We start from the raw sequence: 142,462 nt of genomic DNA, 5'->3' as shown, positions 1-142,462 counted from the left end.
CCCAAAGTCTTAACTCATTTCAGTATTAACCCAAAAGTCCACAGTCCAACGTCTCATCTGAGACAAGTCCCTTCCACCTATGAGCCTGTAAAATCAAAAGCAAGTTAGTTACTTCCTAGATACAGTGGGGGTACAGGCATTGGGTAAATACAGCTGTTCCACATGGAAGAAATTAGCCAAAACAAAGGGGCTACAGGCCCCAGGCAAGTTCAAAATCCAGCAGGGCAGTCAAATCTTAAAGTTCCAAAATGATCTCCTTTGACTCCATGTCTCACATATCTGAGTCATGTTGATGCAAGAGGTGGGTTCCCACAGTCTTGGGCAGCTCCACCCCCGTGGCTTTGCAGGGTGCAGCCTCCTCTCTGGCTGCTTTCACGGACTGGCATTGAGTGTCTGCAGCTTTTCCAGGTGCACAGTGCAAGCTGTTGGTGGATCTGCCATTCTGCAGTCTAGAGGACGGTGCCCCTCTTCTAACAGCTCCACTAGGTGGTGCCCCAGTAGGGACTCTACTCCAACCCCACATTTCCTTTATGCACTGCCCTAGCAGAGGTTCTCCATGAGGGTCCTGCCCCTGCAGCAAACTTTTGCCTGGGCATCCAGGTGTTTCCATACATCTTCTGAAATCTAGGCAGAGGTTCCCAAACCTCAATTCTTGACTTCTGTGTACCCACAGGCTCAACACCACATGGAAGCTGCCAAGTGGTGTTGAACTTTGGTTTGGCTTTTGTAAAATGAACAATTATCCCCTTCTGTGGATGCTCAGAGAGATGGGTCACCTGCCCAAGGTCAGTGAATGATGGATGGTTCTGGAACCTGTGAAGTCTTGGGGCTTGCACCCTCTGAAGCCATGGCTGAGCTGTACCTTGGCCCCTTTTAGTCACGGCTGGAGCATCTGGGACACAGGACACCAAGTCCCTAGGCTGCACACAGCATGGAGACCCTGGGCCTGGCCCGAGAAACCATTTTTTTCCTCCTACGCCTCCAGGCCTGTGATGAGAAGGGCTGCCTTGAAGGACTCTGACATGCCCTGGAGACATTTTCCCCATTGTCTTGGGAATTAACATTCGGCTGTAAGTTATGCAAATTTCTGCAGCCGGCTTAAATGTCTCCTCAGAAAATGGGATTTTCTTTTCTAATGCATTGTCAAGCTACAAATTTTCCAAACTTCTATGCTCTGCTTCCCTTATAGAACGGAATGCCTTTAACAGCACCCAGGTCACCTCTTGAATGCTTTGCTGCTTAGAAATTTCTTCTGCCAAATACCCTAAATCATCGCTCTCAAGTTCAAAGTTCCACAAATCTCTAGGGCAGGAGCAAATTGCTGCTGTCTCTTTGCTAAAACATAACAAGAGTCACCTTTGCTCCAGTTCCCAACAAGTTCCTCATTTCCATCTGAGACCACCTCAGCCTGGACTTTATTGTCCATATTGCCATCAGGATTTTGGGCAAAGCCATTTGATAAGTCTGTAGGAAGTTCCAAACTTTCCCACATTTTCCTGTCTTCTTCTGAACCCTCCAAACTGTTCCAACCTCTGCTTGTTACCCAGGTCCAAAGTTGCTTCCATGTTTTTGGGTATCTTTTCAGCAATGCCCCCCACTCTACTGGTACCAATTTACTGTATTAGTCCTTTTTCATGCTGCTGATAAAGACATACCCGCGACTGGGCAACAAATAAAAGAAAGAGGTTTAATTGAACTTAACAGTTCCACGTGGCCGGGGAAGGTCTCACAATCATGGCGGAGGGTGAAAGGCACTTCTTACGTGGCAGTGGCAAGACACAATGAGGAGGAAGCAAAAGCTTCCTGCATTCAATTACCTCCCACTGGGTCCCTCCCACAACACATGGGAATTCTGGGAGATACAATTCAAGTTCAGATTTGGGTGGGGGCACAGCCAAACCATATCAGAAGTCATGGGGAGTTAAAATGGAGTTAATCCCTTCCTCAAGGAGTTGCTGCAAGGGCTAGAGATCGCTCTTGTGAAACACTCAGCACAGCACCAGGATGCTGACAAATGTGCAGCCAATGGTAGACGAAGCCCCCTGAGACACAGTCACCGACTACCTCCCTCCCCACACTCTGGGGCACTGACAGGGAGGTGACAGGGCAACTGTGCCTGGTGACAAGAGAAGTCCTGCAGGACTGTCAGGAGCCCTAGGTCTCAGTGCCTGCTCTGCCATGGACTGTCCTCATTTCATCTCTGAACAAGTCTCTTCCCCCTTCTGTGCCTCAGTTTCTCCAGCTTCACAGTAAGAGGTTCAGTTTAGATAATCCAACTCCAGAGTTTCAGGATTTTAAAGTTTAACAAAAGCGTATCCTAAATTTCTACTAAGTATATACAAAGCACTGGGCTAGGCCGGGAGGGAGGAGGGGGTGGGTGGTGATGGGATAGATACTAGGGTCCCTGTCCTCATGGGGCTTACAGACCAGCAATGAGAACAGAAGACCAACTTATAACAAGATCACTAACACCAGCTTTGGACCCAGGAGACTGGGGCTCTAGTCCCAGGTCTGCCACTATCTGTGTGACATTCCCTGTTTTCTTTGTTTCTTTGAGCCTTGGTTTTCTTATCTGTGTAACAGTATTCACATTGCCTCCCTCTGGGACCCGTACTCTACCCCCAGGAGAAAGAGAAATGAAGACTGGTAGACACCAAAGAAGGCTGAGGGAGAAAGGGATCTTTCAGTCAAGATTCAACATTTTTTTCCAAATCTTGACCTGCAGATACAAGATATCCACTGATTGACCAGATTATATCACAAGAACAGGAGGACAAGGGCTTAGAAACCACATCCATCTGTGATTTGGGGGATATACTGTAAGGCCTTCCAGTGCAGGGGCCATGAATCATGCATTGTTGGGCCCACAGGGCCAGATCCACAGTGACTCTAAGTTTGCTGATGGCCTGCAAGGACAAAGAGTAAATGGTATGGCCCCAACAGGCTCCAGGCAGGTCTCCCCAGGTGACACTGCACACACTGCTATGAGACACCTCTAAAACAACTTTGGCCACATCACTCTCCTTATCAGAAACCTCTTGGATTCTGCTTTTTACCTACAGAAATCAAGTTCTCCCATGCACAAGGCACCGGCAAGTTGTCACCACCTTCTTCTCCCCTCCCACCTGTCCCCAGCCCCCCATCTGGATTTGAACCCTCCTTGACAGCCAAAGTGAGAACAGCCTTCCATTGATGGACTTTGAACAACTCTCAGCCTCTGCTAACACATCTCCAAACTTGGAGAATCCCAGGGCTTGGGAGCTGGAAGGCCCCTTGGGGATCATGGGCAACTGGGGCCCAGAGAGGGGCGGTGACAGCAAGGAATGGCAGAGCAGGGTCCAGGACCTGATGCCTCAAGTGACTGCCAGAACTGCATGCATCCATCCCGCCTGCCCCGGCCTGCTCCCAGCAAAACAAAGCCTGTTCTGTCCACTCAGGCCCCCGGGCCACCCCTCCCTCCTGGCCTCTCACCCCACAGGCTACCCACAGGCCTCCTTCAGTAAATTCTCTGCCGTGAGTTACCTGCTGTTTTCCTACTTGATGTGTAAGCAGCTTGGGGCAGTGCCCTGCCTACTTTACCTGTGTGTTCTTTCCCCCACCTGGGATCAGAGCCAGGCCTAGAGAGTATGTGGAGGAAGAGCAGGAGGAACGGGTCAACCGCAAGACCCAGACCAGGTGTGAACCTAGCTCTGTACCTACTAGCCTTGGGTAAGTCTTGGGACCCGCTCTGAGGGTCCTCAACAGGGCTAAGAACACAGGGTTGTTGAAAGGATTAAATGACAGAATGGCAGGCATTCCACTCACTATCTGCTACACAAATACTCAATGTGTGGTAGACAATGATGGTGATTTGCTAAGCCTTCTGAAGGCAGTCACCATGTGATCCTTCATGTTCCTCCCCACCCAAGTTCCCAGTGCAGCGCCAGGAGCACAGCAGGTCCGAGACTGCCTGTGATGACATTCTCCAGTCACTTCCCTGGTGTCTGCTGATAAGGACAGCTCTCTGGGTGTTGGGTTCCAGCTTGAACCCACCTGGCCCCAGCTGCCTGACCCTGGTGCTGCACTACAGCATCTCTGGTCTGTAAAGTTTTCCAGCTCCCTCCACCGCCCTCGACAACTTCCACAGGGCACTGTTGGCACAGGGCCCCACTGGCACAGGGCCCTAGCACCCCCCTGAGACCGGCCTTTGTCTCGATCGGCTGTTCCTCAATGCAGAGCTGCCTCCCACCCTGCTCCCCTCAGTCATGAGCTCACTCAAGCTGATGCCAAGGAAATCCCCAGGTGGATGGTTCAGAAACGTCCTGCCCTCCAACCACTTTGTCAGCTCTGGAAACGCAAGGCAGAAAGAATTTCAAGGCCAGACTCCCGGAGCCCTGAGGGCCAGCTCTTGCAACAGACCCACTAATGCAGCACATCTGGACAAACACAGCAGCCCACCATGTGCTCTCCACCAGCATCTCACTTCTGCCTCACCACAGCCTTGACCCTGGGGATACTGTCCCTATTTTGCAGACACGGAAATGGATGTTATTCAGCTGGGAAGGAGAGGACCTCGGACTTAACCCCAGATGTCTTAGCTCCAGATCCACTCTGCCTCAGCTTACAAATGAGCACATGTGCAAGACAGCTTAGACCTGGTCATGCTGAACTGTACTTACATGTTTACCTGTCTATCCTACAGTGGGCAGGGATGCGATTAGGTTCCTTTTTATGCCCTTGAAGCTGAGCACCGAGCCTGGTACAGAGCAGACACCACGTGAAGATGCACCAAGCATCTAGAATACCGCTACCTCACCAAAGGACACCTCTCAACCTCTCCCATGCTTCCTCCACTACCATCTGTTCAGTCACCCTGCAGGATCAGCAGGTTAGATGGTATCATATCTACTTTACAGCTGTGTTAAGAAGTCCAGAGAGGTTCTGTGATCTGTCCAGAGTCACACAGCCAGAGAGGACAGGGGCTGGACCCAGGACCCAGGTATTCTGACATCTAGTACCTGGCCTCCTCCATGACATGATCCCAGGGACCTGTAAGCCTAGCAACTTACCCAAGGAGGATAATCTACAGGGAGATGGGCAAGGCTCCCAATAGGATTTTCTCCTTCCAATATGTCTTCTTCTTGAAGATTTTCAAGTTCCCATCAACCTGAGGCAGCGTACATGGACACATGAGAAGGCGCTATGGGGCAGAGGGCAAGGGTTTTGTAGCCAGGCAGTCTGGGTTCCAACCCGACAGGGCCTTCACTGCTCTGAGGCTTGCTCGTGCCCTCACCCCTCTGAGTCCTCGTCTGTAATATGGTGATAATCCCAGTGCTGGTCCTAACGGGTCACTGTGATGATTACATGAGGCAAAGTGAAGACCCAGACCTTGGCCTGGCACACATTGGTATTCACTGAATGTTGGTTCCTGACCCCAGTGAGTGATTTCAGGGACCAGGGAAGAAAAAGGTGCTGTGACACCAGCAAATCCTGAGGCAAGGCAGCGGCTGAAGATGGAGAAGAATCCACAATTCATCCCAGAGGCCCTGGATCCTCTCTCCACATACCATCCAGGATCCCAGTGTGGCTACAAGGTGCTGACAAGGCACTCCCAGGAGACTGGGAAAGGTGAGCTGGAAAGGTCTCAGAGACCAAAGCAGGCAAAAGCTGCTGTGTTGCCTGTGACAGAATGAGGGCTCGGCATCAAATTTGCAGCTCCCCCTGGGCAGGTGGGGTCACTGTCTTCCCTTTCCCTCATCCCTAAGCTGGGCAGTCACCTCCCCCTGTCCAGGTCAGGCTCAAGAGACCTGCTGCAACAGCCTCGCTCCTGGCCTGACTCCAACTGCCAGCCATGCTGGGCACCAGAATGCACTTCCCAACAGAAGTCTGGGACCCTACTACAGCTCCCTCTTTAAAACCCATCCCACAGAGACAGCTTTCTAGTCTAGAGGCCTGTGAGTCTTCTAGAGCCACCTGCCTTTTTGCACACATTGTTCCCTCTGATGCAAAGATACCCTTCTTTGTCTACCAGCAAACTCTCACACATTTGATTCAAAAAGCCACCTCCTCTGTGAGGCTTTCCCAGTCTAACCTGCCGCTCATCCAGGAAAGGCCACCCATGCTGTGAGCTCCCATGGCCCTTGGGCTGCTCCCATCAAGGTACTGGCCCACTTCTGTGGCCATCTACGTATCTGTGTCTACCTCCTTGCCTGTATGAGCCTGGCCACATGAAGGTGATAAATCAGATTAATGAAATGTCATGGACAGAAAGCTCCCTTCTGCTTTGTGGGGAACATAACAATTGGTGCAACCCTGCAGGATGCTTAGGGCTCTGCCCGCTGGTGAAATCAGGTTTAGGACCAGAGTCAATGCTGTCTCTGCCTTCTATTGTCAGTGCAATCCAATGAATGTCTGCACAATGTAATACACACTACAAACCACTTTTTATTTATTTGCACATGTAATTCATTATCTTATTTAATACACCAAATCAGTGGAGCAAGAATTAGTATCCTCACATTTTAAATAAGTTACTTGTCCCAGGCCACAGAGGTAGGAAGCAATGGGGTGGGAGTAAAATCCGGGTCCTTTTGACTCTAAGAGGCTGGATCACTCGGCCTCCAGATTGGTCTCCCGGCCTCCAGCACCACCCACAAGCCAGAGACGGGTTTCATAGAATTACCAACCCCACCCTGCTGTGCCTGTTTAAATCCTCCAGGAGCTCTCCATTGCCTACAGGCTCAAATCCCACTTCTCGGCCTGACATTCAAGGCCTTGGTGATTTGGTCCCTGCCTTCCCAGCCTCAAGTTCAATTCCAATTCACCACCCTCAAGACCTTGCCTCTGCTGGTCCACCATGCTGACCACCTGTGCTGTTTTCATGCACAGGTCCTGCACACGCTGATCCTTTTGTGGGAGATACTTCCTGCCTCCCCTGTGTACCCACTGACATCAAAACCGTGAGCAGGAGGAACCTCCTGTCAGGCCCCTCCTCCGGGTTATTCCCACAGAACCCCTCTTAGGACTTGCTTTGGCCAGGGGGCTTTCAGGGAGGACCCAACCCTCTTTGGGAAGTGTCCTCAGTGCCCAGGCCAGCCTTGCTCTGAAAACTGCATCCCCTGTGTTGACCCAGGAGTTATGATTAAGAAGAAGACTGATCTGGACTTTACCACCACAAACTGTCATTTAAAAAGTAAGAGGAGAAAAGGTCAATCCCCCTCCCTTCCCTCTCCATTTTTGACTCATTTATCAGCTTTTGCCTTTCCTGGTGTTGGAGGAAGGGTAGGTGGAGGTTGCATTGCAGCCTTCCTGGGGAGCAAAGTAGTGCCTCGGAATAGGTCAGTCAGAATGGAGGTGTAGGTTAAACATCAAAGTGTTTCTGGGTTCTGGGATCTGAAGCAGTCAGCCAGAACAGAAGACGCTATCAATACCTCCCCTTCCAGAAGGGAAACTGAGGCCAGAGAGGGAAAGGAAAATGCCCACAGTTGTTTCTCTCCCAGGTTAGCGGCCTGTGCCCTTCCATCATGTCTGCAGCATCTGACAAAGTTCTAGGTTAAAGACTGGAGTGAGCGGTGGGGAGGAGGGTGTTTAGGGTTATCTTTGCGGCTTAGGCTCAAAAGCCCAGCAGGCTCCTGCCGCTCTGAGCCCCCCCTCTCCGGTCAGCCCCAGGCACTGCAAGTCTAGACTTATCCGAAGGGCAGGGCGCACAAAGATGAAAGAAGAATCGAAGGTCTTGAGTCACCTCCTCGCCAGGCCAAGTGTGGGCTGGCGCTGCTCTCCGCCCGGCTCCAGCAGCGCGGGTTATTCCCACCGCACGCCCCGAGCCGCGAGGGAGTTCTCGCCCTGTCCGTGCCAGAGTGACCGCCACTCCGCGAAGCTGAGCAACTTGCCAGCGCCGCACAGTGGGCCAGTGGCCGTCCCAGTTGAAACCTGTGTGTTTCAACTGCCCCCAGCCCCCAGCCCAGCTCCGGGTCCTGCGAGCCGGCGCCTCGGGCATGCCCGGATCTGGACTGGCAGTCGCCCTCTCCCCTACCGGGTCGGAGGGTTGGTCCCCCTACCCCGGGGGCCGGCTGCAAACGGAGAGTGGGTCTCAAATCCCCACCAAACAGTCACAACTCTCTGGGTCACACTCTTTCCAAGAAGCGCGGGGAGGGCAACGCCAGCCGCCCTGTCCCTTCCTCTCCCCAGGCCAGGGCCGGAGCCCGGGACCCACCGCTCGCCTCCTCCTCCCAGCCGGGGTCTGAGGGGGAGTCCGCACGCTCCGCCCAGCGCCTGCCCGGCCAGTCCCCAGGCGCTGCCGATCCCCCGACCACCAATCCCATCGCAGCCCCTTGCGGTCCCGAGACCTCAGGAGGGAGAGGGGGAGGGCTGTCTGCGCCCCCGGCCGGGTAGCGGTGGGGAGGACTGGGGCTGTTGCCCGAGGAACCGGGAGAAAAGTTTGGAGCCAAGTCGTGGGCCCGAGTGGACAGCCGGGGAGCGGCGGGGTGGGGCGGCGTTGGGCTCTCGGTGCGCACACCCTCTGCGGACACCCAGCCCAGACACGTCGGCAGGCACCGACCACGTACGCGGACACACGCGACGCGCCCACCGACGCCCACAGCCAAGCGCAGGCCCGCAAACGTGGACACGGGCGCAAAGCAGCCGCGCAAAGCCACGGACACACAAAGGCACCGGCAGCGGCGCGTCCCCGACCGCAAATCCACAAAGACCCACAAACGTGAGATGCACGTGTCCGCACAAAGACCTACACGGCCCCCGGGTGGAGCCTTTGTCTCCCGCAAGACCTCTCCCCTGGGTCGGCGTTCCCCACTCCCGCCCAGCCCTAGGCGTCCGACGAAAGTTGAGGAGCCTCGGCGGGACCCAGCCCCGCCCCTGCGCCCGGCGTCCCCAGCCCGCCCGCCGAAGGGGCCGCGAGGCTAGGATCCGGGGCTCGGGATCTTCTATCGCAGCGTGGACTCTCGCCCCGCCCGGGGACCTGCACTCACCTGGAAGCCTGCGCCGCAGCCGCCTCGGCACGCTCACCCCGGCGGCCCGGCCGCGGGCCCTCCGGCCGGCGCTTTTCTCCGCGCGGCGCGGCCCGCCCCCCGGTCCCCGCCCGCAGCCAGGCTCCCCCTCCTGCCGGGCGCCGGGTGGCGGCTCGGGCCGGCCGCGGGGCGGCTCAGGGAGTGTCACCAAAGTGCCAGCCTCTCTCGGCGCGCCCCGCCCGCGGAGCCTGAGCCGAGCCCGGGTTCCACTCTAGGGAGCGTCTCAAAAGTGCGCAGCTCCCGCCCCCTCTAGTCGGCCTCGCTCACAGCTTCCTGCATCCCGGATCCCTGCCCCCTCCCCCTGCGCGCCCCAGCAATCTAAGCAGATGGCCGCCCTGTCGGGAACATCTGGAGGTCGCCGGAGTACGTGCCTGTGTATGTGTATGTGTGTGTATGAGTGTGTGTGTGGAGAGAGAGAGGGAATTAGTTGCTAGTAAGAAAGAGATTTGGTGGGTGGGTGAGGGCTTCCTCTTTCCTTGTTCACCGCCCCTCCCCATTTTTTTTTAAAGAGTGAAAGAGGTTCAGGGACGACAGGGAGCAAGAAAAGAATCTGAAGCAGAGAAAGACTGGCTGAAAGACGAACCCACAGAGAAGAGAGAGCCCGGCTTGGGCAGAAAAGCTGGCAGGAGAGGAGAGAGAAAGTCAACAGATTGAGTTTTTCTTTTATGGAGGAAACCATTGGCTTCTGGTTAGAGTTCTAAGAAGGGAAACTGGCGTGTGAGTAGGCAGCAGTTTCAGTCTATTCCCCCTGCTGCAGCTCTTGGGCTCTCACCCCTCTTTATGTTAAAAAAAAAAAAAAAAAAAAAGGCAGGAAAGCATCCAAGACACTTTAAAATGAGGGTTTGCAGGAGAAATGACCTGGTGAACGCATTCCCCAGGAGGGGAGAGTCGGGTGTGTGAGTGGCTCCCAGTCTACACACCCAGACAATGCCTACCTTGGGAGAGGAACAGTTCACAGGTGGGGGAGTTGATAGAGGCTTTGGTCTTGGGCCCTGGACCTCCCAGGAGCTTCTCCTAGACTTTGGAGGGCCTCAGGGTGCAGAAATTGGGCAATGTGCCCCCTGCAGTGGCCCAGACTTGTTAACACACCCAGTCTGTTTGCTGCTTCTTTCCTTATTACTTTTTCTTATTCATTAAAAAAAAAAAAAAAAAAGGAGTTGCTTGGGCCTGTGTGTGTGCACACATGCCGGTCTACTTGGGGAAGAAGGAAGACACTAGAGAGGTGGTGAGGTATGAGTAGAGGCCACTGCCCCAGGCCTCAGGCCAGCAAGATCATCTGCTGCCCAGAAAACAAACTGGTCTTGCAGGTCCTCCCTGCACTCAGAGCCATTGTGTGGTCTTGGGGATGCACTTGGGTTGACATCTGTGGACCCTGCCAATTAGGGATGTGCAGAGAAAAGGCTGGGAGCCTGGTCTCATATGTGTGGAAGCAGGAAGAGCTGCCGTCTCTCCTCTCCATTCATTGTCCTCTCCTGATTAGAATCCCAGCTTTCAGAACTCGGAGTCCTTCTGTGATCATCCAGCTCACACTCCTTATCAGTCTTTGGGATGGCACCATGGGCCCTTTGGTGTCCAGTGTCTGCCTCACTGTTGGGCTTAAAAGGGCTGCAGGGATTCAACTCCACAATCCCTGGGACCCATAGAGAGGAGTCAGGCCCCTCCCATTTCCCACCCTCCCATTCCCTCCCCTCTCTAAAGGCTCCCCGCCTAGATGGGAGAGAGACCTGCAATCAGCATCGGGTGAGGGCCAAGCTTGGTCAGGATTCAGGTTCCAGCCCTGCCACTTACCAGCTCTGGGTAACTTTAGGCAAGTTACCTAACCTCTCTGAGACTCAGTTTCTGCAACTGTAGAAGAGGCTATTGTGAGGAATAAACAAGGTAATTTAGGTAAAGCATTAGTCTGGCTCACAGGAAGCTCCTTTGTGTGGTTGCTAAATGTCTTCCGTCAGGGACTGGGGTAGAGATTGGAAAGCCCAGCAGGCTTGGGAGGGGAGGGTGCCCGGGAATGACCTCTGGACTCCCTGGCTTGTCTAGCTTATATTCCTGCTGCTTCCTCCCCTCCCATAGGGACATTCTTTTGAAGGAATGGCGCCCCCCTCCCCTTGCCCTAGACTAACGATTTCCATCCTCTCCTCCATGTGGAATTGTTTAGCGAGTCTCAAGTTCAGCATCTGAGAACTGGAGATGAAAATACCCAACTGCCTGGGAACTCAGGGAAGCTAATTCCCACTGCACTGCGTGTGCAGGGTCTAGCCAGCTGGGCTGGAGGCTCCAGGCCTCACATTTAACATAAAAGTGATCAACAACCCTTCACACTTTGGCTGGTAGCTGGCAGCAGTTTCTGAGCACTTTCACATTCATCATTTCCCTTGATATCCCCTTAGGGAGAGGTGGCCTTGAGGGGCTTCAGCTGGTGGATCTCCATGAACTTTACCCACCTCCCCTCATCACTGTGCCTCCAGTTGAGAATCTCTGTGCCTCTAGACTCTCCTCTCCTGTCTGCTGTCCACATTCCAGCAAGAGTGCCCTTTCTAAACCGCAGATCTGCAGAGTGGATCATGACACTTGCCTGCTTAAAGTCTTTCAATGGCAAAAGCCAAACTGCTTGGTGTGGCATTCAAGGCTTATATGATATGCCCCCACCTCACCTTAACTCTCCAGCATCAGTTCTGGCCACCCCCTCTTACACATCCCAAGGTTTAGTCCCCTAGTCACCTAGAAGTAAGGGGAGGGAGGTGGACCTTCTGCATTCTTCAAGTCTGTTCAGTGTCTTCGCCCCCGGGGAGTCCTCTCTCTGGCGAAGTTGGCCTCTTCGTCTGTGATACTGCCATGTCCTTTGTATATAAGCACCATCATTTTCACCGTTCTCTTCCCCTTCTTGTGATCATCTTGGCCACTGTGACATGCCAGGGACTGTGCTGGACACTTCTAAGATCATGATTTAATCCAAACAACCACACTAGATGGATAGTGGTGCGGCCCAGAAAGGGCAAGAGATCTGTCTGGGGTTACATAGCATGTTCTCTGCAGAGCTGGAACAACAGTTAGGGCTCCAGTGCTCTTTCCATTGCCTTATAATCTCCACAAAGAGCAGAAGTGGTGTAGCAGAAAGGCCTGGGAATCTAAGGATCCCAGGTGCAAACCATCACTCCTCTATCCCTGGCTAGCTGTGGACTTTGGGTGAGTCATTTCCTCCCCTAAGCCTCAGTTTCCTTACCTGTAAAATAGGGATAAATAAGAAGCTCTATCTCCCAGGGATGTCGGGGTGATCAAATGAATCAATACAGATGCAAATGTGTTATAAGCCATAGGGTGCAGCGTGCTTTTATTTATTTGCTTAGAGATGAGGTCTCACTCTGTCACCCAGGCTAGAGCGCAGTGGTGCAATCATAGCTCACTGCCACCTTGAATTCCTGGGCTCAAGGGATCCTCCTGCCTCAGCCTCCTGAGTAGCTGGGACTACAGGCACATCGCCATGTGCCTCGCTAATTTTTAAATTATTTGTAGAGACGGGGGTCTTATCATCTTGCCCAGGCTGATCTCGAACTCTTGGGCTCAAGCAGTCCTCCTGCCTTGGCCTCCCAAAGTGCTGGGATTACAGGTGTGAGCCACCATGTCTGGTCATGGTGTGATTTTAACTGACTTACCTGAACAGCCATACTGAAGCTGCAGGTGATCGGTTGGAAGATCTCTTTTCTCGAAGAGCCCTCGAGTGGAGGTCAGAAGACACTATTCATCCCTTCAGCTGCTTTGCTCATTTTCCATGTTTTGAGACAGGTCTTTCATTTTCTGTCCTTCATTATAGCAATCAAGCCCTGACCAGAAAACCCTTCAGATCCAATGTATCTCCGTGAGCCTCCAGGATCTCTGTTTTTCTTGCTGCATTTTCTTCTTTTCAGCTGTCAGAAGCTGGCAGGTCTTATGTTAATAGAGCATCAGGACCATGTGTGGAAATAGCAGAAAAGAAGAGCTGGAAGAAACAGGATGTGTCTCCACCCCCGCCCCCCACCCTGCCTCTGTAGATGTGGCATGTGGCAGGTTATGTTTTCTAAAAGGTCCTCTGGTTATTCTGATGTCAGTACGAGGACCGCGGGACATGACAGAATACCTTGGAGTTGGAAGGCCTTCCACACATGTTCTCGTTAAACCTCTGAGCAGGCTTCTTAGGTAGTTGATTATCCCCTCCATTTTACAGATGTGGAAACTGAGACTCAGAAGTGACTTACCCAGGATTGCACAGCTGGAACTGAAAACTGGCTCACGGACAGAACTCCAGCCATTCCTCTGCAGGGCGGAATTCTGTGCCTGGGCTTTGCTGGTGTCTCAGCAGTCAATGCATGACAAATGCTTCTCCCATCCTGCCAAATCAAATGCTTCCCTAAATATTTCTCTCCCACTCTTCCACCTCCATGCTTTTTCCCCTGCCTGGAATGCTTTTCTCAGTTCAATCTACCAGCTGCAGTTTTCGCTGTCCTCTGAGCCCTGCCACCTCCTGCACAAAGACATTTCCATTTCCCACAGTTTCTCTTCCTTTGAGCCTAGAAACACTTGGTCTGTGCCTCAGTACAGCTGTCTCTTCAGCCTTCCCTCCTGCCTCAACTTGATGCTCCAACATCTCCAGCTGTTGGGGTTTCCTGTGCTTCTGGCAGTTCCTTACCACCTCTGGGTCTTTGCTTCTCTTTGTGCCTACAGAAGTGCCCCTTGCCCTGCCCTGTCTCTTACTTATTAGTCAAGATTCAGCTCAGGTATCACTTCTTCCGGGAGGCCTCCCCTGACCTCCCCAACCCCTAATTCTACTATTAGGAACCCTTCTTCTGTGCTGCCATGGCATACCAGGGATACCTCTGTAATAAACAAGATTGTTCATTCGTTCACCCATTCATTCATTATAGTAAGGTGCAGACTCTGGAGCCAAACCTCAGGTTTGAATCCTGGCTTCAAAGTGGGCAAGTTCTTAATCACTGCCCCCACCCTGCCTTACTATCTGTAAAATGAGGAAAACAATCGTCCCTACCTCAAACGTTGTTGTGAGGATTAAATGAATTATCTGTATAGCATGTGTATAACACTGCCTGGAATGTAGTAACACACTAATACTTTAGTAAGAATTTGATGAATGTTGGCTACTACTCTTACAACTTGTTAATTCGCTTTACAACATAGGAAAAACGTTTGTAAAAATGGACAGAGAAGAGGATTCTGGGTAGATGGCAGAGTAGGAAGCATCAGGAATCCATCTTCCCACCTAGACAACAATTGCACTAGCAGAATCTGCCTCATGTAACTGTTTTGTAACACTGGAGTCTATTGAAGGCATGAAACTTCCAGGGGAAGTCTTGGACAGTAAATTGTGCTTAATTTCAGTCAATTTCAGCTGTTAACATGAAAGCAACTACTCTGACCACAGCCCCCTGTCAGGCGGCTGTGTGGGTGTTCCTGCAGCAACCTGCACACAGCTTGTGAGAGCCAGGGTGGACAAAAAGGACCCTGTAGTGAATACGGGGTATCTGAGCTCTGATCACTGATTATTGCTTCTAATCAAAGAAATACAGACACAAAAGGGCTAGTGCCCTTCCTTCTCCTTTATTTTTCTTTTTTCCCATTTGAGAGCCAGACATTAAAAACTAGAACATTTAAAAGCAACTGTATATGCAGGAAAAGTTAGAAAGTGACCATGTATGTTCAGGGAAAGGTTCAGGCTCAGAAAAGACTCCAGAAAACCTTAACATTACATTGCAAGCTAATGTTTGGCACAGAGACAGTCCACAACATCAACAGAAAAACAGTAACAGTTTATACCTCAGGCTGATCCTGGGCACAGAGACAGCCTACAACATCTACAGAAAAACAATAACAAAACCCAGCAAACCCTAGGGAAAGAAGAGAATTGGATTTCCAGAGCTACCACATCATTAGTTAAATGTTCAGTTCTCAACACAAAGCATACAAAGAAACAGGAAAGTATGGCCCATTAAAAGGAAAACAAACAGAAACTGTCCCTGAAAAAGACCTGATGGCAGAGCTACTAGACAAAGACTTTAAAACAACTCTTTTAAAGATACTGAAATAACTAAAGGAAGATGTAGATAAAGTCAAGAAAATGATGTGTGAACAAAATAGAGGATCAAAAAAGAGAGAAAACCTAAAAATAAGCCAAAAAGAAATTCTGGAGCCATAAAGTACAATAACTGAAATGAAAAATTTACCAGAGGGATTCAGACAGATTTGAGGAGGCAAAAGGAAGAATCCACAAATTTGAAGATAGGACAATAAAAGTGGTCGAGTTTAAGGAACATAAAGAAAAAAGATTGAAGAAACATGAACAGCACCTAAGCGACCTATGGGATACCATCAAATGGACCAACATACGCATTGTGAGAGTCTTAGAAGCAGAGAAAGAAAGGAGCAGAGAGAGTATTTGGAGAAATAATGGCTGAAAACATCTGAAATTAGATGAAATATGTAAACATCCAAGAAGCTCAGCCACCTCCAAGTCAGATAAACTCAGACCCACACTGAGACTCATTATAATCAAACTGTCAAAAGCCAAAGACACAGAATCTTGAAAGCAGCAAGACAGAAGTGACTTATCGTATACAAGGGATCCTCAATAAGACTGTCAGCAGATTTCTCATCAGAAACTTTGGAGGCCAGAAGGCAATGGGATGATATAGTTAAAGTGTTAAAAGAACAAGAAAAAAACTGTCAATCAAGAATCCTATATTTGGCAAAACCATCCTTTAAAAGTGAGGAAGAAATTAAGACATTCCCAGATAAACAAAAGCTGAAAGAGTTTACCATTAGACCTGCTCTACAATAAATATGCAAGGGAGTCCTGCAGGTGAAATAAAAGGACACCAGACAGGGACACAAAGACATTTGAAGAAATGAAGGTCTCAAAAAAGATAAATACGTAGGCAATTACAAAAATGGTTTGTAACTCCACTTTTTGTTTTCTACATAATTTAAGAGGCTAATTATTTAAAAGAATTACTAGTTTGTGGTTTGGGGCACACAAAGAATAAAGATATAATTCCGTGACAACAACGACAAAAAAGCCTGGGGATGGAACATGTTAAAGAAACAGGATTTGTGGGCTGGGCACGGTGGCTCATGCCTCTAATCCCAGCACTTTGGGAGGCCGAGATGGGAGGATCACTTGAGGCCAGGATTTAAATACCAGCCTGGTCAACATAGTGAGATCCTGTCTCTAAAAAATAAAATAAAATAAAATAAAATAAAATAAAATAAACAGAGTTTGTGTATGTTATTGAAGTTAGGTTGGTACAGATTTAGAGTGTTACAACTTTAGGATGTTAAATATAATCCCCATGTTAACAACAAGAAAAAAGCTGTAGAATATATACAGAAGGAAATGAAAAAAGAATTGAAATGTCTTATTACAAAAAAAAAGCTAAACACAAAAGAGGACAGTGTTGTAGGAAATGTACAAAACCTCTGTTGACTGGACACAGTGGCTCGCGCCTGTAATCCCAGCACTTTGGGAGGCCGAGCAGGTGGATTACCTAAGGTCAGGAGTTCGAGACCAGCCTGGCCAACATAGTGAAACTCCCTCTCTACTAAAAATATAGAAATTAGCCAGGCATGGTGGCAGGCACCTGTAATCCCAGCTACTAGGGAGGCTGAGGCAGGAGAATCACTCAAACCCAAGAGGTGGAGGATGCAGTGAGCCGAGATCACACCATTGCACTCTAGCCTGGACAACAGGAGCAAAACTCCATTTCAAAAAAACAAAAAAAAACCCAGAAACAAAAAACAAACAAAAATCCTTTATAAGGCATGTAGAAGACGAATTGCAAATAATAGAAGCAAATCCCTCTTATCAGTAATTACTTTAATTGTAAATGAACTAAACTTTCCAGTCAAGACAGAGATTGGCAGAATGGATAAAAATGCATGATTCAACTATCTGCTCTCTACAAGAGACTCACTTTAGATACTTGTAAAAACATAAATAGATTGAAAGTGAAAGGATGGAAAAATATATTTCAACTAAATAGTAACCAAAAGAGAGCAGGGGTGGCTATATTAACCAGACAAAATAGTCTTTACACAAAGTTTATAAGAGACAAAGAAGGACTTTATATAAGAGGTTCAGCTGGGTGGAGTGGCTCATGCCTGTAATCCCAACACTTTGGGAGGCCAAGGCAGGTGGATTGCTTTGAGCTCAGGAATTTGAGACCAGCCTGGGTAACATGGCAAAATCCTGTCTCTACAAAAAATGCAAAAATTAGCTGGGCATGGTGGCTTATGCCTGTAGTCCCAGCTACTCCAGAGGCTGAGGCCGGAAGATCGCTGAAGCCCAGGAAATGGAGGTTACAGTGAACCGAGATCACACCACCGCACTCCAGCCTGGGTGACAGAGTGAGACCCTCTCTCAGGAAAAAAAACAAAAGTTTCAATATCGCAAGAAGACATTATCAGCATTTATGCACCTAGTAACAGACCATCGAAATATAAGCAAAAAACTGACAGAATTGAAGGGAGAAATGAACAGTTCTATAATAATAGTTGGAGATTTCAATACCCAACTCTCAATAACGGATAGAACAACCAGACACAAGATAAGTAAGGAATAAACCAACCAGATCTAATAGACGTACACTTAATGGGTAAAGTGTTTCAGTTTTACAATATGAAAAGAATTTTGGAGCTGGACAGTGTTGGTGGTTGCATAACATTATGAATGTATTTAATACCACTGAACTGTATACTTAAAATAGTTAAGACAGCAAATTTTATGTTACATGTTACCACACACACAAAAAAAATACTAAACAACAACAAAAGAAACTGGACAGGAAAACTGAGGCAGGAGCTAGTTTGTAGGGCCCAGGAGAGCACAATGTGAGATGTGGGAGGCTTGGAAGGCACAAAGAGGAAAAAAATGGAAGGTGGCTTTGGCCCTTGGTTGGGGGAGGGGACACAGTAGAGAAGGAGGCTCCCTCATTTGGAGCCATGTGTGGATCTCTGGTCCGCTCTGTGGGCAGGAGACTGTGGCCTGTAAAGAGGCAGTAGGCTGCTAGGTTAAATCTGCCAAGCCCTCCCTCCAAATTTCCCAGTTTGGTGGTGGTGGGAGGAGGCCAGGAACAAATTGTCTCCTGAGCAGCTGCCAGAGCTGGTCTCCTTCCAGAAGGCCAGGTTTGCACTAGAGGCACTGCCCTTCCCCAGCTTTGCTTCCAAGATTCCTCTGACCCTGAAACCTCTTCCCCTATCCCTACATCCGGGAGCTAAGCTGACTTGCAAGTTCCGACAGGATGTGATGCTCCAGGCACCATGAAATCAGCATGGGAACTGGAAGGCCTTGGGGATCAGATATCAGGCATTTAACCTCAATACCTTTCTCATTTTACAGGTGGGAGACTGAGGTGCAGAGAGAGACAGTGACTTGTCCAAGGTCACAGAGCTAATGAACAGGAAAGCTTCTAGACTCCCAGTCAAGAGCTCTGTTTACTTCTCTACATGGCATACATCACCATGTATTCCCTCTCACCCATCCTATCCTTCCATCCGTGTGTCCTCCTGTCTTTACTCTCTATCTGTCCATCCATCCATCCAACAAATGTTTACCTGCTGAACCTCTGACACATATTGAATCTTGCACTGGGCTCCAGGAGCCTACAGTTGGGGTGGGCACACTGACACAGACATACCTTAGGTCCTGAAGAGTTTTAGATGCCCACTAGAAATCTGTGCAGAGCATTTGGAGCAGAGAGGGTCCCAGTGCCGGCCAGAGCCATCAGGCAAAGTGTCCTGAGGGAGGGCCTGGCTGAGAAAGTCCTTCTGGGCACAGAGGACTGGGAGTGTGGGCTTAGTGAAGAAGTTAAGGGCCTTCTAGGCAGAAGGAGAAGCATGATCAAAGACCAGACTAGAGGGTGTGGAGCTATAAGTGGTTCAGTGTGGCTGGGTACAGGGGATAAGGAGCCCAGGGAGGGATAGGTCTGAAAGAAGGGGAGCAATTCTCGGGACGTGGAGTCTTGTGGGTAGGCTGAGGTGACAGGCCTTGGTGCCACATGCATGGCAGCCACAGATGGTCTCTCCATTGTCAGGTGCTCATCTGAGGGAGTCCCGGTGGAGAGGACTCAGGGAGGGAGGGCAAGCACTGGGGGCCCTTGTGACCTTCTGTTAGCCTGTTGGTCTCCTCCCAGAGGCCTGGCAATTCTCTCTTACCTTCCCCTCTGTCCCCACACAGGCCTGTGGACTCATTCCCTCCCTGCTCTGTCTGTCCTCTGTTGGTCTCTCTCCCTCCCTTTGGCCTATCGGCCCTTGCCAATCATGCAGACCTGCCATTTCTCCCTTGCTCATCATCTCCCTGCGTCTTAGCACCACGCCAGGCACAGAGCCCCCGACTGGAGGTCAGGGCAGGACACAGGATTCCAGTCCTATTTTTGCCACCAACTGACCCGAACAAGAATATCTTATTAATAACAACGTATTTGCAGGGTGATTTCAGCTGACAAAGTCCTCCGACCCCCTGTAGGGGAAGATGTCACCGTGACCCAGAAGCCTCTTGACTAGGTCAAGCGTTCTGAGGGCGAGTAAACTCCGGGAACTTTGTTATCATGCTTGGGTTGTTGTGTGATTACGTTACTGTGTGCAAAGGGCTCTGTGCTCAATTTATTACCTTCTGTCCCAAGACAAACAGAACTTTAGAATGTTACCCCACAGAAGGTTACTTCAGAGCATGTTAGAATCAGTCCTGGCTCTAAGCAAACAAGTTCCATTAAGAGATTTTCAGATTTTTTAAAAAAGTGAGTCCATAGTAAGATACGCATGTTATCACACAACTGGGGATATATATACAAGCTTGGCAGATAGTACTTACCCTTGCTTCATGTAATATGGACTGGTATTTTCCTTTCTACTCCATTCTGTTCCATTAGGAATAGCAATGGTGGTCATGTCCCCGTAAATAGATTTCACATCCCACTAACGGTTTACAATGGGAAGTTTTCTGGGACCACTCCCTCCTCCCCCACATTCAGTTGTTTCCTGATGCAGAAAAACTGCAAATCTGTATCTCCAGCTGTGACCTGTCGGAGGGTTTAAATCTTGGCTTTGCCACTTCCTGGCGAGTCCCTTAAAGACTATTTCCTTTTCTGTAAAATGAAGAAAATTGTTACCTTGCAAGGTAGTGGAAAGGATTTAATGAAATCATTTATGTGAAGTGGTTCATGTGATTCTGGGTGCATAGTAGTTGCTTAGTAAGTGTTTATTTATAACGATCTCTTATAACAAGAATTATGGAGACAGGTGCTCAGTAAACCTTGGTGAATAGCAGGGGTGAATCAGTTCACATAGCCGCCCTCAGGGCTGAGACTGGAGGATGATGGGGAAGGGGTTAATATTTACAGAGCTCCTGCTGTGGGCCAGGAACTGTGCAAAATGTCAAAACCGCCACCTTGGTGAGTGCTTACAACAAGGTGGGTGCAATTACTAGTCTGATTTTATAGATGGGGAAACTGAGGTTCAGAGAGGGAGAATGCTTTGACTAAGGTTGTGTGGCTTGTGAGTGGCAAGACAGAGTTGCACCTCAGGCTCTTGGGCCTGAGAGTCCCTGAGCACCATCCACACTCTCACCTGCCTGTCTCCTGCCTCTGCTGGGAGGTCCTCTGTGCCATACTGTGTTGGGCCATGCTGGACCCTTCGAGTGGTTCCATGAAGCCCTGGTTCCACGAAGAATGCTGACCAAAAGGGCTTTGACCCAGCCCCTTCCGGCCTCCAGCTCTCCATGTCCTTGTGGACCACAAGGTGAGGTCCCATCTGCTCATCCAGCCTCACTGCCCACCACACATCTGCCCCCTCCCAGGCACAGCCAATGGTCACCCCTACTAGGTGACAGGCCCCAAACATGGCAGCGCTTTCCATCCTGTAAGCTGTAGCTTTGGCTGTCTCCACCACTCAGAATGCCCCTCCCCTTCTCCCCAAAGGCTGAAATCCTAGGTGTCTCCAGTGACAGACCTGGGAGCTGGGTCTGTCCTCAAAACCAGGCCATGAAGGGAGGAAGTGGGGTGGTCTAGTTTGGACAGACAGAAAGCAGAGGATGGAAGGGGCAGGAGGAGGGAGGTGAGGGCAGGAGAGAGAAGAGGTAAAAGGGCAGGGCCAGGCTGTGCACAGTTGTGTAAGTGTGTGTGCCTAAGGCTACCACATGACCAGAGCCAGGTGTCCTGCCAGGGGTGAAGAAAGTTCACCAGCTTTGTGCTCTCAGAGCAGACATTCCAGAACGATTTTGCAAAGGAGGGATGCTTAAGCAGCCAGGGTCAGTGAACCATTCATGGCTGAGCTGAGATCCTCCCTCCCACCCTAGCCAGCTCTAAGTCCTTGTTTTGGAGCTGCAGGACAGGCCCTGTAGCAGAAAGGAAAAAGGAGACTTTGTCGGCGTGCTTTCATTTTCATTTCTGGTGTCATTACAGGGATGAAAGATTCTTAGAGAATGTACCAGTGTTTATGCTGTGGTCACATCTGATGCTCAAAGTGACCCTGGGAGGTAGGACTCCTACCCCCGTTTTACAGACTGAAGCTCAGAGAGGGAAATTGGTTGTTCAAGGCCACACACTGAGAGAGAGGCAGAGCTGTGACACACAGTTAGTTTTTGTGCTGTTGGCATGTGTGGGAGTGGCCCCAGTAAATAAAACTTAAAGTTAACAACTTAGCTGAAGCTCACAATGGGCAAGATAGGGTTCTTATCTTAACTCCTTTAATACTCACAATTCTATGTGGAAGACACTACTGTTATCCCCATTTTACAGAGAGGGAAACTGAGGCATGGAGATATTCAGCAACTTTCTCTGTTCACAGAGCTAGTAAGTGGTGGAGCTGACACTCGAATCCAGGCCCTCTGGTTTCACAGCCTGTGCTCTGAATTGCTTCACTTACATAGAGGCTCAGGGAGAAGGTAATTTAGTGAAGATGAGGTCAGTGGGATGGGCTCTAATCCAGTATGACCATTGTCCTGATAAGGAGAAGAAATCTGGACGCAGATACACATAGAGGGAGAATGCCCTGTGAGCGTGGAGATGGTCATCTATAGCCAAGAACAGAGGCCTCCAGAAGCCAGCCCTGCTGACACCTCCATCTCTGACTTCCAGCCTCTGGAACTGCGAGGAAACATGTGTCTGGTGTTTAAGCCACTCAGTCTCTGGTACTTTGTTATGGCAGCCCTAGCAAACTAATACACTCATGCAACATCGAGCCAGTGACTTAACTCTCTGTGTGTCACATAGTAGACTCAATAATACCCTACGAAGCATGGGCACATAGTAGGCCCTCAGCAAATGCTGGCTCTGCCTCCCCTCCAGGCCTGGGAACAGCGGCTGGCTGTCTCAGGGGAGGCGAGTGGCAATATTACTGAGTCATCCTGCCTCAGCATGGACCCAGGACACCTGACTCTCGATCCTGCCCTCCTCTTTCCACAGACGGGCAATCCTGCCCTCAGCCCCACCCCTGTCCTTGGAGGTTAGCAGAGTTCACAGCTTTCTGTGTGCCAGGCTGTGAGGTGAGCAGAGTTCATAGCTGCTTTGCCTCTGCTCGTGCTCAGCAGCACACCTGCCGTGAGTGACTGACCAACTTGGCCAGGCACAGAGGGCAGGAGGGGAGGGGCCTCGGGGTGCAGGGGGTGACGGGTGCGTTGGGGCATTTTCCACAGTGCGTCCATGCTGCATTTTATCTGATGCTCACAGCTACCCTCAGAGAGAACCTGAGGCCCAGAGGAGTTGAGGGACTCCCATTCAGTTCACCTGTGCTGGGCTTAGGTCCTTGGTGTCCAGGCTCTAGCCGTGGCTGGACCACTTGCTTGCCCTCCAAGGCTTTGGGAGGCTATGGGGGGTGGCAGGAGGCCCATGGGCCCAGCAGTCACCTGACCTGGGCTCAAATCTCAGCCGGGCCAGGGACCAACAGTGTGACCCTGGGTCCTCCTTCGATGGGAGGTTAATCATGCCCACCTCGCCAGGCTGTCGGGACACTCAGTGAGAGGCGGAGGCCATCTCCACCCCTGGAACTCTCACGGGAGTTCTTGTGACTTTCACAAGTAACTGCTAAGTTGCTGTTGCTGAATCAAATTCCTGGAGAGCCAGGAAGTATGTCTGTGGGTGGGAGAGACGTCTGGCACTTCCAGGGGGGCCCCAAGGCTTCCTTCCCACATGCCTGCCTCCCCCAGCGCCTGGCAGCCCTTGACAGGGAAGGTAACAGAGGGGCCCAGAGGGTCTGGAACTTACCATGCCCCTGCTTCCTGCCCACTGTACCTGTCTGCACCCCTGGTTTCCCTGTCTGCAGTTCTGAGTTCAGTAAACTTGGTTTTACTTTCTTTATAGCACCTGTCACCACCCAAACTTCTCTGGATTATTGATTGTATTGTCACTATTGTCTGCTTCCTCATCCCCTCCTACAGTGGCGGTCACGGAGCAGGGACTTTGTTCACTGCTTTGTGTTGTTGACTGCTGTAGCTCCTGCACCTAGATCAGTGCCTGGCACACAGCAGGAGTTCAGTCAGTATTTGTGGCAGGAAGAAAGGAAGGAAGGGAGAGAGGGAGGGAGAGAGGGTGGAAATTGTGGGTCCTCTGTGGTCAGTCCTTTGCTGCAATTAGGGATGTTGCCTTAGGTTAGAGCCCAACCCTGCTGATAGAGGCTTCCCCTCTGGTGCCAGAGGCAGACACAGACACAGACACTGATTGCGGGTGTGACCTGCACTGCGACAGAGGGAAGGAGGCACTCTGGCTGGGGAAGCCAGGGCAGATGGCATCTGATCTGCTTCAGGGAGTAGGCCGGGCTGGCCCGGGGGCAGGGGGGTTGGGTGGGGGGCTGGGAAGCCTCAGAGAAGCATCAGCTGAGAAGTACAAGGCAAGGAAGAGTCAGGGGGATAAGGGAGGGGCAGCATTCCTGGCAGAGAGAGCCGAGTGTGCAAAGGCAAGAAGGCAGGAAGGCCATGTGGAGTTAGAGGCACCTGCTGCTGTCACTGAGTGCAGTGACTGGGGAGGTATAGGCTGGTGGTGGGAGGGTCCCCTGAGAGAATGGTAGGGATCTCATGGAACACAGCAAATCCAGGCTGTTTCTCTCCCAGTGCTCAAAGGCTCCTGACTGTGGAGAGCTAAAGCTGCCAGGAGCTGCCTGAGTTTGCCAAGCGGTTGCAGATGTTTCCTCCCTACTGCTCTGACTTTGCCAGGTGAGCACATTCTCCTGTCTGAGCTGGTATCTCTGTCTCTCTCTGTTTCTGTCCCTCTCCTGAGAGAATCTAGCCTTGGGGCCCAGGCCTGGCCTGGCCATGGTGGCCGTGGGATCTTGGAGCAGCCACCACTCCCCTTTCTGAGCCCAGGTTCCTCCTCAGATGCACAGTGGGTGGGTCGTCAGCGCCTGGAAGGCCTCTTTCAGGACCTGGTGTTTTCGCAGACGAAACAGACTTCAGAGTTAATGCGTGCTTTGGTATCTTTTCCAGCCAGGAGACACTGCTCAATGGCCCCAGGAAGGGCCCAGGAAGGATTCATTCCAGCCTTGCTGGGGGTGGGATCAGGCTTCTGGTCCTACTCCAGCCAGGCGGCCATGGGGGAACCCTGAAGCCAGACACATAGATTCTGGTCTCTCACACACTCTTTTGGTGACCTCAGCAAGTTTCTACCTCTCCCCAGACCTCAGTCTTCCCTTTTATAAAATGGTTATAATAGCACCAGTCCTCTCTCTGCAGAGACAGGATCCCTCCTCCTCGTCCCGGATCTAGCATTGGCTCACCTTAGGCAAGTCTGTTCCCTTTTTGGGCCTGTCTCCCCATGTATATGTTGAGGGGTTGGACTTGAGGGCCTGTGAGAGGCCTTCCAACTTAGACTTTCTCCCCAGGCGCATAAATTCAGTGAATCTACGTGACTCTCAGTGATGGCATCATTGCCTAATATCCACCCAGCTTCTGCCTGAAAACTTCCAGAGAACTCCCCACATCTCCACGGCTTCCTTCTACCTTCAGGTAGCAGGAAGTTCTCCTTCACACTGTACCTGTCTTCCTACATCACCCAACCGCTGGGGTCAGTTCTGCCGCCACAGAACTCCATACAATTCAATGGACCTTAGGTACTGGGCGCCCTGGCCAGGCCTCATGCCAGACTCCAGGATCATGGAGGAACCAGTGTTGTCCAGCAAGGACTGGACAGGCATAAAGTCCAGTAGCTCTGTCTGACTCCAGACTCAATAATAATCCCAGCTACCACCAATAGCCCCTTCTGGGTGCCCAGCCCTGCTGCCTCATCAAATACCAGCAATATCTACTTCACTGAATCCCCACAACAACCCTGCCAGATAGTAACTCTCATCTCCTTGTTATAGCTGAGAAAACTGAGGCCCACAGCAATTAGATATCTTCCCAAAGGTCACACAGTTGGTATGCGTGGAGCCTGATTAAAACCAATATGGCTACAAGCCTCTCATTGGGCTCTGCTGCCTCTTGTTTGTCTCTCTGTTCCTGGCATGGCCAGGTTTGGGGGCAGTCTCCTTCCACAGCCTCCTCAGAGCCAGCCCCTGGCTGCTTGTGCATTTCCTAAGGCGAGGAAGCCCAGGCAGGAGGGTCCCAGGGAGGATAGAGAGGAGACGGTGGGCCTGAACCCAGGGCTTATGACCTGTGCCCTCTGGAGGGATGCCAGGTATCACCAGCAGCCTGGGGAGGTACACCCTTGTGTGGGGAGGAGGAACTCTTCCCGGCACTGTCAAATTATCCCTTCAAATTAGCCTTGGCTGCAGTTAGGCTGGCAGTGGGTGAGGCCCTGGTCTGGGAGCCCAGAGTCTAAGCTGTAGCTTCAGTTGACCCCTGATGGTCAGTGTGACCTTGACCTTGGATGGGGCCCTTCCCTTTTGGGACTTCAGATTCCCTATTTGCAGACATGAAGAGGGGACAAGATCTCCTAGCAACATGCAGTGGCTGGAGCTGAATCAAACCCTGTCTTGGTTGGATCTAGAAGGGCGAATGTGGTCAGAATGTTCTCCCTCACCCCTCCCAGGTCTCTTGGCTGCCCCGGCTGGGCCCACCCCACATCTTCTCAGTGGCATGTCCTTTCATTTAGGAAAGGAGTTTCCTTAGACAGGCAGACAGTGATGGGGTGGGAGGCTTGGAAAGGGATGAGATCAGTGTGGCCCAGCTCCCTGCTGGAGTGGTGAACAGAGAGTATCCTTGGGTCACACAGATCATTAACCAGCTGTGTGACCTTGAGCAGAGCTCTTAACCTGCTTGAACTTCAGTTTCTGTATCTGTAAAACAGTGATAATAATAGTACCTACTTTTGAAGGTTATTAATAGTGAGGATAAAATAAGGATTAAAGGGAAGTGTGTCTAAAACACTTGGTGCAGAGCCTGGTATGTAGTCAGCACTCAGAAAGTGTGGCCTTGATGACAACAATGATGATGGTGAAGATGGGAATGAGTGGGGAAAGGATGGAGACAACCGTTGTGTTGAACAGTATGAGACACTGCTCAGCCTTCTCCGACACACTGGGTACTTCCATGCTTCCAGGCTTCACACTTGCCATTTCTTCTCCCTTGCCATCCCCCGAGACTTCTTCCAGCACAAATGCATCCTAAGTAATGGAGTAACCAGGCCCTGTGGATCTGAGCCTGGAGGAGCCCGGGGGCAGATTAGAACCCAATGGCTGTGCTCTGCGTGAGGTGGGAGCACCAGACTTGGAGGAATTAATAGAAGGTTTCCCAGGGGAGGCAGAGCTTAGCTGGAGTCTTGATGAAGGAATAGGAATTGGCTGGAAGAAGAGAATAGGATTTATTTTTTTCCATTTAAAGCAGTCCAGGCAGATGAAATAACACGTGCAAAGCATAGAGGTGTGAAATAGCATGTTGAGCTTGGGAAACTGCAAGAAGCACAATATGGTGCGAGTGGGGAGAGGGAGAGAGGAAGGCGGAATGGGGAGGATGTTTGGGGCAGATCATGAAGAGCCTGTGGGCTACACCAGACATTCAACATGTGTCTTGAAGGTGATGGGGAGTTATTCTTTTCATCATGCAACAAACATTCCTGAGGATCTACTTGACCCAAGACATCTTTGTAGCGGGCACTGCAATGTGCTGCCAATACCTGTGCCTCCTACCCCCACCCCTCAGCTACTAAGAGTGCTGATGGCAGGCAGCTTGCAGGTGAGACTCCTGCCACCACCGTCATTGCCTCCTCACCTAATGCCATGGTCCCTCCAGGGCCAGCCTGCATCCAGAGACTGGTTCACATGGGTGTATAAAAGCCCAGGCCCCTTGCCCCAACTTGAGACAACTATGAAGAGTCTTTCCAGCTCCACACCTCTCTGAGGGGCTGGCCGAAGCCTTTGTGGGGTCTGCATCACAACCCAATTTATCCCTCTGGCCAATTCTGCTTCAATCACTCCCTGCCAGGTGTTGACCTTGAACGTACTCCCCCAATAAACCTCCTGCAAGCAAATCTTCATCTCAGAGTCTCCTTCCCCAGGAACCAAACCTCCAACGATCATTACTGAGGGATCAATGGTGGCTGACGTTTCACTGAGGGCTCAATGAGAGACCCCGCTTTTGGAAGGTGATTCTGTCTACAGTGTGAGAATGATGTGGAAGGACACACTGGAGTCCAGAGGCCAGTGGGAAGGTAGTTGTGATTTAGCAGAGAAATGATGAAGGCACCAGGTGGGTGGGGGCAGGAAGGAGGGACGGAGCTAGGGGACATAGAGGAAACAGGACTGCCAGATAGAGACTGGGTAAGAAAGGGGTCTCCCAGGCTTGTCTGCCTGAAGCAGCCAGGCAGAGGTGGAGGCAGTCCCTGGGATGAGTTTAACTGGAGAAACTCAGTTCAATTTGGGAGTCGTGAGAGTGCCATTTGCATGAGGTATGCAGGTGGAAGGGCCAGGAGGTGGGTGAAGAGCCTCCAGGAGATAAATTGGAGCTGGAAGTGTGGATCTGGGGTTAGCTAGCACTTTGTAGTTTACAGAGCATTTACTGGCACCCATTTAGTTCAATATGGGCAGCAGCCAATCAGAAGGGTTGCCAGAATCTTGAGGACTTTCTGAGGGGCTAGATATTAATCACTTGGTTGCTGAATCATGGTGGGAAGATGAGGGTTGCATGGCAGGGGCACTCAAGGGGCTCTGAGTCATGGCTATTTACCAAGCGGTAAGTTAGTATCTTTGCATGCCAGCTGAGTATCAGCCCTACCGGTTCCTCTTAGAATCCTCACAAGAACCTGTTGAGGCAGATACTATAATCCCTTTCCCAAAAGAGGAAACCAGGGCTCAGTGAAGTAAGTAACTTTCCAGAAACCAGGCAGCTCTTAAACAGCAGAACTGGAGTTGAACCCAGGTCCATCTGAGCCTGCATCCCATGCCTTTAAATGTTGGAGTGGGAATCAGAATGCAGAATTCTTGGCTCATTTAACCAGGGGCCTTTCCTGTCACTCAATGGCCACTTCCTGTAGTGAATTCCAGAACTTCTGATCATGAGCCAGTTTCTCCTTCCAAGAAACAGGGTTGAGAATGACCAGCCTTGTGGGGTGTGGGTGGAGTGAGACAACCCTACTGGGGGTTTCCAGGCCTGGGGAATCTTCCCCCAGCTCCCAGTTTGGAGCCCAGGCATGTATGGGAAGGTTCTGGGTAGCAGCGGCTTCTCCAGTGGCTTCCACCTCCCATGTCAGAAGGAGATCTTGGGCCAGCTATGCCTGCCTCAGCCTGGGTCTGTCATCTCCAACCTTTAAGGAAAATGGGCTGCCTTTGAAGCAGTAAGCATCTTGTTACCAAAGTGTTCCTGTGGACCTGGCTATTCATTCATTTGTTCATCCATTCCTTTAACATTGAACAACTATTTAGAGAGTACCTCCCATGCCCTGTGCCACCTGAGTCCCACCTTACCTGAGTCCAGCCTTACCTGGGTCCTGTTTCACCTGGTTCCAGCCTCACCTGGGCCCGGGCTGGTAGAGAAGTTGGGTGCTTAACAGGTAATGCCATCAAAGTGAAACAGACTGGGGAACGTACAGGGGCTGTTCCGTCATCCCTGCGTTACTCCTGTGACAGCACAGCGATGCTGTCAGGGGCTATCTGATGAATGGATGAAGGAAGGAAGGGCTGAGATTGGACAAAAGAAAGGGCTCCATGACTGGCATGAGAGAGAACCCTGAAGGGGGCATCAGGGATGGGGCGGCATCTCCATCCTTGGAGAGCACCAGCCTCTGCCCTGAAGGGTGTGACAGCTACTCCACCTGGAGGCAGAGGGCTGGACTCAGAGATGCTGGGGCCTTCCTGGACCTGGAATCTTCTGCTCCACTATGGCTCCAGGTGGCATCCGGATGCCAAAAAGATATTCTGATTGTTTGGTCGGCTGTGACTCAGAACATGCAGAATAACTTCCTTGTGGAACCCTGTTCAGGGAGTCTAGGAGAGTGTTAGCAGGGGGCGGATGGGGAGGGAGAGGCCCATCTGCAGTGCTCTGGTCTCCTGCCCCAGAACCCACCGGAAGTCTTGGGCATGACCTGAAAGTGTGGCAGTGTCAGGTTTTTGAAAACACATATTTTCCTTTTCTTTTAACTTTTAAACTTCTCTGAGAAGATTATTTTAGAAGCCATTTTCTTACTCCTCTCCCGTCTCTCGGTCACAGTTTCAGCTTCATGCCAACAGGGCTGTGGTAATTAGAAAAGAGGACAAGTTCCCTGTGGCCACCCATGGAAGAAGAAATGACTGTGTGAGGAGGGGACAGGGAGGGAGGAGGCGAAGCTTTCGTGAGCACCTTCTGCAGGGAGCCAGGCCTTATGCAGGGTGCTTTGCATATCATCTCCATTTTTTTGCATAAGGAGACTGAGAGATAAAGTAATATGCACATAGTCGGTAATGATTATGCTAATATGAATAAAATAGATAATTATTAGGTGGATCCGTTATTCAAAAAACTGACAGTTCCTCATGGTTTGACCTACTACATGTCATTCGGGCCTGTTATGTGCCTGCACAATGCAAGGTGTTCTCTGTAATTCCCACAAGAATTGTGCAAGGAATGGGTTATTTTGATTTGAAAGCTGAGGAAACTGAGGCTGAGACAGATCAGGTGACTATCCAGTTGCTCCTAGCAAGTCGGTAGTGGGACCAGTCCTTGAACTCAGGTCAGTTTCCAAAGCAGTGCAACAGCCGAAAACCTATGGGCTGAGTTTGCTAATTTGACCTGCTATTCTTAAGGTTATATTTGTCTTTGGGGGATGGAAGCTGTCATCATGGAGATGCAGGGTCCTGCTTGGGGTCAAGGTGGGATTCAGTGACTTGGTCTTATTAATATAATTATCTTATGATGAAGAAACAAAGCCCCAGTCACATGGGGACAAGTCATAGCCTGGAACTTCCAGGGCTCCTGAGGTGCATGGGGAGGTAGGCAGAGCCATTTATCAAAAGATCTGGTTTCAATCCTGGTTCAGCTGTGAGCCCTGCCCACCCTGGGCCTCGCCTCCTCAGCTACACAGAGACCGCTGAAACCTCCAGCTCTGAGGTTTGGTGAGTCTGGGCAGAGTCACAGCTGGGAACTCCTGTCCTCTACCCCCTGCCCTGTGCCACCTGAGTCCCACCTTACCTGGGTCCAGAGCTTTAGCCAGGCCCCATGGGAATGCCTCTGTGCTTCTATTTTCCTTCAGAACCTTAAAGATGCTTCCTCATTTTCCTGCACTCAGTTACTACCCACTGCCCTTGGCCTGATTTAATGACTGCCCCAAAGCCTGTCTGAGCTTATGCCCTCCCGGTGCTCAGACTTGCTGTGAGGTTAATGGTGCTGGTAGCACTGATCTGAGGGGTCCAGGCACAGTGGGGGCAGCTGAGAGCCCACGTGGATATTCGAGGGGATGAGGGCCGCCTCTGCAATGTGCTTTCCTCTCCTGACACCTCAGCAAGCCTGAGACACAGGACTGCTCCATTCTCATTTGGTGCCGCATCTCAGCCCAGATCCTCCAGCCTGGCAGGGAGAGGAGGAAATTTGCCTCTTACTTCCATCTCTGGTCATTTTTGTTAGCTCAGTCGGTTAGTGGGCTTTCAAAATGACTTATTACAAGACTCTACATGTTTGTATCTCAGTTTTTGTGATATGCATGGCCCTCTAAATCTCAAAGCCCAGGCCCCTTATGGGTCTGAGCAGGTGGAAATGTGAGCCTTCCACAGATGCCAGAGGGGAGACGCTGGTGCTCGAGCTACCAGTGGGAATGAGGGGCAGCAGGGGCTGCCCTTATAGACTGAAGGTGACCTAGGCCAATGCCCTGGCCCTTTGTACCTCTCCCACCTCCAGAACGGAAATGCACTCCAAATAGGAGTGGGGAAAAGCCCTGAATTGTCTGAGGGAACCTTGAACTGACAAGCATCATGCCCACCAGCACCAGAGTTAAGCATTAAGGTGACGCTTCTGGGTCCACAAGCTTGGTTGCATGACAGAGCTCAGCCCTTGCTCCACGCTGAGCCTGTGTCAATTCTCTGCAGTGAGCACCAGCCATTCTGCAGTGATGGGCACACACATCACAGCAAAGCCCCTTCTGGGTGGAAGCGTCACTCTTCTTTTGGAGTGGGGGCTAAAAACAGACCCCCGTTTGTTCAGGACCATGACATTTCCCACATAACAGAGCTCTATATCCTGCTCACCTGCTGCCCCTGCATCCCCAAACTCGCTTGCTAGCAGATTGAGTTGGGGCATATATTATTGGCTATGAGTATGTGTGACTGTGGCCTTGGCTGTGAGTGCAACTGTGAGCAGGGCTTTTGTGTGAGGATGTGTGCATGTGTGTGCCCACACAAGGAACTTCATGAGATTAAGTCAGATAAGTTTGAATGAAGACCCAGCAAGTGCTACACGCCTATCAGCCTCTGAGTCAGAGTGTGTGTTCAAATGAGGATCCCAACAGTTAGCCTGTTGGTAGGCCGGTTCAGTGGCTCTGAGCCAGAAGACTCTCAGCCTTGTTTTTGTTTTTTGTCTTTTGGGTTTTTTTTTCTTTTGCAGGGTTTGTTGGTGTCTTGGGGTAAGAGCCTCTTCAGGCTGAAAGGTGAGCAGAGGCTGTCAGAAGCTGGGGAGATCTGGGTCACCGAAATCAAACATGAGCCCTTACTCAGATCTCACGGAAAAGACCGCCCCTGGACCTGTCCATGCAGAGGCCCAGGTCTCTGGTGAGAAAGGCAGAGGGGAGGACCAAGCATGGAAACTGGAGGGGGAAAGAACAGAACTCACAGGGGTAGACCATTGATTCTAAGACACCTGCGCTCAGGCCTTAATGTACAGCTCAGTTAATCTTCACCTTTGCCCTGAGAGGTTAAATTATTATCCCCATTTTACAGGGGAGAAAACAAGCTGGGAGAGGAGGAATGACTTGCCCATGGTTGTGCAGCTAGTAGAAAATCGTACCTTCTTGTGGTGGCGCCATTGTTCCCTAACACAAAACAGAGTCCTACTTCAAGGAAGTGGAGAGAAAAGGGGTAGATTTGGATTTTCCCAAAGGATAGAGCAGGTGTCCACATTATGACTCCAAGATTCTAAGAACCTGGGTGTTGGGGAGGCTGACTTGCTGGCAGAAGCACACAGGCTTTGGAGTCAGTGTCTGCAGCCTTCTGGTTGGGGTAATCTTGAGCAAGTCATTTTACTTCCCTGAGTCAGTTTTCTCATCTATAAAATAGGGGTAATGATATGCTATTCTATCTTCACCAGATTGTAATGAGAATTAAATGAGATGCTGTGTGGGAAGCATTTAACACAAGGCCTGGCAGAATACTCTGCTGTGGTTGTCATCCCTAGGGTTAGGATGTAGGTCTCTTTGGTATGAGAGAGCCACACTCAGGGAGAGTAAATGGCAAGGTGTCCCCAGGGAGGAAAAGACCTGGACAGTGACCAAAGTTGCTTTGGGTTGGAAACAGTCTGTGGAGAGTTCTTTGTTTTCGTTCTTATCCCACAAAGCTGCTCCATTTCTACACTCTCTAATCACCTTTAAGCTTCAGATAAACAACGGAAGAGTAGAGAGAACTGCCTGGCCCTTTTAATCTCCTTGAGTCTCCACCCTACTCTCTTCCTCCACAATGCACAGGCCATGGGAGGCCTTTGTTGGTTGGAATGGTAAAAGGGTTTTCACTGCACCTGGGGGATGGGAGGATGCTGGAGAGGCCCAGCCTCCAGGTGGGCTGACTTCAGTAGCACCAATACCATGCTTCCAGGAGCAGTGCTGAATTCTTAAAGCTCATCCCTCATCTCTTCCCTACTTTGTCCTGTTGCAGTTTGGCACGCACACCAACCCCATTGACCATGCCTTCCTTAAGGTCCCCACAGCTCCCTTATCAAGTCTGGTGGACACATCCTGCTCAGTCTTGACTAACTGGCCCTCTTAGTGCCTCTGGTGCTCTATGCCTGCCTCTGCCTCAGATGCTCCCCTTGGCACCCATGTGATTTGCTTCCTTTCCTCTTGCCGGGTCTTCCCTCTTCTCTAGGCTGCACCTCCTCAGTTGCCTCTGAGGGCTCCTCTGTCTCCATGGCGTCCTCATTATGGCTGTATCCATGGCCTGGCCCTGGTCCCTACCTTCCTCACTCCACACCCTCTTCACCTTCTTCAGCCCAGAGCCTTGCTGCCTAGCTCCCCAGCTCCCTGGCTCCAGACCCACTGCTCTCTAGCCTTAGGACAGCTCCACTGGGATGTCCCTATGCCCTTCACACTCAGCCTGTGCAGAGAGGGACTGCCGAGACCCAGGCCTGCTCATGCCACCTCCTTGCTCAAAATCCTCCATCTACAAACACTTGAGAAAATGATTTGGCGTCACATATTCAAGTTGAACATGCGCACACTCTCCAACCCAGCAAGTCTACTCCTGGGAATGTACCCAACAGGCGTGTGTACATATGTGTACCAAAGACATATGCAATGATATTCAGAGCACTATGCATAATAGCCAAGAACTGGAGACCACCCGATGCCCATCAACAGACAGTGGTGGATTCACACAATGGAGTGCTACAAGCTACGGAGATAGCTGCAATATTGAGAAATCTCACAGACGTCCTGTTGAACAACAGAAAAGACACGACACAGTTCATACTGTACACTTGCATTTATAAAGTTCAAAAAACAGGCAAAACAAACCTGTGGTACCAGAAGACAGGATAGTGGTCAGCCTTGGGGGCACATAGTAACTGGCAGGGACCCGCAGGGGCTTCTGGGTGCTAGACGCCTGACAGATTTTGATCTGGATGTTGGTTCCATGGGTATATTCCTTGTGAAAATTTACCAAGATGCATACTTATGATAGGTGAATTTTCCTGTATATGTATTATGCTTCAATAAAAAGCTAAAATAATCAAGACTCTTCCATGAGTCTTGATTGCATTCAAGATAAAACCTACAGACTCCCTTCTAGACTGGTAAATGCAAGGCCCTTCGTGACCTGGCCCCTGCCTTGCCACCTTCCTCTCACTCCACCCGCCCCTTCTCCAGCCTTCACAGTAGCAAGGTGATTGCCACTCCCTGAAAGCGAGATGCTGTTTTCAGCCTCTGGGCTTTAGCATGGCTGTTCCTTCTGTCTGGAATGCCCTTGCCAGTCTATTCCATCTGGCTACACCCAGAGATCCCTCAGGACTTTCTCAGCTCCCCAGACCATGAGTTACCACCTCAGCTCGCTCCATAGTTGTTGGTTCGAACCTCTGTTCCAGTGTCTGCTCTTCTGCTGGCTATGGTTGTCGCCCACCTGTCGTCCTGCCCTAAGGCTGTGAATGCCATCTTGAAGAGACTTTGTCTTTGTTCTGGTATGTCCAGCAAGAGCTCATGGCCTGGGACAGGGTTAAGTGTCAATAAGGCATAAAAATGAAACCATATGCAGTCACACACTCAACAAATAATTTCCTTGAAAAGAACAGGATGATGTGTAGGGAGTACACACTGGTTATATAGATTCTGGTTAATGCAATGTTTTAATATTGAGAATCAGGATGTCCCTGGGAAACCTGGGCAGTCTGGTTGCTGTGGGCTTTCTTGTCATGAGGGAACCCAGTGACAGACTAATTCATACTATAGCATGAAAAGCTAAATATTCCTGCAATTCACAGGAAGAGCCCCAAAAAGGCAACGTTTTCCATAGTGGAATGGTGTATACATATGGTGGCATTTCAGGCATAGTGGCTTCTTAGAGAGCACTTTCCTTCTTAGGATGGATGCCGTCTATATGCATTTGAGTGGTTCTCTAGAATTTAGATGAGCAGTGGGTGCTCTCCCAGAAGGAGGGCCCTGTAAGGAATTAAATTGTATTTTATTTAACGAGAAGCGTAATAGGCAGAAAAGGACCTTGGATTTCCTGAATGTGGCCTTCCTTACAACGTTGCTGCAGGGCAGGCCCCCACAGTCCTGGGAGAGCGAGGGGTCCCTGGAGGAAAAAGGGTGGGTCAGGGTTCCTGAGAAAGAAGACCCTAGAAGCAACCTGCATCTTGGACTCTGGGGTTGCCTGGGAATGAAAAACGAGGACGGGGTCCCCCTAATAGCTGCAACACCGTATGCTTAGGCTGTCAGGGTACAAGGGGTTGGTAAGGGGTGAGGTTGCTGCTGGAGGATTTGTATTCTCCTCGGCTCGTGGGAAACACAGCCACCCTTTGAACGGGGTGAGCAGGGAAGCGTGGAGAAAAGCCATGCCTGGGTGGGGACAGCAGTGTGGGCAGGGAATGGGAGTGTAATTAGAGTGTAATTAAAGTGTTTTGTGGGCTGAAAAGGAAAAGCTGCCAGGCCCCTGAGCCAACCCAGAGGAGAAGAGGGAACAGAAGTCTTATCATTGAGAGAATGGTGGCGCCAGCCTCCACCCAGCCAGGACCACCCACGGCCAGGGGCCACGCAGGCAGAGCTGCCAGGCAAAGAGACCAGGTGCACCCTTATCTGAGCTTGGCATGGGATGATCCCTCAGGGGACCACGATGGCCTGGCAGAGGGCCCTGCTGCAGCTGGCAGGGCCAAGTTTCCATGCGGTGCTGCTGGTGGCTGGGAGGAGTGATGGCCACAAGGGTTCCTTGGACACAGGTGCTGGCTCACTGGCTGGGAAAGTGGAACTAAGTCCCTTTCCCACTGTGTGGGGGACAATTCAGGGGATCTCTCCCCAAGAGAGATAAGATTGGAGATCTGAGCAAATTTTAATTTTAATTTAGAAAAAAATAAAGCACAATGGCCCTCAAGAATTAAGTCAGCTACATTTGACCACATATCAATTAGGAACTTTTTTTGCAATAAGAGACAGAATAATGTTAAGACGTAAATGACAAATCAAGAGAAATATTTGCCCCGTGTATAAGAAGAGGTCAAAGTCTGGGCAATAGAAACAGCTCCTGTAAATCAATAAGAAAAGACAGACAAAATAGATAACTGGGCAAAGTGTTTGAATAGGAAAATCACAAAGGAAATAAAAAGGATGTATACATGCAAAGATGCCCTCCTTACTGGTCATCAGGGAAACGGAAGTTTAAAAGGAACATGAGCAGGGCGTGGTGGCTCATGCCTGTAATCCCAGCATTTTGGAAGGCCAAGGTGGGAAGATTGCTTGAGCCCAAGAGTTTGATTGAGATCAGCCTGAGCAACATAGGGAGACTTCCTCTCTATTAAACAAATAAATAAATAAATAAATGAATAAATAAAAGGAACACAAATCAGAAATTCGTTTTCGCCTATAACATTGACACATTTTGAAAAATATTGATGATAGTCAATGTTGATGAGAGTTGCTGGCCATGTAAATTGGCGTAGCCTTTTTGGAGGCCATCTGATAGACTCTATCACAAGTTTGTCCAGCCTGTGGCCCACGGGCTGCATGTGGCCCAGGACGGCTTTGAATGAAGCCCAACACAAATTCACAAACTTTCTTAAAACATTTTTGTGAATTTCTTTTTTACCTCATCAGTTATCGTATTAGTGTTTTTTTTTTTTTTTTTTTTTTTTTTTTGGAGACAGAGTCTTGCTCTGTCGCCAAGGCTTGAGTGCAGTGGCGGGATCTCGGCTCATGGCTCACTGCAACCTCTGCCTCCCGGGTTCAAGCAATTCTCCTGCCTCAGCCTCCCAAGTAGCTGGAATTACAGGCACCTGCCACCATGTCTGGATATATATATATATTTTTTGTATTTTTTTTAGTATTTTGTATTTTTAGTAGGGACATTTTTGTATTTTTAGTAGAGACCATGTTGGCCAGGCTGGTCTCGAACTCCTGGCCTCAGGTGATCCACCCACCTTGGCCTCCCAAAGTGCTGGGATTACAGGCCTGAGCCACCACGCCCGGCCAGTGTTAGTGTATTTTATGTGTGGCCTAAGACAACTCTTCTTCCAATGTGGCCCTGGGAAGCCGAAAGATTAGACACTCCTGCTCTATTAGAATTTAAATACACGTATCTTTATGTATTTGACCCAGCAATTCATCTCATGGTATCTACCCCAGAAAAACACCTGCATATGTGCACAAAAAGGAAAGTATAGGATATTTATTGTAGCACTGTTTATAACAGCGAAAAATTGGAGGAAAATGTACAAGAATAAGAAGCGGTTAAAAACTCCAACACAAATTAGCCAGGCACGGTGGCGTGCACCTCTAGTCCCAACTACTGGGGGAGCTGATGGGGGGAGGATGGCTTCAGCCCGGGAGGTGGAGGTCGTGGTGAGCTGAGATTGTGCCACTGCACTCCAGTCTGGGCAACAGAGCCAGGCCCTGGCTCAAAAGAGAAAAACAAAATACTCCAATATATTTATACTATGGAATGCCACTGAGCAACAAGGCAATGCAGCCCTGTAAACTTAGACTTACAATGTGGCCCAAGAGAGGGAGGCCTGAGAACCAATAGGCCTGAAAGGGTAAAGGGCCCAGGTGGTAGAGGCTGATGAGAGCCCACGGGCAGGGGGATTGATGGGGACCAGGGCAGAGACTGTGGATCTGCAAGCACCAGGAGCCCAGGTGCAGTCAGATTGGCCAGGGCCACCACTGGAGGAACGGCCTGGGCTAAAGGAAGGCCCTGAGCTCCTGAACTGGAGACCCCATGAGAGAAACCAGCAACTGGACAGGCGCAGGATGGCCCTGGAGAGGCAGTGGCACTGACTGCATCTGCCGGTTCAGGACGATTGGCCTGCCTGGCTGCTCCCACTAAAACCCCTCTCCCCCACCACTCCTGATGCTCCCACACAGCTGAGAGGCAGGTGAAAGGGGAAGCGACCTGAGGGACAGGATGTTTTTATACAGGACAGACTGATATTACCTAGACAGTTTCAATGATCAGATCAGACCAAACTTTCAACCAAATTAGATGGCATTCTGTAACTTTTTCCTGCCAACCTGAGGTTAGGGAGGGGAGGGAGGAGTTTGGGAGGAAAGTCAGATTAGTAACACATAAAATCACAGCTTCCCTGTGCACTGGAGAGTAAAGTGAGTTGAATTTGGTGACTCCCCCCGCCAGCGTGACACACTTTGGTCATTCGGCCTTCCCAGCCTGGCATGCCCTCCCTCCCTGCTCCTCCTGGTGGGTTCAGTTTAGCCCTGGCATCCCTCTGCAGGGAGTTGCCTTTGAATCCCCCAGACTGACCTTCACACCCCTGGGCTTCTCTGCATGGTGGCATTTGGCACACTGTGTAGTCACGCCCGTCTTCCCCACAGACTGTGGGCTCTGGGGCAGAGACCATCTAATGCTCATCTATGTTCCCTTAGAACCTAGCACAGTACTGGGCTCAGTTAATGTTTGCTGAATCAATGAGTGCATAAATGAATGAATGATGACATGACCTGAAAACTGTGACCTTAGGTCCGTCACTTCCCTTTTCTAGGGCTCTGTTTTCCATCTGTACAGAGGTGGGGTTGGGGAGCTGGCCTTCTCTGACCAACCCGCCCAGCCCAGGCCTTCTCCAGAAGAGCCCCAAACTTCCAGACACTTTCTCTTTTCCCCACTGAAAAATTCCAGACAGGAGAGCCCAGTCTACTGCAACCTCCCTGCCCCCTCTGCCCACTCACATCTTTTTCAAATCCCGCCACTTCCTCTCTCTAGACGTGGCTCATGTCTGGCTTCCTCCCAACACCCTCATCCTTGAGGGACCTGACAGCTTCCAGATGGGTGTGGTCACTGCCTCCTTCCCGGAGTCCAGCAGGCAGGCAGCCCGGCCCAGCAGAGGAGCTGCCCAAGGCCTCTGCCTGCCCCTGGGGGAAGTCCCTCTCGCGTCCTCTCGCGTCCTCTGCGTCGTCCGGGCTTTCTGACCGTGCTCCCCTCTCTGTTCTCTCCGTGTGGCTCTGTCTCTCGGGCTGTGTGTCTCTGGTTTTGTCTTTGTTGCCTTTTCTCTCTCGTCTCTGTGTCTCTACTCGCTCCCAGTACCTGTGTCCCCAACTCCTGCCCTCTCTCCTTGTCTGTTTTTCTACGTCTTTCTCTCCCCTCTCCAGACTCCTCCTTCCTCTCCTCTGGACTTCCCCTCCCCAAGCCTGGCTGATGGGTGGTTGTTTCTCTGAACCAGGCCTGCTTCCGAACCTGCCCTGACCAGCCTGAGTCCCCTCTTCCACCCCACCTCCTCCACGCACCTCTGTCGGGTGTGTGCCCCAGGACAGTCGGGGGAGTGTGCTGGACCCACAACATCCCAGCGCTGCCTTCCCGAGGGGCAGAAGGGACTGGCTGTGACCCAAGGCCAAGGTCATCTGAGCTTTGCTGGCCTGGAGATGCCCCACCCCGATACTGCATGAAGCAGCCTGGTCCCTTCCAGGCCCTGACTGCTCCAGTTCCTGGCAAGGGAGCAGCCTTCAGAACAGGGGCTGCACTTATGCTCCCATCCCCAAACATACACACACCGGGGAATGCTTTCCTCTGCTGCCTTTCTGCCGCAGATCTCGCTGGAAGTTGGGCTGTTAGATAGCTCACTGCTTCAGTTTTCACCCCAGAACCCAGCCCGAGGGATATAAGAGAACCCAGGCATGAGAGGGCAGGGCAGAGAAAGGAAAAATGGGACGGAATGTGAACCCTGAGGTGGGAATCTACAGGTCAGATTCAGCCCTGTGGGATCCTGGGCTCTGCCAATGGGAGGCTTCAGGCAAACGATTTCTTTTTTCTGAGCCTCTGTTTTTACCCTGTAAAGTGATACAGCAGATTCCCTCCTGGTACACTGTTATGGGAATTACATGTTAAGACATGGATAAAACCTCCAACACTGAAGGCTCTTGATAAATGTTACTTGGGAGAGAATCTGAATGCCTGACAAAGGAATAAGCCAGGAGTCAGGGGATCTGTGTTCAAATCCCATCTATGCCTTCTGTGGCTGGCCAGGGGGGATGCTCAAAAAGAATTGAATAGTAAACAAATGAAGAGATAAGGAGATGATGAATGACTGAATCTCAATCGCTGATCACCTGTGGCTTTGCATATATCACAGGTTCTCAGGAAAATGGAGACATAAAACTTACCTTGCAAACTAGCGAAGAGAATGAAATTGAATAAGGAATGTGAAAGTGCACAGTCAGTGCTCATACACATTTGCCCTTATATAAATTATGATAATCCTAGTGCAAGACTTAAAATAAAAAATTAAGAGTCACAAAATGCTGGGGCAGTTGCGCTACTTAAGCCCAAACTGTTAAGGAGCATGGAAAAAGGGCCTGGCTTGCTTTTTAGTGGCCCTCAAGCCCACAGCAGATTGAGTGAAGGTGCCTGGAGACTTTTTGCAGGTTGTTTGTTTGTTTGTTTGTTTTAACAGACAGGGTCTCCTCTGTCACCCAGGCTGGAGTGCAGTGGTGCAATCATAGCTCACTGAAGCCTCAGCCTCCTTAGCTAAAGGATTACAAGTACACACCACCACACTCAGCAAATCACTTTTTTTTTTTTTTTTTTTTTTGGTAGAGATGGGCATCTTGCTTTGTTGCCTGGGCTGGTCTTGAACCTCTGGGCTTAAGTGATCTTCCTGCCTCAGCCTCTCAAGTCACTGAGATTACAGGTGTGAGCCAGCATGCCCAACTTATTATTGCAGGTTCTTGACCAAGTGGCCACGGTGACTGCTGAGGAGCCAGAGATGCAAACCTGGGGATGCTGCAGCCTGAAGCAGGCCTGAGGAGGCCAGGGTCAGAGGGCCAGTCCTGCCAATGAGGGCCTAGATGGAGGGGTGAGGCTGTCTTCAGGACTACAGGCTTCACTCCCTATCTCAGCAGTGAGCCTGGGCACACCCTATCCCCGGGCTGGGCACCAGACTCTCGTCCCACTTCAGCATGGGTCCAGGCAGCATAGCAGACAGACCTGCCCTTTCCTGATTCCGGCTGCCATTAAGTACATCTCACAGGCTACTGCGTCTGTGCCTTGGTTCTGCTGTCCCTGCCACCTGGGATGTGCAGTCCGCCTTCTCTTTCTGTTAACATCTTACCTATCCTTCAGCTGTACTGCAACTCCCCAAGATCCCCCTGGGTCAGAATGACTCCCACACCAACCTAACCTTGGGCAGGTTACCTGACTCAATGAGTCTCTGTTTACTTGCTTGCATATGGTGCTGTTTGTACCTACCTGTGGGTCCTATAAGCGTTTGGTGAGAAAACTTATACAAAAGTGCCCAGCATGATTTTAGCATATAAATTATCTCCTTATGGTGATACTTTTTTCCTCCAATAAAAAATTTGTCTTGCTTTCTGTGTTATGTTAGTTGGCATGTATTCCCCACCAGAATGGGAAGTACTTGAGCACTGGGTTATTTTGACCTCTAGTGCCTAACACAGGACCTGACCTATCCATCGTAACACATGCAGAAGGGGATGGCCCTGACCTTGACCTGCACAAGCTAAATAGGGCCACATTCTCTGAGCCTCCCCATGTGTGAAGCAATGTGGGGAGCATTCTCTGTGCATCACTCAATCACTCAACAAAAACTTAGTGAGCATCTACTCTGTGTCAGGTTCCGTCTGTGGCACTTAGGTGACATCAGTGAACAAAAGTCATAAATCCTGTCCTTGTGGGGCTTGCTTTCTAGCAGAGGGAACAGATGACAAAGAGCAAACACAGTGAATGTTAGAAAACGACAGCACTATGGATAAAAATAGAGCAGGGCGAGGGGGAGTGTTGGGGGGAAGGGGGTGGGTTACAATTTTAAATTGGGGGGTCAGTGCAGGCCTCCTTAGAAGGACAATTGGGCCAGGGCTTGAAGAGTTTGGGAGTTCATCCTCCACATGTCTGTGGGGAGTATGTTTCTGGCCAAGGAACAGCCATGGAAAGGCTCTAAGGTGGGGCCACCTGGCTTCTTGTGGGAGGCAGGGAGCAGGAGAGCACTAGGGCAGGAGGTCAGGCCGTTTGTTACTGCGGGTTCACCAGGGGTTTACAGGCCATGGAAAGGGCTTTGGCTTTTGCCCTAAGTGACTTGAGCCATTGGAGGGTGTTTTGTTTTGTTTTGTTTTGTTTTGTTTCTGAGACGGAGTCTCACTCTATTGCCCAGGCTGGAGTGCGGTGGTTCCATCTCAGCTCACTGCAACCTCCGCCTCCCAGGTTCAAGCAATTCCCCTGCCTCAGCCTCCTGAGTAGCTGGGATTTCAGGCACACGCCACCATGCCCAGCTAATTTTTTGTATTTTAGTAGAGACGGGGTTTCACCATGTTGGCCAGGATAGTCTCCGTCTCCTGACCTCGTAATCCACCCGCCTTGGCCTCCCAAAGTGCTGAGATTACAGGTGTGAGCCACCACACCTGGCCCACTGGAGGTTTTGAGCAGGGAAGAGACATGATGTGACATGTTCTAAAAGGATCACTCCTCATGGCTATTCTGTGGGTTCAAATCCCAGCTGCCCTTCTCAGTAGCTTCATCTCTGGGCAAATCATCTCAGCACTCAGCTTCACTTTCCTCTTTAAAAAGTAGATTAATACTATGTGTCTAACAGATCCTTGGCAGAAATTTCTGTCTGCTTTTGGGCCTAAGAATAGCAGTCCTTCTGAGCAGTTGGTCTGTTTCAGTCTCATGAACACTGGGGCTGCGTTTCTCATGCTTACAGGCTGCTGGGAGGTGGGAAGCAAAGCATGTGCTCTCCCCATGGCAAATCCATTGTGCTTTAGGCAATCCCAGCTTTATTCTTGCACTTGTTTCTTTCATGCCTACTTAAAAATTTTGTTTTAAATGTTATGCCCTTTAAACAATTCCTTTAAAATAACAATTTTTCCTCAATTACAAAAATAATACATGTTAATGTTAGGTATTTGGGGAAACGTACAGGAAAGGGACCATGAAGAAAATGTTTGTGAACCAAAGCTAAGCAATTTTAATCTTTTTTGTAGTATTTCTCTCCAATCATATATATAGGTATGTGTGTATATGTATGTGTGTGTGTGTGTGTGTGTGTGTGTGTGTGTGCATAGCTAGAAAAAAAATTGAACTATTAAACATTGTTCCCCTTCCTCCAGAGTTTCTTTAACCCATGACCTTTGCTCTCACCCTGGCTGTTGGGGACCACACCTTCATGCCATGGTGGAGCACTGCCAATAAAGGCCTTTGGCTTTGTTTGAGTGTAAGCAACGCATTTGGAAGAAGTGGTGAAGAGTCAAGCAACCCAGCTTCCAGACCAGCCAGAAAATATTCTGATGGAGGGAAGGAGAGTTTCAAGGAGCTGTGGGTGCTAAGGAGGGGTCCTTCACCACCCGCCTTCCCCAGTTTTGTCCCAGGAAGAGAGTGTGTGAGAACCAGCCACACCAAGACGGAGACTGAGGGGTGCTGGGACTCCCAGAGCAGGGAGGACTTGTGCCCTCCCTCTCAGCAGAACCTGGGAGGCGCCAGGGCACTCGAGTTCCTCACAGCCAGCTGCAGTCCTGGCTAGCAGAGCACAGATGCCTGAGAGAAGTCAGGCAGATGGGCCTGAGAGAGCTTCACAAAATGTCCCACACCCCTGAAAAGGGTCTGGGGCAGGAGAGGGAGTCCTGGGCCCCGGGGGGTTGTGGGGAGTGATGGAGAGCCTTGAGGAGCCCCCATCTCAGGTGCCCCTTTGTTTACACATACCTGGAAGCAATCACAGTATACTGACGTGCAGCTGTATCAGTTTCCTGTGGTAACAAATGACACCAAACTGAGTGGCTTAAAATGACAGAAATGTGTTTTCTTTTCGTTCCGGAGTCTGAAATCAGTTCAGGGAGCTGAAACGAAGGTGTCAGCAGAGCCACACTACCTCCGGGGGTTCCAGGAGAGAATCTTCCCTGCATCTTTCTCGGTTCCATCTGCACGTGGCCTTCCCCCTGAGTCTGTCTGATCTCCTCTGCCTCTTGTAAGGGCACATACAATTGCATTTAGGACCCATCCAGATAACACACGATAAGCTCTTGTTGTCAAGATCTTCGTCTTAATCGCATATTTTGCTCTATAAGGCAATACTCATCTTTTGCCATATAAGGTAATAACAGCACTAACAGGTTCTGGGGATTAGGAAGTGAATATATCTTGGGGAAGGGGAACATTTTATCTGCCTACCACGAGGAGCCTATAGCAGCCAAGAAAGCTGCCTGGAACGGAAGGGCCATGTGGCTGGGAACCACATGGCAATGACCAGTGAGGACTGACAGCCAGGGCTCAGACAAGCTGACGGGGTGTCTCAGGGGACACCACTGTAGACGGATATATTGGAGGACCAACCTGTAGGAATAGGGAAAATGAGGTGAGGGGGGGATCCAGAAGTGACTGAGATTAAGTTTCCACTTCACAGAATGGTGGCTCATAATAGAAACTAAATTTAGTTAGAAAAATAAAATTGCCACTTCTTTTGCACATTTGAGTGCTCTGTGGTTGGAATCTGTTACACATACGCATGTACATACATACTCCCAAAATGAGCTCTCCTTTATAAATGCTATTTTCTTTTTTTTTTTTTTTTTTTGAGGAAAAAAAAAAGAGATCTCACTCTGTTGCTGGAGTGCAGTTGAGTGATCACAGCTCACTGCAACCTCAGCCTCCCCAGGCTTAAGCCACCCTCCCACCTCAGCCTCCTGAGTATCTGGGACTCCAGGCACACACCACCATGACCAACTAATTTTTTTTGTATTTTGTAGAGACAAAGTTTCACCATTTTGCTCAGACTAGTCTCGAACTCCTGAGCTCAAGCAATCCTCCCTCCCTGGCCTCCCAAAGTGCTGGGATTACAGGTGTGAGCCACTGTGCCTAGCCTATGAATATTATTTTCCAGGCTAATTTTTTTAACTTAATAAAATTTCTTTTTTTTTTTTTTTTTTTTTTGAGACGGAGTTTCACTCTTGTTGGCCAGGCTGGAGTGCAATGGTGAGATCTCATCTCACTGCAAACTCTGCCTCCAGGGTTCAAGTGATTCTCCTGCCTCAGCCTCCAGAGTAGCTGGGATTACAGGCATGCGCCGCCATGCCCGGCTAATTTTGTATTTTTAGTAGAGATGGGGTTTCTCCATGTTGTTCAGTCTGGTCTCAAACTCCCGATCTCAGGTGATCCGCCTGCCTTGGCCTCCCAAAGTGCTGGGATTACAGGCGTGGGCCACCGCACCTGGCCAACTTTCTCCTACATCATTGTTTTGATAATTGCCTTTAACATCCTATTGATTAAATGTACAATCCTGTACACACACCATCTTGTAATTTTATGAATTCTCATAAGCCACCTTAAATCCTTTTTTTTTACATGATCAATATACTTATGAATATCTCACAAGGATATTAATAAGTATATGCAATATATTCATAAGTACATATAGCCCAGGCTGAAGTACAGTGGCACAGTCTCACTGCAAACTGCCTCTCGGGTGCAAGTGATCCTCCCACCTCAGCCTCACAAGTAGCTGGGACTACAGGTGCAAGCCACCACACCCAGCTAATTTTTGTATTTTTTTGTAGAGACAAGTTTTCACCATGTTGCCCAGGCTGGTCTCGAACTCCTGAGCTCAAGCAATCCACCCTCCTTGGCCTCCTAAAGGGCTGGGATTACAGGCATGGGCCACCATACCTCCCTATAGTTTCACAGGAAAGGAGCTGCTTTAATGAGAAACCTGGATATAACTCTTGCCTCCTCCCTCTTTCTCACCCCACCCCTCCATATCTAATTAGTTGCCAGGTCCCACCCATTCTGCTTGTTCAATCAGTTCTCTCCGCCCTCACAGTCCTTCTCCAGGTTCAGTTCGTTATCTCTCCTCTGCACCATTGCCTCAGCCTCCTCCATGGCTGTCTTCATTAGGGTTCCCCTAAAAGCAGACCCTGATATAAGGACTTGGGTTATGTAGTTTATCAGGGGCAGGGTGGGGGTGATCCTCCTAGAAGCAAAGCAGGCAGTGAGGAAAATGAGAAAAAACAATGAAGTGTGTGTGAGCAACAAACTTGGTCTCACTGAGCACCCTGAGGTATCTGTAGGGTGGAACAGGCTCATGTGAAAGCCCTTATCTTCTTGGGCGGAGAAGCAGAGAGAGGGTGGCACAAGGGGTGGGCCGCTGTCACAGCATGACATTATTGCAGCTGGGGTGACCTTGGGGGATGTAGGGCAGGGCATCAGAGCATCTGCAGCACTGGTCTTCTGCCTCAGTCTCCCCTCTCTTGCCTGTCTCTGCCCAGCAGCTGGAGGGATGTTTCTGAGACAGTGTCTCAGGCTGCACTGGTATGAAAATGGGGAAGCAGGCAGAGAGGCAGAGGGACAGACTGGCTTCTACAAGGGTCTCACAGAGGGACTGGAGCATGGTCCATGGGCTGCCTCGTGTCTGAGTTCACCCCTAGCTGAGCTGGACTGGGTTGAAGCAGGCCAAGGGTCTGTGATCCAACACCAGGATCAAATCTCAGGACATCAAATTTAATTTTATTTTAAAATAAAGTATGGTTTTTAAGTTTTTTTTAAACCTTTATTTTAAGGTTAGCTAAGGCTAACCTTGGCTTTGGATGAGAGAGGGAGGTGGCCCAGGAGGCCCAGGCCGCCTGGCAGTCCGCACTGCCATGGGCAGTCCACAGGTGGAGCAGTGAGTTTCCCTGTGCCGTTCGGCTAAGATATGAAAGTCATGAGGATGTATTTAAGTCGGCATTGATGCCAATTACTATCCTCATCTATGTCTGTAGATCTTAACAGAAAAAAAAATGCCACGATTGGAGTATTGCCAGTGTTGGAAAATAAGTGAGTAAATGAGAGTCTCATGTGTGTCATGGGTTCGGCTGAGGAAGCAGCGTCTGGATGCCAGTGACTTCCCCAACAGCCTCGTGGCTCACCTCACTCATGGGCCTCTCAGAGGAGCGGGGGCTGCTGGGGTTCCCCGCTGACTGGGAACAGGCTGTGTGGCCTTCAGCCAGAATCCCTTCGGGATCCTCTTGAAGGAGCAAGTTTTCTTATGTGCTGATTAGATAATTAGTCCAACAGCCTTTCCTTGGTGCCAGGTCCTGGGCTGGGATGTGGGACCCAGAGATGGTTCAAACAGGATTTCTGCTCTCAGAGGGATCACAGTCCAGGCTGGCTGAGGTGGGAGCAGAGTTCTGTGCTGTGATGGACGCCCCCAGGTGACTTGATGAGTCAAGGGAGACTTCCTAGAAGAGGTGACATATGAGATGGGTACGAGTACGAGTAGAAGTTTGCTGGGTGGGCATAATGGAGCGTAGATGGGGAGAACAAAACATTCTTTTAATTCCATTTATGAAGCGACTGCTCCACATGTCAGGCCCCCGTCAGGTATAATGTGCATAAAAATGATAAACACAAGAATCCTGGTTCTGAGGAAGCTGAGGCCCAGAGAGGCAAAGTGACATGCCCAGAGTCACACAGCACATCAGGGGCAGAGCAAGGACTCTAACTCTCCAAGTCCAAACCTTTTCCCACCCTTACTGGGCATGACCCTGGAGGACAGCACTGGGCAGCTGCTGAGGACACAGTACCTACGTGGGTTTGCTGAGCCCACCCCTCTATCTCTGACTCATTAGCAGAAATAGATGTTGGATATGTCTTAATTTCTTGTTTGCTTGTTGTTGTTGTTTGAGACGAAGTCTCACTCTGTTGCCCAGGCTGGAGTGCAGTGGTACGATCTTGGCTCACTGCAATCTCCACCTCCTGGGTTCAAGTGATTCTCCTCCCTCAGCCTCCTGAGTAGATGGGACTACAGGTGCCCGTCACCACGTCTGATTAATTTTTGTATTTTTAGCAGAGACAGGGTTTCACCATGTTAGCCAGGCTGGTCTCAAACACCCGACCTCATGTGATCCACCTGCCTAGGACTCCCAAAGTGCTGGGATTATAGGCGTGAGCCACTGCGCCCTGCTCAGATAAGCCTTATTTTTTGTGTTGTCTCACTCCACCTCTCAGGTTGGGGACTGTGAAGGTGTCTGCCCCCAGGTAGGGCCGAGGCAGTTCTCTAGGATAGGTGGACTCGGAGAAAGGTTTTGCTGAGAGAGCCAGAGGAGGCCAAACCCAAGCAAACATTAGTATATCAGGTGTGGTATCGGATCAGGGTCTGAGCCGGAATGCAGCTCTGTGTCACCTGCATAGTTCAGGTGGGGTTGGGGGAGAACAAGGCCAGAGGCAGAGGATGGAGGCTGAAGGGTACTGCATGTGTATGACTTAGCTTCAGAAGTCACATAGCATCACTTTGACCATACCCTACTGCTCAGGGCCATCACAAGCACCTGCCCAGGTTCAAGGGCAGGGGACATAAACTCTACCTCTTGTTGGGGAGTGGCAGGGTTCTAAAAGCGCATGTGAGATGTGAGCTCTTGTTGCAGCCATCTCTGGAAAAGGTAATTTTTGACACCCACTTTGTGACTTGTATTTTCACTTTCTTTATGATATATTTTGATGAACAGAAGTTCTAAACTCTATAGTAGTCAAATTTATTGCACTTCTTCCTTTATGTTTGCATTTTCTTATGTCTTTTTTAAGAAGTTCTCCCATGGCTTAAATTCATAAAGGAATGTTCCTATATTTTCTCTTAATATTAACAAAAAAAGTTGGTTCTCACATGTTAAGCCCTTAATCCATCTGGAATTGATTTTTGTGTGTGGTGTAAGGTGCAGATCACATTTCATTTTTTCCAGAAGTGTCAGCACCATTCGGTGATTAGTTCTTTCTTCATCTGTAATGCAGCTGTCATTTATCAAGTTTCCATATGTGCAGGGGCCTATTTCTGGGGTCTCCATTCTGTTCCATAAATCTATTTATTTGCCACTTCTGCCGGCAGGCACACTTTCTTGATTTCTATGGTTTTCTGATAAATCTCCATAGCTGGCAGGGCAGGACTCCTCACCTTATTTTTCTTTTTTGGGAGTATATTGCCCTTTGCTCATCTATTTTAAAAAAAAGTTAGAATCGACTTGCAAAATTCTCTAAGACAGCTCCTGGAATTTTGATTGAAATAATAATGGAATCTATAAATCAATTATTTGACATTGATCATTTTAATCCACAAATCTAAAATATCTACCCACTTTAAAAGGTCTTTTTAAATTTTTTTCAGTAAAGCTTACAATCTTTCTTCATAAAAGGGCTTGCATGTCTTTTGTTAAATTTGTCTCAATGCATATTTTAATTTTTATTGTTACTATAAATGCATCTTTTTAAAAAATACATTTTTGAACTTTTTTTTTTTTAAATTTTAGAGACAAGGTCTCACTCTGTCACCCAGGCTGGAGTGCAGTGGCATGATCATGGCTCACTGCAGCCTCGACCTCCTGGGCTCGAGTGATCCTCCTGCCTCAGCCTCCTGAGTAGCTGGGACTACAGGTGTACACCACCACATCCAGCTAAATTTTTTTGCGTGCGGAGATGGGGTCTCACTATGTTGCCCAGGATGGTCTTGAGCTCCTGGGCTCAAGTGGTTCTCCTGCTTTGGCCTCCCAAAGTACTGGGATTACAGGCTTGAACCACTGCACCCGGCCCCAGTTTTGAACTTTATGTTGCCAGTATATAAAAATGCAACTACTTTTTATGTATATATCTCATGTTCACGTGTTTTGCTAAACTCTGTCATTTTAATTATTTACAGATTATTTGTAGATTCTATGTGGATAACAATATTATGTACAAACAGAATTTTGTTTTTTTCCTTTCGTATCTCTATTCTTTCATTTCTTCATATTTTATTATGCTGGCTAGGAGCTCCAGAAGAGAATTCAATAGCAGTTTTTGACAGAAGGAGTCCTTGTTTTGTTCCTGATTTTAAAGAGGATTTAATAAAAAACAACTCACTGTTGAATATGATGTTTGCTTTAGGGGTTTTGCAGGTATTCTTTATGAAATTAAGGAAGATTTTATTCTTGCAAGTTTGCCAAGAGGTTTTTTGTTTTCTTTTTCAATTGTGAATTAACATTGAGTTTTATTAAGTACCTTTTTTCATCTATGATATGAAAATATGGCTTTTCTCCTTTAATATGTTATTGTCCAATATTAAGATTAGGGTTGGCTGTAAAAGACAGAAAACCCAACATACTAGTATCTTAAACATAAGAAGAGTTTACATCTTTCTCAGACACAGGTCTGGAGGAGGGAATTCAGGGGTATTTTGGCAACTCTGCTCCAGGAAGTACCCCAGGCCCCAGGGCCCTCCTGTTTCGGGCTCTGCCATCTCTCCAGGGGCCTCACTCCATTGATCCAAGATGGCGCTGCTGCCAGCACAGCCTCATGCCACAGGGCACGCAGAGAGGGCCAGGCAGGGGTGCAGGGCTGGCCAGGTGGCACTCAAGAAAGGCTCCCAGAGCCTCGCGCCCTAGACTTTGCTTATATTTCATTTGAGATATTTACACACATGTTCATAGGTTCTATAAACTTGCAATTTTCCTTTACTACATTGACTTTGATTTTGCTATGGAGGAGCTGTATGAATTAGGGGTTATTCATTCCTTGAAGGCTTAGCATTGCTTATTTGAAAAAGTTTTTATCTTGGGAGTTTTATTGTGGGCAGATTAAAGACAAACTTTCTAAAAACAATTTTAAATTTACAGACGCTTGCAAGTAGAATACACATACTCTATTTTTTCCTGAGTGAATATTTTAGTGTTTCCTACAAACAAGGACATTCCCTTACATAACCACAACACAACCAACAAAATCAGGAAACGCCCATGGATACATGACTCTAGTCTCCTCCAAAATCTTGCGTTGTCATGTCTTTTCATCTCTTTCAGACTAAACAGTTACTCAGTGCTTTCACTTTCATGAGCTTGATACCTTTGAAGATTATAGGCCAGTTATTCTGTAGAATGCCCTTCACTTTTGGTCTGTCTGATGTCTCCTTATGATTGAAATCTTTAGCAGGAGTACTACCGGGGTGACACTGTGTTTTTCTCATTGCATCCTGTCAGGTGGCATGTGACTTCAGTTTGTCCCATTACTGGTGATCTTTGCTTTGATCACTTTGATGGTGCTTGCCAGGCTTCCCCATAGGAAAATTACCACAGAAAATGATTCCTTTTCCATGTGTAAGGAACATGTATTTTGTGGGGAGGTATTTTGAGACTATATAACTATACTGTTCCTCATCAAATTCTCCCTTCCTTGCTCGTTCCCTCCGTAACGGTATGGACTCATGGTTTCTTATTTTATTCAGTGAGTTATAATCTGTCATTACTGTTATTTACTTTGATGCACAGAGTGATCCAGACATGACCCATGGGAGACCCTGTGGGATAACGTCTATGTCTTTTTGACTTGTCCCCATAACTCTTTGAGCACTGATTTACTTTCTGGCACAGCAAGCTGTTCCAGGCTCATCTTGTAAGTTCCTTGTCCCAGGCCTGGAATCAGCTATTGCTACAAGGGGCCCTGGCTTGAAGAAGCCAAGACTGGAGTGTTCATTGCTATTGGGATGTGGCTTCCAGGCCCTCTCAATGGAGAGAGCTAGAAAGCATATCTATCTGGAAAACCATGAGTTCACACTGATACCTCCAAATCCAATCCAACACCATTGGGTTAATTTTATTTTTCTCTTTCCATACCTGTAACTCCCTTCTCTAGCAGGGAGAAACCTGGCTTTGATTACCTAAAATACATTTACTTTTTTGATCATATATAACCATTCTTCCATCACTACCCCTCCCTGCTCTGAGTGGATATCCTCCTCACCCTGCCTGTGCTCGACACCCATGCCAGACAACCACCCCCATGTGGTCCCACGACCTGGCCAGGGGAGTAAAGGCTGACGTTAGTTGAACTGACCCGCTTGATGCTCAGTCTTGCACAACCCTAACTTCAGAAATTCAAGTTTTATTCTAGGAAAATGCCTTTTAATTTTGAATGGTCACGGAAAAGGAAACCATTTGCCCTCATAGCTGGGAAGAGCTCTTAAAAAATAATGCCAACTCAAAGAAAACACTCAATTTAGAAGCCTCATTGAAATCTTGGAACCCCAAGAATACATCATTAGATTCCTGATTGGAGACCCTTTTCCTAAAATGAATGTTATATGTTCATACCTGTGTGAGCAGAGTCGCCTCAGGGTGCTTGAGCGTTCTTTTATTTGCTTATTTATTTTTGAGACAGGGTCTCCCTCTGTCACCTAGGCTGGAGTGCAGTGGCACGATCATGGCAGACTGCAACCTCAAACTCCTGGGCTCAAGCGATCCTCCCACTTCAGCCTCCCAAGTAGCTGTAACTACAGGTGTGTGCCACTATGCCCGGCTAATTTTTGTATTTTTTGTAGAGACGGGGTTTTGTCATGTTGCCCAGACTGGTCTCGAACTCCTGGATTCAAGACTTCTGCCTGCCTCGGCCTCCCAAAGTGCTGGGGTTACAGGCGTGCACCACCGCGTCCGGCTGCTTAAGCATTCTTGATGTCTGTGAATCGTTATTAAGCCCACTCACAGCCCCAGTGCTCATGCCCTGCACTGCCTGGTCCAGACGGAGAACCACGGTAACTCCTGGTATCCGTGGCTCGCGGTTGTAGATTTCCATGGCTGACACATCTTAGGCCTGCCAGCATGCTTCTCCAGGGTGCTTCTTTCTGACTTACTGTTTCTAGTCTGAAGAGGTCTGAGGAACAAATCGCTGGCCCCGATAGGAATGTGGGGATTTAAATGGAAATCCCATGGCAGTGTTTGTTCAGCCTTGCCCCACACCCTAGCCAAGTGCTCTGTTCTTCTTTGTCACCTTCTCTTTCCCTGCCTGCAACTGGGACCTGGGCCAAGCCAGAGGCTCTGGAGTCTGGCCACTGCCATTCCCCGGTTTAGGGAGAGGCCTTCCCTTACCATAGCCCGCTGCACCCTTTCCGCTCCCATTCATCTCTCCTCCTGCTTCTCACCCCTTGGAACTCTCTGTCCAGCTCTCATCTTTCCTCCAGGGCCCTTTCTTCTTTTGCTCTCTTTGTCACCTGTATTCTGAGCCTGATCCTGCCATGATTTGCTGGGCCTCAGTTTTCTCACCTGCAAAATGGGGAGAGGGTTGAACATGGTGGATTCTGAGTCCCCTCCTGGCTCTGCTGTCTCCTACGTCCCATCCCTGGCACACATCCTTGTATTTGCCCCTCTCTTTCTGCTTCTTGTTTGTGGATCATGTATTATTTCCTTTCTGCCTCTGATTCTTTCGGCGTCTCTCTCCCTCTCCTTCCTCTGTGACTTTGTTTCTCTCTCTGCACATCTGCTTCTGTCATAATTTTTCTTCTTGGAGTCTCTTTATCTTTCTCCCTCTCTCCCTTTCTGTGTCTCCATTGCCTCTGACTCTATAGTTTCTGTCTCTCTCTGCCCCTCTTTCTGGCTTTCTACTTCTTTCCCATCTGTGATAACTTTGTTGTGATTCTGTTTCTCCTTCTCATCCCATTGCTACTTGGTCACTGCCTGCCAACTCCCTTCCTGACACTGCTTTTTCAGTCTGTTCCCGATGCCAGTGTTCCCGGGTCCCCACCCACTTCTCTATCCCTGTTCAGAGTCCCCCTTCCCATTCCTGCCCTGACCTAGGACTGGGAGCAGGGAGCTGGTACCATGCTGCCCCTACCAGAGCCAGGCTCCTCCCTGGAGTGGGAATAGCAGCTGTGAGGCTGGCTCCAGGAAGCATGTTGGGCCCAGCTGGCCGCCTCTGTCTCAAGGAAGGCTCAGAAAGTTAGACGCAACACTCAGAGGGTGGAAGTCCTGCCACAGCCCAAACCCAAAGAGTGGCCATCGGCTCCGCAAGCACCCTCCAACACACGTGTGGGGTGCACACGCACATGTAATGCGCGCCCCTGCATACACGTGCATGCAGCTGGGATACAAGTGCTGGCACTCAGCTCTCATCGGCAGTTTCTGCTGGCATTCAGGGCCACCTAAAGGTTGCTTCCTCTCTTTGGAGTCTACTCCAGCCTTAATTGCAAACCTCCGGCCCCAGTCTGGCCCTTGAAACGTTCTCTATGTAGATATGGATCAAGACCCAGTAGGAGGCTGGGCAGATGGCTCACATCTGTAATCCTAGCACTTTGAGAGGCAGAGATGGGAAAACTGCTTGAGCCTAGGAGTTGTAGTCCCAGCTACTGAAGAGGCCGAGGTGGGAGGATTGCCTGAGCCCAGGAAGTCGAGGTTGCAGTAAGTCACCATGGTGCCACTGCACTTCAGCCTGAGCAATGAGAGTGAGAACCCGTCTCAAAACAAAACAAAACAAAACCCAAAGACCCAACAGGGAGAAAGAATTCTGACCAAGCCCCGAGTTAGGAGCTGGTGTAATTCCCATCAAGCCTGCAGATTGCGATCTGGCTCCTATGCATCCCAGAATCTGGATCTAATAGACATTTACTGGGCATCCACCAGTGCCCGGCGCACCTGTCACCCCAAGCAAACCTCACAGCTGCCCTAGGAGGCAGGTGCAACTGTCCTCCATTCACAAGCGAGGAGACTGCAAGTCAGTCAGAGGCAGAATTTTCAGCCCAGCACAAGTCTGGCCTGCCCATATGTCCTCTGCCTACTGTGACAACCCGATGTTGAAGATTTGCCAGTGGGAGGAGGAGCTGAAGGAGCCTGCAGAAGCCGACCCTTGACAGCGGGTCCTAGTCCTGGAAAAGACACAACAGAAATAAAGTAAGTGAGATCTGCTGTCTCACTAGCGGTCATGTCAGAGTTGGATTCTGACCAAAGGCTCTGGGCCTGGCATTTTCAGGGTGGGAGGTGTGCCAGGGCTGAGCCTTTACAGCCACGTTTAGGGGGCAGGCACATCACAGGTGGCACAGCCATAAAGGAAGCACGAAGCCCCCAGAGGGTGGCCCCAGATGTCAGAGTGAGGTGTGACAGGCCTGCCTGTGGGGTGCCCCACACTGGTGGTTAATCAGCACAGAGAAGGAGCTGCCTCCTTCCCCATCCCACTGCCCTGGAACTCTGCAAAGGGGAGCCTGCCAGGCCCTCAGGTCTCCACAGCCTAGTGTCGGCTCTGCACATTCAGTCCCACCTCCAGCCTGTGGTGAAGGCTGCAGACATTGTGCCAAGTCTGCGTTGTTTGGGCATTTATTGGGGGCTAAAGCCGCTCCATTTTAGATGTTAATCTGCCATGATGACTTCTGATTAACCCCAGTCAAGGAAGGCCTCTAAGATTTCTACTTTATTTACTATTCCTTGTATAAGAGCACTATGTACTGTAAATCCTGCCTTTAGGCCAAAACAACCTTGACCCTAAATCCTGTCCTTAGGAGATTCACAGAGCATTCCTGCCTTTCCCTATAACTGTCATACACATTCCTTCCCTATGGTAGATAAGCCCTGGCTCTGGGAGGGAATGGCTCAGGAATCCACCAGTTTGTCTCTCTGACATGGCTTCTCTTTGAGTCCCTCTGAAATGTTTCTTCTGAGGAAGGGGATATGTCAGCCTCTTTCTTCGGCCTCTCAGCTTCCTCGGCCTTTGGAAGTAGGCTTGCACATGCCTGTCCACTGTGGAACAGCACTGGGGCCATGGAGAATAATTTGACAGTGCATCAGACTGCAAACTCTCAGCCCCATGCCCTCCAGGACACCGGCAGGAGCCCCGCTGACAAATGCAGCTCCCTTTCTCATTGCATTGCTGCTCACAGGTCTCTGGATTCTTCCGTCTGCTCCTTGCTCTTTGCTGCTGGCTCTTTGTCAGTTGCAGGTCCTCTCCAGCCTGCCCTCTGTTGCTTTTGTCTCACTCCACCACTTAGCTGGAGATTGCGATAAGGTCACAGAGGGCAAGCTCATCAACCTGCACCATGTGTGAGGATAGTGGGGATAGGATTCGCCAGACCACGGGATCCCCTTCCAAAGCCAGTTGTTCGTACCTCCTGTTGTGCCTCATACCCTCCACCAGGTTGCAAACCTCTGCCTTTCCCATCAGGTTATAGCAGTCTCTTTTGTCTCACCAGTATCAAAAACAGAGCTGGCACAGACCAGGAGATCAGAAAATGTTGAGCCCACAGATGCATGAAGGCATGAGACTCAACAAGTTGGACTAATGAGCAGAATAGAATGCTCCCAGGGGAACTTCATCAGGGATGAATGCAAAGACCACGTTTGAGCCCAGGACAGGGAGCTGGGGCCATGTTCTTCAGGTGGAGGAGGCAAACCCTCCAGGTGGCAGAGGGTGTTAGCTCACTCTGGGTGAACTACACTGGGGGCGGCTGAAACACGAAGGTGATCTCAGGCGGCAGCCCCACCAGGAGTGGGTTTAGACCACAGTGGGTCTGTCCTGCTCAAGGCTATACTGGCCTGCAGTGCCGTGGCAGTTTCTGAATGCTGCCTTATGAGAAGAAAAAGGGCAAACTGAAAGTACTATCTCCTTCCCAAATTTGGGTCCCTCTCCCAGTCTCCAGGCTGGTCCTCACCAAGCCAGGGGACCAGCTCTCCACCCAACGCCAGTTCGCTGTTTTGTGCTCTGGGCTGGACCTTCCCTCTGCTCAGCACAGCCACTTGCTTCCGGGAAACCTAAGATTGGCTTTCTCTGCTTATTCTTTCTCTGTTTGAAGCTGTCTGGAACTGGGCCTGGCTTCTTTTACAGGATGCTGCCTGCCGACAAGCTCATTCTGAAGCAATTCAAACCAGGCTTGGTCCCTGCGATAAATCCCTGGCAGGGACCAGGAGTGACAGCAACACATAAAATAAACCCCAAAGGAAAAACTCAGCCTCCTGAAACACTCGGTTAAGATGGCAAATTCACATCCAGTCACTGTGGGAGGTGCAAGGCAAGTTCACATTAAAATGATAATTTCCCACACTACCGGCTTGCACCTGGGGCTCCTGGTTGGGTGCTAAGTGCGTATTTAGTATCTGCCCCAGGTGGCAGGACAGACTCAGGATGTAACTCAGCCTCCCAGGGTCTCCAACAATCGTCTCCAGCCTCAGAGCAGCCCCCCTGACCCCACAAATTGTCTTGATTCCCCAGGAACCACTTATACTCTAATAGAATTTTCTCTATTTTTATAGAAATCTCATTTGGAGCTTCAGAGACTGTCTTTACCTCTTATCTCACACTTACTGGGTGGCCTAGAATAAGTCATGCAAGCCTCTCAGCCTCAGATACCTCACCTGTGTCAGGGGCCCCCAGCATACCAAACTTTCCCTCTCGAGCATCTCATTTTATCCTCACCACAAGCCCAGAAGGTGCACTTATTTCCCCAAAAGGGGAAATGGGGCCCCTGAGGCCCCATTCCAGGAGGGAGATGCCAGGGTCTGTCCCTAAGCCTGTGCTGGGTTTTCTTTTTGTTTTTTTTTTTTAGATGGATTCTCACTCTGTCGCCCAGGCTGGAGTGCAGTGTTGCGTTCTCCACTCACTGCAAACTGCCTCCCAGGTTCAAGCGATTCTCCTGCCTCAGCCTCTCGAGTAGCTGGGATTGCAGGTGTATGCCACCACACCCGGCTAATTTTTGTATTTTTAGTAAAGATGGGGTTTCACCATGTTGGCCAGGCTGGCCTTGAAATCCTGGCCTCAAGTGATCTGCCTGCCTCGGCCTCCCAAAGTGCTGGGATTACAGGTGTGAGCCACCACACCCTAAGTCTGTGTTTTTTATGCCCCTGCACCCCAGGACTCTAACTTGGTCCTTTGTGTCCTGAGAGCCTATCACCTGCCTGAGCTGCCCACAAGCTACAGGCCGGGCCTGGTTCTGACTCCAGGTGTGCTCTCCTGCAGGCAGGTTTCTACTGCCAAGAAACTCCAGCGTAGGCCAATTATTGGAGTCTTGGTGCCCTCTGCTGGATAAAGACTAAAATACCAGCCTGAGACCACACTGGGCAGTAATGTCTGTTTCACACCCATCCATCAACATCCTTGCATTCCATTATCCACCTACTGATCCATCTCCCTTCCATCCACCCATCTAGTTTTCCATCTACTATGGTTCAAATGTGTCCCCCAAAGTCTGTATGTTGGAAATTTGATCCTCAATGTGGAGGTATTGGGAGGTGAGGCCTTAACAAGGTGAAGCCTTAGGTCATGGGGGCTCTGCCCTCATGAATGAATTAATACCATTATCACGGGAATGGGTTGTTATTGTGAGTTCCCTATGAAGGAATGAGTCTGGACCCCTTTTGCCTCTCTCTCACCTGCATGCTCTTTCTTGCCATGAGATGCCTTCCACCATGTTGTGATGCAGCAAGAAGTCCCTCACCAGATGCCAGCCCCTCAATCTTGCACTTTTCAGCCTCCAGAACCATAAACCAAATAAATTTCTGTTCATTCAGAATTACCTAGTCTGTGATATTCTGTTATAGCAGCACAAAATGAACTAAGACACTATCTGTTCATCTACCCATCTGTCTATCCATCCATCCATCTATCCACCCATCTGTCCTTTTATCTATCCACCCACCTGCCCATCCATCCATCTGCCATCCCTACATCCGCACATCCATCCATCTGTCCATCCATCCATCTCAATTTTACCCATGTCCTGTAGGCATCATCCTCTCTCTCACTGCAGCATCCCCAGCTCCTCCCCTGCACTAGGCCCTGCAGAGGTCTCAGTGAAGGAAACAAGAAAGACCCCCCCAACCCATGTGTCCCTGTCCTCTTTGCAGAGCACCTTCACTTCCATTATATCCTTTGTCATGACAGACACTCTAAGGAGCCTTGGGATTCCCATTTAACTGGTGACAAAACTGAAACCCAGAAAAGCCAAGCAGCATGATGCAGTAGAAATAGTCTTTGGGGACAGAGTGACCAGTTTCAAATCAGGGCTCTGTCATTTACTGATTCTGTCACCCTGAGCAAGAATCAGCTCTCTGAATCCCAGTGCCTCATCTGTAAAGTTAACTAATTCAACATATATTTATTGTGTATATACTATGCACCAGGCTTGGCTTTGGGGGTGCGGCAATCAACAGGGCAGGAAAGGCCATTGTTTGTCTGAGCCTTATGCTGTAGAGGTTCTAGTGAGACTCCAGTGAGATGAGACTATATTCCAGGGCCATAGACAAGTGCTACTTATGTCATGTCATTGTTATTACCTATGTAAGAAAAAAGTTTGGAAATGCTTTCCTGTAAAAAGAAAAGTTGGGGAAATGGTTGACATTATTTTTATTTTTTATTTCTATTTTTTGATACAGAGTCTCGCTCTGTCACCCAGGCTGGAGTGCAGTGGCGTGATCTTGGCTCACTGCAACATCTGCCTCCCAGGTTCAAGCAATTCTCCTGCCTCAGCCTCCTGAGTAGCTGGGATTACATGTGCCCACCACCACACCTGGCTAATTTTTGTATTTTTAGTAGAGATGGGGTTTCACCACGTTGGCCAGGCTGGTCTCGAACTCCTGACCTCAGGTAATTTGCCCGCCTCGGCCTCCCAAAGTGCTGGGATTACAGGCATGAGCCACCACGCCTGACTGACATTATGTTAATTAAAAAGCAGAACATATTGGAGTTGAAGGCATGAATTTTGGAGCTAGAGTGCCTGGCTCTAAATCCCAGCTCTGCCACTTCAGAGCTGTGTGATCTTCGGCAAGCAATAATCCCTCTGTGCCTTGGTTCTCTCTAAATGGGGTTAATAATTCAACATATACTTATTGTATATCTAATATATGCCAGGCAGGGTCTTGGAGACCCAGTGATGAGCAAGACAGGGAAGGCCTGTCCTGTTCATAGGAGTGTGGGAACTGAATGAGTGCAAAGCACCTGGGACAGTCCTAAATGAGACATGAACTGGGTGTTTGCAAAGGCTCTGTGGGTGTGATTTACTTGTGTTGTATGTTTGTTGCTGCTGCCTGACTACCTGGGGCTGACAAGGGGAGTGGGGCAGGCTTTTCCTGTGGGCAAAGAGCGCAGATCAGCGACCCGAGTGTGGAGGTTGGAGTGAGGCCGGTTTCCCAACTCCAAGGATAGAAGCCTGCAGGCCGAGCACTCCACAGCAGGGAGCAGTGAATGGCTCAGCAGTGGACGTGTGCAAGCTTGAGTGGAGATACCACAGGGACCTGCTGTCCTGTCTCGGTGGCGGCATAGAGGCCACTTAAAACTCCTTCCTCGGTGAAGGACTCCCATTTTCCTGGGGAACAGACGGAGTGGCCTCTAACACCCTTGATGGGCCTTTAATACCCCACCAGCCAGAACAGTCCTATCTCCTGGTAACACCCACCGGAGCAATGGCCCTCTGCCTGTGACTCAGTCTCTGCCAGGACCTAGGAGCTGGTGGCTGGCCTTCCCCCCAATTCCTGGGACTTGCCTCCTGGTCCTAGCCGTGCCCCGCACTCTACAAGTTGCTTTGGGGAAGCGGCCTCAGCTGATGCTGTATGGCATAGAGACAAAGCTTCCTTGTCAATTCCTGCCCAAATTGTAGATTCATGAGCGAAATCAACAATTGTCAATGTGCTAAGGCTTTAAGTTTGAGGTAGTTTCCCATCATCAGATAACTAGAGCATAACACCATACTCTGCTGCTCTCCCCAGGAATTCAAAGAGATAAGATGCTTCTAGGGTGTATGTCACATGACTTGCACAAGTGATGTCACCTTGTGTAAGTTACTCACCTAACCTGAGTCTGTTTCCTCATCTGTCAAATGGAGACAACAATAGTAACATCTGAAAAATGCAGACGAAGCCATGAACTCTCCAGAGCCCCCTGCTACCTGCTCCTTGTCTTTAGGGTAAAATCTAAACTCCCAAGCCTGGTATTTAAGGCCCTTTTTTATTTGGCCCCTGCCAACCCCTCCAGCCTCATCGCCTGCCATGTCCCAGCCTCAGGAAACCAAGCATTTGCTTTTCCTGGCATTCTCCACGCCCTTGTGCCTCCAGACACTTGCTAATGCTGGTCCTGTTGCCTGATACGCCTTCCTCTCCTATGTGCCTGGCAAGTGGCTATGGACACTCGAGACACAGTCAGAGGACACCTCCTTCTTGACAGCTTCCTTGTCTTTACCCCGCGCACTTAGTCTCCTCTTCTGGGCTCCGTGCACATCTTGTGTTTTCTTCTAGCTGAGCTATTGTTGCCACAGGATTTTATAGAGGCAGACACCAGACAGTGGCCCCTTCAGGCATGGAAACCATGTCTCGCTTGCAGGGCTAGGCACTCAGGAAAAATGGGTTAAAGGGTAAGTTTGGGCAAATGAGCCCTGGTGAGATCCGAGCCCTGAAGGCCTTGGGAACTGGGTGGACAGCGGGGTGGAATGTTGGTGCTGTGGCCCTAGCCAGTGGTATCAGCCGTGCGTGGGCCACTGTGTTGGGGGTCTCTCCTGAGTTCTCTGGGTTTCCGGTGGGGGAGAAGCCAAGCCAGGAAGATGAACAGACTCCAGAAATAAGGTCTTTTCCAGATTAACAAAGACCTGGGGCCAGGCCTGCCTGTTACCTTTGTGTCTTGATATCCATGTTCCTTGCAGGAAAACAGCCCACACCTGTGTGTACCTTGCAGCTTCTAGCCTCTGCACACTTGCCTGTGTCACTCCTCTCTCCTTGGATGCACTTGGAGGAACCTGCTCCTGGGAAAAACCTCCCCTTCCCAAGGCCGTGCCCCTTGACTCTCCCAGGGAAAGTGGTTGTGCCGAGGTCTTCCCTTTGCCCATCCAGATCCACTCTCCACCCTCACCCGCCCTTTCTGGGTGCCAGGAGCTGACGTGTATGAACAACAGCAATGGGTCTCTTGCCCCCGGATTCAGTTGAGTTTAGCCAATGAGAAGACCTAACAGCAGATCAGAGGGAGGGAAGACACAGGATTGGGCTTCTGGTACCCTAAGTCCCTCCCTGTAGGGACGCTGCAATCTAGTTGTGCCCTTTCACCAAAGTCACTGCTCCTGTCAAGGGAGCCAGCTTTCTTCCCATTTCCTGAAAACTCCCTCTCCTGAGACCTTTGGGCCTGGGGAGGCAACAGTTCTGCCAACATTAGCCTTGAGTCACTGTGACATTCTCTATGGTGCCACTACCCCCACCCTTATCATTGCCCTGTGTGAAACAGTTACCCTAGAATTGTCCTAATTTGAGTGTGCCCTCAGTTTCTGCTGGACCTGACTAATACCAGAAATGGCCCTAGGAAACAGACCCTTCAAACAGGATTCTGGAGTTGGGCTGGTTCTGTATTTGTGCAACACACGGATTATCTCCTTGCTGGGAGAAATAGGATGCAAGCAAGTTATCATTGGTGGGAGCAAGGGCTAAAGTGCAGGTCAGAAGCCAGACCTTGGGCTATGAGGCAGCTTTGGCACTTAGCCTGGTGGCGACGAGACTGCTTATGAACATGGTGGAGGCTCCTGACTACTTCTTTTGTTTTATTTTGTTTTGTCTCTTAGAATCAGATAAGATAAGCAACCTGGCTGTTTCTTATAGCCATGTATATATGAAATATGAAATTTAGAATTATGACCATACAACTGAGAACATGTGACCATCAGAAGGCTTCCATGACAGCTTGAAGGAGTACCTCATGTCCTGTAGGCGCGGGGAAGGTATAACAGGGCACCAAGTCCAGGATCCAGCTAAAGGCTGCAGAGTTGTAACACCTCCCTCCTCACAGCCTCTTACACTAAAGGAGGGGCATGTATATGTGCTTGACACATATGGAAAGAAAACTTCAAAGTGTGCTAGACGGAAACCCATCTTGAATCATTATAGTAGAATATATTGCCTTTTACCAGGTTCCCAGACTGAGCCGTCCACAGACTCAGAGTCCTTGACTGAGGGGACTCTGTGTCCCTTTGAGGAAATTATAGATCATGACTCTTCCTCCAAGGGGGACCAGTGGTATGAACCAAGGTGACTGTTCTCTGGGGAGGGACTCAGGCCATCCAGAAGGTTACTAGAGACTAGGCCAATGGGTCACTCTTTCCCAAAGAACCAAAATGCCCCGAGGGCCACTGGGAAAGAGTAGCAAGGTCAGGGAACACGCGCGATCTTGGCCTGAGACCTTCTAATGGAGGGTCTGGTGGGATCACGCATGCGTTCTGTGGGTGTCTCCCCAGTTTCAGAATCAGTGATGGGAGTAGACATATATAACCACTAATAGAATCCCTATATTTGTTCCCTGGCCTGTGGATTGGGGGCTTCATGGGGGAAAGTGTTGAGCTCCCTACCCAGCTTCCCCCTGCCCAGTGAGTACAGCAAAAGCAATCCTCCTCAGGGAATTGCAGAAATTAGTGTCTGCATCAAAGACTTGAGAGAAGCATAGGTGGTAATTCCTATCATGGCCCCATTTAAATTGCACTCTGACTGGTGCAGAGACCAGGTGGGTCCTAGAGAATAATAGTATATTATCACAAACTTATTAATAATTAGTAAGTGATGCCAGGCAAAGCTGCCATTCCAGCTATCTTTTGATCAAGTCAGTACAGCTCCTGACACCTGGTTGGCAGCCATTAGCCTAGCAAATATTTTCTTTTCCATTCCTATCAGTAAGGAAAAAGAGGTTTGCAGAACAACAGGATGCCTTTATTTATTGTTTTGTCCCCAGAGCTATGTTACCTCTCTAGTTTGCTATCATAATAGAGCTCAAAGAGACCTTGGATCAGCTCAGTATTCCACAGAACATCATGCTGGTTCATTATATTGATGTAATTTTGCTAATTGGATCTGGTGTTTAGGAGGTAGCCGGTATTTTAAATATCCTAGTGATACATGCCAGAGAGAAGGAGGTACACCTTGCAAAAATTTAGGGCGCTGTCATATTGGTGAAGTTCCTAGGGGCCCGTGGAATACCTTTTCTAATGTGAGAAGCAAGTTGTGGCATGTTGTACCAAACATCACATAGAAGGGGACTAGTGCTTGGTGAGCCTGTTTGGATGCTAGAAGCAATGTCTTAGGTCGGTGCAAAAGCAATTGCGGTTTTTGCCATAAAAGTATGGCATAAAAGTATGGCAAAAACCGCAATTGCTTTTGCACCCACCTAATAATACCACATTTGGGAGTGTTGTCTTGATCTATTTATCAGGTAGCCCAGAAACTGCCAGTTTTCAGTAGATCCCAGGGCAATAAAGGGGCTGAACAGCAGATTTGTGCAAGTTGCCCTGCCACTGAAACTTATGACCCAACAGAGGCCATGGTATCTGTGGCAGACAGAGATGCAACCTGGAGCCTCTTCAACTTCCAACAGGAGAATTACAGCACAGAGCACTAGGCTTTGGGCATAAAACCATATATATTATTTTTTGTGGACAACTTTCATCCACTTGAAAAGCAGTTCTGACTTGCTCCTACTCCTGGTGGAGACCAAATATGACTATGAATACTGAATGACTGTTCTACCAGAATTGACCACTGAACCAGGGGCTATCTGATTCACTGGATCAGAAGATTGGCCATGCATAGAAGCATTCTATGTGGCCAAGCAGATGGCCTAGACTGCCATGGTATCTTCTCTTATTTTTTGCCACTTCTCCTTCAACTGATACCTGATACCAAAACCATACATGGAGAGTTTCTCATTGGCAGTCGGTAGAGGAGGAAGAAGTGTGGGTCTGGTTCGTGGGTGGATATCACAGTATGCTGGTACCAGCCAGAAAGGGATGGTAGCTGCATTACCTCTCCAATCAAGGCTGGTCCTGACATACAAGTGGTGAAAGGAAATCTTCCTCTTGGGCAGGATTTCAGAGGGGCACAGCTAGTTGTCCATTTTGTGCTGAAGGAGAGTGGGCCTGTGGTACTTATTTACTTTGACTCATGGGCAGTTGACAATGGACTGTCTGGATGGCCAGAGTCTTGCTATAAATAAAATTGGAAATTGGTGTCAGTGAGGTGTGTGGACAGGCCTCTCAGGGCAGTCACATGTGCTCCACATGAATGCCCCACTAGTGGGCACCTATGACAGAAATCCTCAAGATTAGGTGGACAAGATGACTTGTGGCTATCAGTCAGATTCTTTCCATAGCCCCTCCAGTGCTTACTCAATGGCCATGTGGCCGTGGCATTCAGAATGGAGACTTTCATTGGTTTGACAACATGGGATTGCACTCACCAAGGCCCATCTAGCTACTTCCACAGCTGAGTGTCCAACCTGCAGATAGCAGAGGCCACTGCTCAGCCCAAAAACCGGCACCACTTCCCTGGGGGGTCAGCCAGTTACTTGGTGACAGTTTGATTATATGAGAGCTCTCCCTTCATAGAAGCAGCAATGCCTTTCTTTCTACTTGTAGAGATAGAAATATAACTGTATGTAGAGTTGCTTTTCTTGCCTACGATGCTTTTGCCAGTACCATCATTCATAGTCTAAGAGTGCCCTATATGTTACTATATTGTCCTACACGACATTGCCTCTAACCAGGGGAAGCATTTTACTGCAAAGGAACTGAAGCAGTGAGCTCATCTCCCATCGCCCAGAAGCATCTGGCTTGACAGAAATGTGGAATGGTCCATTAGAGAATAGCTCAGTTGCCAAATGATCTAGGAGATGGCATCCTGTGCTTCCAGGGTGCAGTATATGCCTTATACTAGGGGCCAAGTGGGCCACCTTCCTATAGTCAGAAGGGATGGGCTGGGAACAAAAGACGAAAGATAGGAGTGGCCTCTTTCACTATCACCCACAAACTCACTAGAAGAATATTTCCTGCCTGTGCCCGTGGTCTTGGATTCAGTGGTTTGGAGCACCTAGTTTCTCCCAGGGGAGAAACACTCCCTCCAGAGAATTCAGTAATTTTTCCAATGAATTGAAAACTGAAACTATTGCTTGGCCATTTTGGGCTCCTCAGGACTCTAAATCAACGGACACAGAAGGGAATCACTGTGTAAGCCCAAGTAATCAATCCCAATTATCACAAGGAAATATGGTTGTTGCCTTACAATGGGGACAGGGAGGACCATGACCAGAGCCCCATATACTAACTGGGGAGCCCTTTAATACTCCCTTGCCCAGTCCTGGTCAATGGTAAATGGGGAAACCCAGTAAAGACCAGACACAGAGGCTTCATATCCTTCCATCCATACTAACTAATGACACATCCATTCAGTGTGTTCTTTGACCACTGAAATTATGACACTTGTGTAGCAATATGAAAAACGCTTCCACAGAGTTATAACATGGCATTATTACCCTTCTTTTTCTAATAGCACCTATCACTTTCGAACACTAAAAATATGTCTACTTACTTATTATGTTTATTTTTTGTTTACTAACACACCTTTCCCTAACCCTGCTAGAAAGTAAGCTCCGTGAGGGGCAAAAATCTTTATTTTTTGTTCTTTTAAATTTGCTTGTTGGTTGATTTAGCTCAAGTGTTTAGAACAGTGTCTGAAACATGGAAGGGAGCAAGAGGGAAAACAGGAATTAGGGGTGGGAGGTCGGGGTGGATGGAAGGCTGGCCCCTTGGCAGAACCATGATGAAGACACTCAGTAAACATTTGTTGAATGAATAAAGTGACATGAAGAAAGCAAAAGACAGTAATCCCTTCACAAGGTTGCTATAAAGGTTAAATGAGATGGGTATTCATAACGCCCAGCATAGAGCGGATGCTGAGTGCACCTAGTAAAAGCTAACTTTACCTAGGTAGGGGAAAGCAAGTGGAAGAGGGAGGGCTGGAGCCCATGGACTGAGGTCTCTATCTCCACCTAAGTGTTCACCCCAGAAAGGAGTGGCCTCTATTCTAGGTCATTATGTGAAGTGAAATAAGTCCAGCACAGAAAGACAAATATTGCGTGTTCTCACTCATATGTGGGAGCTTAAAAAGTGGATCTCATGGAGGCAGAAGGTAGAATGATGGTTACCAGAGACTGGGAATGGAAGTGGGGAGAAGGGGAATGAAGAAAAATTGGTTAAAGGGTACACAAATACAGCTATGTAGAAGGAATAAGTTCTAGTGTTCGATAGTGCAGCAGAGAAATTATAGTTCACAGTAATTTATTATATATTTCAAAATAGCTAGAGAGAAGAATTGTAATGTTCCCAACACAAAGAAAAGATAAATGTTTGAGGTGATGGATATTCCAGTTACCCTGACTTGATCATTACACATTGTATCCATGAGCAGAGCCCAGACCTACAGTCAGCCCTGCCGCTTACCAGCTCTGTGCCCTTGGTCAAATCACCTAACTTCTCTGGGCCATACTTTATAAGGTGAGGATAATAGTAATGCCTGTCTCCGTGGGTTGTGTGGATGGTGCCTAGTACAGGGACTGGCACATGGCAGAGGTTCAAATAAACTAAGGGTTTCTTTAGTGCTTGCCCATCCTTCCTCCTGGGAGCCGCCCCCAACCAGGTCTGGAGCTGTCCGGCGTGCTGAAGACCTCTCCTCTCTTTCTCCATCCCCCTCTACGTGTCTCTCTTTACTTTATTCCCTTCTTCCTTGCTGCTTGTGGCTCCCCAGAGCACTGGGGTCTGAACAGATCTAATTTTCCAAGTGGCTTCTTCAGGCTCCTGAGAGGGACAGGTAGGGAATGAGCCATGTAGGAGGGCCTTCCCAGGGAGCAGGGTCTGAAAGGCACAGGCAGAGGAGTGGTGATCATACAGGCTGTTGGGGGAAAGGACCCCCTCAGGCCAGAGTCTACTCTGAGAGCTTGACATCTAAGGACCCTGTTGCAGGAACCTTAGGGCCTACCAAGAGGCAACGAGTTGGCTCCAATAACGCAGAGTGGCAGGTCGGTCTGTGGGGAGCTTGCTCGGGAAGAAGGTAGGAGGCACCAGGTTGGGGGACAGGAGGATGACCCTTGGCTGCAGGGGCTGCAGGGCCCCTCACTATGACAGGAATCCCCCATCCCCCTTCCCCAGGTTCCTGTCACCTTCCCTATTTTGGTCATTCATGTGTTAGTGCAGCTAAAGGCATCTTCAACTTTTGGAGATTATGGGGCTGTGAAGTTGACTAACTCGAGGAGCTTGGCTCTATGAGCCAAGCAGTCTGTGGCTAATCCTTGGGGCCCATCTCCCTGAGTCTAAAAATACAAATGGTCTCTCCCCAGGAGGGTGGCACATTAGTCTATTTTGCCCAGAGGTGGAGACACTAGAGGCTCACACACTCCTGGGAGAAGGGTTGGGAGAGGAGATGTGGCCAGCTTAAGGGACAAAAACCAACTGTCTCTGGATTTTTGTAAACATGTAGAACATCAGAGCTGAATGATCTTTTGAAACCTAGATGTCTAAGCCAAGCTCTCCCTGTACATCTGGGAAAACTGAGGCACAGAAAGGGTTGTAGACTGTCCCATAAATCAGTGGCAGAACTGGGATTAAAAGCCAGCTCCCGCCTTGGCCCAGTGCTGGCCTGCTAAGATCTTCAGCCCTCTGTGAGCCCCTGCTGGCCATCCACTGCAGAGTTCTCAGGATACTGAGCATGGCCAGCAAGACCTCAGGCCAGGGGAGCCTGCTGCAGCTTTGTGGGACTGATGGCTACCCACGCTCCTTTCTGTGCCTGTCTCCCTATCTGTACACAGAGAAATTGATTTAGATGTTTATATCTCCAAGGATCCTTCAGCTCTGATGTTCCAGGTGTCAATAAAAAGAAGTGATTTTTGTCTTTGGCTAGGAGGCAGAAAGCCAAGCTCTGGTCCGAGTTCAGTCCTAATATTTGGTGAGATCTTGGACAAGTCACTGTCCCACCCAGGGCCACAGTTTCCTCCTCTGTAAGAGGGGTTAAAAAGTCCTTGTCAGGGCCTCTGGGAATGGCGGTGTGTGCCTGCAGTCCCAGCTACTCGGAGGCTGAGGCAGGAGAATTGCTTACCCGGGAGGTGGAGATTGCAGTAAGCTGAGATCGTGCCATTGCACTCCAGCCTGGGCAACAAGAACGAAACTCCGTCTCAAGGAAAAAAAGAAAAAAAGAGAGTGAAATAGAAAAAGAGAAGAACAGAATTGAGCAGAATAAACTAAAATAGATAGGAATAACAGTAGTAACTATGAACTGCATTGCAGGTAGCAAGGGTAAGTGGTTCTGAGAGATGTCCTTTCAGGGTACTCAGGTTCTATACAGTCAGTCTCGCGAGTCTACCAAGGTAAAATGTATTTCCTACTGCAGAGCACAGTCTGCCCGACCTTGGCTGTACTCTGGGGACACAGGCAGGATCTGGCTGGGCCCCAGCCGTGAGGAGCCTGAGTCTGTTGGGAGACAGGTGTGTATGCAGGGCACAGGGGAGCCCAGAGACTGGAGCTGCTGATCTGCTTAGAGATGTGGAGGGCTTCACAGAAGAGGTGACACTGGACAGGGCCTGACGATGAGAAACTGATTTTGGAGTGGAGCTGACGGGGAAAGGCATTCCAGGCAGAGGGCACTCCAGCTAGTGCGAAGGCGTGGAGGTAGCATGCCAGCAGGACCGGGAGAACGTCAACAGTTTGGCTCTGCATGGCCAGAGCCCGGCAGCAGTGGGTGGGGAGACCCTCAGACTCCTTCTCCACCCGTGCTGCAGGGGACTGAGCTCCAGCCACAGTGCTGGCTCTCAGGAGCCAGGAGGCAGAGGGGTGAGGGGCACTCTCTGGAGTCAGACTGCAGGGAGTCCCACTGCCGCCCCCTCCACCCCATCCCGCACCCATGTGACCTCAGGCAAGTCACCAATCCTCTCTGTGCTATGGTTTCTTCGCTAATGGCATGAGGCTGATCTACTGCAGATAGCGGGCTCAGGACCGTGCCTTCACACAGCTGCACAGCTTGCAGCCCGCGCTGGCGTTTCCCGTGAGGTGGCTTAGTCCTGAGTTGCGTGGAGCAGCTCCCCCGCGTGGCCAAATACAGAACAGCGCTTCCAACCCTTAAGAGAAAGGGCGTTTGGGAAGTCGGCCCAGCAGAGCAGATGGGACACAGGCCCAGCTTCTGTTTCCACTCAGTCCTGGTGGGCCTCTCTGAGGACCTCCCGCACTATCTAAGACATGGAGGGGATGGGCTTGTGGCCCTCACAGTACGGGCCCCCAGAGGCTCAGCGGAAGCCAGGGCTCCAGGCCCTGAAGTTCATGTGATGAGGGGTCTTCAGGCTCCAGCAAGGAGACCCTCAGCCTTCCTGGGTTTTCTGCAAAAAGGGAGTGCAGTGAAAACCCAGGCCACATCCCAAACAAGTGGTGGCCCTTTTGTGGCTGCGATTGCCGTGCTGGTCAGGACCCAAGCGGGGAAGACGGAAAAGATGCAAAGGAAATCCAGTGTGGACCCCGACCTTGGCAAGGGCTCCCTTCTGTCCTGGGGCCTGGGGGTGAAATTGGCAGCTTTATTATTCAGGGCTACTTCTCTTACTAAGGTAGAGATGAATGTATCTGTGTCTACTTAGACCTAAAGGATGCCACCCAGGGCCAAGGTTAGGATTACAAGCCAATGATGATAAGCAAAATGTGGTCTACCTTACAGTGAGTATTATGCGGCCACCAAAAGGAATGAAGTACTGATGTATGCCGCAATAAGGGCGAACCTGGAAAGCATTACTCTAAGTCAAAGAAGCCAGACACAGGCCAGGCACGGTGGCTCACCCCTGTAATCCCAGCACTTTGGGAGGCCCAGAGTGGGGTGGGGGGGGTGTGGATCACGAGGTCAGGAGTTTGAGACTAACCTGACCAACATGGTAAAACCCCATCTCTACTAAAAATACAAAAATTAGCCGGAATACAAAAATTAGCCAGGTGTAGTGGCGGGCGCCTGTAATCCCAGCTACTCAGGAGGCTGAGGCAGGAGAATCTCTTGAACCCAAGAAGTGGAGGTTGCAGTGAGCTGAGATCGTGCCACTGCACTCCAGCCTGGGCGACAGAGTGAGACCCTGTCAAAAAAAAAGAAAAAAAAAAAAAAAAGAAGCCACACACAAAGTACCACGTATTATGTGCATTTGTATGACATGTCCAGAATAGGCAAATCCATAGAGACAAAAAGCAGATTCCTGGTTGACTGGGGTTGAGAGAGGGAGGAATGGGGAGCAACTGCTAATGGGTTTATTTTTGGGGTGATAAAAGCGTTCTATAATTCAACGGTGGTGATGGTTACATAACTTGGTGAATATACTAAAACCACTTTATTGTACATTTTTTAAAAGAATGAATTTTATATGTATCTCAATTTAAAAAAAAATTCTTTAAAAAAGAAAAAAAGGATTATAAGCTGGGAGCCAACCTGCCTGGGTTCAAATTCTAGCTGTACCACTGTGGTGGTTATGCATCCTGAGCAACTCCCCAACTGCTCCTCTGAAAAATAGAGATAATGGCCAACATGCTTCTTAGTGCTGTTGTAACACTGAATGACAAAATGTTTGAGAAAGTTCTTTAGGACAACAGAGAGAAAGCTGTCGACAGCCAAGTGTGTGGCTCACACCTGTAATCCCAGCTCTCTCAGAGGCCGAAGTGGGAGGATTGCTTGAACCCAGGAATGTGAGGCTGCAGTGAGCCATGATTGCACCACTGCACTCCAGCCTGGTCAACAGAGCAAGACCCTGAATCAGAAAAAGAAAGAAAGAAGAAAACTATCAATACATATTCACAATTGTCAGGGCCAGTGGAATTGGGTAGGGCAGGACGTTGGTCAAAATCATTGGGCAGACAGGCTGGGAGGGCCATATTAATACAAATCTATCCTCCATTAAAGGGATATTTTTCATCAGATCAAACTCAGATTTGGTGGCCTTGGCTGTTACTGTTATGGGGGGCAGATTAAAGGGAAATTCTACCTTTGCTAGACCAGTGGGGGTGGGGGTGGGGGTGGGGTGGCAGCAGAGCAGGTGCCCGGGAGTTCTGAGCAGCTCTCCAGGACTAGAGAACTGTGGGCTTCAGGGCAGCCCACAGTGGAACTGGGCCTGCAAAGGTTACCCTGCCATCTCTGGCCCCAGTTGTGGTGCTGTGGATGCACTTGGCAGTGCTGGGGGGCTTGGAGATGACCACCCTGCTGAGCCGTGCCTGGGCCAAGGGCCTGGTGGATGGGAGATTAGTCTTCCTGCCCTATGACACGCTGCTCTTCTCCCTGTCCTACTGCAACCGCTCCTACCTGTCTCTCTGCACTGGTGGACCCCTGCAGGAGGCCTATGATGCAGTGCTCACCATCAGCCTGGAGTCTGGCCCCATAGACAAGGCCTTTGCTGCTGCCCGGCCCAGTGGAGAGGTGGCTGCCTACCTGGAGCCAGAGCAGGTAGGTATGCTCCTAGTGCAGACCCCTGTATGCCTTGAGTGGGGGTCCAGGGGCAGGGGTGCATGCGCTCAGGCCCATCTCCACCATGGGCACATGGCCTCTTTTTGACAAAGTATCTCTCTGCCTAGTCCCTGGGTGTGGTCAATCACTTTCTCCTTCTTGTATATGTATGTGTGTTTGTATATGTATATGTATATGGCTTTTCCCGTGAGGTGGCTTATGTATGTATACATATATGTGTATGTATATGTATATGTGTACGTATATGTATATGTGTATGTCTGCAGTAGTCCGCCTTATCCACTGGGGACATATTCCCAGACCCCCAGCGGATGCCTTATGCCATGGATGGTACTAAACTCTATATATGCTGCGTTTCCTATACCTACATACCTATAATAAAGTCTAATTTATAAATTAGGCACGGTAAGAGATTAACAACAATAACTAAATAATAAAATAGAACAATTATAACAATATATTGTAATACAAGTTAGTGGATGTGGTCTTTCTGCCTCTTTCAAAATATCTGAATATTTTGAGACCCTGATTTACTGTGGGTAGCTGAAACCATGGAAAGAGAAATTGCAGATAAGGGGGGACTCCCGCATGTCTCTGTTCCTCCCCATATCACTCACCTTTCTGGCCTGCCTTGTCAGTGCTCCTCTTTGTCTCTTCTGCTTCTATTTATCTATCTCCAGCTCTCTCAGTCCCTGAAATCCTCATTCCTGGCCCAGCTGCTCTTTCTCTTACGCACATGTCTCCTCTCCTGGCTCTGCATCTCTCTAGCAAATGACAAAGATCAGAAGGGGAAAGTGTTGGGAGCGTGGGAGGGTGGGAGAGAGGGGAAGATTTTCTGTAGTCATTGCTGTGATTCTGAAGAGAGTTAGTGGTGGGGGACATAGCTGCTGGCCTGGCTTGACTTACAGGACTCAGTGAACTTGAGTCTCCTGGGGATGGCTGCTTCTTGGTATTAAGAAGACAGTAGTGCCTGGAGGTGGTGACAGGGATGTGGATGCTGATGGTGGGCCATTCAGGCAGTCATTTATCTGACAGATGTGGACTGAATCCCTCTCATGTGCCACTCTGTCTGGTGTCAGGAAGACAGTGGCGAACAAGACAGACCTGGCCTTTAAGGAGTTTCTATTCTGTTAGGGGGAGACAGGCAATAACCAAATAACCAGATAACTAAATTCCCATAGTGATAATGCCACCGAGAAAACAGAACAGGATACGGTGATAGAGGAGCGGGATAGAGTAGTGGCCAGCAAGAGCTAAATGGGCAGGGAAGCCCACTTGGGGGGTGGCACTTGAGCTGAGCTCCAAATGGTAAGGAAGCAGCTAGACGAGGATCTGGATGAAGAGCGACCAGTCAGGGGAAGCAGCAAGTGCAAAGGGCCTGAGGCAGAGCGAGCTCCAATTGATGGAGGAAAACGAAGGAGGGAGTGTGGAGTGGCTGAGCTGTCATGGGTGATGACACAGGAATTTGAGATGAGCTTGGGGCCTGAGCATGTGAGGCTTTGTGGGCCACAAGGAGTCTGAACTTACTGTAAGTAAAATGGGAAACCATCAGTGGGGTTTGAGTAAGAAAAGATTTGATTTAAGCCTTTAAAAATCACTTTGGCGGCATTATGGGGAGAGGCCTGCAGAGGGCTCCTATCCCACGGGGCCTCCCTTCTGCGTGCACAGCCCCGGCAGTCTACAGGGGGCTTTCCCAGCCTCCGTCTCCCAGGACCCTAGGGCCCCCCGGTGCTCCTGTCTGTCCCAGAGCCCCAGCCAGGACTTGTCAAGGCCCTGGCTGCCTCCTGAGAAAGTCCGTTTGAGACTTGAGGAAGAAGCCTATGACCCTGGATGTGCTCCACATCCTGAGCTTCAGGCTCCCCATCTGTATAGTGAGGGGGTTGGCCAGAATGACTCCCAGGGGCCCTCCAGCTTTGAAAACAATTCTCCCTGGGGTCTAAATTCCTGTGTGTTCCTAAATCCAGACCATCCCTGAGTCTCAGGCGTATCTGGAAGCAGGCAGCCTTCCAATCCCAGCCCTCTCTGGGCTGCCCCATGAGGACTCTTGGCAACTTGGGAACATTGCTACTGGGGACCAGCAGATGCGTCAGGCCCAGGGGTTCCAGACCCGAGCCCGAGGCAGAGGGGCTGCGTGGAGACAGTGTTCAGTGCCCTCCTGGCCCAGCTGGGACTGACAGGGAGACAGAAATGGAAACGGGGAGAGGAAAAGTGACGGCTCTGAGTCAGAGGCCAGACTGAGGCTGGGAGGGGGCGTTGGCATCGCTTCCACTGCCCTGCCCCTTCTCTTGCCTCCGGTTTGGGCATCCAGCAGCTGCAGCTGGTGTGGGGCCCCCACGGGATCCTGCTGACAGCCCAGGAGCTCACCTTCGTCCATCCACCCCTGAACAGATGGGTGGGTAGGGCAGGGGCTGAGCTGAGCGGGAGGACAGCAGACAGAGGCCCAGTCTATACTCCTGACCACTCCTGCCCCCTCCAGAGGCTGCATGTGGATGCTGAATGGAGAAGGGTGGCGGATGGTGGGAGCCTGAGGTCAGTGGCCCAGCTGTCAGCAAAGAGTCTGCCAGCCCCCTGGGAACCCACCAGTGTGGCCCTGTACCAAGCAAGGGCCTCTGCCACCCCCATGCCTAGGCCTAGGCAGCTGCGGTCAGTTTGGGAGAAGCCGAGGGACCCCATAACCTCTTGGGCCTCTGTATGGCCTACTCCTGTTACAGACTGAGAAACTGAGGCCCAGATAGGAGCAGTGCCTTTCCTGGGTCACTTGGCAAATTGGCAGCAGGGCTAGGAGTGGGAAGTGGAACCCCAACTCCCGGCCCAGCGTGGTTCATGATCTGACCTGAAGGAACAACCAGTTCCCAGGCACTTGGCCCTCAGTGCTGCTGGTGCGGTTCACCCCAGGGCCTCTCTCAGGGACCAAGGCCAGCCTAGGTCACCCTCCTGCCTGCTTAGGTAAGGTGAGATCCTGGGTCTCCCAGGCCCTGACATGTGGGGGCAGCACCCAGCCCAGGATAGCCTCGGGCAGATCAGAGGCCACCAGCTGGCAGGGAGGCTGGGCGGTCAGAGGTGAGTTCAGCAACATCTCAGGACGCCGAGGACGCCGCCATTTCTCAGGTGCTGTCATTCTCAAGTTCAACAATTCATGGATGCTATGATTCACCTACACCAAGACTCTCACGGTAGATGAGCCAGGCTAGTTGTTTCTACAGAAGCAACATGAGCTGCTTGCTCCTTCTTTTCTACCTGTCCCCTGAGGGAATTCCATCTTTTTTTCTTTTCTGCTGCAAGGAGGCTTCAATAGTGTACAAAGAGTGTTTTGTCTGCTTCTCCGAGTTGGCTGATGGGCTGTAGGTGAGGCTGAGAAGGCAAAACCCATCAGCGATGGAAGAGAGAAGGCCAAGGTTAACAGCTAGCTCTGGGCCAGGCCAAGGCAAGGGCAGAGCCCCCACCTGAGACCCCTCCTCTCCTACCCGCCCCTCTCTCTTCCCCATGAATCCCCAGGTCACAGAGCTCCCCACCCAAGCAGTTCGCAGGGTTAGGGGTGCATGAGGGCCTGAGGCCTGCAGGGCAAAGCTGCAGACCAGGGGCGAGCATACTTGATACCCCCCATCTCATTAAGCCCCTGAGATGTGGGTGGGTGCTATTGTTCTCACTTTACAGATTTGGAACCTGCAGCTCAGAGAACTGAAGTCACCCACCCCAGGTCACAGAGCTGGAAAGTAGTGGTGTCAGGACTGGAACTGGAGTCCATCAGCCAAAGCCCGGCCCCTGGCTCTGCCCGGCTTATAGCAAATGTTTCTGCTCACCAGGCTGTGCCTGGCTCAGAACACACAGAAGGAATGCGTTGATGGGGAAGAAACCAAGCTGAGAGAGGTAGAGGGGTTTTCCTGAGGTCCCACAGCTGAGTAGAAGCAGCAGCTAAACTCTTGCTCTTCCTTGAACAGGGAGACTGGGTGTGGCTGAAGGAGTGTGAAATGGGCTCAGACCCTGAGCTGCACCCAAGCTGTCTCAGCCTCCTGAGGAAGGCAGGGCTGTAGAGGGCTCAGAAGGTGGGTGGGGAGCGACGCTGCTTAGGAGACCCTTACTGATCCAGATTGGTCTCAAGGAGGAAGTTATTCTTGCCATTGTGATCCTGCCCACTGCCAATGCCTCAATCACAGTGGTTCACTATTGCTGTCACTGTCCCACACCAGCATCCTTAAAGCCACGTCACCACCCCATAACCCACAATCCCCATAACCACCAGGGCGCAGTGTCCTCCATCAATGCCCTCACATGGCAACTCATCATGAAGGGACCTCATCCTGCAGCCCCCTCCCTCCACCCATCCTTTCTTTTATTCGCTGTTTACTGAGCATCACTTATGTGCAGTGTTCTGGGCTTTGGGGATACAGAATGGAGAAGGGAGACAAAGTCCCCTCCCTCAGGGAGATCCTAAGCACCTGTTATCACTAACCACATAAGCATTTTCACCCCCAAGATCGTTACCATCCTGAGAGGCACTGAGGGATGGAGACAGAGCATGAGACTTGAGTCAGGAAGATCTGGGTGAAATCTTGCCTCCATGGAACTCTTAGCTTTCCTGTAAAATGGAGCTAGTGATAGCCACCTTCTGGGGGATTATGATTGCAGAGAACGCGTGAAATAACTTAGAACTCTTCCTGGCAAGTGCTGTGCTTTTGATACATCGTGAATTTTATTGATATCTCCAATATCACCACAGTCTGAAATAAAGTTCAGAAGGATTAAGTGATTGGAATTTAAGTTAGGCATTTCCCAGTGGGCATCTTGCAACTATGTGAGTAGATTTTTGTTTGTTTGTTTGAGATGGGGTCTCGCTCTTTCACCCAGGCTGGAGTGCAGTGGCTGGATCTCAGCTCACTATAACCTCCAGCTCCCAGGCTCAAGCGATCCTCCCACCTCAGCCTCCCAAGTAGCTGGGATTACAGGTGTGCACCACCACACCCAGCTAATTTTTGTATTTTTAGTAGAGACAGGGTTTCACCATGTTGGCCAGGCTGATCTCAAACTCCTGGCTTCAAGTGATCTGCCATTTATCCACCTATTGACTCATTCACCCATTCACCACCCACCCACCAACCACCCATCCACTCACCCACCCACCCATCCACCCATTCATCCACCCACCCATCCACCCATCCATCTACCCACCCACTCACCAACCATGCAATCACCCATCCACCTACCCAACAACTCACCCACCCACCAACCACCCATCCACCCACTGACCAATCACCCACCAACCCATCCATCCACCCAGCCACCCACCCATTCACTCATCCATCCACCCACCCACCCATCTACCCACCAGCCCACCAAGTACCCACTCACCCACCCATTCACCCATCATCCATCCACCCACCCACCCATCAACCACCCACCCACCCATCTACCTGCCTACCCACCAGCTCCCCACCCAACCATCCACTCACCCATCCATCTATCCATCTACCACCCACCACCATCTATCCATGCATACATTCATCCTTCTATCCTCCATCCATCCTTCACCACCCACCCATCTGTCTGTCCATCCATCCAATCATTCAACATTTCTGATGCCTCTCCATGCTTACTCTTGTGCTTGGTGCTAAGAGCAGGTGGCCTAGATGTGGATTGCACCTGGTCCAGCCCTCGAACGGCCCCTGAGGGCTGCTGAGGTGCCCATTTCCCTGACAGATGTGGGAGCCGCAGGGTGAGAATGTCGCCACCTGCCTGGGCTTTTTTGTGACTCCTGGGGAACCTGCTGCGGAATGAGGTCCTGCACCTAGACTGGACCTTCAAGGCCTCCCTGCTGCTGGATTTGATCTGCGTGAGATCCCTCCCTGGGCCTGGCACTGCAGGGAAGTGGGGAGGGCAGGGAGACAGGAGATGCTCAGATTTCCCACAGCTAGGCTCTTTCAGCTTTGTCTAACCCAGGAATATCCAAACAGCATGGCCACGGGTACGGGGAGGCAGGAAGGCTTGTGGGAATTCTGAGAGAACCAGGTTTCCTCTCATTCGTTACAGATCCAATGGACCCCCATTATGTCCACCTCAGGGCGTGAGGTATCTGCATCACCAACATTTCCCTCTTGGCTGCCTCAAGTTCGAAAACTGTGGTAGACAGACGCTTTGTGCTCAAGGTCACTGACCATGGTTATGCAGAGCCCCTGGACACTCAGCAGGCTCCCCAACCCTGGCCAGCCCCGGAAGGTCAGCTCAGGGATAGGCAGGGGGCTGCCAGTAGGTTTGGGGGCCTCTGTTTAACCAGGTGCTTGTAAGGTGCGGGGAGAGGGCGATCTCCAGTCCTCTGGCATTGGTGACCTTGAGTTGATTGCTTCTCCTCTCTGAACAAGCTGTAGGCTCTTTACTTTCGAACTGGGGAGAACAGACGCACCCAACCTGGCTTGGGTGGTCAGTAGGTTATGGTGGCGTGGCCCTGCCCTGTGATTGCAGAGCTGCTATGGACAGCTCCTGAGCTGCTGCCGGGGCCTGGGCGCCCTGGGCGGAGCACCCTCACAGGGGACATCTTCAGCTGGCATCATCCTGCAGGAGGTGCTGACTCGGGGCCCACCCTACCGCTCCTCAGGACTCCCAGTGGAAGGTAGGTGCCCTCCTCCCCTTCCTTGGCTGTCCCTGGCTAGAGTCTCTGACTGGTGGGAAACTCTATGGCAATCAGGAAATCTGGGCCTGAAGATCACATAGACACGCACATCTAAAGTCTGACCATGAGAACTTGACTTAAGCCGGGCAGCCTTTGAAGGGGTGGCCTGCCCCTCCACACCTGTGGGTATTTCTAGTCGGGTGGGATGAGAGACTGAGAAAGAGATAAAACACAGAGACAAAGTATAGAGAAACAACAGTGGGCCCAGGGGACCGGGGCTCAGCATACCAAGGACCTGCACCGGCACCGGTCTCTGAGTTCCCTCAGTTTTTATTGATTATTATGTTCATTATTTCAGCAAAAAGAAATGTAGTAGGAGGGCAGGGTGATAATAAGGAGAAGGTCAGCAACAAACATGTGAGCAATAGAATCTATGTCATAATTAAGTTCAAGGGAAGGTACTATGACTGGACGTGCACGTAAGCCAGATTTATGTTTCTTTCCACCCAAACATCTCAGTGGAGTAAAGAATAACAAGGCAGCATTGCTGCAAACATGTCTCACCTCCCACCATAGGGCAGTTTTTCTCTCATCTCAGAACTGAACAAATGTACAATCGGGTTTTATACCGAGACGTTCAGTTCCCAGGGGCAGGCAGGAGACAGTGGCCTTCCTCTATCTCAACTGCAAGAGGCTTTCCTCTTTTACTACTCCACCTCAGCACAGACCCTTTACGGGTGTCGGCCTGGGGGACAGTCAGGTCTTTCTCATCCCACGAGGCCATATTTCAGACTATCACATGGGGAGAAACCTTGGACAATACCCTGCTCTCAAGGGCAGAGGTCCCTGCGGCTTTCCGCAGTGCATTGTGCCCCTGGTTTATTGAGACTAGAGAATGGCGATGACTTTTACCAATTATACTGCTTGTAAACATTTTGTTAACAAGGCACGTCCTGCACAGCCCTAGATCACTTAAACCTTGATTTCATACAACATATGTTTTTGTGAGCTCCAGGTTGGGTCAAAGTGGTTGGGTCAAAGTGGCTGGGGCAAAGCTACAAATTAACAACATCTCAGCAAAGCAATTTATTTAAAGTACAGGTCTTTTTCAAAATGAGGTCTCTTATGTCTTCCCTTTCTACATAGACACAGTAACAGTCTGATCTTTCTTTTCCCTACAGCCTTCAGCAACTCTGCCAGAATAGCAGCTGACCCACTCCAGGGGCTAAGGACGTTGCGCTCTGGGTGAAAATCCCCGCCCCTGCCTTCCTCCCCAGTGTCACTGCCATGCCTGTAGGTGCTCATGCCCCAACTGCACCTGCCCTCCATGCCCAGCACAGGCTACACAGAGCTCAGCCCTATTCCAGCTGTGTCACTGTCTTACTCTGTGACCTCACACAAACCGCTTACCCTCTCTGAGCCTCAGTGTTCTCATCTATAAATGGGAATCCAGTAACAAATGTGCCAGATCCCCAGCCCCGTGGCCAACATGGCCAGGCTGCTCAATACCAGGGGGCTTCGTTACCTGCCCAGGCAGGCTCCTTCAGAGCATCTCTGTCCTCACACTTCTGGCTCCCCAGGATAATCACTCGCAGCTTCCCCATCGTCACCTGGCCTGTACACACTTTCTCTCTTCCAGCCCCAGTGCCAAGGCCCAACTCCAAAAATGTTTCCTCCCCTCTGTGCTCTCTGTCTGGGCTCCCTGGACCCCGGACTGCTCTTTCTGTCATCCTCCTGCTGCCTCTTCCCAGTCCCAGGGACCTGGCCCTCCACAGACACCTGGCACCTCGGCCCACAGTGCAGAGCAGTGACAGTGCCGAGCTCACCATCAGCTCCCACCCCAGTGGATAATCTTTAACTCACAGGAGGCCCAGCCCCACTGCCTTTCTCCACCACAGCACTGCCGTGTGAATAATGAGCATTCCAGGCCCAAATTTATGAGATGGAGGAGTGGGAAGAAGGGGGGCCTTATCACACCATTTGTTCAACACTCCTCGGCTGCCTCTCCGTCATCTGCCTCTGAGGAGGGAAGGACTGGCCAGATGGGATCTGCAAGCCATGCCACCAGTGCAAGGCGCTCCAGGCCTGGCTCCATCCAGCTTTGGGTGCAGGGACCCAGGCCTGGAATGCTCTGGCCACCCTTGAGGAGGCTGTCAGCCTAGGGCCCACTGCTTCCTGCTGTGTGCTTTCCTAGGCCTCAGGGAGTTCAGGGCTCAGGCCACAGGCTCCAGGGAACACCAACCTAAGCCCAGCTCCACACCAACATGCCTCGTGACTTTGAGTAAATCCCTTTTAGGCTCCAAGCCTCAGTGTTCTCATCTGTAAAATGGGAACCATGATGTCTGCCTTCCAGAGCAGCTGTGAGGATTCAGTGAAATGCTGTAGACAGAGTGCCTGGCATGCAGTGGGTGCTCAATAAATATCTGCGGGGTGATGTGAGGAGCATGCTAAGGGGGGTCCCAGGTTCTCTCCTGACTCTAACATCTCTTTAGGATCCTGTGGGTGGGGGGGCACTTTGCAGTTCCCAAGGCGCTTTCATGTGCATGATTCCATTTGACAACCCTGGGGGGTGGCTAATTGCCCCCCTTTTAGAGTTAAGTGAGGCTCAGAGAGAGGAAGGGACTTCTCAGAGGGGAAGATGTGGACCTGGGATTGGGTGGACATCCCTGGTCCAAGCTCAGTGTTCTAAAATCTCTTGGAGTCATCTGTGGGGCATCCTCTTAGAGCCCAGCCAGGTCCCACCAGAGCTAGATGCTCAGCCTCCTCCCCCAGCCCTCAGCACTGTCCGTCAACCATGGCTATGCCTGGGGTGTGGACAGCATGCCTGGCGCAGTGAGGGGAGCATGAGACCTAGCCTGGCCTGGGGCAGGGGTTCCCAGCATGTTCACATATGAAGACTCCATTTTAATGTCAAAAATGGTTAGAGCCTCACATGCTACTATTTGACTTCTAATATCCACTAACTGAGAACATACCCAATGATAAAATCGGCTGTGAAATCAGCAACACTTTGAAATGGATTTGTTTGTATTCATTACAGTGCCATCTGCATACCTTTGAAAATCAGTAGTACATGTGTGCATGTGGTGTATGATTGGTTCCATCAGCACACCGTCTTTTGTAAGCACATACGACTTCCCAGATCCCACACTAGGGGGCCCTCAGGGTCTAACGCCTGCAGGCTGGGAACCTCTGGGCAGAGGAGATTGTGCAGGCTGGGTGCAAACCAGGCCCAGTTCTAGTGTCTGCTTTTGACTGGCCCTATGTGGGTACCTGATTTCACTACCAGGAGCCTCAGTTTCCCTGTCTGTAAAATGGAATGGTGACTCCTGCACTATCCCCAACAAGAAGCCAAAAAGGGATGGGAAGGGGACTGAAACCCAGAAAGAAATTTCTCCTCCCTGGCTCCAAGGGCTCCCACCTCCCTCACTCATGAAAGGAGGATCCCGGCCCTCCTCAGAGGAGATTAACCCACTCTGCCTCGTGACAACCCTTCCAAATATGTAGTATGGTTATACCCGTCTTCCAGGTGAGGAAGCTGAGGCTCAGAGAGGTGATGCGCCTTGTGCGGACTGTAAATGGGTCATCTAAAGTCCCACTCTGATCTGTGGACTCCAGAGCCTGAGCTCGGTGTCAGCCCCTCTTCCTCCCAGCCTGCTTTAGAATCGCTCGGCTCCCCCTGGCTCTCCAGCAGCACCCCGAGGCAGGAGTTATTTCCATCAGTTGTTAGGTGGGGAAATTGAGGCTCAGAGTCATAGCAGAACTAGAGCACTGACTTAGCCTGGTGTGGAGACAGGATGACATGTGGCCAGGTTTTCTTGAGGACAGAATCATAATGATGACGATAATGATAAGCAGGCAGTGTTGTTCACACCTGTGGGGAACTGGCACACCAGTGCCTGCGTGGCAAGGCTGGAGGAAAGAGCTGCGCTGTCAAGGTTTCAAGATCATTGGTGGGCGTCGTTGGCAACAGAGCAGTGGCAGTTGTTGCGGGGCCTGAGGGTGGGGGGAGTCTGCCAGGTGCCGGGCACCTAACATCCGTCGTCTTCCACCTCAGCACTCCTCTCAAGAAGGCAGTTTATTTGAGACCAGCCTGACTAACATGGAGAAACCCTGTCTCTACTAAAAATACAAAATTAGTTGGGCGTGGTGGTGCATGCCTGGAGGCTGAGGCAGGAGAATCGCTTGAACCTGGGAGACAGAGGTTGTGGTGAGCTGAGATTGCGACATTAAAAAAAAAAAAAAAAAAAAAAAAGGAACAGAAAAGAAGAAAAGAAAAAAGAAGGCAGTTTATTATGCTCATTTCACAGATCGGGAGACTGAGGCTCAGAGAGGTCATTGTCTTCTCCACCATCCCATAGTATTGTGGTGGCAGATCCAGAATTCAAAACCAGCTCGCAGCTCTCCTGGCTCCCAGTCTGAGACCCTTTCCTTGGCCACACCCAGGGTAGACCCAGGAGAGCAACAATGCCACATCCACTGGCCAGCCGTACCCTGGAAACAGGAGCTGAGGAATATCCTCAGGCCCAGAACCTGGCACTGCCACAAGCCTACCCTGCCCATGCTCTCAGGATCTGAGGCCAGGCTCCTTTCATGACCCTTCCCAGGACCCCAGGCCTGCCCCATGGTGTTGGTTGCTGAAATCATCAGGAGGGTGGCATCTCCCCCTCCTCTGTGCCGGCCGCTAGTGACCCCTGATCACGGGCCGCCTGAGTGGGTCGGCTGATGAAGCAGTGCTGGGACGAGGCTCCAGAGGACAGACCTAGCATGGACCAGATCTACAGCCAGGTGAGTGTTCCCCAGAGGGGCGGGTGCTCACAAAAAATGACCCATTCGTTCAGCTCGCTTAGCTCAATGCAAGCCTTGTGCTTTCCCTGGGACCTGGAAAGCCATGCAGTAAGGGGCAACCGCCCAGCACTGTCACCCCTGAGGTCCGCCTTTTAAGGAGAACTTTCTCAGGACCACAGGTTCCAGGGACGTTTGTCCCATGCCTTTGTGAGTGTCAAGCCCCATGCTGAGGGCCATGCTCCCCTCCTTTCATCCTCGCCACAGCCCTCTGAAGAAACAGTGTAAGTTTCTTGGCTTCGTGGGAGAGAAATGAGGCCTGGAGAGGTGGGGGGACTTGCCCAAGGTAACTGAGCGAGTGAAAGGTGGGGCTGGAGTCCAACTCAGGTCTGTCTGTCTGCGGAGCTGCACCAGGAACCCCACCTTGTACCAGGCCTTCTGGCACTAGAGGATAGAGGCCACTGTGGCTGTGGAGACAGTACTACTTCCTGAGCCAGTGAGGGGAAAATGTGAGGGGCCCTGGGGCCCCCCGGGACTGCCTTGGAGATTTCAGTGGGAGGGGCAAGGCAAGTCTGTGCAAGCTGGCGGGGCAGCAGTGGAGTGTGTGAACATGACCAAGCTGGCCGATGGCTTCCATGGGGACAACCCATCAGACCCAAGGGAACAGTGCCTCCCCTCCCCGTCCTCCACTCCCCAGCCATGGTTGAGAGTTGCCAAGGAGCGGTTCAGGTAAAAATAAGGGGGTTAGGACAGGTGACGAGAGGGAGAGAGGCAGCAAGGCAGTCCAAGGAGATGTACACGGGTGTCCTTTGAGAAGCCCTGCCCATCCCCTCTCTTCCCACACCCCCTCCCCACTTAGCTCTGGCATCAGGGGTGGTGCCCCCCTCCACAGATGAGAAATCTGGAGCTCAGAGTAAATGACCTCTAAGCAGTCACCATAATGGTGGGTAGCAGAGCTAGGATGAGCAACCAGTTTCTAAAGCACAAGCCTGGAATCTTTCCAGGGGATCAGAGGTTGCCATGGCTGGTGAGGTGGGGAAGGGCTCTTGCCTTGAGTGAGGGGTGACTGTGGGATTCTTGCCCAAGATTCCTGCCCAAGGCCCCATGGCAAAGAAGGCTGAGATGGGCACACATGAATGCAGCCTGAAGAAGGGGGGAATGGCATCACACTGTGGGGAGGTGAGGGGTCAGATGCCTGGATTCACATCTATGTGAGAATCCAGTGGATATCATCCCACTTACCCACTGTTTGACCTTGGACAAGTTAATGGTCCTCTTGGGCCTCAGCCTCCCTGTATGTTTCCTGGAAAGATAACTAACCCTGGCCTAACTCTTCAGATAAGCGTGACCATCCAGTGAGATAACTATTTTTTTTTAAATGCAGCTCTTTGAGAAGGAGAGAGTGAGTAAGGTACAAGAGAAAGAACACTGACTTTAAAGTCAAAAGGCCAGGGTTTCGGGAGGCAGAAGTTGTGGTGAGCCGAGATCGCGCCATTGCACTCCAGCCTGGATAACAAGAGCGAAACTCTGTCTCAAAAAAAAAAAAAAAAAAAAAAAAAAAGGCCTGGGTTTATATTCATTTCACATTGTTCTAGGAGTAGTAGCCAATGCAATTAGACAAGAAAATTAATTTTGGAAAGGAAGAAGAAATATATATAATTCCAAATGATAAAATAATTCAGTGGGGTGGCTGGTGGTAAAATTAATATAAAAGACTTTAGTTTAGAACTCAGATCCACCACTGTGTGCTCCTTGGCAAGTTATTCCACCTCTCAGATCCTTTGTCTCTTCATTTATGAAATGGTGACCTTCCATGCAGAGGTGATCTTGGAGTTGGCTTCATGTCCTTGTTGCTGTCTCAAGGTCAGCAGCTGTCATGCCCACCCTGTAAAGCTTGTGCCTCTGCTTTTGTTGGACAATACAAAATAGGTGCATTTCAGGGACTGCTGCCACTCCCTACCTTGCAGGCATTTGGCTGAGAGATGTGGCATTAATGGAGGTTGGATGTGCATACCTACACACACACACACACACACAACACACACACACAGACGCGCGCACACACACACACACTCACACGTTCAGGATGCTGGATTTTGGCAAGCATGGACCCCTTCACTTTGACCATCATTGATTTACTTCTCTTAGTGACTGCACTCTGGGAAGGTGCAAACCACACTGGGTAAGATTCTAGTAAGTCTTCCTAGGAAAACTGCTGCCAGATGTCCTGTAAGGTTGTTGTTGAAGATGAAGTTTATGATCACACATAAGAGTTCTCATACAAAGAACTAAGAGGCTCTTCTCTTTGCTTGGCACTAGAAGTAGTTGTATTTCTTTTGAGCAATTAGTTTAATGTTTCATTGTCTTATGGACCCCATGGATTGTGTAATCTATATTTCCCTCTTTGCTTTGTTGCTAGAAGCTCATATCCAAAATGGTGACCAAATTCTAGCATGGATTTTGCATACAGATTTCACTCCTAGATTTACCTTTTTTTAAAAAAAGCCTTTACTCTCCTTTGGTCCTAATATCCTCACATGTTTATTATTTTATTGTGTGGTACTGCTTCTATTCTTCTTCATCATTAAAATTTCGGAGGAACAAAGTAGAAATAGAGACAGATTATAGTATAAATAATCTACATATATCCTTTCTATCTATCCATCCATCCATCCACCTACCCTTCCATCCATCCATCCATCCATCCATCTGTTCATCCATCCATCCATCCGTCCGTCCATCTGTCTGTCCATCTGTCCATCCATCCATCTGTTTATTTGTCTATTATCTATCTATCTATCTATCTATCTATCTATCTATCTGTCTATCTTTGAGAAGAACAAAGAATCTCACAGTGTTGTTGTGAGACCCAGTGCAATAGGGTTGTGTTTGTTAACCATAATGCTGTGCTGGGTACAGGCTCCTTTGCAAAGTCCTCTTGCTGCCTGCCCACCCCACACAGAATTAACCCTTTAATCTGGCATAAAGCTGACTGCACTTTTCCCTTGTCAGAGCCACCATCCCCCTGTCATTTACATGTCTGTTCCCCACAACAATGCAGCTCCTACAAGCGGGGATTCTGTTTGGTGCATTTCTGTGGCCCCAGACTCCCAGCTGAGGACCAGGTGTGCTGACCTTCATGGATGACTTGGCATTTTTGTTCCATTTTCAGTTCAAAAGCATCAACCAAGGCAAGAAGACCAGTGTTGCTGACTCCATGCTGTAGTTGCTGGAGAAATATTCCCAGAACCCGGAGGACCTGATTCAGGAGCAGACTGAGGAACTGGAGCTGAAGAGAGAGAAGACAGAAAGGCTGCTCTGTCAGATGATTCCCCCGTGAGTGGCCCCTGGACTTGAGTGTGCCTCCAGCCTTAGCTCCAAGCACAGGGCCTGGAATATAGTGGGTGCTCAACAGATCTGGATTCCATGAATTTATTCAATTCACTCATCCATGTTTATTTATCTAACATTTTTCTTATGCAGCAGCACATTACTTTGTTTAGTTAATTAGTTTAGTTAGTTTAGTTTATTATTATTATTTTAGATATAGGGTCTCACTATGTTGCCCAGGCTGGCCTCAAACTCCTGGCCTTAAGTGATTCTCCTTCCTTAGCCTCCCAAAATGCTGGGATTATAGGCGTGAGCCACTGCACATGGCTTATACAACATATTTTTATAGAGCCCTCACCAGGTGCCAGGTACTCTGTTGGGCATGTGAGTGGAATTTCTGCTCTCTCATATCCTTGGGAGCAAGGAGCTGGGCACAATGCTTCCCCCACCCCAATATCACTTCAGAGGAAGTCATGTCCAGAGAGGGCAAGTATTCACTCCAGGGCAGTCAGCACTGCAGCGGACTTGAACCAGATCTGCTGATGCTCAACACAGTTTCCTCTCAAATATCCCTTCCTAAGCCTCGAAACTGTCAAAAATAGGCCCTCATACCTTATGTGTCTGGCCCCTCCCATCCCTTCAGGTCTGTGGCTGAAACTCTGAAAATGGGGGCAACTGTGGAACCAGAGTATTTTGACCAGGTTACCATATACTTCAGTGACATTGTGGGTTTCACCATCATCTCAGCCCTGAGTGAACCCATTGAGGTGGCGGGCTTGCTCAACGATCTCTACATGCTGTTTGATGCTGTTCTGGGCAGCCATGACCTGTATAAGGTGAGAATACCAGGAGGCTGGCATTCCGTTCCTCCCGTTACTACTGTGTCTTGATGGTACAATGACTTCCATTCATTTATTTATGGGTTTATATCAGCTAGCTATTGCTGTGTAATAAATACCCCCCCAAACTCAATAGGGTAAAATGATAAGCATTTATTATTGTTCACAAGCCTATGGGGCCACCAGAAAGTTCTTCTGGACACACTCATACATCTGTGGTCAGCTATGGGTGAGGTAGCAGCTCTGCTGATCTCAGTTGGGTTCTCTCATGTCTCTGGAGCCTTGGTCGAGAGAACTCAATTCTGTTCCACAGTCTATCTTCCTCCAGCAGGCTAGTCCGGGGTTGTTTACATGATGTGGCAGGGTTCTGAGAGAGAGGACAGAAGTACACAAGACTCTTGAGATCTAATCTGGGATCAGGCATATTACAATTTCTGATGTATTCTATTGGTCAAAATGAAAAGCTAGCTTGGATTCAAGAGCTGAGGAAACAAAGTCCACCTCTTGATGGGAGAAGCTTCAGAGTCCCATTGCAATGGGGTGAACATACAGGGGGTGGAGGATGTGGGCCATTTTGCATTTAATGGGCCACAGTGTTTACTTGTCCATTGTCTGTCTATCCATCACTTTACAATCTTATCAGCAGGTTCTTCTGTGCCTGACCCTGTGCTGGGCATGAGCAGAGAGATGACTCAGCTCCCAATCCTATGCTCAAGGAGCTCTCAGTCCTGTAGGTAAAAGATAATGACCCGCAGTGAAAGTAATAACCCTGGGAGGCGGAGGAGGCTGAGAGGGCCCCAACCCAGCTAGGGGTAGATGTGTAAAGGGCAGGGAAGACTTCCTGGAAGAGGTGCTGTCTTCCCAGCATTGTCCCATCTGGGAGTGGCAGCCCTAAGCAGGCAATGGGGGAAAAATATGCTAAAGCCTGAGGCTTCAGAGGGCCTGGTGAGTGTGGGGATGCTGAATAAGCTGGGCTGGCTGGACATGAATGGGCCAGGAGTGGGGAGTTGGGGGCACTGGAGAGAACAGCAGAGGCCTCAGCAGGGCCTTCAATCCCCTCCCTGTGCACCTCTCAGTCTTGGGTTTGAGTCCCAGCCTGGCCACCAGCTTCTGTGTGGCTTTGGGCTAACAGCTTCCCCTCTCTGGGCCTCTGTTTCTTTGACTGTGAACAGGAATGGCGACCACAGTCCTGGGGGGGTTCACGGAGGATGGGAAGATCCTGTCCGCCACGCACAAGTGGGTGTCAAGCATGGAGTGTGAGAGGGAGTCACCTCCTGCCTGCCACTCCTCCACTCTACCCATGCTGTGAGGACCTTCCAACCCCAACCCTGCTCCTTGTTCTGATCCAGGGGGTCTGGGGGCAGCTTCAGACATGGTGGGGAAGGTATGGAGGGAGGTCCCAGGAAACAACACGCCAAGGCTCTATTGGCCTTAACCCTAATTTGTGACTCACCAGCCCTGTCCGGCCACGGCCTTCCACAAAGCAGCAGGGGCAGGGGAGGGCCAGGCCCTGAGGGCTGAAGCCAGATTGAAAAGGATGCCTTGGGAGGAATTTTCCGAGGACACGATGAACTCTTTGAGATGCCAGACAATCTGCTGATAGCATTATTTATAGTACCCCAACAACAATAATCACCAACACTTATTGAGTGTTTAGTGTATACTGGATGCTAGTATTAAGTGCTTTATATGTATTAGCCCATTTATTCAGCAAAACAATTTACGAGGTAGGGACTTGTACTGCTAATTTATATATGAGGAAAATGAGGCAACAGAGGCTAAGTGGCTTATTTGTTAACATAATCCCAGTGGGATCTGAGGCCAAGATTTGAACCTGGTTATGCTGGTCCAAAGGCCCTTCTTCAGGGAGGCTCACCATCCGCAGGACATAGACATCCTCAGGATAAAGCTGTGGGTTCATAGTGGCCCACAAGCCCTCCAGGAGCTGCCCTACCTACCTCCCCAGTTGTGTCTCCAGCCGCTCCACCTCTGCAGGCCTCTGGATCCTCACACATGCCTCGCCGTCTCTAGCCACCAGGCCTTGGGACCTCTGTTCCTCCTCCTGGAGCAGCACTCTCCCTCCTCTTCACCTAGCTCCCTCCTGGCCATGTGTCTGGTCCCGGGTTAGCCTTCTCCCCCTCCTAGACACAGTTAGGGGCACCTGTTTGATGCTCGCATAACTCCCCCTACATTGCACTTTATGTTTCCACCCTGCATTACTCCCCAGTGGCTGGCAGTGTCCAGCACATCATAGATCCTCAGGAAATGTGTGTTGAGGGAATGAGGAGGACATTGAGGCACAGAGAGGGAAGTGACCCACCTAAGGTCACACAGCTGGCCGGCAGCAGAGCCAGGACAGGAACCTACGGCATCCACCACGGTGCTCCATCCACTGCACCATACTGACTGACATGCACCCACAGGGACCTGCGCCACTGACACCCAAGGGTGCAGCTTCCCTCCTGTTCCCCACTCAGGACCTTAGATCCCCGCCCTGGCCTGCGGTTCCAAGGCGTTCCTGAGTTTCCCTCTTGCCTCCAGAGCCGCCCTGGCCCCACAGCCCCAGGAAAACATTCCTCATCTCATCTCGCTGAGCCCCACAGCTTTGATCTGCCCTGAGTCACCCCGGCCTCATCTCTTCCTCCACTGCTAATCTTTCCTCACACATGTGTCCCCTGGCTCTGAATCATCCCTTCTGATCTGCTCTGAACTCTGGCCAGGAGGTCTGCATCTTTCTGGCAGAATGAAATGAAATCAAACAAGGCCCACACACCCTCCAGATGTGGGGAAAGAGGAGGCCCCTTCTTCATGATGTGCAAGCGTCTCTCATCACTCACGCCATCCGCCTCGGTTTCCCCTTCGTCCCCAACAGGATCTGGTTACTGCTCTTTAATCCGGTCTGGGTTGGGAGGCAGCCAGACAATCATTTCCTGGTTTCGCAGGGGTCTGTGATTCCCTCCCACGCTCGCTGAGTGTGCACTTTCATGGACATGACTCCAGAGCGGAGCCGCTGGGGGCTGTCACGGAGGCAAGGCCTCAGCCCCACCTGTGGCTCAGCCAGGTGTAAGTCTTGCCCTGGCCCTACTGCCAAGCCACCCTGGGCACGTCACCTCTCTGAGCCTCAGTACTCTGCTTATAAAACAGGGATGAAAGTGTCTCTGGTTTAGGATTGCTCTGCAGATTAAGGAATGTGAGAGAAAGCACCATTGTTCATTTAGTCACCACCTTAACCTTGAGCACCTGCCACATGCCAGATGCCAAGGCATCCCTGAAAGCACAGAGGGAAGGGGCAGCATTAGTTAATCACCTACAGACGGCTAACTTGGCTGGGGAAATTTCACAAGTGATCTCATCTAACCCTTTCAGTACCTGTCAGGGGTATGGATTACTATCCCTACTGTACAGATGAGGACGCAGGCACAAGGAGGGTAAATGACTCACCCGGGGTCACACAGCAAGTCAGTGGTGGGGTTAGAATTCACATCTGCGTTTGATAGTGTGGACCCTTTGCTTGCACCTCCCCCTGGCTGTTTCTCCCGTCTGTGAAGGGAACCACTGCCTCATTTACAGCTGAGAGCTCACTATGATAGGCAGCTTTGAGTACATCACCTTTACGAGTCCCTGGAGAGCACGCCTGTGCCTGGTCATCTTTCTGTCTCTAGGGTGAAGGAGTGAATGTTAATCACCCTGCGCGTTCCCTTCTAGCTCAGGCATCAGGCAGGTCAGCAGCTTAGAGGTCAGCTTTAGCAGATCAGAGAACGTGGTCTGGTTGTGTGGCCACCATGAGGCTTTCTACTCCTCTCCCCTAGTCTGGACTGTGGGGGCACACATCTGAGGCAGGGCTGGGTCCCCAGAGCTGGTGCACCCTCCCTGAATCACAGCTGCATACCCAGGAGGCAGGGTGGGAGCAGAACCTCCTCAAAAGAGAGAGAGAAAGGGCCCAAGCCATGTCCATCAAGAGGCAGCATAGCGCACAGACTCTGGAGCTGGACTGACCAAGTTCAAACCCACGCACTGGCTGCAAGTGACCTTGGCAAGTGACTTAATGCCTCTGACCCAGTTTTCACCTATCAAATGGCCTTAGTAATAGTACCCACATCCCGGAATTCTTGTGACGATCTAATGCGTTCATAATTGTAAAGGGTTTGGGACTGTGTCTGGCACATAGTAAGCACTATACGAGTATTTAAGAGGCACTTAGTCCTTTTTCCAGTCTCGCCAATCAAGTAAGGCATTCCTCCTCCTGCGGTGAGGAAAAAGAGAGAGCAGGGAAAGCCAGGGGTCTCTCATAATTTTCCCTCCTGGGGAGTGGAGTGGAAAATCTCTTTTGTGGAAAGGTGCACAGCTTGGGGCAGCCCTGCCACCACCCCCGCCACTCTTACCACCAGCCAATGAATGCTGGGTGGACAGCAGCAGGCAGGCCCCAGGGCGGGAGAGCAGGCCACAGCCCAGAGGAGGGAAACATCTTTCTCGCAGCTGGGGACTGGGAAGATTCTGTACCCTAGATCACATGTGAGCGGGACCGATGGAGGGGTGGGATTTCAGCAGATAGAGACTGAGGAGGGCTTTTCAGGCAGAGGGACATAGCAGAGGTGAGCAAGCGCTGGGTGTCTCTCGAAATGGTAGAAAGGGTTTCTGTCTGGCTGAAGCATGGGGAACCAGAAGCAACTGTTAGAAAATGTCAGGAAATCATGCAGATGAAGGAGGCCCTTGATAACTAGGCCGGGGGCCTGAATTTTAAGCCACTGGCCATAGGGAGCAAATTGAAGTGCATATCAGAGCAGAATGTGATGTGATTAGGGCAGATCACTTTTTGGTGGTGAGGTGGAGGACAGCCAGGGTGAGGGAGAGATTGCAGGGTAGTGGGGGCGTGGGTAGTGGGGCACAGTCCACACTTGCATGTTGCGAGAGAAATTTTTTTAATTAAAGCGCCCCCTAAGGGCTGTGGAGCATCACTATTCTTGTGCACCAGGTGCTAAGTGTAGAAGTGCCTGGCAGGGGAGGCTCTGCGGCGGCAGGCCCGGTGAAGCCAACACGTGCCTGCTGTAGGAGGAACAGTGCAGGAGCCGGGAAAGACTCAGAGGGTAGAGTCGCTGTCTTCACACTGGCAGGCTTAGCCTGTGGCAGGGGAGAAGGCTATGCTTCATTCACATCTGTGTTCCAAGCACCTGGAATGGGGACTTAGGAACAGAGGAAGGTGCTTAGGAAAGGTATATGGGTCCAGTTCAGGGGGTGGAGCTGTAACCAGCCGGTGAAAGGCAGGTTTTAACTCAACTCAAGTTTTGAAAATCAGAGTTGCAGCCGGGGGCAGTGGCTCACACCTGTAATCCCAGGACTTTGGGAGGCAGAGCCGGGCAGATCACCTGAGGTGAGGAGTTCAAGACCAGCCTGGCCAACATGGTGAAACCCCATCTATACAAAAAATACAAAAATTAGCCAGGCGTGGTGGCTCATGCCTGTAGTCCCAGCTACTTGGGAGGCTGAGGCATGAGAATCACTTGAACCCAGGAGGCGGAAGTTGCAGTGAGCTGAGATCATGCCACTGTACTCCAGCCTGGGCAACCTTGGTAGAAAAAAAAAAAAAAGAAAGAAAGAAAGAGAGAGAGAGAGAGAGAAGGAAAGAAAGAAAGAAAGAAAGAAAGGAGAGAAGAAAGAAAATCGGAGTTGCCTAAAGAGAGAAGTGGCTACTGAAGGAGAGACTTTCCTATCAAGGGATGTAAGCAGGCGAGAACAGCAACTGGGGTGGGGGAAATTGGGTGGGTGACCAACAAAGCCCCTTCCAGTTAGGAGATTCCAAAATCGTGATGATGATGAGGAGGACGACAGCAGCCTCTGTGTATTCAGCACCGGTATGCCTGCTTCTGTAAATACTTCACCTCTAACATTCATTCCACATAAGAGGAAACTGAGGCTTGCCCAGGTGAAGTCGTCCAGGTGAATGGCAGAGCCAGGGCTTGAACCTACATCTGTCTCATTCCAAAACCCACATTCTTTCCAGTACACCTTTGGAAGGCCAGCAGGGTTTGGAAAATTGGAGGCGTCCTCTAAATATATACAGTCCTCTCCAAATTAATCCCTGATCTGTCACTATGGCCTTGAGCAGATGGGGTACCCAGGTCTGCCACCAAGGAGCTCATGGACTGAGGCCAGAGACAAAAAAAAAAGCCATTGTCACCTGGAATACAGACAAAGGTGATCTGAAATGTACAGATCCAATTGTTGCTAAAGTGCCTGGAACTAGAGGCCTGACAAAGATGGCACTGCAGGCCAGAGACCCACAGGGCTGATTGGGACTCCTGAGAAGCAGCCATGTGTAGCAGAATGTGTGGTGGGCCAGCGAGGATATGTTCTTATGCTGGAGCGTGAAGGCTGTGGTTTCTAGGTGGAGACCATTGGGGACGCCTACATGGTGGTGTCGGGGCTGCCTCAGTGCAATGGGAGTCAGCATGCGGCCAAGATCATAACATGGCCCTGGATATCCTCGGCTCTGTGGTTGACTTCCGGAAGAGGCATGCACCCAACGTGCCTGTTTGCATCAGGGCTGGCCTGCATTCAGGTATGGGCTAGGGGCCTCCAGGGTGAGGGGCCACATCCATCTCCCAATCCTCCCTGGGGCGCTGGCTGGGACACCTCCTGTGGCATGCTTCTGGATGTCTGAGATTCTAAAACTCTATGGTAAAAACATTTTATGTTTCTTTTTTCTTACATTATTTTGAGGTCCTAATTATGTTATAAATAAGAGAGTCTGGCCGGGCATGGTGGCTCATGCCTGTAGTCTGAGCATTTTGGGAGGCCCAGGCAGGGGGATCACAGGAGGTCAGGAGTTTGAGACCAGCCTGGCCAACATGGAGAAACCCTGTCTCTACTAAAAATACAAAAATTAGTTGGGTGTGGTGGCGCACGCCTGTAATCTCAGCTACTCGGGAGGCTGAGGCATGAGAATTGCTTGAACCTGGGAGGCGGAGGTTGCAGTGAGCCAAGATGGCACCATTGCACTCCAACCTGGGCAACAGAGTAAGATTCTGTCTCCAAAAAAAAAAAAAAAAAAAAAGAGAATATGTGATGCTGATAGTCTGATGGAAGAGGCAGGACAGAAACCTGTGGTCATGCAAACAACCAAATGTTTGCTGGGATGATGGGTCTGGGAGAGCCCTCAGAGTCATGAATATACCCTTCCCATGTCCCTGCTCCTTCTACCGCGGTTCCCCTCGCCCGCAGGATAAAGCCCATTGGCACTGCCACCACCTCCCTGCCACTGCCATAGCCTCTCCAACCCCATCTCCCACCACTCCCTGCACGGCCCTCCATCCACACTCAGCTGTGTGCAGTTTCACACACACGGGTTCCCTGCCTCTGTGCCTCTGCGCCTGCTGTTCCCTGCCCACTCATTCTCTCATTCTTCAAGACAGAGCACATGTATCCTCTTCTCCAACAAGTCCCCTGGGCTGGGTTAAAGGCTCTTTTTGGTGCTGGCACTGTCCTGGTGCTTCTTTCATCACAGCCTTGATTGCAGGTTACACATCTCTCCCCACCGGGCTGGGAGCTGCCCAAGAGCAGGGAGGGGCTCTGATCTATCTATGGCCCCTCACCTCCAGCACAGAGCCTGGCACAAGCATCAGCTCCTCTCTGGATGTTGTTGGAGACTCCAGTTAGCTTTATCCTCACCTCGCAACTGGAGCCCAGGATGTGCAGGGGGGAATGGCACGGGGGGTAGAGAAGGGTGAGGCTGTCACTGGGCTCTCTCTCTGGTCCAAGACCTGCTGGAGCTCACTGGGTACATTCGAGTTTCAGGGCCCTGTGCAGCAGCGGTCGTGGGTCTCACGATGCCTTGGTATTGCCTCTTTGGGGACACTGTCAACACGGCTTCCTGGATGGAGTCCACAGGGCTGTGTGAGTATCTCACACATCTATCCTGCCCAGGGGAGAGACTCTTTCAATAAACTGTGTGGCCTGGCTGTTTAATATAGTTCTTCGTAACCAAATCACCACCTGGTGGCGGCGTACCCTAGTTTTCAGGAAAGCAACTACCATGTTGGTGCAAAAGTAGTAGCCATTTTGGCGTTAAAACTAATGACCACACCATTCTCCTGCCTCAGGCTCCCGAGTAGCTGGGATTACAGGTGCACGCTACCACACCCAGCTAATATTTTGTATTTTCAGTAGAGACAGGGTTTCACCATGTTAGCCAGGATGGTCTCGATCTCCTGACCTCATGATCCGCCCGCCTCGGCCCCCCAAAGTGCTGGGATTACAGGTGTGAACCACCAAACCCGGGAGGCGGAGCAGTGAACCGAGATGGCAAAAAAAAAAAAAAAAAAAAAAAAAAAAAAAACAGCTAATAGCCAAAGCTGCAATTACTTTTGCACCAACTGAATAGAAGGAGATGATATATGTCATTGGCTGTTTTAACTTTCCACACAATATTTGTGGTGATCTCATGAAGACATTAGCAGCGAAAACAATGACTCAAGAGGCAGGAAATCTGGGTCTTAACCCTGGCTCTGCAACTGGCTTGCTTAGTGTCCTTGGGCAAAATGTTCTTCCTGTAGGCCTTAGTTTCCCCATTGTACAAAGAGAAGACCCTTCAAAGTGTTTTTTTTAATTGGTCACGTGCCACCTCCTTTTATGCTGGGGCAGCCCTGACACCACATGAAGACATCCCCAATGTTTTTGGCCCTTACTGACAGCAGGAGCTACCATGATGGCTTGTCTAGAGCAGCTAAAATGTTGAAGCCCCAGGTCCTCTGCCTCTGGCTGTGTAGGTAGTTGCTCCTTAATGTTCAGGGTACATCCTGCATAACTGGACGCTATGGCTCTACTGGGAAGTCCTGCGCTTAAAAGAAAACTAAAAACTGCATATCTTCTCAAACTCAGACTTCCCAGACTTCCTTACAAGTAGAAATTATGTTCCTAGGGGTTCTGACTCCATCGTGAGTTCCCCTTAGCACTCAATCTATGTAATTTGCTTTGCCTCTGGGTCTCTTTTAGTGACCAACAATTTAGAGGGACATGAGGGCCAGAAGAAGGGTATTGCATAAATCATCACTATGTGTATGACTGATTGGAACTGCAGTCGTTGCAGCCTCTTAATGATTTTACCAAATACTAGGCATGCTGTCACCAGGTGGTGACCTGATGACTGCCTTTCTTCTCAGCATACAGAATTCATGTCAGCCGAAGCACTGTCCAGATACTGCTTAGCCTTGATGAAAGCTACCAAATTGATATCAGAGGTCAGACTGAGCTGAAGGCAAGAGAATTTCGTGGTCTTTGTGGGAAAAGTCCCCAAGGGTCCAGTTTCTGTGGGAAGCAGGAAAAATTCTTATCTGACTGATGTCACTGCCCAGAGTTCGGGATGTAGCTGGTCACCTTTACATGCCCTCTGTGCTCCCCAAATTCTAAAGAAACATTGCTTCCTGGGAGCCATTTGGCTCCTTGTGAGAGGAAAGGCCAGGACAGAGAAGTCACTTCTCCTGATGACCTGTGTAGCACACCAGTGTAAAACACACATCAAAATATTTGTCACTCATAGTAATAATGAAAGGAGCATCGCTGTCCCCATTTTACGGTTGAAAAAATTCAATTAAAGAGTCAGAGTGGCTCGTCAAAGTCACATAGCTCGTAATTCAGATCTCATGGCTCCAAAGCTTGTGCCTTCTCCATAGCACTGTTGGGCTCCTGCCCATCCCTCAGAACCCCAGATCAGACATCACCTCTCACTTCAGCCTACCCTCACCCAGGAACACTCCTTCTCCTCCTCCTTCCCCACAAACAGTGACTGCCATGCCTTCTCTGTGTACCCACCAGTCCCAAGGCCAGTTCTCTGCTGTTGCAGTGTAATGTTGGGTTGTTAATGCTCGTGAGCACCTCAAAGGCAGAGAAAGGTCTGTAACCTGTGCATTCTCTCTCAACGTTAACATTCTATAGAGGCAATGGTACAGCATTCCTTTCAGTGACTTTTCTTCCTACCCCACCTCCTCTTCCTCAAATTCCTAAGCTGAAGCCAGGTCTGGCAGGGAGACCGGAGCAATCTAGCTTAAAGGCCTGATGCACTGGGTCCCAGAAATTTGGTGCCATATGGGACTCACTTCATTACACTGTGGAATGTCGATGCAGGAGGGTGCAACACAGAGACGGGCAGCAACTTGTTCATGATCACACAGCCCGTGAAGGCCAGCAAATGTGCAATCCTTTGCTCTGGATGGCTGGGGTTAGGGGATAGTGAGCTGGAATAAGTCAGGGCAGATGTGTCTTATTTAGGGCGGTGAACACTGAGCGTCCTGAGGAATGGATGACTTATGCCAGAAAGGGACACAGAGAGGTGTGGGGAGGGCAGAGAGGTGTGGAGAGGGCAGAGAGGTGTGGGGAGGGCAGAGAGGTGTGGGGAGGGCAGAGAGGTGTGGGGAGGGCAGCATGCCAACCTTAGGCTCTTCAGGCTGGCCCGGGGGCTCCAAGGACAATATTCATCCCATAGAGCCCTGGCCCAGGATGGGGCATGGAACCTCCAGCTCAGCCAGCCCCAACCCTCATGTTCTCAAGCCTCCTCGCTCCTGACCCTCAGGAGCTGCATTCCCACCCCAGGGGAGGCCACCATACCAGGTCCTTCCATTGTGAAGGTTGGAGAGAATCACAGATGGTGGGATCTTAGCACTCTAGATCTGCTGATCACAGAGCTCATGACTCTTTTCTCTCTCTCTCTCTCTCTCTTTCTTTCCCAGGCTGGAGAGCAGTGGCACGATCTTGGCTCACTGCAACCTCCACCTCCCAGGTTCAAGTGATTCTCGTGCCTCGGCCTCCCAAATAGCTGTGATTACAGGCATGTGCCACCGTGCTTAGCTAATTTTTGTATTTTTTAGTAGAGATGGAGTTTCTTCATGTTGGCCAGGCTAGTCTTGAACTCCTGACCTCAAGTGATCCACCTGCCTCAGCCTCCCAAAAGGCTAGGACTATAGGTGTGAGCCACCACGCACCCAGCTGGGTTATTTCTTTAATAGAGAAATATTAACTTATTTAATCTTTACAACTTTGTGAGGTACTGAGGCAATGGAGGCACAGAGAGGTAAAGTAAGTTGGCCAAAGTCACAGAGCTAGGAGGCAGCAGAGCCAGGATTTCAATCTCCAGGGTCTAGGCTGCTCTCCACGGAGCTGTTGGAATCACACATTCTGCCCTTGCTCTTCAGCTTGAGGAGGTTTGCATGGGGAGGGATATTCCCATCCCCTTCCCTCTCTCTTCCAGGGGAAGGGCATCGAAGAGACCTACTGGCTGGAGGGGAAGGCAGGCTTCCCCAGGCCCCTCCCAGCACCTGTGGACATCAAACCTGGGTGAGTAAGAGAGATTTCCCAAAAAGCTTGGATGCTTTTATTTTGCATTTGGTATTTGTTATTTTTCTGATTATAAAAGTATTTCCCGCCTAGTGTGGAAAACTTGGAAAATACAGAATTCTTCGAATATTCAATAATCCCCATCTTTCTACTCCTGGGAGGCAGCTGCTATTAGCACTTCAGCAGGGCTCCCACGCACCTGTTTCTCATGTGCTTGGCATGTGTGAGGTCATGCGGTTCAGATCACTTCTCATCCCGACCTGTGCCCTCAGCTCACTGTCCTGAGCACCTTCCTGTATTGTTTGGAGTACTTTATAAACACACCCGCAGTAGGCTGGGCACGGTGGCTCACGCCTGTAATCCCAGCACTTTGGGAGGTCTAGGCAGGTGGATCACCTGAGGTCAGGAGTTCGAGACCAACCTGGCCAACATGGTGAAACCCCGTCTCTACTAAAAATACAAAAAGTAGCTGGGCGTGGTGGCGGGTGCCTATAGTCCCAGCTACTCGGGAGGCTGAGGCAAGAGAATCGCTTGAACCCAGGAGGCCAAGGTTGCAGTGAGAGGAGACTGCGCCATTGCACTCCAGCCTGGGCGACAAGAACAAAACTCTGACTCAAAAAACAAAAAACAAAAATCATAAACATACCCGCAGTGACTGCATCTGGATTGCAACATGTGGACACTCCAGGATTTGCAAAGCCTATCTCTATTGCAGAGAATGCAGAATCTTTCCATTTTGAGCTGACTACAGGTCATGATTTGGTAAACATTATCATGCATTTATTGCTGTTCAGACTATTTCTGCAGGTGAGGAATTTTTAGATAAAAAGAGCACCCACATTTTGGAGGCCATGTGAAGCAGATTCTCAGAGAGCTTGTGCCTGCTTGGTGGTTTGTCTCTTCCCTCTGTCCTCTGTCCCCTACAACCCATGTCCCTCACTGAGGGCAACATGGATGGGGTTGGGGAAGGGAGAAAAGTTAATAACATTTTACTTCAAAGTGCTGTTCCTTACTCCCTTCCACCCCATCAGTGGGCAGGCAGTCTGCAGAGGGTCGGAGGGCAAGGGGCACAGGTGTTGCCAATTGCCAAGAAGGTCCCAGGGACCATAGAGGCTGACTGGCTGATTGCATTGGTGGGGAGACTGAGCCTGGGGAAGGGCAGGGCCCCACCTGGTGTGCTACAGTGCCACCACATCAGTGCCTGGGCCAGAGCTCAGGCTTGCTGTCTCCCTGCCCAGAATGCACCCTTCATCAAAACTTCCAACGGGCTCTGCTCAGTTCTTCCAAGATGGCCCCCTACCCAAGGCCACCTCTTCCCATCCCTCAAAGACAAGCAATATGGGCTTTCTGGGAGGGGACCAGAGTTGGAGCAGCCCAGGCTGAGCATCCTCCAACAAGGCGGGACTGATGTGAACAGGGCAGGTCACAGCAGCCTTTCCCCTCCTGCCGTTGGGGGGCCAAGGCCTTGGGACCCCAGGGATCCTGGGGCACAGCAGTGCCTCAGGGCAGGAGTTGCTCCCGTTCATCTGAGTTCCCCCTTGCCACACATATCAGGGTCCAGAGGGGCTCCCAGCAAGGGGGAGAGGGAAAGAGAGTGAGTGTGTGGGCAGACACCAGCGTAGGATGGCGAGCCTCCCAGGGTGCAGACACACAGGGACACCCTTTTCACAGGGACACGCCAGCCTCTTAGAGGCAGAACCAGCTTGCACTGGTGGAAAGGCCTCCACACAGCTGGGGCCTTTCTTTGCAGAGTGATGGATGGCCTGCGGGGCAGGCAGCGTGATGTGAACATAGGGCTCAGGCCTGGCCCTGACTGTTGTGTGGCAGATCTTGCTCCTGTCTGGGCCCGTTGGGCTCTTTGGCTGGACTCAGTCCTCAGCTCCCCCGTGGCCCTCTTCTCTCTTCCCTTACGTGGAGGGCCTCTCCTCCCATTCTCCTCCCTGTGTCCTGAGGAGTGAGTCCTCCTCTGGCCTTGCCTCCCTACCAGCGCCTACCCCACTGCTCATCTCCACTCAGAGCTCAACTTTTCAGGAGCTAGTGACTTCCGCTGACTTCACTTCCTCACCTCCCACTCCCTCCTCGGCCCCCGCAGTCTGACTTCCACCCACTCGGGCCAGAGGGCTCTTCAGAAGGTCTCTAGTGACATCCGTCCATGTCAGCAGATCCGGGGGCAGTTTCAGTTCTCAACCTGACTGCTCAGCAACGTTCGCCCGCTGCCCTCCTTTTCCTAAAAATTCTTTCTTCCCTGGCCTCCTCCTCTGGCTCCAGCTCATCCTCCCCTTCTTGGGGCCTCCCTCTCTACCCAGACACTAACGACACCCAGTACACGTCTCGGGCTCCCACCCCACTCGGCACCAGGCTCCCGTAGCTCTGGCTGCTCACTCAATGGTTCCTTCTGGGGCTTCACAGCACCACAGATTGCAAAGCTCCAGCAACCCTTGAAACCTGGTCCTCCAACATCCTCAGTCAGACAACCCAACACCATCCCGAGCTCCTGGCGTCTCCACACCTACCCCTATCCATTAGCAAGTCTGGAGCCTCCAGAGCCTCCGGGGAGGCAGGTGGGAGTCCTTGCCCTCACCCAGGCCTCAAGCTCAGATCCTGCACACAGGATGTGTGTGTGCCTAGCAGCCCCTACTCCATCACACATCCCTCCTCCAACTGGCTTCTCCACCTCCATGCCCCCACCCTGGCCCAAGCCACCACGCCTCTCAGGTGGCCTGCCGCAGGGCTCCTAGCCAGTTCCCTTCCATCCATCTCTACCCGGCAGCCAGAATTATCTTTTAAAAACACAAACATGGGCCGGGCGTGGTGGCTCACGCCTGTAATCCCAGCACTTTGGGAGGCCAGAGTGGGCAGGTCATTTGAGGTCAGGAGTTGGAGACCAGCCTGGCCAACATGGAGAAATCCCATCTTTACTAAAAACACAAAAATTAGCCAGGTGTGCAGCAGGCATCTGTAATTTCAGCTACTTGGGAGGCTGAGGCAGGAGAATCGCTTGAACCCAGGAGGCGGAGGTTGCAGTGAGCTGAGATCGTGCCACTGCACTGCAGCCTGGGTGACAGAGCAAGACTCTGTCACAAAACAACAACAATAACAAAAGTGACAGACATGATGGATAGGACATGTTGCTGCTGCTAACCCTTCTGGGCTGTCTCATCACCCTGAGACTAAGCAGCCTTTTGTGCAGCCTCCAAGGCCCTGCGCTGTCCAGCCAGTGCCTGCCCCTCGGCCCGGCCTCTCCTGCCACCTTCTGCTGCTCACCACCTGCTCACGGGCCTCCTCGCTGTCCCTAAAGCACACCGTGTTCTTTCTACCTCTGGCCCACTTGCTCTTGCTGTTCCTGTACCTGGAATGCCCTTTCTGTCATCCTGGTCTCAGTCAAACGCTGCTTCATTCAGGAGGTGGCACAGGTCACACACTCTAGATGGGCCCTGCTGTCACCCTCCAGCTCATTTCCCAGCGTGGTGGCCTCCACAACACTTGTAACTACTGACATTTCTTGTTTGCCAGTTGACAGAGCTTGCCCTGCCCATGTAAGACTCAGGAGATCCCGGACTGCCAAGACGTCGGCACATCCGTCCATCGGTGCTCAGCACCCAGGGAATGTGACCTCTTGAGTCTCCTATGCACCAGCCACCTTCCACCAAGTCGCCTGCCCAGGTCTGTCCTTTCAGGCACTACTGAAAAGCCCAGCTCCCAGCCCTCACCCCACCCATCCTGTCTCAGAACCGGGAACCTGCAGATCTGGCAGCCATTTGTCATCCTGCGCCCCCTCAGCTGATGGCTTTTCTGGACAGAAACTTTAGAAAGTGCCAGAAATGTTTTCATCTTCTTGGCTCAGAGGGAGGGAGGAGAGCAGAGATTAGTCGCAGTGGGCACCACCTGACGTGGGAGCCTCCCAGACCTCCAGGCAGGCAGCGGAGGGTCTCCGCACCCCAGTCCTGCACATGAGCTCACCCGGTGCACACACTCGTCATGGGTGTGGAACACCATGTGCCCCTCTACTTGTCTGGAGATGAGGTCACAGACAGACAAACAGACACACACACACACACACACACACACACACACACACATGCGCAGAATCTCTGCAGGAGGGGCTCAGGACAGACTGGATAAGAACTTGTCTTGGAGCCACATTTACAAAGCAGTTACCAAATTTTTGCTTGCACTGTATGTTATAATTTGATTTTTATTTGTTTGAAGCCAAGTTTCCTAAAAATGTTTTTATCCCCACTTTATGTATTTCCCATATCTGCAGAAGTGATTTATCTTTCTATCTGGGGATTTTGAGGAGGCTGGTGGAGATCGGGGGAGGGAACAAAGGGCCCCCCCGTACCCCCTGCAACCCTGTCTTGGTGTAGCCACCAACTCAAGCGGCAGTGCCCACAGAAGCACTTTTCGTCAGACATCACAGAGACACTCCACACAGTGGCCCCTTCTCTCCTCTGCCCCTGCAAAACGGGCGCAAAAACCTCCCCTGCCAGCCAGGTTGCTGTGAGACCCTGGCTGTCCCTCGGAGCCTGGCTTTCTTCTCCAGGTAACGGCAGCGACCCAGCTCCACCCTGTTCCCGGCATCTGTGGGCAGCAAGTGAGAAAAGGAAAGCGTGTAGGAGTCCACGGTCCCTACCCTGGATCTGTATATTACCTGGGAGTCACAGAAGCCCTCACCATGGCCTCCCAGCCTCCCAAGGTCATGTCTTGAGTAGGGGTGGAAGCTGGGGTAGTTCCCCATCTCCTAGGAGACCACTGTACTTGAAGCCACACCTGCAGATGAGTCAGCAACGGCATGGCCTTGGAAAAGACACTTCACCTTTCCCAGCCTCAGATCCCTAAAGTTCAAGGCAGGGCGGGTGGCGTGTGCCCATGGCCAGGCTTCTCGGGGCCCAGGAGCACGAAGGAAGTGAAAGGAGCTCCCCGTCAGCAGGGTGGGGCTGTAAATGCTCACGACTGCGGCTTTCAGTGGTCGCTTTGTGATTCTTGTTTCTCCTTTTTCTCCAGAGACCCTTGGTAAGACTTCATAAACCAAGAAATCAGGGCAGCCTTTGCCAAAGCCCGTCAGGACATGGCAGAGACCCAGAGCTCCGGGAAGACCTCAGCCAGGCCCTGAGGAGAACGGTGTGGGGCAGGTGCCTGCACCAGCGAGGAGCCTCCTGTGGATACCCCTTCCCCCTCCCTGCTCCACTTCCTTCAAAGACTTCCTTGCTGAGCTCCCTGGTGGCCAACCGGGTGCTCGTTACTAAGTGCCCAGAGTGATTGTAATTGACGCATTCCCGTACGAATCCTAGAGCTGAACTTGCCTCTAGACACAAAAACAATAAAAACAGAAACCCTCCCCTCCTTTCACGTGGTGCTTTGTCCTCGGCAAATGGTTTTGATGCAGAGAGCTCATTACCATGAGAGCCGACCCTGAGGAGCCCTGTGCCCACTGCTAGCTGCAGGGCCCAAGGCCCAGGGGGAGGAGGTCATTTGCCCCAGGTGGCACAGCAGCTTTGGGCAGAAGCAAGGCTGGGATGAGGAAGCGAAGCCAGGCAGACGAGGGCTCCAGGCTCAGCTGGGCCTCCCACTTGTGACATATCTGTTTTGTCACCTCTAAAAGGGGCATTGAGAGGATTCAGAGCTTCTAACACAGCGCCTGGCCCATAGGAAATGCTCAAAGTGCGCTGCCTCCTTCCCTGCCTCTCCTCCCCAAGACAGCCTAAACCTTTAGGTGTCTGTGAGCACTGTGTCAGGAGTCCAGGCCTTGGGACACAGGAACTCAGAAACTCAAGATGGAGGAGGGAAGGTGAGAATTCCTCAGTTCTCAGGAAAATGAGATGACAGTTCTGTCTTACAGAAAAGCAAAACAAAACAAAACAAAAAAAACAAAACCCCAACAGCCAACTTATTAAACTGGCTTCCAACATCAAAGAATGCTCACCAAATCCCCGCGGGTGATTTCAGAGCAGGCAAGATCAGGCACACGTGGAATTCATTTCCCCAACTGAGGGGAGAGGGGTGGGGCCAAGCGGGCAGGTTAAGCCCCAAACAAACTTATCCTTTCCTCAAAAGACCCCTTAGGAGAGGGGAGCTGGCACGAAAACTTTGAAGTGGTGGTTGTTGGGAAAATGTTCTGCCTGAGGGCTGCTGTGCCCACAGAGGCCAGGGTGCGCGTGTGTGTGTGTGTGTGTGTGTGTGTGTGTGTGTGTGTGTGTGTGTGTGTGTGTGTGTGTGCGTGCGTGTGTGAGAGAGAAGAAGTATGTAAGGATGTGATGATGTGTGTAGAATTGGCTTTGGGAGATGCCACTGCCTGTCCCTACCTGTGCAACCTTGGGCTTTACCTTTCTATGCCTCAGTTTCCTGAAATGCAAAACGGAGCCAGTTACTCTTACGTCCCTTATCATGAGAGTTAAATGAGAGGACTGTGGAAACACCACATCTGGCCCTGTGAGCCTGCAGGAGTGTTGAGCAGGGAGGATCTGCACACGTGTGTCTGTGGAATGTGCCCATGGCTTGTGTGTGATTGTGTCTGTGTGTGTGGGACAGCTGTGGGGTGGGGTGAGGGACAGGGACAGAGATGTGGCCCTGGTTTCTCCACAGGCCCTCTGGGTGGCCCCCTTTAGGCCTGTGGATTTTCTCTCAGGGCTCCAGTTTCTTCATCTGTGAAATGAGCATGTGGTCTAGGTGACTCCTGAAGCCCCTCTGGGTGCATAGCTGTGTGTCTGCCATGAGCATCCATGAGCATATGCATGGGTTCGTGCCCTGGCACCACAGCTGGGCAGGAGGAGACCAGAGCTCGACCAGGACTCTCTTTCCTACTGCTGTGGACTGAAGGCCTGTGTTCTCCACCCACATTCCTATGTTGAAACCCCAGTCCCAATGTGATGGCTTAGGAGGTGGGACTATGGGAGGTGATCAGATTATAAGGCTGGAGCCCTCACAAATTGGATTAGTGCCCTTGTGAGAAGAGGCCAGTGAGCTAGCTCTTTCCACCAAGGGAGAGCAGAGCAACAAGGGGCCATCTGTGAACCTGTAAGAGAGGCCTCACCAGTGCCAGGCCCTGACGGCACCTTGATCTGGGACTTCCAAGCTCCAAAACGGTGAGAAGCAAATATCTATTGTTGAAGCCCTCCAATCTGTGTTATTCAGTTACAGCAGCCCAAGCTGACTAAGACACCCGCCAGAAGCCGAGTGGCCCAGGCTGGTCTGTTGGCGCCTCTAGGCCTTCTGTTCCTCACTGCACAGGAGGGCCCAGGCCCCTGCCCTAACTGCCTTACGAGGCTGCCGTTAGATCAAGGAGGCAGTGCGTGTGAACACACACTCAGCTGAGAAGTGTGGTGCAGATGTGACTTGGAGGGTGGGGTGGGTGAACAGACCTGTGTGACCTTGTATATTTAAGTGGACACCAGAGCTCAAAGGGCCCTTTGCAGGCAAGTGACAGTGAGCCTGTGCCTGTGCCTGTGCCTGTGGACATGTGGGGGTTGTCATTGTGTCTGTGTCTGCATGTATGTGCTCGTCTGTGGGCATCTGTGCGTGTTGTCTGTGTGTATGTGCATTTATGTGTCCGTGTGTTTCTGTGTATATGCATTTATGGCCTTGGTGTGTCTACATGTATGCAGCTTTACTGTGTATGTTATGTGTCTGAGCATGTCTGAGCACCAAAATCTGGGGCAGTGGTACATCCCTTCCAGTCCCAAAATCTGGGGCAGTGACACATGTATCTGTGTGCATACCATGTGTGCCCATATGTGTGATGTATGTCCAAGTACCTGTTGTGTGCATGTGTGCTGTTTGTCAGGGTGTGTCTAGATTCAGCCATGGGTCTTCGTGCTCTTGGGCCCTCTGGAAGATTGTATGGTGGGAGCAGCTCTTGCCCCTCTGCTCACTCCCTCAACTGCCCTTGCTGAGAGGGGCTGAGTCAGCTCTGTTCTTAGAGCCTCCTAAGGACTCTAGGAGGAAACTCTGGCTCCAAAGCTGACATACTACATATAACTAGACTCCCTACATTGGTCCGTTTTCACACTGCTATAAAGATACTACCTGAGACTGGGTAATTCATAAACAAAAGAGGTTTAATTGATTCACAGTTCTGCATAGTTGGGGAGGCCTCAGGAAATTTACAATCATGGCAGAAGGCAAAGGGGAAGCAAGGCAATTCTTAAATGGCGTCAAGAGAGATAGAGAGAGTGAGAGGGAAGGGGGAAGCGCCCGACACTTATAAAACAACCAGATCTCATGAGAACTCACTCACTACCATGAGACCAGCCTGGGGAAACCACCCCCATGATCCAATCACCTCCCACCAGGTCCCTCCCTTGACACGTAATTCAGATTACAATTCGAGATGAGATTTGGGTAGGGACACAGCCAAACCATATTTCCCACTCCCCAACACACACCAGGGTTCTCACCTCTCTCTAACCTTCCTCTATCAGCTAGGGACAAAGGAAGAAGGCCCATGCCCACCTGGATCCTGCATCATGCCTCATTCCAGGGCTGGCCGTTTCCTCCTGGGAGGCTTTACGTCTCATTTATTCCCCCACTTACCTGCTACCTGCTATGGACCAGGTGTGTGCCAGGAGCTTCATGCACATTGTCTCAACCATGCCCACTCTCTAAAATGAGAGTTATTTACGCACTTTACAGATGGGGAACTAGAGGCTTGGAGGGTGAAGTGCCTTGTATGTGTCAGCCCATCTGTCTCCTGATCTGAGGTGGTGATGCAGGGCTACATAAGCCCGGAAAAACAGCAATGGTCCCTGGAGGGTTCCCAGGGGAGGCAGCCTCAGTGAGCACACAACTTCCTCTTCTGCAGAACAGGGGTGAGGATAGCACCTTCCAGGTGAGGCTGAGGAAGCCCTCAGGAGGAGCCAGCACGGCATTCACATGGGCTTCCATGCACATGCTCAGATGGGACCCCAGAGATGGAGCCCCGAGTCATGGCTTTCATGATGAGTCAATGCCAGCTGGTGCCAATGAAGGCCTCCTGCCTTCCCCCAGGCAGCCTGTGACCATTCACCTGTCCCTTGGAGTACATTCCCAGCAAGGGGACATTCTGGCATTTCTAGAGGTTGGGTTCTTACTATGGCAGATGGAGCTATGGGCTTCCAGAAGGTCCTTGCAGGGCTGGGTGATCTGGAATTGCTTGGTCCCTGGTTCTTCAGGTGGGCACATTTTGGGATGGACTCCTTAGAAAAGCCCAGATACTTTAGCCTGGCATTCAAGGCCCTACACAGGCTGGCCCCACCTCATCTGCCCCCTACACAACCAATTCTTTGGCTATGACACACTCCTTACTCTTCTGCAAACCCCTCATGACGCTGCATCTTTGCTCTTATTATTTTCTCTACCTAGATGACCTTGTCCCTCTTTCAACACCTGGTGAAGCCTCTACATCCTTCAAAGTCCACCTAAAATGCCACCTTCTCCTGAAACCCTTTCCCAATCCTCCACGTTATGGAATTAGTAGCTGCCATGCCTGACCCTCACTTGACAGGAGGGACCTTATCTAGTTCCTTCCTTTAGTCCAATGCCCAGGAAGAGGCATGTACTAGAAAGCTGAATTGATGAACAAATTAAGGAACTAACTAGCCCAAAGGTATCTAATAAATAATCTCCCCTCCCGCAATGCCAGCTCCTTAGGTCGCCTTCCTGGTTTCTCCTCTGCTGTTCTCTGCATCTGAGCTTGGTTGATCTGATGCTTAGCTGGGATCCTGGCACACCAGGCACAGGCAGCGTGTCAGCTCGTGGCTTCCCTCGCAGCCCTGCCTCCGCTCACCACTGCCCTCATGCTGCAGTGGACGCCCTCACCTCCAACCCCCGCACTGGCCTGGAGGCTCTTTCCCATCTCCCTGTTTCCCACTCCTTCTGGCTAACTCCTTCCTCTCCAAATCTCTGTTCTTCTGCCACTTCCTCCAGGAATCCTTCCCTGACACACTCCCTTTCATCCCAACGTGCTGTGGGAGGGGCACCTCCTCTGGCCCCTCAGCCCTGGGCCTGCCTGTCCATCACTGACTACACTCTAGGCATGGTCTTGTGTCAGCCTCTCCCTGCAGAAGGAGGCTTCTGGAGGGCAAAGGTGGGTCTGAACCCTGTTTGTGTGACCCCAGGGTCTGGCCAGTAAAGTTCAGTGGGGAAGAAATATGACAGATCAGGGGAGGTGAAGGAGGCTACTGTGGTGGCAGGTGAGCCTCCCTTTAAGGAAATCCATGTGCATGACAATCCAGATTTGCTCAAAAGACAGAGTGGAGTCTACACTCTCACAGAGAGGGAGGTGAGGTGACACAGAGCAAGAGGGAAAGGCCACACATGTACTGAGCGCCTGCTGTGTGCACTGTCTCAGGACCCTGCATCTTCATTGAGTGGTGAGGACACGAGGCTCTGAGAGGAGACTGACAAGCCAAATGGGCTGCTGCGTTCCCCGGGGCTGTGGAACACCCAAGCCCGGCTCCTTCTCAAGGGCTGGCCATGCCACCTCCCATGTAGGCTCTGACTTGGACTTCCCTGCACAAGTACCTCTTGCTGGAGGCCCCAGTCTCTCCATCAGGACCAGCGCAGGTTTCCGCGGCCTGAGAGACTCTTTGAGCAATCCACTAGGGGGCAGGCAAGTTGTTCCAGAGTGAACCAGGAGCCCCTCCGGCAACCCAGGAGACTCGTGGGCCCCTCCCCAGCCCGCAGGCTCCTGAGGCTCGGCTGCCCAGCAGGGAGAGGGAGGAGGGGGATACACGGAGCGATGGGGCACCCCACGGAGGAGTCCCACGTGGGCAACCTCCCTGAATGAATGAAGCACAAAGCGAGTTCTTCAACAACTCTCCATTTCTCACTGGCGCACTGGGGAGCTGGATGTGGTTTTTGGCTCTGTCAACTTGAAGAGTGTGGGCTCGAGGTTATGGAACCTGGCCCCTGTGCATCGTGAAACAGCAGATCTCAGGGTCCCGTCCCCACTGGAAAGGCCTGGTCCAAGTTGGTGTGTCCAGGATGTGTCCAGCCTCCAGACACTAACGTTTTCTATGACATAACCCATAGGTGATCATCGTATACCATTCTTGCTTGGACGCTGGCTCCTGTGGCCTGTCACACTCTCTCCTGGGAGGCAGTTGTGACTGCCCCATCTACAGACAGGAGAAGCATCTCTGATGTGTGGACATTTCCCCGTAAGCCACAAATTACCCTGACTGCTCTGCCTGGTCTCCTGGCGCAGAAACGGGTGATGGCCCTCTCTTCCCTGTCCTTCTCATGACAACTCTCCACCACCTCCACAGTCAGTCATCAAGTCCCGTGCGGCCTGCCACAATGGTCCCTGACTTCGGTCCACAGCAAGGGCACTAGGCTTCATGCTGCTCTCTTGCCTCTATTCCCGCCCCTAGTCTACCTGCAGCGCAGACCTTGCGACGTCACTTTTCGACTTAGCAAGTGTGCACTACTGATGACCAAGGGCCTTTGCTGAGGCCCTGCCAGCTCTCTCTCCTGGCTGCCCAGCCCCTTTCTATCCCTATGCCCTGGCCCGTCTTGTCCTTCCAAATCCCTCAGACCCCCAATTTCAACCTAGAGGGTTTTTATTCTAAAAAGTATTCCTACTAGTAGTTATAATTACCCATTAAGGCCTGGAACCAGTGGCCTGGAGATAACCTTCCCCATCACTATTGTGTCCAGGTACAAACTCCTTCCAGCTTGAGGAACATCACAATATCCTCTCAGCATATTTTCACAATTGTTATTACAGACATGTGCTGGTGGGAGCTGGCCATGAGGGCAGTCTCTGTTCTTCCCATGTGTCCACCTTGAGCCCACACTCTTCACTTTGACTGAAACTAAAACCACATCCAACTCCCCAGTGCACCTATGAGAAATGGAGAGTTGGTGAAGAATTCCTGGGAGCCAGAGAAGACAGCGCATCATGGCTCACCATGCAGCCAAACTTCATGAACTTTTTAAAGCCTCAGTTCTCCTTCCCAGAGTCCCTTCCCTGGCAGCTGCTTCACCTTTCTCCATCCTTTTCGCATCACCCCCTTGTCCCCAAATCTCCGTGGTGTCCCCAACCCACCAGCACCCAGCCTCAGCTTCCTGGTTCATTTTTGGTTACCCAAAGAACAACTACAAGACTGATCCAAGGTCCAGGAACCCTTTAAAGGGCCGGCTCAGGTCTCCCCAGGCACTGACTCCAAGGTTTCCCCTGTGGGCAGCCCATGGGAGGGTCTTTATTTCACTAGAAAGAAGGAACTAATGTGGATGGAATATCTGCAACGTACCTCTCACTTCCATCATGCAAGGCAAAGATTACTCTCTATTTTCGATGCAGCTACTGAGACTCAGTCCAAGGTCACCCAGCAAGCCAGTGGCAGAACTGGACCTCAACTCCAAAGCCCCCACCACCTGCACCACCCTGGTGGCCTTATGGGCCCCAGCCAAATACTATATGGAAAAAGGTGACTCAGACAAGGTCACCAGCTGCAAGGTAGGGCCCAGCAAATGGAGCTGGAGTAGGGTGGAGAGGACGGGGCAGGTGAGGCCAGGTGAAGCCAAGGCCAGCAGCCAGGTCTCTGGATGTGGATGGAAGAGTTGAGGGGGCAGATGCCAGAGTGTGCTGTGGGCCCAGGTCAAGGTCAGAACTTGCAGGCTAGGTGGGACACGGAAGAATGAAAAGGCAGAGAAACTAATGAACTCTGGCCACCCGCCTGGGGAAGCCCACTGGAGGGCTGTTTCTTCCCACAGGCACCATGCCCTCTCACTTGGCCTCCTGGACTTACGTAGCAGGGAAATGAAGAGCCTTTTGAACCGGAGGCTCAGCTTTTTTTTTTCTTTTTACTGGCTTGGAAACTCCACAAGGTAGTTTTTGCAGCCCTCACCTCTGGTAACTCTAAATTAGGTGACAGAGGGAGAGACAGATGGGAAGGAAGAGAGAGAGGGGGAGGGAGTGGCAGGAGAAAGAGAGAGGGAGAGGGACTTTGATAGAGCTAACTGGGCACAGCTGGGGAGAGCAGGAAAGTGGAGCGGGATGGTGGAGGATGTATGTGGGTTCGTGATATAGAACCTGGCCCCTGTGTGTCGTGAAAGAGACAGGAAAACGGGAAGTGTGACGTGGACTCAGACGCCCCGGGCCATCAAAGGCTTTTAAGCAGGAGGGTGACCTGGTCAAACCTGTGTTTTGGAGAGACTCCATCTGGCTGCCATGTGGGGCCTGAGTGGATGAGCGGGAAAAGAGATCCTGGGCCAGGAAGCAGTCCTGGGGAAAGGGCCTGGGGAGAAAACGCCAGGCCGAAGAGGGAGTGGGAGCCGAGAGTTTCCACGTTTAGAGATCAGGTGAAGGAGGAGGAGAAAGAGAAGGGCCCGCAGCAGGATCTTGAAGGAGATGCAAGAGAGGAGAGAGGAAGGCCAGGAGGGGGTGTTCCAAGGTGCCACGGGAAGAGGGCCATTAAAGGAGGAGGGGAAGCTGTGAAGAACATAGCCAAGGGACCTGGGCACTGTCCCTCGGTCCGGCCACAGCAGTTCTGCCATAGATGTGCTTGCTGGAATGAGGGGCTGGAGACAGGTGGAGAGTGGAGGCAATGGAGGCAGCAAGAGTGGCTTTCTTGCAGGTAGCTCCCTTGTGGGTCTGGCTAGGAGGAGATGAGAGGAGGGGGCCACAACTGAAGGGAACCTGGAAGGCCCAGAAGGGGCTTGTGAAACAGGGGCGTGTATAAGAGGGCTTGCCCAGAAGGTTCCCCAGGAGGCAGGTGCTGCCTCTGCCAGCAGGAAGCACAGCCCATCCACCAGGAGGCCAAGTGGTCACTGATGCCAGCAGAGGCAAGTTTGGTTTTGGGAGTCAGGTTCAGGCCTCAAATCTGGGTCTCCTGACCCCAGCACTACAGGAGAGAAAAACCAGCAAGCAGGCTGAAGTCGCACAGCCTAGAAGAGGTCAGGGAGTGGCAGCCCTGAGGCCACATAAGCTTTTTTAAGCTTCCAGACCTTCAGAGAGATTGGCTTGGGGACAAGGCCTGGCATCCACCCCTCAGGAGACAGGATGCAGTACTCTGCATTCTGGAGCCCCAGCCCAGCTCCCAGCGCCCGAAGCTCACAGCATCCCAGCTGGATTAATTATGAGATTCCTGGGAGGCCAAAGGAGTCTGTCTGACTTATTTAGCCCAAACTATGTCCTTTCCCCTCCTTTCCTTTTTCACGTCAGGAAACCAGCCCTAGTGGAAGCCACTTGACTTATGTGTGGTCTGCTTCTGAGAAAAATCAGAGTCACGAGCCACGCGAGATGACAGCCTAGTTCCCATGACCATGTGCACATGTGCCTGTGTGTACATGTTCACATGTCTGTGTGTGTACATGCTCACGTGTCTGTGTACATGCTCACGTGTCTGTGTGTGTACATGCTCACATGTCTGTGTGTGTGCACGTCCACACACACAGACGAGAGGCTTATCTGTGCTCTCTGCTGTGTGTGCAGTGGGTTTGAGGAGCCTTGGTATTTTAAGTCTTTATTGTATGTACTGGATGTGAGCTGTGTTTGTGTGCAATGTGTGTGGTATGTTTGTGAGTGTGGTGTTCGTGTAGGATGTATGGATATAGTGTGTGTACACTGTGTATACTCAATGTACATGTTTGTGTTGTGTTTGCACGTGTTTAATTGAGAGTTGGATTTGTGCAGGCTGTATGTAACCACGTGTGGTGACTGTGTGACTTTTGAGGGCATCTCTGAAATGTCTGAATGTTTGTTAATCGTGTGTGTGCCTACGTGAAGTTCGTGTATGAGGTCGATGCATGCTTGTTGTTTTCGTGAGTCGTGGCCCTGTGCATCTCGTGTTGCCTCTGAGGGTGCATATGAAGGGTTTGCGTGTGGCTGTGGCTGGGCTGTTGTTGCAGGTGCACTATGTCTGTGGGGCGAGCGCATGTGGCTCTCATCAGCAGGTGGAAAAATGTCATGGGGGAGGGGTGAAAGTCCAATGTAGCAGAGAGGGCAGCCCCCTCTTGCCTCCTCCTTGCCCCTGTAGAGCCTCAGCTTCCCCTCAATGGATAGTACTTGAAGGACTCTAGGAAGACCCTATTGTCATGAGGAAGATGGCAACACGACTAGGACAAGATGGGGGCTCTGTGACCTGTGCCTAAGAAGACCCTGTCCCAGTGACAACTGGGTGTGCCCAGGCCTCTGCCCCCTCACTTGCCCCTTGAGGGCTTCCACCTGCCCCCCTAAGGAACGCTGTACCCTCGTGCTGCCTTCCCATACTGTCCCTGAGGGGCAGCCACAGCTACATTCTAGGCAGGTTTCCTCCCTACATCCCCTGAGCACAGCCAGGGGAAGCTTGAAAACCACTTCTGTCTCCCTGAAACAAACCAGCACAAAGACCATAGCTGCTGCCAAAACCCTCAAATGCTGACCTGGGCAGGGAGCGCCGCAAGCCGTGCCATTGACTGGTGAGCAACAGCTTAATACAAATGCACTCACCCTTCAAACTGCCCTAGTTATCCATTGTCCATCACTGCCCTCACTCTACTGGGTTCAGAGGTGAGGCCACCAGCCCAAAGTTACACAGCAGTGAGTGGCACAGCAAGGATGGGAACCCGGGTGGGTCTCTCTCCGAAACCCAGGTTGCTTCTCTTCCTCCATTCTGCCCTTCTCAGTCCCCTCCTCACCCTACCTAAGGTGGGAGGGTGAACACAACTACACACAGAACGTTTAGATAATTTGCTCTTTGGGCTCATTAATGCTCCTTCAAGTGACGAAATGATCGAGTATTCAGGGGGTAGGCACTGGAGCCCCACTGCCTGGACTCACCCGTACTGGCTGTGCAAGCTTAAGTTAATTACTCATCCTTGCTGCATTTCCTCCTGTGTCATCTGCAAAATGGAGCTGCTGCTGCTAATAATAATAATAATAATAATAATAATAATATCTACCTTCTTGGGTGTAGTTAAGGATTGAATGGCTTGCAATATGACAGCTGCATTAGAAAGCTGCCTGGCCCAGCCTATTCCCTTCCCAACTTGAAATTACTCACAGTAAGAAAGATTAATAATCCTGTTAACCATAACCTTTACATTTCATTCCTTCATTTCTGTGATGCAGTGAGGGAGGGGCTGGCGTTACCTCCACTTCATAGGTGAAGGCTGGGCAACTATGACAGCAGGGGCCAGGGCCTGCCCCGAGCCCCACCGCAGAGCCTGCCTGCCCCTCATCATCACAGTGCTACCCTGGAGCAGTGCGTCTCAAAGGGTGGTCTGAGGACTGGCAGCATGAGCGCCACTGAGGGTTTGCTGGAGGTGCAGATTCCGGGCCCCACCTCTGACCTACTGAACCAAACTCTCTGGGGTGGGGCCTGGCAATCTATTTAGCCAGCCCTCAGGGATTCTGATGCTTGCCAAAGCTTGAGAAGAACTGGGCTAGACCTCTGAAGAGGTTGCTGTGTAAACCCAGGAGCACCCCACGTGAGGCCTATGGAAGAAAGTGGAGGAGGAGGAGAATAAGACCCTCGGCCCACTGTGTGACCTCAGGCCACGTCCTCACCCTCTCTGGGCCTAGAATCTGTCATATCTCTTGGCATGGGAGTAGAGGAGGCAGGGAAGAGTCTCTGAAATTTATGGCCACCTCTCCTCCTCTGTACCGGCACCCTGCTGCTGTGAGTGCTGCTTTTAGGAGCTCATGTGTTTGCAGCCACCTCATCCTGGCCTTGGCTCTGTTGCTGTTTTTGGTACCTTGGAGATGACACTTTGTGACCTCACAGACCATAACCAAAGCCCAAAGTGATAAACGCTGGATCATCAAGAAAAGTGTACATCGGGTTTAACCTTTAAGCAGTTAAAACGGAGGAAAAAGTTGCATGGCTCAAAGGCACAAAACCTCGGGTTACCAGCAGCCTGGTGCTGCAGAAAGCTGCGGTTTCATGGTCCACAGCTCAGCACAGCGTCAGGTTGTGGAGGCACTTCTGATCCTGCCCTGCCTGGTCCATCCCCCCAACTCCCTTGGGGCCTCTGGGAGCCTCCAGTCCCTTCAGCCACAGTAGTCACTGACGGGACTCTGAACCAGGAGCCTTTCGTGTGGTGGCTGCGGGGTATATGGGGCCTCACCAGCACCTGCTTCCCCTGCCTTGGTAACGCTAAGTGCTGCCATGAGGGGGTGCCTTGTGCCTCCATCAAGAACAGAAAACCAGCAGAGTAAGTCCTCATTCTCTGGCCACGAATGAGGACTTGGAGCCTGAGGACTTGGATGGGCATGCCCACCGTGTCTGCTGCGTGACCACCAGCAAGTCATAGAGCCCCTGCAGGCTTCATCTCTCTTCTGTAAAAGGGGGGCAGAGATAGGCCTCCCCTCGTAGGACGGCTATGGGCAGGGGATAAGTAAAGAACCTGGCCCCAGGCCTGGTCCTGCAAGCGCTTGATATTCCCACTCAAGAGACCAGCTACTCCTCACCACTGGGCCATTCATAACATCCTCCTGCCCCTCCAGGAGGTGGCCTAGAGCTGGTGTGGCCTGAGCCCATTTGCCTTAGGGAGAAAGGGAGGGGAGTCAGGGGAAGAACTGGGGAACCCAGGGTTCTGCCCTAGAAGGCAGGGCCCAGAAGGGGCTCATGAGGGAACTCCCAGACTCTCAGGGGCCCATGTGGGTGCTGGGCAGAAGCAGGGAGTGAGGACAGCCACATCTCTGCACTGAGACTTGGCCTGAAAATCAGAAGACCTCAGTTCAATGACTGGCTCCGACTTTAGGCAGTTGCTTAACCTCTCTGAGCCCGGTCAGTAATTGAGAATAAAGGTCTCTGAGTTTCCTGGTCAGTCATTGAGAATAAAGACACCTAACTGGAAGGCTGTCTACGGCTGTCTTTACTCTCATTTGCCACATGAGATGAAGGACTGACCCACAGTGAGGGTTCAGCAAACAGCAGTGGAGACTAAATTGGCAGTCTAGGGTGCCATGGTCCTTTCCACTCTGGCTCTACAGTTAGATCAGGACAGCAAGGCTCAGACAGATTTAGCAGCTTGTCCAAGGTCACACAGGATGTGCACATCATCACCTTTCTGGGCCACTAGCTCCTGCGTAGGACCCTCAGGTTTCAATCTGGCCTGAGGTGAAATCCTCCCAGGGAGCTTTCAGCCTCACTTGGTGCCCGAGTGGGTTTTTTCATTTCAGAATGGTAGTCCCGAGGACACAGGAAGAGATGCATCTCTTGTATTTTCACTGACAGTGCATGAAGGAATGAAAGCATTTCCACAAAAATATCAACACCGTGAAGACTGAGCTGTCTGCTGATGGGCTGCCCAGGAGAACTCCCCATTTCTGGAGGTGTGCCAGCAGAAGCTAAGTGACACTGGATGGAAAGTTGGACTTGGTGGCCTTTAAAAGACCCTCCACATGGCTCCAAGGCAAGCCCGAGTCTGCTCAGTTTCCACCCACTCCTCCTCCTGCAGACTCAAGCTCTGCCTCCTGGACTTGGCCTTCAAGGCCTCTGGACTCAATCATCCTCTGTGCTCTCATCTGTCTCTCATCTGGCCTGGGAGCTCCCAAAAGGTAGGCATTGGGCATTTTTATTCAGCAACTGTCCTGGGCCCACCAGAGGAGAGAGGTCATGTTTACTGAGCAAAGGCCCCCGCGACCAGGAACTTCACACGTGTCATTACAGGCCATCCTCATACACCCGGTTCTGTAATTAGTTTCACTTTGCAGGTCAGCAAACCAAGGTCAGGAAGGCTGAGCAACCTGCCAAAAGTCACACAACAACATGACTGCCGAAGAAGTGATGAAGGAAGGGGCACTGAGCCTGTGGGCTTCCCGGCTTTTAGCCCCTGGTCCCCAGAGGCATCTGCAGCAGGTGGGCATGCTTGGTTGCCCATCTGCCTCAAATGTTGGGGAGCTCCATCCGGGCACTGAGTAAGGTGGAACCCCACGAGCTGACTAACCACAACCACAGCCTCTGGGGGCAGGGGAGTGGGAGGTGGGGCACTCACCCCCAGCCCACCATAGCCCCAGCCCCGCCCTCCTGGGCCCTAGCAGAAGCTCTGCCATGGCCCAGTGATTTCTGCTTGGTAGCAGCTCTGGGAAGGGTGAGGCAGTGTTCAGTGAGCCTGGGCCTGGATGGCTGGGAGCTGGGCCGATACGCAAGGCCAGGAACTGCCCGAATGATCCAGTCACTCTGCTCATACTGCAGGGCATCTTCGAAGCACTTTCCTGGACATTTGGCCCCTTGGACAGGGCCCTGGAAAAAGAAACCCACAGGATATAGAAGTATCCACCAACTGCCACAATGAAGGCAGTGAGAAGTTGCCTAACAACCACTGGGTGCAGGCTCCAGCTGGATCCATTGCACTTAGTTCTACCACCAACTCCAAGTAGTAGCTACTATCTTTCCCACTTTACAGATAGGGGCACTGAGGTTCCATTTGACCAAATGGAGCACTAGAGACCAGAGAGGAGGCTGGATGGACCAGCTAGGACCCTATGGACATAGATCGGAGGCCTTGGGTGGCTGGGAGGGAAGGGAAAGAGGTTTGGATAACCTTCGCAGGCCCTGCTGAGAGATTCCTTACCTGCACCTCCTGCCCATCCCCTCACTGCAGCTCAGGCCTCCTCCTTAGGGAAGCCTTCCCTGATTTCCTCTTCTAAGACTAGGTCAGGCCCCTATGGCACCTGCTGTCACGGCTTGTCCTCTCTGGGTTGACCCCATCTCCCCAGATCCATCTCCACAGTGGACTGAACAGGGGGAAGAAAAGGCAGTAACTGTGGAGACTTCAGGGAATCCCGCTTCTGAGCCCAGCCTTACCCTGATTTGCCACAAGGCCCTGGGTGGTCACTTTCATGCATGTAAAATGGGGCACCTGCCCCACTCTCAGGGCTGGTGACCATCAGGGAAGAGAAACACTGTGGAAAAGGCACCTTCTACACCTGGAATCAGGACCTGGAGGACAGCCAGGGCCCCTCTCCTCTAGGGAGCCACATACTAGGGTCCACAGGCAGCAAGGCAGGGTACCTGTGATTTGGTAGGGTCAAGGCATCTAGAAGAGAGGTGGCTTTGGGGAAGATCTGCTTCAACCTCCAATCTAAATGACAATACCGCCACCCCATATTTGCACAATACTTTAAAAATTCGGGAAAGATAATGCCCAAACTGAATCAGACTCAGCTTTATGAACAGATTGGGCTCAAATCACTGATTCTTATTAGCTGTGTTGACTTTGGACACGCCATTTAACCTTTCTGAGCCTCAGTTTCCCCAACTATAAATAGAGACCTTACTAGTCTCAGACAATTGGTTTTCATGTGTACACACTGCCCCCACCTCTAGCCTCAGCTTCTCCATCCGAAAACAGGACTTTGATGGTGCCGTTTCACAGGCTGTTGAAGGGTCCCACAGATGATGGAGGAGTACGGGTCTAGACACTAGAGCACAATCCGGAGAGGAAAAGTGACCTGCCAGGACCCACCAGAGTGGACGGCTTGGTGCGGGGAACCCCCTCCGCGGCCGCCCCAGGGCCAGCGAAGGGTCATTTCCTTCCGCATTCAGCCCCGCCGTCACCTCGCCTGTTTGCCCCCGCGTTAAGTGCGGCGGCGCCAGCAGCTGGGAAATCGGGGCCAGGCCGGATTTCCTCTGTGGACCTGCGGCTCCTAGAGCCACCGCGTCCCCCTCCGGACCCCGCGGGGCCGCGAACTGCACGTGCGGCGGCCACCGGGACGGGCCTCGCTCCCACGGCGCTTCCTCTGCAACCCCTCTCCCTCCCGCCCTCTCATCCCCCCAACACTGGGCCCCCGCCCCTTCCCGGTCGAGGTCCCAGGGTGGTGAAGATGCTTCGCCGCCCCACCCCACTCCGCCCCCACCGGCTCCGGATAAACCGAGGCACGGAGCCAGGCGCTAGGACCCCGCGGCCTCGCCAGAGGGGGGCGTGGCATGGCGGGCCGGCGGGAGAGGTATTTAAATTGCAGCCGGAGCGCGGGGGCTCCGGTGGGGCAGCTGAGCGGCCTGCTCCTCCTCGGGCCGTGACCCCGGGGTCTGGCGCGGGGTGGGACCCGGGGGCGGGTTTGCGCAAAATGTGCCGAGACTGCCCGGGAGAGGAGCTGCGGCCGCGCTGAGCCAGGTAGGAGCCGCCGGGCAGGCGAGGCTGGCCGGCCCTCAGGGGGGCGCACTGTCGCGCCCCTCTAGAGAGCGCAGGGCGGGGGCTGGTCCCGCGGGACGCCCCCCAAACACTCCCCTCCCGCCATCCCCACTGAGCGCGAGGAGCCGGGGCTGACCCTCCCTCGGTCCCTGGGAGGCCCCCAAGGCTCCTGTCTTGGCGGATCTTTCCCCGCAAAGGGGTGAGGCCGGCGTTCCCATTTGACAGCTGGGAAAACAATGGCCTGAAGACCGTGACTTGCCCAGGAACACACAGCTAGGCAAGGGCAAACCGGAATCTGAATTCAGGTTTCCTGCAACGCTCCGATCCCGGCCAGGCGTGGGGCTGCCAATCCCACAGCACTAGATGGCCTGCCCGTTTCTCGTAGTGGGGTGGGGGGCACCCACCACTCTCCAAGGGGCTCTGAAGCCAGCCTTCTTCATGGGTGGTAAGATGTGAGAGACGCCCACCCCCACGCCGAGCTGCCTGAAATTCCGCCATCACAGCCACATTCCTTTGGGTTAAGGTCTAATTCCCCCGTGGGATGCACATGTCTCCAGAACGAGGCTTGCCCTTAGTGATTCACTGCTTGACAGGAACCTCCGCAGCAGCTCTCCCAGGACCCCACTCTGCCAGTAAGTCAGCTGAGACCGAGAGGAGGGAGAGAGGACCTCAGAGCCCAGACTGTGAGCTAGTCTGCCCTGCTCCTGCGTGTGAGGGGGTCGTTGGCAGGGCTTAGGGAAGGAGACCTTGATTTGGTGTAGTGGGAACATTTGCTTTGGAGGCAGATGAACTGGATTCTGATCCTGACCCTGCTATTTGCTCCTTGTGTGACTTTGGGTAAGTCACCTCTCTGAGCCTCCTTTTCTTCATGGGCAAAAAAAGACAGTTCTATAGGGGGGAGTCGGCTCAGCATGTGCTGGAGAAAACACAGTATTCAGGTCATGTAGAACTGGATAAATCCCAGCTCCAAAGCCCTTATGAGCTGGGTAACTCTGGGGGTGAGTCACTTCACTTTCCAGAAACTGTTTTCTCATCCGTAAAATGGGAATTACAGTAATTTCCTCAATAGGTGATTGTGAGAATTAAATGAGATGATACAGGTCAAGTGCTTAGAAGACTGTCTAACATCCTTAAATGTAGGGGTGGGCTTATTGTGATAGTAGTCATTGCCCCCCGTACCCCTGCTCTTTCTCTCTCTCTCTCTCTCACACACACACACACACACAAACACACACACACATTCTTTGGCACTTTTCTGAGTTGGACTCCTAAGAGTCCAACTCTCCTGCCTCCTCTTGCCCAGGCCACTTATCTGCAGGCTTGGGGCCTCCCCACTGAGCTCACCTCACCTGGGATGCTCAGCCCTGCGAGGGTCACTGTGCCAGCTGGGAAGGACAGTGAGGATACAGGGCACCTTCGCCGCCATTCTTTGCCTGATCATCACAATAGTTGGGGTTGGCCAGTGGCAGAACTGGAACCCAGCTGCCTACCCTGCAGACAGGACACTGGGGCACCAAGAAATGAAGGGACTTACCCTAGGGAGCAGAGCTGGTGAGTGGTGGGCTTTGGATGCAAGCCTGGGTCTAAGTGACACCGTCCTCCTTTTTGAGAGAGAGTAGTCTTTAAATGCTGCACCCTGAGGTGGGCACCACTTGGGCAACATTGAGGAGGGCCCACAGCTGAGGGGCCCTTCCCGTCAGATGCCAGGACAGAATGCCGATGTGCTGCAGGGACGATCCCTTCTGGATGTGCACAGGGCCACCTTGGGGATGGAATGGGGTTTGCCAGAGGAAGGGGAAATAAGGGCCTAGGACCCTTCCTTGTCCTCACCTGGCACTCACCACTCAGTCCACTGCAGCTGAGCTTCTGCCCTGATTTTGCCACTTGTTCACTAGTCTTTAGTGAGCACCTACTTAGTAGGCCCCTGTTCCCACATGATAAGAAATAAATGATGAGAAAATGATGAGTGTGGGAAAACAATGACGTGTGAGGAGCTGAGGAAGAGCATTCAGGGAGAGGAAACTACAGGAGCAAAGGCCCTGTGGCAGGAATGAATTTGCTGTGTTGAAGGAACAGCAAGAAAGCTGGAATGTGCTGAGGGAAGGGAAAATGGACAAGAGTCAGAGAGGAGACTGTGGATAGCCTGGATTTTCTTGGAGATTTTCAAGCAGTAGAGGTTTAGGATCTGACAGATGATTTTATATTATCACTCTGGCTGCTAGGTATAGGACAGATTATAAGGGGTCAGGGTGCTGTGGTCAAGGCCAGGATTGGGGTGGCGTCTCGGTCTGTGGCAGTGACAAGACGGAAGTAGGAAGATCCAGGGTCTCTTTCAGGGAGAGCAGTCAGAGCCCACTGATGGCACGGATGGCGGAAGGGAATGTGGCAGGGAGGTGAAGGGAGAGCCAAGGAGAACTGCTCTTACTAACGACCCCATGTCACCGAGACTCCTAGTGTCAGTTTTCTATCCGCTGCTGACCTGTTGTGTGCTGTGAGATGCATCTCAAAGGACGGTGAGCCCCTCTCTAGGGGCACTTCCCATGGGAGAGGGTGGGGTACAGTAGCCACGGAGGGCTTGGTGCTGTGCTCACTGAAAGCTCAGGGGCTCTGGGAGGACTGGAGGACATAGTCCAGACTTGGGGAACCAAAGAAGGCCTCTTGGCCCATCTAAGCTGGGACCCCAAGGATGAGGAGGTCTTTAGCAGAAGAGGAGAGGGAAGGAAGTGAAGGTTTGGGACAGTGAAAATCTGCTCAGGGAACTGATGGAAATATGAGGTGTCCAGAACCCAGAATGTGAGAGGGGACACCAGGGAAGGAGGCAGGACAGACGAGCTGGCCAGGCAAAGCATGCTCCCCAATGGCCTGGAAGGCCCTGCGGAGGGATTTTCACTCAGTTCTGAATATGCTAACTTTCTAACCGGCAGTGGCGTTCTGCTTTTTAAACAGCAGAACAAAGTTTCCTGTGAAAGCGCAACCTGTAATGCAGGTGAGAGCAGAGCAGCTGCAGGGGCAGCGCCTGTGGCCCTGAGGGGAGCCAGGGAATAGGGTTTACCAGGTCCGGCTGTGGTCTGTGCGCCTTCAAGAGAGATGGGATTCAGAGCAGCCATCTTCATCCATAGCTCATCACTAGCGGGTTCCAGCAGTCAAAGACACTGCCCTCAAAAGCCCTGTAAATGCCTTTTCTCCTGCAGCATCCTTCAGAATCGCGGTTCAGCACTCACTCAGGGAGCACCCCACTGTGGGAGGCCTGGGAGTGTGGATTTGAAGGGCACAGACCCAGGAGCCAGACTCGCCTGGGCCGGTGGCTTGTTCACCGTGTGACCTCAGGCATAGTACCTAAGCTCTCTGAGCCTTCTTTTTCCCTTCTGTAAAATGATGATGGAACCAAATCATTGAATTTTTGTGAGGATGGAATGAGTTCATGCCTAGAAAGTGCTGAGAAGAGGGCCTACTGCATAATGGAGGCTCTGTAAGTGGCATCTCGTTTGATTCTCAACAAAACTTGGCGTGGCTGCCATTAACCTCAAATGAGGAGACTGAGGCTCAGAGAGGTGAAGCGACTTGTAAGGTCACACAGCAGGAAGGTAGAGGAGACAAGAGGGAGCAGTCAGATGTGGGTGACTGTACGCCTGGTGCTCTTGGAAGGCTTTCTGTGTCCCTCTTTAAGACTCTCTATCTGTATCACCGTCACTGTCACTTCTTTTTTGTGTTCATTTGTTTTTTGAGTTCCCAGTTCCCAGCACAGAGCCAGACATGAGGAGGTATTCAGTAAAGGTGTGACTGAATGAATGAAATTCATGGATGGATTTGTATATCCCTAGCACTTGGCTGATGTCCTTAGTGAGGGAGTGAGTGAGCCTCCAGCAGCACTGGGATTTGACCCTGCTGAGGGCCTGTGCGGTCCCCTCAGCCCCACCCCTGGCTGCTCTTAGAGGGAAGGGCTGGCCCAGGAGGCTGGAGTGCGGCTTCAGTGAAAGTACAGGGCCTGCCAGGCTGCTCCTGGGGAAGTCCGCAGAGCCGTGCTGGGGCAGCCAGGCCTCCTGTGGGACTTCCTGCCAAGGCCCGGGCCCAGCCCTTGAACAATGGCAAGGGCTCGAGAATCAGAGAATCAAAAGGAAAAGGGCCAAATAAAGGTGGGGGAGTGGGCAGAAAATGAGGAATTGCATGTGGGGACTGAAGAGCTGGTATGGAGGACTTGTGTGGCCTGGGTGGAAATGTAGTCAGAGGCCCACCCTCCAAACCCCCTCTACATCCCCATGCCCCCAGTCCCTGGCCCTGAGCGTGGCCTAGCATAACCCTTAGGGTCTGTCAGCCTTCTGTGCATCCCCTCCAGGCTGTCTTCCGCCAGGTGGGGTCTTTTGAAAACCCCCATCTGACCAAGTCACCTGCCGCTTAAAACTCTTGCTTCCCCTGGGTAATGGGCGGCTCCTTGGCCTGGGTGAGAGGCCTACTATGTTGGGCTGCAGGCCCATTTCCCACCTGGCTCTCCGCCCTGCTCAAAGCATCTTCATTCCAGCTCCAGCCGTGCTCTGGGGTTCCCTGAGGGCAGGCACAGAATGGGTGGGAGTGGGGGCTGGCAGTGGGAAGGAGCCAGTGGGCTTACAGTGTTCCCCTTTCCTCTCTGCCCTACACAGAGCCATGAGACCCCAGATCCTGCTGCTCCTGGCCCTGCTGACCCTAGGCCTGGCTGCACAACGCCAAGACAAAGTGCCCTGTAAGATGGTAAGATGCTCTGCCCAGACAGGGTGAGGGCCACCCCCACCTCCCTGCCCTAGGGTGTGCTAGTGCCCCAGCCCCAGAAGCCAGAAGTTAGAAGAGTCAGGAGAGGAAAGGGAATGTACCTTGCATTTAACGAGCACCTACTAGAATGTTTAAACACCTTATTTACCCAACAATCCTGCCAGATAAGCACCATTATTCTCATTTTGCAAAGGAGGAGACTGAGGCTTGGAGAAATTGGGCCTTGTCCAAGGTCATTCAGCTGGGAACAGTGAGGCTGATATTACACTGTATTCCCCCAAGCTGTCCCCACAGAGCAGTAGGCCCAGCTAGGGGATCTAGAATGTACATATGTGTGGGGAATTTGGGGCAGGCCAGCTGGGAGGGGCTCCTCTGTGCTCATCCCTCCTGGAGACAAATCCCCTTCCTAATTGACTTGGGACTGCCCGCTGGGGTGCCTCTCACTCCTTACTGCCCAGGTCAAATGCCGCCATCTCCAGGAAGCCTCCCCAGCCCCTCCCAGGCTGGCCTAGTCTGATGACACCTTCCTCTGGGTTCCTGCGGTCCCCAGGCTTCCTCCTATCTCAATACTGAGAAGACTGAGCACGTGGGGTGGTTGGTGAAAGGGTCCAAGCCTGTCTCACCTGCCAGACCATGAACTTCCCTAGGGCAAGGATGAAGTTTGATTTGCTTCTATTCCTTTTTCCTGTCCCAAGCCAGGGAAACTAGCCCTAAACTTCTTGTGACTCTATGAGATACAGGGCAAAGAGAATACCTAGGTCCACTTGTAAGACCGGGCAGTCACCGAGGCCAGAGCCTGGCTGGGGAAAGGGCAGGGCCTCCGGAAGCCCCTCTTGGACCTGAGACTCGAAGAAGCTTATGACACAGAACCGGCAGCTGCTTCAGGAGGCAGGAAGTGCCGGCAGCTGCCTGCCCGCAGCCCTTCCCTGGGGGTGCAATGTCTCCTGTTGCCACCACCTTTCTTGCTCTTCAGAGACCTTCTAAGATTCCTGGAGCCCAAAATTGCGGGCAGAGAAGGCCTCAGATGTCACCAAATACAAATGCACATTCTACCTCAGGGAGACGAGGCTCAGGGGGGAAAAGCCTTGACCACCCAACAGGCAGAGGGGAAGCAGGTGAATTTTGGAGTCTGGGGAAATCAGATAAGAGATAGGAAAGCACTTTCTGAACCAGCATGGGAATAATACACACGGGAGTTAAGGAGAAGATGTGTGACCCACCAGGGACCTACAGGATTCGAACCCAGCTGCCTTTGCCACTGTTCACTGCCTGGTGCCTCTCCCTACTCTGCTTTCCTCCCATGATCAGGTGGTGAAATGGAGTTGGATGGCAAGTCTTTGCTTCTGAAAAGGAAGCTGGGCAGTGGTGTCCTGATAGCCCAGGACAGTGGGCGGGAGCTCTAAACTCTGGCCAAGGGCCAATTCCTCCTGTTCCCTCCTACAGTAAGTCAGGCAATGCTGGGAGCTCAGAGCTGAAGGAGGCATGGAGACCCTGGAAGTGGAGCTCTGAGCACCGCCCTGGACTTCAAGCTTCTTCCTGGACTGGACTGGAGAGCTGGGCATCCCAGTGCAGCCCTGCCCACTATCAGGCCCCCGGGCTTCTAGAGTAGGGGTCTTGGGCCCCTGAATGGAAAGCAAGTCTTGGGCTGCGGGCTTGGCAAACTTTGTGTCCTGGATCAAGTCTCAGGGGATGGTGCCCCAGGGAGCCTTTGCCTATCCAGAGGCAGTATGCCTCTACACTTGCCCGGGGGTAACACGCGGGGCACGGCATAGTGCCCCCCACACTGTAACACTCAGTAAGTGGGTCCCTGATGCTCTTTGCTGTGCCGACCAGCTGAGGGCCCAGTGGTCAGAACTTGGCTGGCACCAACAGGAAAAGGAATTTGCAAATGGGAGTTTTGAGCCCCTGACTGTCTGATCTTGGGCAGCCCACTCCCCTTAGCCTCAGTTTCATCAGGGGTACAATAGGAACAGGGTGAACAATGCCTGGGAAGATTTAATGGGGTAGGGGGTCTCTGCACTCAGCACGCAGCCTGACACAGCTGGGGCTCCATCACAGGTCATTTTGTTGTTTCTGCTTTAAGTAAGGAATGCCCCAGGGGGTAAGGGCTGTGAGGAGGAGGCTATGTTTAGTGGCCCCTGCAGACAGAGAGGTTGTGAGGGAGGAAGGGCAAGGATGGGCAAGGCAACTGGGCAGGTTTCAGGTTCACACAGGTGCCCAACTGCCGGGGCATCCCTGGGCCTCCTGAGGCCCCTGTGAAGCTGCCTCCCTTGGGGGCTACATGGAGTCATTGTGCTGCATGGAGTAAGAAGAGCCACACAGAGGCCTGAGGCTGAGCAGGTCTCTTCCTCCCCCTACTCACCTTGGGGCTCTCAGGAGGAAGCGCAGAGCTAGACCAGGAGAGGAACACACCGGCTTGTGTTCCTTCCCTACCAGCTCAGCCACTGGCTCACTGTGAATTCATGCAAGTCACTGCCATCTTCAGGCCTCAGTGTTCACATCTGGGAAGTGGGTCAGCTGAACTCTTCTTGCTCTACCCGTCTTTGACTATATTTTGAAAATATCAATTATGCATTTTCTTTCCTCCTAGAGAAGTGATTGATTCAGTGCCTCAGACCTTTACTAAACTGATGATGTCTGGGACTCATTCATTAGGAAAAATTGACTTGCTAGTCAGGTCCAAGGCATCCACATCCACCAAATCAGTCCCTGTTTGCTCTGAGCTTGCTGTCTAGCAGGTCCCCACACAAACAGCCACAGTTCAGCGGGGCAAAGCTCTGAGAGGAAGCACAGTCAGGGAGGGCTCCCTGGTGGAGGAGGCCCTAAAGCTCAGCGTGAAGAGTTCACATGTGGATCTGGTTGGGGATGGTGTATCCAGCTCAGGGAGCAGGCCCAGCAGTGGATGTGGGAGGGCATGATGGGCAGTGGTCAGCTGTGGTCACTGCATGTGGGCTGGGGTGGGAGGAGGGAGACAGGTTGGCAGGAGCTACAAACAGCCTCGAAGGCCCTGCTGGGGATCCTGGACTTCACCATGGAGAAGTTTAAGCCAAGCTGCCTCATTGTCAGAGTGGAGCTTTTGAGCAGTTGTCAGGCATTTAGCAATGAGTGGGTCAGAACGGGTCGGCGGAGACAGAAGCTGGGGGCAGTGAGCCTGAGCCCGGTGATTGTGGAAGTCAGACCTTTTTCTGGGAAAGGCTGGGGTTCCTGGAGGCCTGGAAGAGAAAAGGGACACCTGCATTTGCACAGGAAGAATTTTGGTCCCAGAAGGCACATCTGTGGAAGAACAAGAGTTCGACCTTTTGTTGTTAAAAAACCTGGGTTCAAATCCCAGCTCTGCTCCTCACCAGCTGGGCAATCCTGGCACCTCCCTTCCCCTCCCTGAGCCTAGATTTCTGTAAATAGGGGTGATCGTATCAGATGGGCAGGCTGTGGTAAAGACCAATGGGACCACGGGCCTGAAAGTATTAACTAAGATGTCAAATGCTAAGTGGCTGCTGGGGAAGGACGTAAGAAAACAGAGTGGTTATGTGACTTCCTGGAGGTCGCACAGCACAAACACAGTCCCGTCACCAAAGACTGTGGATTTGGCTCTGGCCATCTTTTCCCTGGCCCTTCCCACCTCCAGGGGCCCAGTCCCCTGACCCAGCCTGGGAAGAAAGCCACCCCCTAGGAGGTAACAGCAACAGAGAGGAGGCCACATCTCGGAAGCATCCACAAGGAAGGCAGGCCCCAGGACCCAGGCTCTGCCCATGACAGGAGAGCCTGAATGAGGTCTGAGGCAGGCAGGCCAAGATAAAAACTGATGACAGAGCACAAATTACAGTTTTCTCTTTTGGAAACGTTTCTCCCAAAGTGGAGAAATTCCCATCTACCACCGGAAATTTAACTATCTGTGCCTGTAGAAGGGACCTAGGACATAGAATCAGGAGCCCTGGGTCCCAGCTCTGCCCTGCTGCTCACTGGCTTGGGGTCACTCTGTGGTATATATGGCTGTTTCCTGTAAGAGGGGTAATAATAAGTACAGGGTTTCTCTTTGTTAGTTTATTTGTCCTTCTATCTGTCTATCATCTCTCCATCTGTCCACCCGTGGAACCTTCATCGAGCTCCTTCCTTAATGCCCAGCACTGTGCTGGGTGCCCGAGATGGGGCAGGGAGCCAGATGGGTCATCTAGGCATGGGGTGATCAGGCTGCGGTGGGGGAAAGTTGAGCATTCTGGGAGTCCATGGGAGAAGGCTTCCCCAGCCAGGCAGCGTTCCTGGATAAACGTGTCTGGTTTCATCCCCTACCGCGCCCACTTATGCCAGCTGTCTCCCCACCCTGCCCCTCCCCAGGTGGACAAGAAGGTCTTGTGCCAGGGTCTGGGCCTGCTCCAGGTCCCCTCAGTGCTCCCGCCAGACACTGAGACCCTTGATCTATCTGGGAACCAGCTGCGGAGTATCCTGGCCTCACCCCTGGGCTTCTACACGGCACTTCGTCACCTGGACCTGAGCACCAATGAGATCAGCTTCCTCCAGCCAGGAGCCTTCCAGGCCCTGACCCACCTGGAGCACCTCAGCCTGGCTCACAACCGGCTGGCGATGGCCACTGCGCTGAGTGCCGGTGGCCTGGGCCCCCTGCCACGCGTGACCTCCCTGGACCTGTCTGGGAACAGCCTGTACAGCGGCCTGCTGGAGCGGCTACTGGGGGAGGCACCCAGCCTGCATACCCTCTCACTGGCGGAGAACAGTCTGACTCGCCTCACCCGCCACACCTTCCGGGACATGCCTGTGCTGGAGCAGCTTGACCTGCATAGCAACGTGCTGATGGACATCGAGGATGGTGCCTTCGAGGGCCTGCCCCGCCTGACCCATCTCAACCTCTCCAGGAATTCCCTCACCTGCATCTCCGACTTCAGCCTCCAGCAGCTGCGGGTGCTAGACCTGAGCTGCAACAGCATCGAGGCCTTTCAGACAGCCTCCCAGCCCCAGGCTGAGTTCCAGCTCACCTGGCTTGACCTGCGGGAGAACAAACTGCTCCATTTCCCCGACCTGGCCGCGCTCCCGAGACTCATCTACCTGAACTTGTCCAACAACCTCATCCGGCTCCCCACAGGGCCACCCCAGGACAGCAAGGGCATCCACGCGCCTTCCGAGGGCTGGTCAGCCCTGCCCCTCTCAACCCCCAGCTGGAATGCCAGCGCCCGCCCCCTTTCCCAGCTCTTGAATCTGGATTTGAGCTACAATGAGATTGAGCTCATCCCCGACAGCTTTCTTGAGCACCTGACCTCCCTGTGCTTCCTGAACCTCAGCAGAAACTGCTTGCGGACCTTTGAGGCCCGGCGCTCAGGCTCCCTGCCCTGCCTGATGCTCCTCGACTTAAGCCACAATGCCCTGGAGACACTGGAACTGGGCGCCAGAGCCCTGGGGTCTCTGCGGACGCTGCTCCTACAGGGCAATGCCCTGCGGGACCTGCCCCCATACACCTTTGCCAACCTGGCCAGCCTGCAGCGGCTCAACCTGCAAGGGAACCGAGTCAGCCCCTGTGGGGGGCCAGATGAGCCTGGCCCCTCCGGCTGTGTGGCCTTCTCCGGCATCACCTCCCTCCACAGCCTGAGCCTGGTGGATAATGAGATAGAGCTGCTCAGGGCAGGGGCCTTCCTCCACACCCCACTGACTGAGCTGGACCTTTCTTCCAATCCTGGGCTGGAGGTGGCCACGGGGGCCTTGGGAGGCCTGGAGGCCTCCTTAGAGGTCCTGGCACTGCAGGGCAATGGGCTGACGGTCCTGCAGGTGGACCTGCCCTGCTTCATCTGCCTCAAGCGGCTCAATCTTGCCGAGAACCGCCTGAGCCACCTTCCCGCCTGGACACAGGCTGTGTCACTGGAGGTGCTGGACCTGCGAAACAACAGCTTCAGCCTCCTGCCAGGCAGTGCCATGGGTGGCCTGGAGACCAGCCTCCGGCGCCTCTACCTGCAGGGGAACCCACTCAGCTGCTGCGGCAATGGCTGGCTGGCAGCCCAGCTGCACCAGGGCCGTGTGGACGTGGACGCCACCCAGGACCTGATCTGCCGCTTCAGCTCCCAGGAGGAGGTGTCCCTGAGCCACGTGCGTCCCGAGGACTGTGAGAAGGGGGGGCTCAAGAACATCAACCTCATCATCATCCTCACCTTCATACTGGTCTCTGCCATCCTCCTCACCACGCTGGCCACCTGCTGCTGCGTCCGCCGGCAGAAGTTTAACCAACAGTATAAAGCCTAAAGAAGCCGGGAGACACTCTAGGTCAGTCGGGGAGCCTGAGGTAAAGAGAAGAGTGAGGACTGATTCAAGGTCACACAGTGACCTGGGATCCCAGAACTCTGGTCTCCAAATTGCAGCCCAGGACACCTTTCTCTGCTGCCTGCTGCATCAGTGGGTGACCCCCTTCCCGGGCTGCACTTTGGGTCCAGCTGTGGAAGCCAGAAGTTGGGCGGTTTCAGGGACAGCAGAGAATAATGTTGAACTATCAGATCAACAAATCTTCACTGAGCATCTATTTTGTGCTACACCCTGCTCTGGGCACTGGGAATGCTGGGAAATGAGATACATTCCCACCCTCAAGAATCTCCCAGTCTGGTAGGAGAGAGTGCCGCAGAGCCGCGTGGCGACCACGCAGTGTGCTTAGGGCCTGAGGTGTGAAAGCCCAGGGCTCTGGAGCTCAGCAGGCCCCGCTGGTTCGGTGCGGTGAGTCCTGCCCCGGCCGTGCCAGGGTGAGGGAGGGCCAAGCCCAGGAGGATTTGTCTGAGACATTTCCAAGCGGACTGTTTGTCGCATCTTCTGATAATGACTTTCAGTCTCTCTGAAAATGAAAAGCTTATGACTGGAAGAGAGAATTGGAGCTGTACGAGTGTGTCTTGGATCCGGTGCTGTTAGGTGGGCCACGGCGGCTCCAGCAGGGTCTGGTTAAGGGGTCCAGCCCAGCACTGGACCATTCCGTCTCCTGCTCTGGACAGGCCCTCTCCCTTCCTGGCATTCTCATGTTGCACATCCTGACCCCAGTACTGCTCTAAGCACCGTCCCTGCCCAGCCCCACTTCTCCATTGCAGCTCCGCCTTGGCTGCTGAGCCAGGAGCTAAAACCTTAGATATCTGGTTCTGTTTTGCACCCAGCTTGGCAGATGTGGATGTGAATCCAAGCCTTGTGTCTGCCCCTATATGACAGCCCTATATTTTATCCCCATTTTATAAAAGAGGAAACTGAAGTTCTGCAAATCTCCTTCCAAGGCCCCAGCTAACTAATGCCATAGGTGAGATTCAAACCCTCATCCTTCTGTCTCCGGGGCCTGATCTTTACCACTGCAGGGGCTGCAGGCCGTTAAGTGGACGGGAAGTGGCCCCACATAGCCCAAGCAGGGTCTGGAAGCATCCTGTGCTGTGCACACCTGCTCTCTCCTCTCTCCCAGGCAGGCAGCTGCAGGCGCTCTCCTCCTTCTCTGCCTTAGTTTCCCTCCTCCCCTCCTTTCCACCCTAGTGTGGGTTCTCCTGTTCTCTCTGTGCTCTTGCATTCTCTCATTCCCTTTTCCTCTATTGAGCAGAGCCTGGAGTTTGAGACTATTGAATCCAACCTCCCCATTGCACAGATGGGGAAACTGAGGCTTAGGAAGAGAATGAAACTTGTGGAGAGCTTGTACAGAGCCTCTGGGGGAAAAAAGAGCCCTTATTTGTGGGGTGAGATTGGGGGTTGGACTGGAGTGATGTCCTCTCTCAGCTATCACATCACAAGATAATCCTGGCTCCAAACTTCCTTTCTGTGCCTCATCATGCAAGGATTTTTTTTCCCTCTTACAAAAACAGGTAGAAAGCCTCACCTAGATGACCCCCTATCCCTCATACCATGGAGTCATGAGCTGTCTGGGAAGAATGGACGTGCTGGGACCAACTCAAGACCTTGTTTTGCTGTCTTCATCATCTTACCTGTGCTTGGCCCACAGTCTAGCTCATGGTGTGGGCTCAGTAATGTGCGAGAAAATGAAAATGCCACTTTCTCTCTCCATCCCATTTTACAGAGGAGAACACCAAGGCCCAGAGGAAGTTAAGGGAGAATCAATGGGCAGAGCCAGGGCTAGGCCCTGGTGATGTGTGGAGCACCCAGGCAGACCCAGTCCTGGTTGGGATCACAACCACAGGTGCTACTGCACATAACACTCTTCCTTAGGCCTGGAGGCCAAGGTGTGGGTCCCCATGCCTGATCTTTGAAAACACTACACAATGCTGCTGTCACTTCTCAGGACCCAGGCCGCAGCCCAGGCCTCGGGACCAACTCTTTTTGTATTAAATGTATTAAAAACTAATTTTGGAGAAGCAGTGTGGCTGCCAGCCTCCTCTTTGCAATCCGCTTCGTCGCGTCCACTAGAACCCTGCCCCTCAATCCCATTATGGTCGTTCAATCATCACGGCAAATCCCCGGGGACACAGGCTCTGCGTCAGCACCACCCTGGACCTTGAAGCCGCAGCCACTAGCATGGCCCCTGCTACACCTCTGCTGCCCCACACTCAACAGGCGACCGTGCTCCCCACCCCAGGGCTGAGAGGTTGGGGGCTTCTGTTTGTTTCCTTCCTGCTACAGCTACAGGCCCCCTCCCCTTCTCTGTGCTCAGCCCTCTGTGCCCCATCTCAGAGGCTGCACTGCCCCTCCTCCTTGGGGTCCCCAGCCCTGTCCTCTCTCCCTTGCCCCGTCATGCTCTCTTCTGCCTCCAGCCTCTCCCTCTCTATTTACGTCTTCCTCTCAGACTTCAGCTGGACTCCAGTCTTGTCTGTCTTAAAAATAGTGAGAAGCCCCTCAGCCACTTTCCCCTTCCTCCTCCCGCTCTTCACAGGCCAGCTTCTTGGTAAAGTCGCTTCCCTTCCCACCCCTCCCATTCTCAACCCGCCTGGAGCTGCCTTCAGCCCCTCCCAGCTCCATGCTGCCCTTGCTAACAGCATCAAGGGTATCCTTTGCCAAACTCAGCACACTTTTCAAACCTCCTCTCCCTAGGCCCCGTGCAGCAGGCCCCCCACCCATACCCCTGCTGGGCATGCTCTCCCTACAGCTGCGATCCCACACAGGAAGCCATCTCCTCACTCCCAGGCCACTCCTTTTCAGGGTCTTTGCTCATCTTCCTCGAGCCAGCCAGCTTTAAGTGGTGATGGCCAGGGCTCCATCCTAAGCCCTTTTCCCTTGGGAACACCACGGCCTCATTGCTGTAAACACCCCATTGCTCTGATGGCCCACGTCTCTGTCTCCAGCCCCACCCCTCCTGAAAGTCCAGCTCTGGTACCCAGAGGCCTCCCCAGGTAGAGGGCTAAAGGTCCCCAGGGACTGGAAAATTCAGTGATCAGCCAGGCTGCAGATCAAGGTTGAAATTGGAAGAAAACCATACCTGGTTCCTGGCTTGGAGTTGGAGGGTGAGTGTCGGGTGTGGGACAGAAGCAGCCTCACCTGGGTAGGGGAGCACTGAGAGGCGTGACAGGCCAGGGCAGAGCATGCAGAGCAGGGGGTGCTTGTTCCTCTGGCCCTCACACCTTCCACTTCCCCCTGTCAGCAGCCTGGCACTGCACCTTTGCCCTTCCCTTTCCTGACTGCCTCTCCCCCAAGCTCCCACTCAGTGATGCTTCTCCTCCCCACCCCAGGCAGCCTGGACCCCTCCCCTGGCAGCTCTGCCTCCTGGAGATTCTTCCATTTCTCTGGTCCGTGCCCTCTCACCTCCCCATTCCTGCTCCTGGCTCCCAGTCTGCAAAGGGAAATTCTAAACACCTATTTCATGGGGTAAGGCTGGGGGAGAAAAGAGAGAGCCCCACCCCCTGGTACACAATAGGTGCTCCGTGAAGGCCTAAGGGGAAGGCAGGAGCTTGGGCTGAGCGCAGCTCAGGGTCTGCGGGCCTCTGCTCCAGCAGGGAGCCCACCAGGCCCCTGACCCCTTTTCCTGACAAACAGGGAGTTTGCTCACCTGGCCAAGACCCTCAGTGAGGCAGAAATTCCTGTTTTCAGCCAAACGTGGACACAGCTGCCAACTAGGTCATCAGAGCATCCAGCTTCCCGAGCTCTCAGCTTGCAGGGAGAGGGGAGGCCCTGCCACTCCCAGGTCACAGTCAGCCTGAGGTGCAGGGCCCAACTCATGGGGTTCCATGTGCTGGCGTGGCACTCCACCAGGAACGGGTCCCGGGACGCGCCCGCGACTCACCCTCTCAGACCCACAGGCTGGCCACATCCTCCAGGATCTGGGACCCACTGTCTGTGTTCTGTGCCCCTGTCCTTCAGGCAGCTCACTGAGCCCATGAGGCCCATCTCTCTCCCACCACCTCTCACAACATGCTCAGAGATGGCCATTGTTGAGCACTTCCGGGCGGGCCCATGCTGAGCACTGGATGTGCATTGTCGTGTTTAATTCTGACAACCTTTGAAGAGATTTCTACTGTTACCATCCTCATTTTAGAGAACTGAGCTCCAGCGATGAGACTTGAACCCAGGCTGTCCCACTCTGGAGCCAGCAGTCTTAACCATTAGGCAGCACTGCCTCCTGCACCTCTCCCGCCTCCTCTGCCGGAACCAGCTCACCCCCCGACCCACCTGCACAATCTTCTTCACCACCCTCGCCTGTATCACCTCCATCACCTTCTCTGGGGAGACTGTCTGGATTTCTCTTCTCCAGCTGCCCACAGGTCTGGGCTGCCCTCAGCATCGGGTGTCTGCCTGACCCACCCACCAGGCCAGGAGGTCCTGGGGGGAGGTCCTACCCGGAGTACTATTTGTCCCCAGGGCCTATGAGCCAACACGGACTAAAGCCAGCTCAGAAAAGGTTTTCTGAGTGAATGGCCCCTGTCCTCCAGGACTCAGAAGCTTGTGGAGTTGAGACAAGCCCTCAGAGAATGTGGCGAGGAGCCTTTCTGAACAGACCCAGGGGACACAGAAAGGACAGGGGAATGCAGACTGTGGGCCGCCCACGGCAGCAGGGGCCAGTGGGGAGGCAAAGAATCCTCTCTGACCACCCTCCATTCCCTGCAGCTTCCTCAGGCCTCTAGGACCCTGTCTTATCTTTGTCCTCCCCCTCTCCTTTGCTCCCCCTCCTCTCCCATTCTTCTCTTCTTGGTCATCTCCCCCCACCCCCACCCACCCCTATCGCACTGGAAACAGTTGGGCTGTGGTGGCTGAGAATGGGGAGGGCGGGGTGGGGGAGAGGGAGGCCCGAGCTGTTTATAGGAACTGGAGCAGCTCCATCAATCAGCTCTGTTTGGAACTGGAGACCAAGCATAATAAATACCTTGGCTCCTCCCCAGCTGCGCTTTCCCTGAACTTGGCCATCCAAACTCCAGCTCTCCCTGGCCTGCTGGTTCCCAGGATCCAGTCTCACTCCACCCCACCCTACCTCACCTCCCACCAAGCTGCCCTGGAAAGAGTCCGGCCTCTGGGACCAGAAACACAGGCCTGAGTCTAGGTTCTGCTGCTTCCTCACTGTGGGACCAAGGCCAAGACCGTCACTTAGCTGCACCTCTATTTCCGCATCTGTAAAATGGGGTCATAATCATGGCCCCCCACCCCCAAACTCAGCACTGCTCATTTGTTCGGCCAGAGTGGCTTGGGCATCTGCTCTGTGCTGGGCCCTAGGCCCTGCAGGATACAGGGAACAGTTGGACAGAGCTTCTGTCTATGGGGTGGAGAGAGGGGCCACACCACAACCCAAGCCAGGAAGTGGTCAGCGCCTTGAGGGAGGTCCAGATTTTGTGCTCGGGAAGTTTGTTTGCAGCAGGGAGCAGCCCTTCCAGCTGGAGAAGTGAGGCAAGACTTCGAGGACATCTGGGCTGGCTCTGCAAGGAAGGGTAGGATTTCAACACGTGGAGATAGGAAGAGGCTTTCCAGGCAGAACAAATGGCAGGACCCAAGGCCTGGCAGCGGGAAGGGCCAGGGCATGTCTGGGAGTAGAGGGGTCTGCCTGGCCCAGCCTCCATCACATCACTTTCTCCTCTCTCCTCATTCAGCACCTTCTGCTCAGGACTTCCAGCCTTCTGAAATCTTCCCTCCTTCCCTGGAGAGCTTCCAACTCACCCAGCTAGGCCCTCCCAAGTTGTGGATGCATTCCCAGAATTCTGCCATCATGTCCCCACTCCCTCCTTCTCTGAAAAAGCCACCCTAGAAAGCGGAAGATTCAGATCAGGAAAAGGCATGGACCAATAGCATGTTTCTGGAGTGAATAAGGGAAAAAATGAATAAAGAAATGCAGAAAAGATTGAGTCAATGAAGGAGACAGTGAGTGAGCAAATGACTGAAAGCAGCCAGCGTTGCCGGGACCCTGCCACATCTCATACTGGGTCCTGCACAGGCAGCGTTCCTCCTCTTGTGACGCTTGGGAAATAGACATTAATCACACACAAACAAAAACGATGGCAAATTGTAATGAGTGCTATGAAAGGGAGTGAAGGGCAAGATCACTGAGGGGTGGGACTCAGAAGAATCCTTTCTGAGGACATGACCTGTCAGCTAAGACGGAAGGAGGACTTCAGTTGAGAGAACAAGTCAATCAATACTCCCTGTGGCCTCTTCCACTCACTCTCATGAATTTGCCAAGTCGCCTGGGGAGAGTTCAGGCGACTGGGGAAAGTTCAGGGCCTGAACTCTGGACCCTGAGGTCCTTTCTCATGCACTGAAAGCAGCCCCCCAGCCCCGGCCCCTCCCTGCCCCTTGGTGACTTGACTGCCCTATTCTAGCATCATGGAAAAAATGTGGAAGGCCACGTATAGGGTGGTGGGAGGGATGCCCAAGGGAGTCAAGCATTTTGGGGGGAGGGGGCTAGCTAGGGGCTGCAGGGTGAGGGAGTCCAATTCCAAAGGCCCGTGCTTTTTTATTTTATTTTATTTTATTTTTTTGGTGGAGGATGAGCCAAAAATGTCTCCCTCCTCACTTTCCACACTGCTCATGTCAGCTTGTACTACCCTCCCCTTTGACCCCAGATAACCTACTGTATCCATCTTTCTGTATGTTTTCTCCTTAATTGAGTAATCACTGACAGACACATTTAAATTGTATGCAAACACACATATGGAAGTATTAGAGATTTTAATTGTTATTTTATAAAAATGGGATCATGTTCTATTATACTGTCATGCATTTCGCTTTTTTTATGCAATAGTACTTCAAGGAAATCCCCCCAAATAAACTGATATAAGTTTCAAATAATTTTTGACATTACATAATATTCCATAGTGTGAATATTCCACAATTTATTCAGCCATTCCCCTATTGATGAACAATAACTTTATCTTTTCTTTAACTATAAACATGAGGCAAAAAATTCTATTCATATGCCTATACTCTCTAGGTTTGTGTTCTTGTTGAATGAATACCTAGAAGTAAATCAATGGAGATATATATGCTATACATTTTTAACGTATATTATATATACTTTTAATAAAGTTTGCATTTCAAAAAAACAGTAATGTTTCACATTTCCGCAAACAACGTATGGAAGTATCTTATCCTGTGCATCCGTGCCAGAAATGCAGGTTTTAGCTGTGGGTATAAAGCAATCTCTCATTGTTACTTTAAATTGCATTTTCCTGCTGCTGGAGCTGAGCACATTTTCATTTGTATTTTTGGCCATTAGGATGAACTCTTCTGTGAATTACCCATTTTTATCCTTTGCCCATTTTTCTACTGAGTTAACTAGTTCTTATTAATTTGTAAATCCTTATTGTATGTTGTAGATCTTAAACTTTGTCTCACATTTCCATAACTCATTTGTCTATTGACCCTGCTTATGTATCTTTTGGCCTACAATGTTTTCCAAGGTCTCACTTTTCCTTAATCGCTTCTCAATTTTATTAAGTTTCACTCAGGTTGCTCATATAGTCTCCTAAATTTTCTTGTAAAATTTGTTACGTTGGCTAGGTGCGATGGCTCACATGTCTAATCCCAGCACTTTGGAAAGCCGAGGTGGGTGGATCACCTGAGGTCAGGAGTTCGGGACCAGCCTGGACAGCACGGTGAAACTCTGTAAAAATACAAAAAAAGTTAGACAAACTTGGTGATGCATGCCTGTAATCCCAGCTACTCAGGAGTCTGAGGCAGGAGAATCACTTAAACCCAGGAGGCGGAGGTTGCAGTGAGCCGAGATGGTACCACTGCACTCCAGCATGGGTGACAAGAGCAAAAGTCCGTCTCAAAAAAAAAAAAAAAAAAAAAACACCCAAAATTGTTATCTTGTTTTTTATTTTCCATTTAAATCTTTACATAACCTGAAATGTTGTTGATTTTTTTTTTTTTTAATGGAGAGAAGTTCTCCCTATGTTGCCCAGGATGGTCTTGAACTCCTGGGCTCAAGAGATCCTCCTGCCTCAGCCTCCCAAAGTGCTAGAATTACAGGTGTGAGCCACCACGCCCAGCCAACCTGAGGTGTGTTTTTTATTTTGAAGCTGAATAATCATCCAATTTTACTTGCTTCAAAATGAATAGTAATTTTGAAAGCATTGCTTATTAAGTAATTAAAAGGTTACTCTGTCAGATATTAAATTCTGATATATATTTGAGATCTATTTCTGGATTTCTTTTTTTTTTCACTAATCTATTTCTCTGTTTCTATACCATTACTCTAATGATTGGTTTTAGAGTTGGTTCTGATACCTGCAAGACAAGATTGGTTTTAGTGTTGGTTTTGATACTTGCAAGACAAGTCATCTTGTACTGTTACTATTTTTCATGTCTTTTTGGCTATTCTCAGGAATTTATTGCTTCATATAAACATCAAGATCGTTGTACTCTGGAATTGATTTTGGAAGGTTTGACATTTCTATATTAAGTCTTCCCATCCAAGAGTATGGTGTATCTTTCCATTTGTTCAGATCTTGTGTTCTCTTTTCTGTTGTTGTTGTTGTTTTTGGGACGGAGTCTTGCTCTGTCACCCAGGCTGGAGTGCAGTGTTGCAATCTTGGCTCAATGCAACCTCTGCCTCCTGGGTTCAAGCGATTCTCCTGCCTCAGCCTCCTGAGTAGCTGGGACTACAGGCGTGTGCCACCACACCCAGCTAATTTTTGTATTTTTAGTAGAGATGGGGTTTTGCCATGTTGGCCAGGCTGGTCTCAAACTCCTGACCTCAGGTGATCCACCCGCCTCAGCCTCCCAAAGTGCTGGGATTACAGGCATGAGCAGCCACTAAGCCCAGCCTCAGATCTTGTGTTCTATCTTGCTACAAGATTGTATACCTTTCTTCATAGAGACCCTATATCTTTCTTGTTAAATTTATTTCTGAATATAGTTTTTGTCAGTATCATAATGGGAATATTTTTCTATTTCCGTTTCTATGCATTTATTGTCAAAAATAATTGGTTTTTGTACATTTATCTTATATCTAATCATATCATTTTTTCTTAATAATTCAAATAGGTTTTCCTTTTGCAGTTATTTTATCTTATTTGCTAGAGGCTCTGAGGTTTTCCAGATATACAATAATTTAATTGCCTCATTGTTCCCACAATTCCCTTGATACTCTCACTACAGTAGCATCTACCTCCAGCCATGTCTTTCCTCACCCGGCCTGCACCCAGGTTACAGGGAATCCCACTGCCCACAGTAGAGTTTCTTCTCTCATTTCCTCTCTTCTCAAAGCCAAGACTCCAGTTCCCTGTTTCCCTGGTTTACAGGAGCAGAGTAGGGTATGGGTGGGGGTGCTCAGGTTCTCTGCTGCTTTGTTCCACAGAATAAATTTGTCCCACCCTCACTGGAATTCAGCTTTCCTAGAGCAAAGGTTGAAAACCGGTGGCCTTTGGGCCAGATTTAGCCTTCAGACGTGCTTTATTTGGCCCACACAGTGGTTTATAAAAATTTTGACTAGTTGCCAACATTTAAAAACTGTAAGAGTTGTTTTACATGGGAACATACAAAAATCTGGATTTCTAATTTTTCTTAAAATCCTGAAAGATCTGAGAAACTGGGCCTTCAGTCCACAGGACAATGAGTGGCAGGAGCTGTGAAATCACATGTCCCACCTAGACTATGAGCTCCTCAAAAGCAGGAGGACATCCTGCCTCTTCTGTACCCCCAGCATGTACCCCTAGAGCCTGGCTCCAGGCAGGGGTTCATGAAAGCTTAATTCCTTTCCTTCAGTAAGTTTTAAAGATATGTGAGTACAATAAGGGTTCTGAACTTTATTATGCCTTGGCAGTCTGGTGAAGACTAAGGACTTCTTTTCAGGATAAGGTTTTAAAATTCATAAAATAAAAAATACACATGATTACAAAGGAAACCAATTCTATTGACTGCTTATCAAAATATTAAAAAATAAATTGTGATTTAGTAATACATGTTCTTTATGAGCACATTACATAACAAGATCTAGTGGCAAGTCTAATAACTACCGTAATTTTGAAGCACCGATGAGCATAAATGATATTCTGAGAGATCTGTAACAAGGCAGGAAAACGTGTGATTTCTGTTGGTTACAGGACTGCTAAAGTCATTTGTACTGCGAATACTATGGGGATTCGTGGTCTACATTCAAGATGGAAAGATAGATTACATTTCAATGAGAAGCTAATGATGAAAATAAAGATGTAATTTTTTCTCAACCAAGTTCACAGACCCCAAGAATTCTACCCACAGATCCCGTGGATCTCAGATTCTACTTTCGGGAAAAGGTGGGAATGTCAGCTACAACCAAGTCACAATAACAAGGAAACACAATCCCTTAGAAACCGCCCCAGTTGTGGTTGTTCTCATTCAAGGCAGAGTGGGAGTGTAAATGAAATCACCTATTCTGGAGGGCCCTTTGGCAATATGTTCCAAGAATCTTAAAAATGTGCATCTGCTTTAATCTAGCAATTCTGTTTCTAGGAGTTTATCCTAAGGAAATAAAGACGTAGCCAAAAAACAGAAAAAAAATTGAGTGCGAAGACGTTTGTCATAGCCAAGGACACATCCAGTTTTTGTGGAGCCTGAAGTTTATACAATTTAGGGGGCCCCTATAACACAAAGAATACAAAATTATGAATATAAAATTGCTAGATCACTCCCAGGCATTTGAAAGGCACTTGTGCAAATGGGGTCCTTTCATCAGCTTCACATAAATTCACCCCAAACATAACATTATTAAACATAATCATCTAAAATTAGAAACAACCTAAAACAACCAACAATTGGGGATGGATATAAGTTTTAGTATATTTATATAAGTGATATTAATCACTCATTTAAAATGATATGAATGTAGCAGTCTACTGACATGGAAAGATGCTGAAAACATAGTATGAAGTGAAAAAGCAGGTTATAAAATGGTGATAAACGTAGCAAAATCCCAGTTTTGTTAAAATAACATAATATTTATGTGTAGTAAGATGTGAAATGGGACTTTCCTGTCTCAGAACTGCTGCTGTACCCCAGAGCCTCAAAAGCAGCACCAGACACAATCCAGCAGGACTTGGGCAGATTGTGATGCCGTCATACAGGCTCAGAGCAGCCTCGGAGCAGGCACTGACCCGGGAGAGGAGGATGGATGCAGGGGTTTTCCTTGGGGAGAGTCACCTCAGTGCTGTGCCTCACCCCACATAACTCAAGCCAAGAGACTGGGGCTTCCCTGGAGCTTGGGGGAAACAGAACCTGACCCACCTTTCCCCTGGAAAAGTCTAAAGA

General features: G+C 51.2%; 2 protein-coding genes and 1 pseudogene across 3 annotated transcripts in view; 2 read left to right on the top strand and 1 right to left on the bottom strand.

The window, feature by feature from the left end:
• Positions 1-9,106, bottom strand: part of TSKU (tsukushi, small leucine rich proteoglycan) — a 14,847-nt gene extending 5,741 nt beyond the window's left edge. The window contains exon 1 of the mRNA XM_054439778.2: positions 8,964-9,106. The gene's annotated coding sequence lies outside the window, so the exon portion shown is untranslated. The remainder of the gene's footprint in view (positions 1-8,963) is intronic.
• A 26,785-nt stretch (positions 9,107-35,891) lies between these two features.
• Positions 35,892-104,343, top strand: LOC129008694 (guanylate cyclase D-like; annotated as a pseudogene).
• A 15,482-nt stretch (positions 104,344-119,825) lies between these two features.
• Positions 119,826-133,176, top strand: LRRC32 (leucine rich repeat containing 32). 2 transcript variants are annotated; one of them, XM_054440032.2, is made up of 3 exons: positions 119,826-120,100; positions 124,753-124,840; positions 129,191-133,176. In XM_054440032.2, exons 2-3 carry the CDS (start codon positions 124,757-124,759, stop codon positions 131,093-131,095), a joined length of 1,989 nt encoding a protein of 662 aa, XP_054296007.1. In that variant the 5' UTR covers positions 119,826-120,100; positions 124,753-124,756; the 3' UTR covers positions 131,096-133,176. The 2 variants fall into 2 exon arrangements, with proteins under 2 accessions (XP_054296007.1, XP_054296006.1); XM_054440031.2 differs by lacking the exon at positions 119,826-120,100 and adding an exon at positions 120,691-120,955.
• The last annotated feature ends 9,286 nt before the right edge of the window (positions 133,177-142,462 follow it).

The sequence above is a fragment of the Pongo pygmaeus genome, chromosome 9 (assembly GCF_028885625.2).
Source record: "Pongo pygmaeus isolate AG05252 chromosome 9, NHGRI_mPonPyg2-v2.0_pri, whole genome shotgun sequence".
In the NCBI taxonomy this organism is placed as follows: Eukaryota; Metazoa; Chordata; class Mammalia; order Primates; family Hominidae; genus Pongo; species Pongo pygmaeus.
This window is presented reverse-complemented; position numbering and strand designations above follow the sequence as displayed.

Excerpts from the sequence above, each read along its gene's own strand:
- LRRC32 (XM_054440032.2), top strand. The coding sequence starts at position 124,757 with ATGAGACCCCAGATCCTGCTGCTCCTGGCCCTGCTGACCCTAGGCCTG. Across the intron at positions 124,841-129,190 it reads ACAAAGTGCCCTGTAAGATG|GTGGACAAGAAGGTCTTGTG; the intron begins GTAAGATGCTCT and ends GCCCCTCCCCAG.